This window comes from Chelonia mydas, chromosome 7 (genome assembly GCF_015237465.2).
Source record: "Chelonia mydas isolate rCheMyd1 chromosome 7, rCheMyd1.pri.v2, whole genome shotgun sequence".
NCBI lineage: Eukaryota > Metazoa > Chordata > Testudines > Cheloniidae > Chelonia > Chelonia mydas.
Window position 1 is genome coordinate 109082065 of NC_057853.1, and position 144179 is coordinate 109226243.

Genomic DNA, 144179 nt, shown 5'->3' on the forward strand with positions numbered 1-144179 from the left:
CAGAATCAAGCCTCTGAGAATGGCCAATACTTGATGCTTCAAGGGCAAACAAACCTCTTCTCTCCTGCCCTCCCCATCCCTGCTCCCCCATAAAGCACACAATAATTGTTACAATACTGTACTGGAAAGGGTAAGAATTTCTTCCTAACCCATGCAGTGATTAAATCCCATCAGGACATAAAGTGATTATCTTATTTGACCAGTTTCAGAGTAGCAGCCATGTTAGTCTGTATCCGCAAAAAGAAAAGGAGGACTTGTGGCACCTTAGACACTAATAAATTTATTTGAGCATAAGCTTTATGCTCACGAAAGCTTATGCTCAAATAAATTTGTTAGTCTCTAAGGTGCCACAAGTCCTCCTTTTCTTTTTATCTTATTTGAGTCTTCATAACTACAGAGGATATTGCTGATCATATAGTTATCCAGTCTTTTTAGAAATTAGTTCACAATATTTAGCTTTGTGTTTGTATTTAGACTAATTTCCAGTTGTGCTTATCAGAATCTTAGCCATTAAAACCATAAATTCCAAACAGCATGTCAAAATGACCATAAAAATGACAGACCTCCTAAAAAAAAGAAAAGAAAAGAAAAAAAACCTTCCCAGCCCCAAATCAGCTCAATGACCTTCTGTGGAAGTCAATTCCACCATGAGAAATGTTTGTTTATATTTGTCCACGAGGGCGAGAGATGGCAAAGGGAAAAGACCCTTCCTTCACCCCTTTATTTTCCTATAACCTAGTTTTCTCTATAGATAAAGCCTCAAGAAAAAATTAAGGTGCCACAGTCTTGTGTACGCTTTTTGCTCTGGACTGGGGACATATATTTGAGCTGAAGTAGATTTCTAACGTGGTTCAACTCATTAGATTTTTAACAGTGATGCTAAGTGTACAAGAAAAAGATTTGATTTTTGTAACCAATTGCTACACACTTTTGGATATGCTCTTTCTGCATTATTCACAACACCTACAACCGAGTCTGTAACTTAGGCAACCTGGTGGGATATTCAGTAATGTAGTCACTGCCTTGACATTCAAAAAGATGTTTGTATCTAGCAAATGCTATTTTTATGTGGGCATTTTGGTTGCTTCAAAGATAAAGAGGAAAACTTGCTTGTAAGTCATATTTTCCCTGCAATGCTAGATTTTTGTTTATTTAAATACATGATTGTAAAGCCACAGATCAGTTGCAGTTAAAGTGTATTTAATTGTATGTGAAATTTTTAGCTTGTCAGGAAACCATGACATTAAATGAAAGTTGTTTTGTTTCCTATTTCCTATGCTGATTAATAACGGTTCAAATTTTGAGCCAGACTCTAAATATATAATTAAAGCAGACTAAAGGCCAGATGTTCTCCTCTGCTGCATGAGTGGAGCAGAGGAAAGCGGGAGGGAAGCAGCAGCAGCTCTATGGCATAGTGTCCTCACCTCCCTGGGAGATCCCTATGTGAACCTTGGAGCAGTTGGGGCTTCTGCAAGAGTAGGGGCAGCTCTACCAATTTTGCCGCCCCATTCTAAATGCTGCCCCAAACACCTGCTTGGAAAGCTGGTGCCTGGAACCGGCCCTGTGCGAGAGTGTCAGCTAATGGTTATTATAAATGTTGGGGTGAGTGAGACACCCTTTAGCTCCAATTCTTTGCTTAGGAGAGAATACTGCGTGCTTCCTTCCCTCTCTGCTTTCTGCCAGTGCAGGATGTCCCTTCTTATGGTTGACTCACAGAGGAGGAGGCAGGGTCGGGAGCAGTAACTGCACTGTATTCTCCCCTAGCCACACAGTGGATTTTTGGCTGAAGTCTGTCTTTCTAGCTGCTTATAAAGGGCTCATCACTATAATATCTGTCAGAAGCACGTTTATTGTAAATCTGTTTATCATAAATCTGTAAATCTTCTTCCACAGCTCCTCCTTCACAGAGGGGACAGTGCATAGCCACAGGGCTCAGAGCTAATGGCATCAAGGCTTCTGTGACAATCTTGCTACAGGGGAGATATGGAAGACCTGGCAGGAGGAGAAGGCATGCTGCATAGATGACCTGCCATATGTGCGGTTTGCCTAAGGATGCTCTGTCTTCTGGGGCTTCACAAGGACCCTGCCTTCTCTAAGGGGCAGCTTTAATGGGAGGATTCAACAGAAACTCTGGGGTGGAATTTTTGAAAGCACTCAGTCACTGACCTAAAGGTAATGGCCAATGACTAAGTGTTTCTTCAAATCTCACTCTCTAGACCCAAGGTCCTAGGGCCTGTTTCTGCATTGCCTTGCATCTTGTGTGGTCATTTACACTGGTACCAAGTGGATATAATTGCTGCACAATCAGAATTGGTAACATTAACACCCACTTTGGATTTACTTACTATGGGTGTGAATAACCACACAGGACACAAGGTACTGGAGGGTTAGGCCAATGGAATTTCAGGAGAACTTTTTCTTCTACTAAAATGTGTTTTTTCCCCATGGTAGGAAATTAGCCCTAATTTTATTTTCTTGCTTCTAAGGGACTTTTATCCAATGTTGGCAACTCATGATTTTAGCATGAGGCATGAAATATTTGATTTTCTTGAATCCCCAGCTCATGGAGTCAGGTGATGATTTGAGTTTCTTGGCTTTCATTAGGAAAAAATGAAAGTAACTTTCTAGCCCTTAGGGCTGTGAAGAAGAGTTTGAAGATGTCTCAAGTGCTCCCTAAAGGCCTGAAAGCAAATAAATATATTTTAAATCTCATGATTTTTGAATGTGCAGGGCTGGCAATGCAGTTAGTCACAGAAAATACAAAGCCAAATACTCAGTGCATCTTTTGCAAATGACATTTGCCCTAACTCTAATTCCCTGTTGCAGTGCTGGTGTTTTTTCTGTGCACAAAGGCCAGCCCGTGCTATAAGCAGCGTGCTCCAGTTTCCAACCACTCAGCCATGGGCAGGGTGCTTAGTCTGGAACTAGCCTCATGACGCTGTCAGCTTCATTTGCGCACCGAAAGCGATAGCAATGACAACGAAATACACATTCAAAAGCTAGGCTGGATCCGTCCCTTCCCTGAGCGTCTCCATCATTTAGCAGCTCCACAAGCGATTCTGTCAGTTGCAGCCTGGGGTGCCCTGGTTGAGGGGGGAAGCGGAGAGCGAGCGCACGCTTGCAGGGGAGGGGCTCTGCAGCAATCGGAGCAGTCACAGCCCTGCAGCCCGCAGGAAAGGCTTCTGAGCACTGGGGGTCAAACGCTGAGCCGTCCCTCTGGCTCCCTGCACCGTCTGTGGGAAGGCGCTAGGAGGGTGGGGGAGGGAAGAAGGAGCGAAGCCTCGCCTGGGCTCAGGAGGAAGCCGCAGCAGCCGGCGATGGCTCAGGCTGCGGAGTGAGCGGCGCTCCGCGTGCGGCTGCTGGGCTCTGGCTGCAGGACGGAGAGGGGCGAGAGGCGGCTCCAGCCATGGCCGAGACGGAGGGCGGCCCCGCAGGTAAGAGGAACCGCGTTCCCTTGTGCCTGCCGCGGGGGAGCCCCTGCCGGCCGGGCACGCACCAGCCCCTCCGCAATGCAGGAAACCTCCCCGTGAATGCGCATGGGGCTGTGGCTCACCTCAGCCTCTGCAGCAAGGGGCCGGGCACGGGTGCGGCTCCGCGGTGCAGCCGTGTCCCGTCAGTGAGGGCGCCGGCGGACACCGGCTGCGGGAGGCTTCACGCGCGCTACGCGGCGCAGAAATGGCTCTGCGGGGAGCTGGCGCTAGCCCCGAGCGACTCTGTGTCGTGTCCCGCCCCGCCCCGCCGCCGCTCGGGCTCCGGCTGGGTGCAGCTGGCTCGAGCCCTCCGCGTGGCTCCGCGCGGGCGGCCGCGGGACGGTGCGGGGCAGGGCTGGGCGGGGGCTCAAGCCGAGGCCGCGCTGCTGAGCCTGGGGAGCGCTCCGCTCCCGGCGCGGGGAGGGGATACTGGCCTGGGGCGGGATTGATGCTCAGAGGCTCCGAGGCAGGCGCGTAGGGCAGCCGAGCGGTTTCCCCAGGGCAGCCGCCGGGCTCTCCCGGGCGGGGTGGCCACGCATCTCCCGAGCCAGCCGCAGTCCGGGACCGAAGAGCTTTAGCCGGACATGACCGCTGGCGGGGGCCGAGGGGCAGCCGCTGCTGCTCGTCCCGCGCTGTCTCCAGGAGGGAGTCCGTGCCGCAGGCCGGCAGGGGGCTGACGGGGGGAGCCAAGCGGCAACACAATGCGGAGGAACGTGATGCCCCCGCTTGCCCGTCGCCTGCCTGTCTCCGGGCTGCCCCCCTGCAAGTACGGCTGGGCCCGCGGCGATCGGGCCCCGACAAGGCTGCCAATGCAGCAGCTGTTCCCCAAAGGCATGTACACCACCCAGCTAGCCCAGGCCTCTCTCCCCGTGTCTCCCACTGGCCAGTCTCCTCTCCCAGGATGGGGGGTCAGACTCTGGGCAAGGGCACGCTTTGTAGTTCCAGTCGGGTGCTTCTCCGATTGAAATAAAGGGAAGGGGCATCTTAGGCTAATAGAGAGGCAGGCCTGTCAGTGCATCAGTCTGACCTGGGGTTTGTGATACAGAATCATCTCTCTTCCCCCCCCCCCCCCCCCCCCCCCCGCCCCGATTTGGATCACATCATATCTTCAGCATCCTGGAGCAGCCAGAGAGCTCCAAATCTAAGGAGTCTCAGAGACGGGATAAAACCAGAGGCAGTTTTGCAAAACCTTGTATATGGGGGGTTGACTTTGTAAAATCAAAAACAGGAGCTGTTCTGGGTCTCCTTTTATCCAGATCAGGAGGATTCTAATAATTAAAAAAAATATTGGTCCATTTGAAATTACAGTGCATAAGAGTAAAACAATGATGTTTTGGGGGGCAAGGAACTACACTCTGTATGCAGGTTTCAGAGTAACAGCCGTGTTAGTCTGTATTCGCAAAAAAGAAAAGGAGTACTTGTGGCACCTTCGAGACTAACCAATTTATTTGAGCATGAGCTTTCGTGTAGCTCACGAGCTACCTGTAGCTCACGAAAGCTTATGCTCAAATAAATTGGTTAGTCTCGAAGGTGCCACAAGTACTCCTTTTCTTTTTACTCTGTATGCGTCTGTCTGTAAAGGGTGCCAGCACAGTATGGGTATTACCAGACTGCAAAAAATAATTATAGGGGAATAAAATATAGCCAGCGTGATGTACTTGTTTCCTCTCCATGTGGGTGCTGCAGAGGTTTGAAAACATTGTAACTTTGAATCCCAGTCTCTGCACAAATAGAATTCTCGATGATGGTGTAGGGAGAAATAAAGGGCTGGGTTTATATGGTATTAGCATGTGGCTTAGAGGAGAATATTCCCGAATGAAATAGTTCAACTGCAATGCATCGTAAACGGGAATGTCCGAGAACATCCATTTTGAAAACTCTAGAACAGAACATTGTTTGAAAAACTAGTTGAATCTTAAAGTTATCTGCTTTGCTCTTTTGTTGCTTTGCTTGCCAAGGGTTGCTGGGAACTCCAATACTCTCCTTCCCCTCATGTAAATTAATTTTTTTTTAAATAAAGGCTCTAATGATTTGTGTCCTCTGGCTTGATGAAGTTAACTATAATCTTGTTATAGCAGACAGCTGACAAAGGGAAGAGTGGAAAGCAGATTCACCCATCTGTTAGATGACAGTATATTACATATTTTTACACAGAGTTAATTGCAAATCTGGTGTATTGCAATGTTGAAATTAAATGGTCCGAGGAAGAACCTAAGCAGGAAGGATTCCACTATAAGAAGGAATACGATATAGCAAAGTAACGATTTGTCATACTAGAAATGCTTACATCTTTTGTAGTCGATAGAACACTGAAACAGTTGGAGAAAAAGGAATCTGAAAAAAAATACTGCTAAATGAGAGTACGTATATTGGTAGTGTTAGGGCTGCAAAAATTTACAGCAGTGTAGTGTGCTGCAAAAATGACACACGCCTATGTAAAATAGCAAAATGCTGTATGCGCCAGCTGTTCATCATTTTTATGGCTACAAGTAGCACAGCATTGCAGTATTTGCAGTTTGGCTAGCATGAGCATGACTAATTTTATTCACAGAAACTGTTGTGTTAAAGCTTTAATAATGCTATCTTAAAGAAATATAAACCATTGGCTCATATTCAAATTACATCAATTTAGCAGATAAAAAAAAATTACAAAAAACCAACTTAACAGTACACAGTGTGATAAGCTTTTAACCTGAATGTATAGCACATTTTAGCCCATGAACCAGACCCTGCCCTGTGCTAGGATGACATTTTGCTTCTCCACTGATGCAAAGTTTCCCTAAAGCCTATCAGGCCCCAGAGGATGTGTCCTACACTGGGTTTATGGAAAATAGGTCCTGTCAAACTAACTTAATTTTTTTCGATGGGATTACAAGTTTGATTGATAAAGGTAATAGTGTTGATGTTATATATTTAGACTTCTTAAAGTATTTGACTTAGTACAACATTTTGATTAAAAAATTAGAACGATACAAAATTAACAGGCACTCATTAAATGGATTAAAAACTGGCTAGTTGATAGGTCTCAATATGGAATTGTAAATGTGGAATAGTCATCAAGCAAGTATGTTTCTAATGGGATCGGTTCTTGGCCCTACCCTTTTAAACATTTTTTATCAATGACCTGAGAATATAAAATCACCACTAATAAAGTTTGCAGATGGCACAAAGATTAGAGATTGGTGAGTAATGAAGAGGACAATCAGAATTGCTTGGTAAGTCGGGCACGAGCAAACTACATGCATTTGGATATACTAAATATAAATGTATACATCTAGGAACGAAGAAAGTAAGTCATACTTACAGGATGGGGGACTTCTGGGAATCAATGACTCCGAAAATCATTTGGGGGTTGTGGCAGATAGTAAGCTGAACATGAGCTCCCAGTGTGACACTGGCCAGAAGGGCTAATGGTATCCTTGGATGCATAAACAGGGGAATCCTAAATAGGAGTAGAGGTTATTTTACCTAAATATTTGGCACTGGTGTGACCGCTGCTGGTATACTGTGTCCAGTTTTGGTGTCCACAGTTCAGGAAGAGTGTTGATAAATTGGAGAAGAGCAACAAGAATGATGAAAGGATTTGAAAACATGCCAAGACTCAAGGAGCTCAACGTATTTATCTTAAAGAGAAGGTTAAGGAGTCACTTGATCACAGACTATAAGTACCTTCACGGGGAACAAATATTTGATAATAGGCTTTTCACGGGCAATTTTAAAGTCAAGGTTGGATTTTTTTTCCCCAGATATGCTGTAGTTCAAAAGAATTTTGGTGGGGAAGTTCTATGGCCTGTTATGCGGGAAGTCAGACTAGACGATCACAATGGTCCCTTCTGGCTTTGGAATCTATGAACATAGGGGCGTACTCAGGTGGTATAGATCTGATGTAACAGCCCCTATTCCCCCACACTCTGAGCCAATGTAGCGACAGTGGCTAAGGTATCCCTACACCACAGCTATCCCCAGGAGCTGGTGTGACCTCTTTGGGACATGGACTGTCACTGCAAGTTAGAGCAGCCTTTCTGCAGGAGGACAGGACTGTCGCCTCAGGTGCATCAAATCTGGCCCCATAACTGTAAAAGGTGGAATTTGAATCCATTCAGTTCTCTCACAATGTCATTTTTATTCAAATTAGGATAAAACATTTAAAAAGATTTTAATGACATTCATCACCCCCATCATTTTTTGTTGAGTGATTTTTTTGCGTGATCACAGATTTCCTCAGTTGAGGTTCTCATGTGACTTGCCAACGTCAGCTTCTCCTCCTTGTTTTGGGCATGTTGCTGTCAACTTTGATTCCCATTATGGGCTTCACCTCTCCTGCTGCATTAGGTTCAGGCTTCTGGGCCTTTCCTTCAAGGCTGTGCACAACTCCTCTCCTGGCCACATGCCTGATTTTGTTTTCCCCAGTTCCCCATGCCAGGGGTTCGCAACCTTTTTCTTTCTCAAACCGTCCTCCCCCCTCCCCTCCCCCCGCACTATAAAAACTCCACGGCCCGCCTGTGTCACAACAACTCTTTTTCTGCATATCCAGTAGATTCAAAGCCAGGGCTGGTATTCGGAGGCAGCAAGCAGGGCAATTGCCACAAAGCGACGTTCCTTGGGCTTCAGGTCCAGTCCAGGGTGATGGGGCTTTGGCTTCAGCCCCGGGCCCAGTGAGTCTAATGCTGGCCCTGCTGTCTGGCTTATTTTGGCGGACCCCCTGAAACCAGCTCGCAGACCCCCAGTGGAACCGGGACTCCTGGTGGAGAACCACTTCCCTGTGCCATACCAAGCCTCTCTCACAACCACTCCCTTTGTATCCTCCCCACTCTTTTTCTCATCTTGCATGGTGTTCCCTACTCTCTTCCTGTGCACCAAACAACCACTCCCCCGCCCCCGCCCGCTCATTCAAATCCACCCTTAAAACACAGTTTTTCTGCAAAGGTGTGCAGCGTGACTGGTGAACGGTTCCAGCACTTCCTTACTATCCCACTGATGTCCCGTCCACCTTCAGTACGTGTGTTTGGACTCTTCTCATGCAGTATGAGCTAAACTCATCACTGACATTACTCTGACTTCAGTGGAGGAACTCCAGGCAGGAAATCAGCCCTGTAGGTGGGATTTCCAAAAATGGTGTTAGCCTAACTCTAACAGTGGGAGTTTTACTCTTAACTTCAGTGAGAGGTAGAGTTAGTCTCCTATTAAGTGTTTTTGAAAATCCCTCTCTGTCTATACTAGATTGTATGCTCTGTAGAACAGGAGCCATGAATATTTGTATGTTTACACTGTGCTAAGGTCACTCTTGGTCTCAATAAATAATTCTGGAAAGCACGAATAGAAGAAAGCAGTTTCATGTAAGTGCACAGTTTTGAGATTAGGAGAGGAAAGATCTTAATCCATTGACATGCTGTTCTGTAAACTGTTAGCAAATTTTGTGAGGAAACTGTTGGGCTGTATTTCCTTTTTTTTTTTTTAATGTAAATTTAATTTGACAATTGCGACAAGTTTGCAGGTAAGTACCTTACACCTCTTTGTTAAATGCTACGTTTTGACCTATTTGTCTCTTCATAATTATTTACTTATTTATTAGGCTTTGTATAGCATTCATCAGCTTTCCATCTAACAACCTCATTAGATTAAAGACGTTAAATCGAGGTTGCTGACTGACACTCAGGTCTGTTCAGCTTGAATTCACCAACAGGAAAGACGGTAGAGTGTCAGGCAGAACTAATATGAGAGAATTCTAAAGCTCTTAAATATACGGGCCCCGATCCTGGAGTGCACAATGCAGCCACTTTGCACGAGCACTCTGGTGCACCCTAAATAATGGGGATATGGCCCTTGGGGGAGAGGTGTCACCATCACATAGGGAAAATCTGAAGTACAGTAACTCCTCACTTAACATTGTAGTTTGGTTCCTGAAAAATGTTACTTTAAGCGAAACGATGTTAAGCGAATCCAATTTCAGCATAAGAATGAATGTAAATCGGATGGGGGCTAGGTTCCAGGGAAATTTTTTTTGCCAGACAAAAGACATTATATACATATAGAGTATAAGTTTTAAATAATTTTAAACAATTTAATATTGGACTTCCTAGTGATGATTGTGAAGCTTGGTTGAGGCAGGGGTGTAGTGGGGTTGGGGTGTAGGGCCTTGCCCCATTCCGCCTGCCTGGAGCTCCTGCCAGGGAGCGGGGTCAGGACGTGGGGGGCTTGCCCTGCTCCGCCCGCCTGGCGTTCCAGCCGGAAAGTGGGGTCGGGGCGTGGGAGGTCCCCCTGTTCCACGCACCCAGCGCTCCTGCCAGGGAGCGGGGTCGGGGATTGCCCGCTCCCTGGCTGGAATGCCGGGCGGGGAGAGTGGGGTAAGCCCCCACGCCCCGACCCCGTTCCTTGGCAGGAGCGCCAGGCAGGCGGAATGAGGCAAGCCAAACAACCTTAGAACATTGCGCGACTTTAAATGAGTATATTCTCTAATAGATCAGCAACCTAATAACGAAACAATGTTAACTGGGATGACTTTAAGCGAGGAGTTACTGTATTGGGCTTCTGTAACATTCCTGTGGCTGCTGTTTCTGTGTCCTGGTGACTATCAGCTGCCATAAGTGCTCCTGGGAGCCTTCGTTCTGCTCTACACTGTGTCAGGGCAGCCTCAGGATGGGGGAGGGGAATACAATGGGTACCTTTGAGTCTGTCCCTCAGATGTGCCGAGCACTCCTCTGCCGTAGCTGAGGATCAGACCAACAGAGTCTGTTCCGACCAGCTGTGCTCATAGGAATACATTTTACTCAGTCCTACTGAAGTGAGCGGGACTATTCACTTGATTAAGATTTACGCTCAAGAGCAAAATCAATGAATAGATCAGACTCATACTTTGGTTAAAAAAGAATGATATTATGATATGACTGCTGATAAATATTCACATTTGCTGTGGTGATGAGTGGCATAGTAATGCATATATGTAAGACAGATATAGTGAAAAGCTTCCATTTATTTTACCACAAGGTATTTTTAAAACAGATAATGCAGTGTTTTAAAAGTAGGATTGCCACAGTGAACTGGTAATGGTTGATAAATAGATATTGTAACAGGAAATTCCTCCCAAGTTAGGTTCAGAGCCTTTTTAAAAAATGTTATCACATAACAGAAAAGTAAAATGCAGTCAGTCTAAAAACAGAATGCACTGAAATACTCTTTACAGATGAATCTAAAGGACAGGAGAGAGAGCTCTCAGCACAGAGGGCCTTTGTTCTTGTCTCCCGAGTAGCACTATTTAGGACTGCATAAGGGTGGGTCAAGGACGTATGAGAATTGCTTTTGGAAATTGCTGGGTCCGATTCTCTACTGCCTTGCGTCCTGTGTACCATTTGGGTCAGGCAGTGGGTTACAGTAGCCACTTCCCACTCACTGGCTCAGATCCTTGGCTTCGTTATGGCTGATTTGCACTGCTGTGGTGTCACAGCAGCTTTAAAGCCAGTTAACTGAGATTATAACTTTGAGCAACCTTGAGGCCGTGATAAATTACATCAGTGTCTAGATTGACTCTCTGCAGCTTCAGAATCCCGCAGCCACAAAAGTGGCTTAGAACCATCTGTCCCTCCCCTAGCTCTCACCCCTATGCCTTCAGCATTGAGCACAACTTGGTCACTGCAGAGGACCTGACACTTTGCACAGATGAAAATGACTATAGCATGCAAGACAGTGAAGAATTAGGGCCAAGGCCAGGAAGACAGTTTTATTGGCCCTTTAGAGCCACTCTGACAGCTCAAAGGCTCTGGATTTGGGGCCAGAATCTGATTTCAAGACTATACAAAGCAAAGCTTACCCAACGCCACTGGAAATTCCCTACTCTCAGCTATATTTAAGAGAGAATCCTTAACAGTAACACTCCACATGTTAAGAGTCAACCCTGTACCTTTTCTCTCTTCCATTGTTGCCACACACACTATTTTTTCCAGCAGCAATTCTCCAAAGACCAAGGAGCTAAGGCCTACAGACTCTAAAGCAGTGGTGGGTAACCTGTGGCCCGCAGGCTGCATACAGCCCATCAGGGTAATCTGATTGCGGGCCGCGAGACAGCTTGCTGACGTTGACCATCCGCAGGCACGGCCCCCACAGCTCTCAGTGATCACGGTTTGCCGTTTCCAGCCAATGGGAGCTGCGGCAGGCTGCAGGTTGCCCACCACTGCTCTAAAGGGTTGTTCTGTATATCTTTGTTGAACTTCTAAGTTATTTTAAAATTGCTAGAAGGACCTTTAAAAGGTTTGGGGTTCAGATAATCATCCAGAACTGTACATGCTTATCTGACTGTGTGGGTACCATCATCCCATCCATGAAGACCCATATTCCTCCACCCCCAAAACTCCCTCAATAAACTGTCCTACCTGCAGTTGCCTTTTTGGAAGAGAAGACCTAGAGACCCACTATTTATGACCTTTCAGTGGAGGAACAATGTGGGGAAATCTGTACCATGCCCCATGCCCCACAGCATCTTCTGGCAGCATCACCTGCATTCTCTCACCTTCTGGGGGTTTAGATCATCTATCCCACAATCTTACTCTCTCTGCTGGGGTTTGGATACCACTCACCCACACCATGTCTCCACTGGAAGATGGGGATGTGTAGTGCATGTCATTCACCTACTCTCTCTCCATTGGGAGGATCTCCAGTTTCTTGTACCATCCAGTGTTCCCCATGCTGCCCTCTCTTTCGTGGCCTTATGTCACGCGACACCAGGTATTGGCATCCTTTGTCTTGGGAGTGAGTAGAGAAATGGGCCTATGCCTGTTCACTGTAGGGACTGGGCTGGTTGTCTGTAACACCAAGTATGAGAGCTTAAATATCACAATTTCTTTAAAATGTTCTTGATGTCCTATACTACTGAGTTGGGTGGGAAATGCATTCCTGATCTGTCTGCTAACAGTTTGATCTGTTGGATTTCATCTTAGCTGTCTCCACTCTTAAAGATTTAAATAGCTGTGGTTGTACCAGACTGGCAAATAGATCTAACAAATCTAACTCCTCTTTCTTAAGTTTCCATGGATACCTTGAAGAGTGCACACACAGTAATCAAAACAGCAGGGAGTACAGTTTACAAAAGCTTCCAGTATTGTCCTCATGGAACTGTTACGTTCAAGAAATAGCTGTTTGTAATAGCTCTCCCACTTAGTCAGCTCTGTTCCTCTTATGTTTTTAGTCTTATCAAGTCCTTTGCATCTCCCACCTGTAGAGATGTAACTTTCATCTGAGTACTCAATGTTTAGTTGATAACTTTTGCCTGATTCAAAACTTGATGCCTAATATAGCTAAGGCACTTGGATACTACCATGATGGGGCAATACAAGAACCTACTTAGGCATGTCTTGGGCCTTGTCTACACTACTACTTAAGTTGATTGTAAGTTACGTTGCTCAGGAGTATGAAAAAGCCACCCCTTTGAGTGACATAACTTACATCGACTTAATGAGATGTCTTCGCTGCGCTATGTTGGCAGGAGATGCTCTCCCACTGACATAGCTTCCACCTCTCATTGAGGTGGATTGATTACGTCAACTGGAGAACGTGCTCCCATCGACATAGTGCATCTTCATCCAGCATGCTAAACTGACGCCTCTGCATCGATTGCAGCAGCGCCAATTTAGCGTGATAGTGAAGACAAGTCCTTGGTTTGTAATATACAACTGTTTGGAGTTACAACAGTTTCATGGAGAATTCTTCCATGATTCTAAAGGGTCTGCTGTCTTCTGCCATTGCATCATGCTTTCAAATGTAGTCCTTTTTCTTCTGGGATCTAGAGCTATTAATACCACTTGTTACCAAAAAATCCGATTGCTGAAACATTTTCAGTATCAAGAAACAGGCAATAAAGATAAGTAGGTTAGTTCTTGTTATAGCTATGAGATGTCACTTAGATACTAACCCACTAATCCTAGTCTACAGACTCACTGTTGGCTCTGCCAGTGAATGTTGAAATTTGACACCATCCTTGTCGTTCTCCAACTGCTGACATTCTTCTATTTCCTCATCTGTGAGCAAATGTAGGACTTTTAGCCTTGTAGAATGTCAAGGGCTTTACTGATAACACTCAGTACCATGTGACCATCTGTTGTTGTTTTATTTATTGCTTTTCACAGTCGGACTTTTCCATATTACCCTGTTCTCCCTTTCTCCTATAATCTTTTTGATTTTGTCTGGATTCAAGAGCATCTTTGGTATTCCTAAAAACTGTGAAAGGGAAAATGTTTCTCAATATAATGCACATTTAAAGAAACAAAAGTCACTGGAGTCTTCCTGTTTAGTGAATGACAAGAGTTTTTGTGTGAATCTAACAATCATGGTGAAAGCTGGGTAAGTGACTATTCAACCAAAGATAGTAAAACAATACATCCAGAGTAGTTTCCTGTTTGTTCACATTAGATGTATTTTCTATACCTAATCTCTTGCTTAATATGTAATGCCTCAGGTCAGGAAGAGCTCTGTGTAGCTCAAAAGCTTGTATCTTTCATCAACAGAAAAAGTTAGTCCAATAAAATATATTACCTCACTCACTTTGTGTCTTTAATATCTTTGGACCAACATGGCTACAATAACACTGCATGTATTTATCTAGCAACTGTGACAAAGTTCCTCCTCTACCTTTGGTGGGTCTTACGCTTATTGGCGGATTTGCTCGCCTTGGAGCTTCACGGCAGCCCTCAGTTTGACCGTTTTCATGAACCCAGGTCAGCTCCTCCTGTGTCTGACCAGGAGTTGGGAGGTTTGGGGGGAACCCGGGCCTGCCCTCAACTCCAGATTCCAGCCCAGGGTCCTGTGGAATGCAGCTGTCTAGAGTGCCTCCTGGAACAGCTGTGCGACACGTACAACTCCTTGGGCTACTTCCCCATGGCCTCCTCCCAACACCTTCTTTATCCTCACCATAGGACCTTCCTCCTGGTGTCTGATAATGCTTGTACACCTCAGTCCTCCAACAGTAGGCATTCTCACTCTCAGCTCCTAGCGCCTCTTGCTCCCAGCTCCTTACACGCGCAGCACAAACTGAAGTGAGCTCCTTTTTAAACCCAGGTGCCCTGATTAGCCTGTCTTAATTGATTCTAGCAGCTTCTTGATTGGTTGCAGGTGTTCTAATCAGCCTGTCTGTCTTAATTGTCTCTAGAAAGTTCCTGATTGTTCTGGAACCTTCCCTGTTACCTTACCCAGGAAGAAGGGACCTACTTAACCTGGGGCTAATATTATCTGCCTTCTATTACTCTCCTGTAGCCATCCGGCCCAACCCTGTCACACAACCCAGGTTTGCATGGCACTTTATAGACATGGAAAAAAACAAGGTCTTTGTCCTGAAAAGCTTGCAATTTAAGCCATTTGGATGATACGATGGGAGATGGAATGAGGAGAATGAACATCAGGAAACTGCACTTAGGAGAGGATAGTTTTACACAGAATCTGGATTCTGTTTCTTTGTGTTTTCTATTTTTGGGGGGGAAGGAGGACGTTTTTTATGAAGATGTGGGCAAAGGTTTGTTTGTGGGCAAAGGTAGGTTTGTTTTTTATGAAGATGCGGGCAAAGGTAATGCCTGATTGGAGATTATTAGTGCAGGGACGCCAGAAGGAAGCGAGTTTGAGGAAGGAGTTTTCAGGAGGAAAAGGAGGTTGCTTGGTGTGCAGAAAAGGTGCCAGGCATAGGGTACTGTATGACAACAGGTGTGAGTGGGAGATGGCAAAGGAGGAGCGTGATTGTTCTTTTTCATCCAGCCTCCAAGGTGTCACTGGGCTGAATTCTGTGTTCCTTCAAGAAGACAAGATCTCAGAGAGGGTGAAATTCACCTCTGAGCAGCGTGCCAATGCAAACCCAGTGGCCCGCTTAAACTCTGATTAAGTTAGCTAGCTACACAAGGTTATCACCTATAGCAAAGAATTGAGGTTGTACAAATCCAGAGTTCTTTCTGGTAATGACAATGTAAAACTGAAAAGATCTTGAGAATACTAGATGAAAAAGCACAGATGTGGCTCCCTGGTTGAGTCATAAAAATGATCCGAAGCAGAGTAGTTATAATAAATTGGAAAAGGCATTGGTTCTAGTGAGACAAATTTTATCTGTAGATATTTACTTCAACTGTGCAGATATCTTTGCCTTTAACAAACTATTACTGTGCTCTAAATGCTATCAGTGAGATTGCATAGCAGCATTCTGGCTGATTGATTATTATGAAAAGTTAACAGAAAACCTCGATTTGGAATGGTCATTAGCTGGGGCAATCTCCATGGAAGTGAAAGGTATTGCACTCTTCAAGATATAAGGTGGGAAACCTGCTGATGTTTAAAATAAAGTACCTTACCCTGTTTTCATTGAAGTTAATAGCAACACGCTCATTGACTGCACTGAGAGCAGAAAGTATTTATTTTTTATGCTGAATATGGGGTTCATTTCATTTATATATCGAAATGTTTTTAAATGTGTTTTTAATTTTTGTATTTCTGTTTCTTTTTGATTTTCCTTTTTTCCTTTCAAAGCCTTTTTGTATCTGCACTAAAATCCTCCAGGCTGTAGATTGTGCCAGGTTGTTGTGACACTTTTTTGTAAGCTTTGACATTTTGTTTTCAGTCTTGTATTTAAGGTGAGGTAGTATCTCAGCAATACTTTACTTCGTTTTTGCCAGCTGTGTTGCTTCCCAAACAGCCATGTAGTAAATCCTGCATTTCCTGTTGTGCAAACATCACTGACAATGTGAAATATGCAGACCACCAAGCTTTTCTTTCAGGAAAATTCTCTAGATAGTTAAAATGAGTCTAAAGTGTTTTGAATTGCACTTTGTACTTACTTTACTGTGAGACCCTATGGTCTAGAGGGTTGAGCACTGGACTTGGGAGTTAGGGGCGACTGAGATTCTGTTCCTGGCACCTTCACTAACCTGCTGTGTGATCATTTGAACTCTATGGGCTTTTGCTCCCACTTTTTAATCTGTCTTGTCTTTTTATGTCTGTCTGTTGTTTTTTGGAACAATTTAATTCCATCACCTGAAGTCTTTGAATAAGATAGGATGTCTTTCTAAAAATATGTTCTATCTAGCTCAGCCAGATATGGGTTTCATGCAGAAGCTACTGGGTCAAATTCTATTGCCTGGGTTATGAAGGAAGTTGCACGAGATGATCATAATGATCCCTTCAGGCTTTAAAATCCACAAAATCTATTTAGATTGTAAATTTTTCAGGGCAAGGCTGGTCTCTCATTATATGTTTGTACAGAACCTCTCACAATGGGGCCTCTCGGCTCTAAGGCAATGCTAAAAATAATAATTGTTTAAAAATCTTTCTGTGTTTGTATTCCTGCTATGGTTTTATCTGGAATAAACAAAGGACATTGTTAAAATTTATATGGAATAAGAAAAGATCAAGAGTGAGTGCAGATACCTTATACAAATCTATTAAACAGGCTGGACTAGCTGTTCCAAATATTCTGTGGTACTGTCAAGCCAGCCGGTTCAAAGCAGTAGTGGACTAGAGCTTTTTAACCCAGCCAAACACTGGGCCCTTATTGAACAAGAAAATTGGGGCAGTGTAAACATTGCTACTCTAACATAGATTAATAAAAAATCATGCCATCCAGAAATTGATATACCTCCTTTAGCAAAGGCTACTCCATGTGTTTGTGATTGAACTAGAGTTAAGTTCTCTTTCCTCACCAATGACACTCTTGCACTACTGCTTAAGTCATAGAATCATAGAATATCAGGGTTGGAAGGGACCTCAGGAGGTCATCTCGTCCAAACCCCTGCTCAAAGCAGGACCGATCCCCGACTAAATCATCCCAGCCAGGGCTTTGTCAAGCCTGACCTTAAAAACTTCTAGGGAAGGAGATTCCACCACCTCCCTAGGTAACACATTCCAGTGTTTCACCACCCTCGTCGTGAAAAAGTTTTTCCTAATATCCAACCTAAATCTCCCCCACTGCAACTTGAGACCATTACTCCTTGTTCTGTCATCTAAGAACAGTCTAGATCCATCCTCTTTGGAACCCCCTTTCAGGTAGTTGAAAGCAGCTATCGAATCCCCCCTCATTCTTCTCTTCTGAAGACTAAACATCCCCAGTTCCCTCAGCCTCTCCTCATAAGTCATGTGTTCCAGTCCCCTAATCATTTTTGTTGCCCTCCGCTGGACTCTTTCCAATTTATCCACATCCCTCTTGTAGTGTGGGGCCCAAAACTGGACACAGTACTCCAGATGAGGCCTTACCAATGTCGAATAGAGGGGAACGATCACATCCCTCGATCTGCTGGCAATGCCCCTACTTATACATCCCAAAATGCCATTGGCCTTCTTGGCAACAAGGGCACAGTGTTGACTCATATCCAACTTCTCGTCCACTGTAACCCCTAGGTCCTTTTCTGCAGAACTGCTGCCGAGCCATTCGGTCCCTAGTCTGTAGCGGTGCGTTGGATTCTTCCGTCCTAAGTGCAGGACTCTGCACTTGTCCTTATTGAACCTCATCAGATTTCTTTTGGCCCAATCCTCCAATTTGTCAAGGTCCCTCTGTATCCTATCCCTACCCTCCAGCATATCTACCACTCCTCCCAGTTTAGTGTCATCTGCAAACTTCCTGAGGGTGCAATCCACACCATCCTCCAGATCATTTATGAAGATATTGAACAAAACCGGCCCCAGGACCGACCCCTGGGGCACTCCACTTGATACTGGCTGCCAACTAGACATGGAGACATTGATCACTACCCGTTGAGCCCGACAATCTAGCCAGCTTTCTATCCACCTTATAGTCCATTCATCCAGCCCATACTTCTTTAACTTGCTGGCAAGAATACTGTGGGAGACCGTGTCAAAAGCTTTGCTAAAGTCAAGGAACAACAAGTCCACTGCTTTCCCTTCATCCACAGAGCCAGTTATCTCGTCATAGAAGGCAATTAGATTAGTCAGGCATGACTTGCCCTTGGTGAATCCATGCTGACTGTTCCTGATCACTTTCCTCTCCTCTAAGTGCTTCAGAATTGAGTCCTTGAGGACCTGCTCCATGATTTTTCCAGGGACTGAGGTGAGGCTGACTGGCCTGTAGTTCCCAGGATCCTCCTTCTTCCCTTTTTTAAAGATGGGCACTACATTAGCCTTTTTCCAGTCATCTGGGACCTCCCCCGATCGCCATGAGTTTTGAAAGATAATGGCCAATGGCTCTGCAATCACATCCGCCAACTCCTTTAGCACTCTCAGATGCAACGCATCCGGCCCCATGGACTTGTGCTCGTCCAGCTTTTCTAAATAGTCCCAAACCACTTCTTTCTCCACAGAGGGCTGGTCATCTCCTCCCCATGCTGTGCTGCCCAGTGCAGTAGTCTGGGAGCGGACCTTGTTCGTGAAGACAGAGGCAAAAAAAGCATTGAGTACATTAGCTTTTTCCACATCCTCTGTCACGAGGTTGCCTCCCTCATTCAGTAAGGGGCCCACACTTTCCTTGATTTTCTTCTTGTTGTTAACATATCTGAAGAAACCCTTCTTGTTACTCTTAACATCTCTTGCTAGCTGCAACTCCAGGTGTGATTTGGCCTTCCTGATTTCACTCCTGCAAGCCCGAGCAATATTTTTATACTCATCCCTGGTCATTTGTCCAATCTTCCATTTCTTGTAAGCTTCTTTTTTGTATTTAAGAGCAGCAAGGATTTCACTGTTAAGCCAAGCTGGTCGCCTGCCATATTTACTATTCTTTCTACACATCAGGATGGTTTGTCGATTGTATGTTGCTCAGGAGTATGAAAAAACCACCCCCCTGCGCGACATAACTTACATCGACACCCTTGCAAATAATCCAGGTCTTAAACCAAATCGTGAACCAGAGAGCTTCAGTACACATGGTTAGCTAGCTGTTCAGTAGAGGAACTTTTCTGACTTATTTAGAGATGAAAACTAACTTTAACTGGCCCTCTCTCCCCTGGTACCAGTATTTCAAGTCAGGCATTATGTATCTCAACTTTCTAGACAGTTTTTTGTATAAAACAAGTTAACTTTAATAGGAGTTATGGCATCTGGTCAATTAAGAAACAAAAAAATAGTAACTAATTTATATGAATCTTTGCAAACAACTCTCCTAACAAAAAATGTCCAAATATGACAATCTAGGTAAAGGACTAGGACAAATTGCCCCAGAGGAATGGGATTTGAGCTGGAAAACAGTACCAGCAACCTCAGTCTATAGCATAGTAAAAGAAAATGTCTTTAAGATCCTGTTTTGATGTACTTCACACCACTCAGGTTAAAAGATGTATAGAGATTGAATGGGGATAAATGTGGGAGAAATTATGGTGAAAGAGAAGCTTTTATGCATATATGGTACACATGTCCAGGCATTAGAGAATACTGAGTGGCACTCCATAACCAAATACCACAAATTGTTGGATATTTACCAAATGATCCTTTGGTAATCCTCTTAGGGCTCCCTAGCTGAAATGGTCACAAAACAGAAAAAGAATTAATCCTTGCTGGTAGCTGCTTGGCCATTGGTAGCCTCTCATTGGAAAAGAGAAAAATAGCCCAACCATAGAGGAATGGCTCAAAAAATATGGGAGGTTGTGATAATGGAAAAATTAACATGCCAGTTACATATGCAGCAAAATAGAGGACAGATAGATACTAAGATATTTGGTTACCTTTTATTTAACACTCAGACAAAGCACATTCACCTACAAAAAAACCAGCACACCTGTCCATTTTTTTAAAATATTAATATTTGATAGACAAGCCTGGTCTAGTATATAGGTGAGTATATAGGGATTTTAGTCAATTTAATAAAATCTCTAGAAATGACATATTATAGACATTGTAATGAGTCTGTAATATGGTAACAGCCTGTTAAACAGAAAAATCTGATGGGTATATTCCTGGATAGTGTCTCTTTAAACAAAAGCTAACTGTTTTAACAATTGTTTTAATATGGTACTATAGCAGATTGTAATTCTTTGTATTGTATCCAGTGGTTTACTACATGAATACAATCCTGTATACACTTCTTAATAACGTAACTAAAATTTTAGAAATGCAAAAAAGAAAGAGAGAGCAGAATTGATCTTTTTATTAATTCAGAAGTGGGTGTGAGTTTGAGTAGCAGGCATTTGACATGTATGGCTGCCCCTGCAGAATCATGGTGGGTCCAGCTGACTTTGAGGTTCAAACACTGGGACCCACCACCATAGTAAGGGTTTAGATATTAAGCAAGGTTCCATTAGAGGGACTATGTCACAACCACCCATCCCCAGTTATTTGTGCTACGACAGTCCTAAGAGTTCCAAATCAGTGTAAGTTCCTAGTTGTTTACCCTCCAGGATGTCAGTACTAGGCTTTATAGGCAGGGGTCCTCCTCACAGATCAGGTTCTGGAAGAGCGTGCTGCTCCCATGCTCCGAAGCTTTCTTTATGAAGTATATTTCTAAAAGGACCACAGTAAGAGCATGAATGACTCCATGCTAGTGATCTGATGGAAATCTTGGGATTCTGTCAGTACCTAATACAAATGCCACGTTTGTTTATGTTTTTAAGTTGCTTCTTTACATCTTTGTAAGCTGGTGACGTGAGGCACGTTCGATGATGCTCCTAAACCTGTTCTGATTGCAGTATATTGTGCTGGTTAGCAGCACGCCCCACTAGCTGAGCTACTGCTTCCATTTGCCTGGTGAAATTCTTATTTAGAAGCCTTTATGCACTTGAAAAAACTTCAGCTTATCTGTTGTCTAAATTTGAGGTTGTGGGGCACCTCCTGCTGGGATTGAATGCCTTGTTATGGCATGCTACTTTGCTGTTGAAATGAGCGATTTCCCTGATATGTGAGGCAGAAAATCTGCCACTGGTGCCTTATGTATTAAAAAAAATGAGATAAAAGGAGAAAACAAGAAGAAATTGAATCTAATAAAGGCGGAAACAATCTGCGCATTTGGTTAACATAATTTATACCTAGCATTAGCATCATTTCTATTACTTATGAGTGTAAAGTTATCAATCATTTTTTTCTTATGGCATTTACAAGCTTACTGCCTTGAATTAATCATCTAGGGGAAAATTCCTAAAGACTTCAGAGATTAAGATAAGTGGAATCCCATCATAGTGAAATGAGAGTCATCTATATAGAGTTTCATTTATGGAACACTAGAAGATTGACAGATGGCAAAGAAAGAGAATGACAGTTATGGGTCCTCTAAAATCTATCTTTATGGAGTGTCCTATAGAATGTAATGGACAATTATAGCTTTTTCTCTAGCATTTTATTTATATATTTATTTTTGGTTTGAATCATTCTATATAGTTTAATAGAAAACTATTCTCTACAAAACTACCATTGTCACATTCTATAGGGATGGTTAAAAAAGCCAGTAGAAAGGATATTGTTTTCTATTACATTCTGTAGACTATTAGAATAGTTCCTATAGAATCCTTTTATATTTCCATAGGGCTTTTCTTAAAGGCAAGCACAATATAATCAGGGAGTTAAGGAAGGAACTGGAGAACTCAGGTACAAGAGGATGGTTAATTCTGAACTTCTTAGCCTTTGTCATTTCCTCTTAGAGCCATATTCTTTTTCTGATGTAGCTTCCGTTGGGTACAGTTTGAAAGACAATGAGCAGCGATTCTGAGACTGCGCATATCCTATGGCTATACCTGTGGTGACAAGCTGTTCTGGAATCAAATACTACAGATAATGAAGCTTTAGTGGGAAGAGTAATACTAGTAACCTCTGCTGCTTTCAACACCACAAGGTGCTACTGACCCGTCCACATGATACAGCTGTAGTAGATGGCCCAGCACTGAAATGGCTCCGGTCAATCCTCTCCAACAGGTCCCAGAGAATGAGAGATCCTTCCCGTTCCAAAAAGTCCTCACCTTCAGAATTCTACAGGGATCCATCCTGTCTCCATTGTCAGCCTCTACATGAGACCATTTGAAGAGGTGGACAAAGGCCACAGGTTCAACTGACAGTTATATACTAATTGTACCAAGTTGTGTATTTACTTTCCACAGACACAGTTAGTGCCATCACAAGGAGATCAGAATGCCTACAAGAGATCAGAATGCCTGGAAGAACAGCTGGCTCAAACTGAGGTGATGCTGGTAAAAAGGGGACTATCTAGCTATAACCATGTCTTCCCTCTCCATCTTGCCATTTGTCAAAGAAGTCAAAGCCTCAGGGCCATGTTCAACTCACCATTGAGCCTAGATGATGAGGTATTAGTAGTAGAAAAAGCCTTCTTCTGCGTTCAGCTTGCTAGGAAAATCTTCCTCTAACTCCCAGATAAAGATCTGGCAGTAGTGATCCATGTGACGGTCGCTTTCTGATCAAATTGTTGGAACTTGCTGTGTTTGGGACTGAACAGGGAAACAGTGCAGGGGCTCCAGGTTGTGCAGAATGTGGCTGCTCATCTCAGTGGGGTTAGCTGCCATTGACGCATCTTTCTAATGTACTGCTCTCTCCGTTGCCTTGGCAGAGGGCTTGGTGCTGCCTGAACTCCAAAGCCATCAGTGGGTCAGGATCCAGCTACATCAGTGACCACGTCTCTCTTATTTCATCTTTATCTGGCCAGGAGATTGTGAGGGTTTCTTTCAGATGTGGACTTTGCAATTGTCCTCTGTACGTTTGTCACCTCAAGATTAAACAATTGCATTGGACTGCACCTTAAGTCAAGTCTAAAACTGATGTTTGTGCAGACTGGTGCATCACTTATCTAGTGGTTTATCTCTCAAGGGACGGACAACACTAGTGCTCTGTGATATGCACTGGCTGCGTATTGCTTTCCAGGTGGAGATTAAGGTGTTGGTTTTATTTGATAAGTGACCTGCATGTCATTCTGCCACTGTTGCAGTCAGCTGAGGTTCTCAAGCTAGATACACTTCAGGATAAAATACAAAGTAAAGACAAGTTGCTTTTTATATGCATTACGCCTCTAAAGATATAAATATGAATATTAAAAATTTGGCTTCAGTGCATGGGCGAAATAGTCTCCTCTTGTCATGTTCACAGCATACATGCAAAAATATTAGAGGAAAACATACAGTTGCCTTGCTGGAAGCTTGCAACTTAACACTACTTTATTTCTTAGAATTCAGAACACACAAGAAACAAAAAGAGAGAGAAACAAAAACAAGCTGCTCCCTAAAACAGAGAAACACAACTCATCCCACCTTACTGTAAGTCGGTTCTTCTTCAGACTGGGTCTGCTAGGCCCAGACCTCACACTTCCCTGTAGAGCCCCCTAGCCTGGAGGCAGGACCAGAATTTAAAGTGAGAGCTTATAATTTTTAGTTTTCAATACACAACACTCCTGAGGAGCTGATACCCTGAATTATGATCTGATCAAGTTTAAGGAGTTATGGGATGAATTTTTGTAAATAAAAATGAGCAAGAATATAAGGTATTCTTTGCACTGGATGAGGAGGGTAGCAGATACCACACATTTATGGCTTTTCTTCTTTTTTCCTCCTTTCTATTCTGATTCTCTTTCCACAGCTCTTCCATTTTCCGAGGAGTTCCTTTGAGTCTGTGTATTTTCCCATATTATACATCTGCTGTTTTGTTTTCCTTGCACATGTGTGTGTATGCATGTTTAGATGTGTGTATGTATAGGCATGTGTATATTCTCAAACCATAATAAATGATCAGTAGATATGCAGCACACAGATACCGACAGATAATGTGCTGATTATAATGTGCACATGTGCAGTGTACTTTGCGCGCTAAAATGTGGTTGCCAGAGTTTTTGTATCTGAACAAAAATGCAGCCACCATACAAAACATTTTGTGGACTAAAGCAATTTCATTTTGATGACTGTGGGTTAAACACTGCAACTCTAACTCATACGAGTTATGTTGAAGTCCATGGGACTACTCCCATTAAGGAAAATCTGGCCTTTCGTAGAACATCTAAAAAACTGAACATGTGTTTTTGCTGATCAGCATTTGCAGAGGCACTATGGTATTAATTTGAATACCAGTGTCATCTTCTCAACTCCTGCATCTGGAAGCTCAAAGGTGGAAGTCCATGCTGCCTGTTAGGTACGTGAAACCTCATTCTCCACCTTGTGTCATCACTTATGTCTCTGCAGTATGAGTCTAAAACAATATAATCCTTCATTGGGTAATATTTTGTACTTGCTTTGCACTGGTGTAAATGACAAACCACGGTGGGAGGCAATGATGGATTGAAGAGTGTATAAATTCTCACTTGGTGTGAACAGGGCATCCATATTTCCCCTGTATTGTACTGGGAACAGACAAATGATCACTTGTTGCAACTAATAATCAAGGCTGCCCTTGTGTTTATGTTACCTGGGTAGGATTGTGAAGAAATGCAGCTTAAAGTTTGATATGCGCTAGTTTTGAAGGTAATAGTGAAACATTCTGTTCAGACAGTCCCTGTGGGTGCTTTGTGAGCCTTTGATACACAATATATTCCTGGGATTGGTAAAGTAAATTTCACGCAGTCCTCTAAGACATGAGAACTGTAACTGCATCAGCAGCAGAGCTCTTAATGTTAGAGTGGAAGTTCCAAAGGATTTGCAATGGGATGTGGAGTCACCCTGCCCTCTATGGAGGGGAGAAATTGCGGTGCAATCAGTTAACTGTTACATGTAAAGAGCTGTTAATTTCTCACAAAGGGTCGAGCTCTTGGTCCTCAGCACCCCGAGACGCACAGATGGGCAAATTTCATTTTAAAAGTTAAACTGTTGAGGGTTTATAAGAGCAAGCAAATAAGCTCCAACTTTGTGGGTTCTGTAACTCAGCCATGCTCAGATGCATTGCTCTCAAATTTCACAAAACAAAAATTATTCCGAAGCACAGAGTTTTTGTGTGTCAGGCTTTGCTCTGGAGGACGTTTTTATCCTAGAGTAATAATCCTTGGGAAACAGAAGTTTAAAACTGGTAAAATGGATTGGCTCCTTCCCATATGAAGTACACTCAAGTACTTCGGGAATTTTGGTGAAAGGGTGTGATGATTTAAATGCACTAAGATATAGTCTATAATAAAAGCTCTCATTTTTATGGGCTACAGTCATTCGTTTATTCATTTATTTATTTTTATTGTTGCTTGAGCCTTCTCCTCCCATGGATGCTTTAAACTTCCATTTTCATATTATAGTACTGAGAGAATCTATAGTGCTGCTTTCCTTCTGTTGTATCTTTTGCTCTTTAAACAAAACAATGAAGAAACCACCCGGGCACTGTGAGTCCAACAGCCAGGTTTACTTAATATACACAGACATGCAAGGCCTAGCTATGCACATACTGCTGTTCTGACTGGTTTCTGGTGGGCTCACAGACTATTTAAAGAAATACTATCCTATTACTATAGATTACACCTTCCATTTTCTCTCTCCCACATGCAGAGTAGGATATTATTGTTAATATAATGGCAGCCATCTGGCTTTTCCAATGAAGGAATAATGGCTTGATTCATCAGAGAAACATATAAATTGCCATACTGGATCAGACCCATGGTCCATGTAGTATCCAGTCTTTGCCAACCCCAGCACTGGATGCTTCAGAACAAGATGCAAACAGCCAGGCATTACGCAACTGTGGGACAGTCTGTCCTCAACATTAGGTCTCCTCCTAATCCCTAAATTGGAGAGATTGATTTAAACCTTGAAGCATGAGATTTAATATCCAAAATATGTTATCAGTAGCTGCTATAACTCTCGATAGTCTCATTCATCATGAGCTGTCATTTCTATGTAGATTCTCCTTTATAAAAAAAGTTCACATTCTATGAGCATTTGGCTTTCCGAGTTTTACCAAGATTTTGAAGCAGTGGAACAAAATGTGGAAATTATAATAAGAAATAGATGTGCAACAGTAGTGGAGTTAATGAAGTTGGTAGATGTTAAAGCATCATGTGAGGCACTCTGGCTTCCAAATCCTTTAACAAAATCACTTGTTGATGTTTCTGGAAACTCAGAAATTTCACTGATATAATCAAATCAGTTTCTAAATAGTTTGAGTTAAATCTATGCAAATCACTTGTGTCAATGTTCTTAACTAATTTTGAGAGGTTAAGACTGGTAAAACTAAATTGATTTCAGTCACTCTGTAACTGAGTTTAAAATGTCCACGCAAGAAGGTTGCACCAATTTTACTAAATTTATTTTTATTTTAAATGTTAATAGTTTGTTTCGGGGACTTGTAGTATTCCAGATTTCAGTCTGGACCTATGACCAGACTCTTGCAACTGCCTTAGGTAAACAATTTACAAGCTATCAGTGATTAAATATTTGTTTATCATTTGTTACAGCCACTAGATGTCTGTGTGCTATGTAGTGTGATAAAGGATATGGTCCCTGATAAACAAGAGAGATGAAGCTGGAACTTGAACTGTGTGAATGTCTGTTTGCTTGGGTCTATAATTTAACATTTTCTTTTATAAATATCCCATTTAAAAGGACTGTTATTCTATATATCATGACACTATCTAGAATAAAGGTTTTTTTAATGGAGAAAACACCCATCCCTCACCCCCCAACTTCTGGCTTCATCTTTTCTTGCAGCCTAAACCATATGGCCTGTAACTCTTCTTAACCACCTCCTCTTCCTGCTCCCTGTTTCTTTGCAAGAACTCTCAATCTAGGTTCTGTGACTACAAAACACATTCCCAAATACTAGAACCTTCCTAAGCTTTCACTGTCTTTTCTGCTATTGGGTCTAGACTTGTAAAATTGTGCCACAATCTTTTCCCCAAAAGGACAGTATGAGGTTAACATTGTAAAAATAAAACATGCACACCCCAATATATTTTAAAACATTTCAGGAGGGGCCTTTTGATAGATGAAATCTTGTGCTACAAAGTTCCTACATATAATTAATCATTCACTGGTTAGCAAATCATTTCTGTTCTAGTAATGAAAACACTTACCATTAATCCAAAGATGAATGGAGTGTAAGAGGCTAGATTCCCGCAGCCTCTTTCTATAAACACGTTTTCTGCCTCTCAGGTATCATCAACTGCATTCATTCATTCGCATGGGAACTCTCTGGTAATATCAGTGCCACTTTGTTATGTCATAACTCAGATTATTAAAGTTTTCCTCGTCATTGCAAACAGCTTGTCAGTAGCATTAGGAAATGTCATCAAATTATTTACACTGTGTGTAAATGTCATAATGAAACTGCTGCCTGCAACAAAATTAGAATGGCTCTTTATGCTGCACTTACACAATAAATAGTAAGTTTCGACTAAAAGTTCAGTTTGCTATATTAGAGCTGAGTCCTGCAAGGTGGTTCCGGGCTCTGGAATTCTCTCCCTCTCTTGGTCCAGTAAAGCCCAAGGCTCAGTATAATGTTTCTCTGTTTACTCAGGTATTTGCCAACACGTGGTGCTGGTAGGATGAATCAATGTGGTCATCATAGGGGACTTGATCTGTTTTTGTTTGTGTGTGTTTTTAAACATGTTCAGATGCAGTGGTGGGTTTATTTTCGCAGGTTTAAAGTGACCAAGGGCCTAATTTTTCAGCAGTCCTGAGCACTTGCCGTTCCCATTTACTTTAACTGGAGTGGCGGGTGCTTGGCAGGTCTGTAGATCAGCTCCTTAGAAAAACATTCTAAAGAACATTCTGTGGCTGAGACTCGTGGACAATTGATTTTAAACATTTTGGTAAATGAAAGCATATAAATCAATTTCTCTCTATTGTACACATTTTTCTACCGTAAACTATTGCAGCACCCTATTCTCAGCTCAGCATTTTTTATTAGATAATACATTTATATCTGTGTATATGTTCCCCCATTTATATACTTCTTGGACCAAATTATTTCTGCTGAAACTACATTGACTTGAATGGAGTTACATCAAGCATGAATTTGCCCCATGGTGAGTGCATCAAAAGGTTACTTATCGATTGCTCTCTGGGAAACAAAGGAAGCTGTATACTCTCACAGGATTTGCTTTGTTTCACACAAGGCACACACAGTAAGAGTCTGTGATTGAGCATATGCACGGAATGTAGATCACTAAAACTGAGGAATTTGGACAGGTAAGGATAAGAGGTAGCAACACAGAGAAATGTTAGACACACATAGCCAACAGCTGAAAAGAATATTTTGTTTCCTACAAAGTCAGCATCCTAAAGACCATTCACATCAGGGAAAGACTCGCACTGACTGACTTCAAAGGGTATTGGATCAGTCTTGAAGTATCAGAAGACCTTAAGAGGAACATGGGCGTTCTGCTAATTCCTTCCCACTTTTGCCAGAACATGCCCCTTTCAGGTCTAACACAAACACATACAAGTACGTATTGCAAGATGCACATGTTTTGGAACAAAGTGGAATTTATACAGATGAATAAAGTGGCTGATACAACCATCAAATATACATATATTTTAACCAGCCTGAGAGGTGCTGTCCTAATCTGAGAGCAGAAATTTGGCCTTTACCCTCTTTTGTTCTCTACCACAAGTGAACTGACACTGTACACTTTTAGCTCTGAGAGTGAGGGTAAGAATATTTAATGATTTTTTTTAAATAGAGTGTATTTCGGTATTTATGCAAAGTACTTGATATTCTGCTTGTCAAGTAAGATTTTAAAGGTATGCAAAACCAAAGAATTATTTTATCATTCATTAATGGTGCTTTCCTGCCTCCCAGTTGGGAGTGCTACTGCAGCACTACCAACAGCTGTACGATGTGTTTCACTGTGGATGTATTAAAGAGAAGAAACTGAGCATTGGGAAAGTTTAATAATAAATGCTCATGACAGAGTAATTGCAATTTGCTTCTACGGAATTGTCAAATTGATTTAAACTGCTCTTTTACTATTGAAATTAGTTTTTTTTCATCTCACATCTTGTGTTCGTCTTCTGCGTTTGCAGGAATTCTCAAGTTTTAACCGTAAGCTATTGGTGGAAGTGTACATAGTATCAGCTCTTTGTGTCTGCTGGGACTTCTGAATAATGTTAGGAAGCCTTCAGAAATGATGCATAATATGGGAGGGCGCTCAACCAGGAAGCTCAAATAAACGTTCAAAACCAAAATCACAACTTTGTAAACTGTGGTATCAGTGGAGATACTAGAAGCGACTATTCAGTTTAAGGCTTGCTATACCAGATTACTTAACGGGATTTGGATGAACGGTGTGCATTCGTCAGAAGATTCAAATAATAAATAAGCTGTCAGTACAGCCTCCACCTGACTTGGAATACATGTCAACTAGCAAATCTTCAAAAGAACCAGCAATATTTTTAATAGTTTATAAAACCAAAATAATATATCATAATTATTAAGAGAGCCTGGTTTTATAGAATTTACCTTCTTTATGGTTGGTTTAATGGTAGGATTGTCACAATAGACAAACTGTGTACTGGTAGAGAGAGCAAACTACTCTATACTAACCTACTTATTCTGCTGCATAGACATTTTTGTATGTTCCAGTTGCTGAAGAGTTTTCTTTTCTTTCCATTTTCTTTCAGATGCAGTTTCCACACCTGCTTACTCATCCCCAGCTAAAAGTTTAGGAGACCCAGGAATAACACCATTGTCTCCATCGCATATTGCGGTAAGAAATATAGGGTATATGTTGTACAGTGCATTGACATTATTTTCTCCTGCCTGTCCCACCTATAAGAACTCAGGACTCCTGACTCCTCAGTCTGCTGGTCATCAGTTACAGAACTCGCGGCTTATATGCAGAAAGTTAAAGGAGCAATTCCACTAGCTCAGGAAGTACAGATAAAGAATGAACTCCTGGCCCCATTGAAGTCAATGGGAGTTTTGTCATTTACTCCAATGGGGCCAGAATTCCATACAAAATATATAAGGACAGATATAGAGGAAAGTGACACTCATCTGCATAAGCCGGTCCAATACCGCTCTACAAAACAATCCCTTCTATCCCCACCTTTGTCATTCTCTTGCTGTCTGATCTTGGGCAATCACTGAAATATTCCCTGTTCTCTGAAACGTGACTATATAATAATAGGATCTCAACACTTATGCATCACTCTCTCTGTCCTCTTTCTCTCTCTCTCTCTCTCTCTCTCTTCTTTTCTCATCACAAAGAAAAACAAAACATTTACAGTTGCCTAAGGGGAGCACCCAAAGAGGTCACGAAAAGTCCCATTAAAGGATGCTTCTTTAACCTATCTTAACTCCCCCTCCCCTCCAGTTCCACATGCACATATCACATTAATTTCTTTGACATACTCCACCCCTTATCACTAAGCCTCAGGGATGGCCAACACAAGCACAGTAGAACCTCAGAGTTACGAACACCTCATGAATGGAGGTTGTTCATAACTCTGAAATGTTCGTAACTCTGAACAAATCCTTATGGTGGTTCTTTCAAAAGTTTACAACTGGACATTGACTTAATACAGCTTTGAAACTTTACTATGTAGAAGAAAAATGCTGCTTTTAACCATTTTAATTTAAATGAAACAAGCACAGATACAGTTTCTACCTTGTCAAATCTTTTTTTAAACGTTCCCTTAATTTTTTTAGTAGTTTACATTTAACACAGCACTGTATTGGGTTTTGTTTTTGTCTCTGCTGCTGCTTGATTGCATATTTCCGGTTCCTAATGAGTCCGTAACTCCGGTGTTCATAACTGTGAGGTTCTACCGTAACGCAATGCGCGTTCTATTGTAATGCACTACACATACTACTCACAAAACAGTGGTGCTCAGAACGTGTCATTGCCATTGTAGAATCCCTTCCCCAGCTTCACCTGGCTTTGCACATCAAGTTCAAAGCTTTTTATCCTTACCTTAAGGTTTTTCACCACTCAGCCCCTGCTTAGATTTCTGCATTCATTTCCTCGTCCCCTCACTCAGTCCAACTCTCCCACCCTTTGCCTCTTTCTCCAACTCATGACCTCATGCCGTGTTCTGCACTGCTCCTTAAACTTGGAACTGCCTCCCTCTTCTTGATTATCAAGCAACCACCTATCTCTTTAGTAATATCTCTCCTGTGAATGCACTACTTCTGCAAAGCCTTTTAATGGTGCACCAGTGAAGTGTATAATTAGAGAAATCAAGGATAAGAATCCTCAAAGTTTGAGATTAGTCCTTCATCAGGTCATCCCTGGTGTGGCGCTTTTCTGTTTTCTCTGTTGTAAATAGGAAGCCCCTGGAGGCAGGGTCTGTAGTCCTTTAGTTATTTACAGCATAGAGTATACTGACACTGCTCTTAAAATGTAAAGGGGTTGTCCAGGTAGAGTCATGTGGGGGAATGTCCTTTTCTAGACTAAGAAGGCATAATTTTATAGAAGGGAAGATCAGGTAGCCCCCAGTGTGTGAACTGAGTAATACATTTTCCAGAATGCCCAACCCTCATCAGCCCTATGCAGCCAGCAGTGATTCCGAACAGCTCTCTGAAAATATCCAGATGCCTGATACTCAGTTTATCCACCAAATCTTCATGTTTCTGAACTCCAGGACCTTACTCCTCATCACCAATCTCCAACAAGTCCTGGCACGTAGGTGGCCCTTAAGGGAGTCAGTTAGTAGGAGCCAGGGGCTTCAATGAAAGAAGGAATGGTGGGTCTGAATATCTACTGAATATGGAGACCCCTGAATCTCCAAATAACAGCCTGTTTGCCCATCCCTGTTTCAGGGTGGGTAAAAGCCAATTTAAATCAAATCAATCACATTTTAATAAAAATAAATCTAATTTAAATAAAAATATTTTGTATTTAAATTAAATTCAGGGTTGTTTATTTTTTACAGTAAACTATTGAAAATTAATTTTGAAATTGACAATCTAGGTTAGGGCCTGAATTTATTATAATCTGTTAAAATCATTTAAATTAAATACAAATAATAATATTAAGCAGTACGTGTATGTTGCCAAGTTTTAAAGAAAGTCAAAATACTGAACTGTTGGAAGTTGCTGGCTAAGCATCTGAACTCATGGTTTGTTTGAAGTGCTAACCCAGCTTTTTGACAGCAGTAACCTCTTCTGCAGGCTGAGAGAGAATGTTTCCTTCATCGCTGTTTGTTCAGCTAGTTCAGTGACTAGTTCATTCAAAGCTAAGAAACCAAGTGGGAATTGAAAAAGCTTGTTTTTCTCTTCTAGTATATGAATAAAAACTAAGTGAGTAGGAGAGCTATTATTTTGAAGGACATTGTGACCAGAAATAATCAGTTCAATTCACTAACTACAGATAATACTTCCTTTGTTTACTAAATCAGTTCGTTTTAAATGCAAAATGTGTTTTGATAAACTTTTTTTCTTATGTATTCAGTAGTTTTATATAATCCAAAAAATAAAATTCTGTTTTTGTGCATTTTTAATTAAATTTTAATTTCCACCCAAATAGAACGCAACTCAGATCACAAGTATAAAATCATCATCAAGTAAATAAATAATGCATCGTTCACCATTTTCTAACATAATAAAAATGTAAAAATTAAGAATTTGAATAAATGTAGGTTATGCTATCTATCTGCATTTAAAAATGTGTATGGACCTAGTGTGTCCTCCTGGTTAGCACTGCATTTCACGTAAAGGCTACTTTTATTTGCAGATCAACATGTTTTAATGGTTACCAGCCAATGGGAATCAACCTTACTTACTTGTGCTTATATAACTTTTATAATTTACTATGTATTCCATGTATGGTATCACTATCATGTATTCCATATATGATACACAGGGGTATAACATGTTTTTCAGCTAATACATTTCTAAAAGTTTGGTAGCTAGCCGTGTAGGTCTCAGCTGTTACTGGAAGTAAAAACGAAAGGATTTCTGATTCATTTGGATTTGTGTGAAAGGTACCAGAATTAACTGTTAGTTTGGTTGTACATTGCATTTCCATGCCCATTAAGGGATGTAGACTACTGACATGGTTCTGGGGGACCGCACTTTTCTGCAGGAGACAGATGAATGCTTTGCTGCAGTTCAGAGCCGCTGAAAGGTAGGACAGATTACAATTCCTTCTCTAAACAGTGACTTAAAATCTGTTCTGTTTCTGTTATTTTAACAGAAGGACTCTGATACAAATGACGCTGTAGAGCAGTCATTCCTTGTTGTTGTGGCTATTGATTTTGGCACGACATCCAGTGGCTACGCCTACAGCTTCACCAAGGAGCCAGAATGTATTCATGTAATGAGGTAAGGGCTGCATTGCAGCATTGAGCTCCTGATGGTGACAGTGTATATTATCTGCAGTTGCTACATCTGAGGTCAGCATGGGTTTGGAATGACTGGATTTGTATACAGCCACCAATGCGAAAACCCCCTTTCATGGTGTAAATTTCTCCTATGTCCCTATCTTATTTTAGTTGCTTTAATAATAAACATAAACATGTTCTCTGTAAGTCTTATTGCTCAGATTTATAAAATGGTGTGAATTAAAGGAGGAATCTGCTGGCAAAGTTTACAGAAGCATTCAGGGAGCAGTTATGACAGTGGCGGTGGTGACTTTGTTATCCCTGTGCAGTAATTTCTCTATTAGGCACTTTGGGATAATGGCAGTTCCAAAAGTGCCTAATAGAGAAATCACTGCACATGGGGTGGGTGCAAGGCCCTTGTCCTTTTGCCTCATATCATACAGAATTTGGCAGGTACAAGCTGGCATATCTGCACATCTTATTATTTAGAAACTTTGGATAAAAATTTCCAAGGTCCCTAATTCCCATTTTCAAAATAGACCTAGATACCTAGGAGCTTATCACTTTTGAAAATGTGACTTAGGCTCCTAAGTCACTTAGGACCAGATTTTCCAAGGTGTTCAGCACCCACAGTTGGAGACAGATTTTCAGAAATGCTCAGCTCCCAATTAGGCATCTAAATTAAGAGGCCAGATTTGCAAAAATGCTCAGCTGGATGCATTTGAAGATCTGGTCACTAGGCTCTTTTGAAAATTTTGCCCCTCATCTTTCCACATTGCAGAATGATATGGGGGAGAGGGGGTTAAGAGAGCTAAGAACAACGATGGTTATTGCTATGGGTGTCCTTAAATATTTTCAAACTGAAGAGAAGCATTTAGGCTGAAATACCATTGCTTTATGATGCTCTAATTAAATTTTAAGAAATGGTGCAGTTTGCAGTTCTGAGCAGTAGGTGGACCCTAACTGAAATAAGTAGGAGAAAGTTGTGCATATTCATTTAAAGGGGAAAGTTTACCTCTCCTAGCATCTCAGTAGGAGGAAGTGAACAGAGAGAGAGAAGGTTCCACCAGGGAAGTAGAGTGACTGTGACCCTCTGTGATCAACAGCAAGGAATCAACCCAGTTACAGTGACCACTGAACACCACAACTGACTTAAAAGTGGGGAAAGTCTAGAAAAATAAGACACACCTTAAGATGCCCCTTCTGCCGGAGGTGCAAAGAGGCAAATGGCGTAAAGCTAGCTATGCCAGGGATTCCCCAGTATCCCTGGACTCCCTCTTCCCCTGTTATGGCAGCTTTCCATCTGGAGCAGGGCAAAGGGGATCTGGTCTTCTCAGTCTAATGGTGCATCCGTAAGTCAAGTAATGTAGCTGTCTAAGGTACGGTCACTTACCTAAATTATGCCTGCATATAGTTGTGTACACAACATTTTTTTGACTGCAGTTATTTGCACCCACAAATTGTTGGTTCAAAAACAGAGGCCAGTGTTTGAAGATATGGACCATTTAAATTTGTTACTTTGGGAGGGGTGCATAAACTCCTGGTAATGTTATGTTAAGGTTGTTAAGCACTCAAAAGTCAGAAAATGTAAAAGTGAAGCTTAACTCTACCACTTATATGCATGTATGCATACAAAATACCTGTTAGTTATGTGATTACATATTGTTTCTCAAATAATATAATGCAATACAGCTTTTTCCCCTGCGAATTTGATACGTATGCATCTAGTAATGTGATCACAAATATAAAGACTACTGTGATGGATACACAAAAGGAAAAGAGCACTGGAAAATGAGTTCCTTAGGAAAAGTTTTGTGTTTTCTTTTTTCATTTCCCATAATTCAAAATTGACTTCAGTCTTACTAAAAATATCTTTCTTTAAAGAAAAGAAAAGATAAATTGTACCCTTGTGTAGAGAACAAATTATGGGAAATTTCAGCCCAAAAGGTGAATGGTTTGGAAAGTTGAGTGTATGAAAATATTAACTGTAGCAATCACTTTTGTCATGAGGCAACTTACTATTCATCCTTCTGGAAGTCTGAAAATTGGAGTAAAAAGGACTACAGTGCTACTAACCAAATGAGACATGCTGTAATTCTTCTAAGCAGAGAAGCTATCTGTGGACAGTCCTGATTGTGCAGTCAACGTCTGTGGTCAGTTTATAAAAAGCCTTTCTGCCCCATTCATCAAGGGTCCTTCAAGAAACCCACAATGCAATTCATGAAAAGGTACTTGGTGCTACCAGTTGGAGACAGATAGATACCAAGCACCACAGAGATGTATGGGAGGCAGAATTGGACCCATATTTAGTAGTAAGTTTGCATATCCATTTTTGATAGTAAATTAGTTTTTAAATGAAAAATTAAATTCTTGATTTTAATTGTTGAAATAGGGGATCTGGATGAAATACTGGAAGAAACGGCATTTCTGAGATTGTACTTTAGTGATCCCAAACTGTGCTACTGACAAGGCCATTCTTACAAAGCCGTAGCACAGTGGTGCCTCTGGCCCACCACTGCTTAACATCTTAAACTAAGTCTGTAACGTACTGTGGAAATTTTAGGTAGTGACACCATCCAAACTTTTAGGCCCAACATTTGACCTGTAGTATCTTAAGTCCTCAGCCTGCATTTGGATCCACACCCTGTACTTGTGCAGAACCCCCTGCACTTGTGCAGAGCCCAGTTAAAAGCATAGGGCTTCATACAGCTGCAGAGGTCTGACAGTGCAGATGTTATTGCAGGGTTAGACAATCAAAAAGTAGTTGCAGTACAATTGATGGAAAATACTCTCCAAATCCTAAATATCACTTTACCACTCACTTGCTGAGAAATTATTTGGTATAGAACCTAGACAAAACCAATGCCAACAAAGGGAACAACATGCTGTTATGGTGACTTGGATATGTGTAGACATTATGTTAGATGCTAGTGCAGAACAAGGAGTAAAGGAAGAAGCCATGTTTCTTTCAAGCTAGAAAGAATTTTTTTTTAAGTTTACCAAATTGGAAGGACAAAATTTGAAGGAAAATAAATGTGGTACCCACATTTCCAGTGTGGCATAACTAGCGTCTTAATAACAAGAACACTTACAAAAATTACTGACTCTGTGCTTTCACCCATGAAGTTGTGTTCAGAAAGTGCATGAAATATGGTCTTGGCAGTAACACACATCTATAGATTTCTATTTTCATTGTCTCTTAATTACTATAGAGAATTTTGGGGAAAGTGTTTCATGATCCTGTTCCAGCTACAACGTGTTTATGAAGTTCAATGAAAAAACATAATTTTAAAAGATTAAGAAGTTTGACAACCAGTAGTTCAGAGGGCATTAAGAAGCTCAAAATATTTACATAATTAGGGTTACATGTAGTATAATTTATAAATATTTGAGCACAGGAAATGTCATTTCCAGCTGAACTTCCAGCATTCTTGAGAATGTTTACATTAAAATGTAGCACACCAGTGATACATTGTCGTCTTTCCTTGCTAAGAAATCTTGGTTCTCTGCCTAACATTGATCCTTTCCAGACACTTGGATTTCTGGCTACCTTCTAACAAAGCTGCTTTTCTGTAAAATGTCTCAAAGTAGTATCGTTTTGACTTTCAACTACAAATTCTTCCTTTGGTACAAGAGCAGACCACAAGGTTTCAGTGATATAGATTACTAGGCTACTGGATCTCAGCAGCATTGTGGCATGCTATATGCATGGGAAATATAATCTGCAGGCAAACCAAGATGATCATTTTGACTCCAGTTGTTATTTGTTGTAAGCGCCAGTACTTGCAAACAAAGAAAAACTTCTAGGAACTGATCCAGCAAAGCACTTAAAGCATGTGCTTAATTTTAAGTATGTAAGTAGTCCCATTGACTTCAGTGCTTCGAATTCAGCATGCGCTTAAGTTCTTTGCTAGATCAGTGTCTAATTTACCTTGATTGCATAGTTTTAGTTTTGGTTTTACCAGTTACAGTACTTCATGCCTGTAAAGTCCCATTAACTCCTCAGTGTTTCTGTCAAGATATTTGTAAGGTCCTTACCGTAATCCATGTCATGGGTTAGGAAGAAATATCTTGCATACTCTGAAGAATACCTATCGGCTGATAGTGATTTACCCAAAGCTCTAAATATTTAGGCTGATGCTTAAATAACAAATACTTGAATTTGTCTAAGTATTTTATGGGGGGAGACATAAATTCATAGGAAAATGGATGCAATTTTAAAACAAATGTTAGGTGCATGATCTCCCCTGGGTCCACACATGGAACTACTTCCATTGATGCCCATGTGAATTCCACACATGGAGGAGAAGAGAATGTCCTCTTGCCTCAGTGTTGCCAGTGTACTACTTCTGCTGTCAAGAATCTTGTTTCTTTGATTAAGATTCTGCTCTAGATCCACTCCCCCCCTCACTGCCAGGATCACTCCCTTAACTGCATCTTTGTCAGCCCGATGCATGTGTAGAGAAAAAGCAATCATGTGATCTTAACAGTAACCATTGTTCTCCCTCTTCCTACCAACCCTCCCTTTGTCTCTCGTTGCCCCTTGTAAAGTAGGGCCAGATCCTCTGCTTCTGAAAACTGGCTCTGCTATAGTCAGTGGAGCTACGCCAGTTTAGCCTGCTGAGGATCTGGCCTGTTATGTCTAAACTAAAGCAAAGATCCTGCAGTGAGGTCTGCATGGACTGATCCCTAGCCCCTCTCCAGCTCCCCTGATGTCAAGGGACATTCCATACATGCAGGTAGAATACTATTACTTTGCATTTATATTGTGCTTTTCATACATGCATCTCAAGGTGTGTTATATAAAGGAAGGTGAGCATTATTACCCTCACTTTGCAGACGGGCTAATTTAGATGCAAAGAGGATAAGTGATGTGCCTAAAGGGGTTGAAATCCTCACACCACTGAAGTTAATGGCAAGCCCCCATTATAGGCTTCCACAGAGCCAGAAATTTCCTCTGTGAGTCAGTGGCAGAATCATGAGTAGAACACAGGTAACCTAACTCAGTCCCCAGGACCACAGCTTCCCTTCCCTAGAAGAGAATAGATGCCATACGAGTCTTTTTAAAGGCCTGTATTATTATTAAAACTAAAGTCAAACTTCCCATTATATTTATTTATGGCCGCTTGTATGTCTGAGCAGAGATGTACATTGAGATTTTTAAAGCTGCCTGAGGGATTTGGAGGCCAGATTTCCATTAGAAGTAATTGGGAATTGGGCATTTAAATCACCTAGGTGACTTTGGAAATCTCAGCCGTAATATGGAGTGACGTGTTGGGCTGCCAGGTTTAGCTGCAGCTTAAGTGCATTCAGTCTAGAAAAAGGCATAATCCACCTGTCCATAAAGAAAATAAACAGGGCCATCATTATCTAGCTCCTGAGTACATTTTCTATTAATGGAACTTTCCGGAAATTACTCAGAATGAATCATTGAGGATTCCTTTTCCAAATGATACCGTTCTGCTTCCCTGGATTTATATCTGATGTGTGGGACTTCAACATTTAGGTTGAAAAGTCTTTTCTGTTCATTTGCAACTCGTATAAAATATATACAATAGGTAAAACAAAGCATGCTAAATTTAATATACTATCTTATATGCAGAGGAAGTAGCTCGGACTGTAGTTAACATTGCCCAAAACTCCTATTATAAGACCCTGTTCCCAGTGGCTTATAACTTTGCCAAATGCTAACGGTTCAGGCTGAAATTTTCCATATCGTGTCTGCCTCAAGCTGGATTTTAGCCCAATCCAGCAAAAATAGTTCAGCTGCCTCAGAGGATGAGAGTGAGGGAAAATATGTTGTTTTGCCATGTTAAAAAAATTTACAACTTTTTGGTTGAAATCTCTAGTGTCCCCATGCTTTGGAAATGGGACTTGAAAATTCGCAGCAGGGAAAGCCTTGGTGTCAGGGATGTGCCTTTTTCTGTCCCCCTGAAAATTTGCCCAAATTTGGCTAATTATAAGATTCGAAAAGTCTTGGTTTACACTTGCTCAGTAGAGATGGCTTAGAATTCAGTAGCTAAATTCTCCAAAGATTCTATATACAGTCCCTTCATAGCCCCTGTGTGTGACTGGATTGCACCTGTATTGCTATCCCCATAAAGCAGAGGCATATGCTTCATCCCGGGCCTGCAGGGGCTGAACAGGACTTCCCTTTAAATTTTCCTCTAAGTTGCTGGGGGCTGATGTAGTGCCAGGCACAGGAACTGAGAGCAAGGAAACTGTCTCTCTTGTGCTCTCAATGTTCCCTAAAGCTGACCAGTCTGGTCAGACAGTCTAGTCTGGTGCTTGATGGATGAGGAGAAGAAGAAAGGCAGAGAGACAATTGTAGAAGAGAGGCTTAGTCAGAAGTGTTTGCAGTCCCTGTATGCATAGCATTGACACACAGTACTGCTGATTCTTCTCAGAGGGAGAGGCCTTCTTTACATAACCATAAAATTACACAGAAAAAACCAACATTATGGTCACAAAGTCATGCACTCAAAAATTAGGAAATGCCAGAAATAAGGTTGCTTGTGCAACCTCAAATTGGACTCCTTGTGTGTATGCATTATGATTATGACTGCTTGAAAATTTTCCACTTAAACTGTTTTTTGACTGAAAATTGAGAGTTTAGCTAAACTAAATCTAAAATATTTCTTCTCAAAACCAGAAATACTCAGTTTGGAATTGTCATTGCAATGCCTCAGGGGAGTTGTTTGGGTGTCTTATGCCTCCAGTTTCCCCTATCGGCTGTGTTCCCTAGCTAGACTACATCTCTGACAATGCACCATGTTCAGAGACTCCCATGATGCATCATGGCAGATCTGCAAGAGGGGACGCTGCGGTGCATCCTGAGGGAACATAGCTTGGCCAGGGAGCCAAGGCACCTGAAAATACAACTCTTGTGAGGCTCCACAGCTGCTTGCTTCCCTCCTACCCCCCAAAAAGGTCAAAATTGTCCACAGGGGAAAATATCTTATTTTTCAACCAGCTCTAATTATGATGCAGTCTTTTATTACATGATCACATACTGTTTACCCACAGGTTCCCTGCCTCATTCAGTGCACAGGATATACACTACTCATATATATAGGTAGTTATTCAATATATCTATTTATCTTTTTTGGTCAGTTTGTGGCCTCATACTTTATTTTTCACACACCATCCAAATCTGTACCGAATATAAAACTATTAATTTCCTTATGGGCAAGGGTACGATTCTGTCACGGAGGTCACAGATTCCGTGACTTTCTGGGACCTCTATGACTTCCTTGGGGCAGGCCTGGAGCAGCTCTCAGTCCTGGAGCCACTGGAACAGCAGCTGGGCTTGGGTCAGTACCCCTGAAGCTGCCGCAGCTGCTGGCTGGCAATCAGCCCCAGAGGCGCTGGAGCAGTGGCCCCAGGGCAGAAGCACTGGCTGGGGTTGGGTCAGCCCCTGCAGCAGGAGCAGCAGTGGGGCTGGGGCAGCTGACAGGTCAGCCCGTGGCAGTGCTTTCACAACCGCCCCAGAGTATTTTTAGTAAAAGTCAGAGACAGGTCGTGGGCTTCCATGAATTTTTGTTTATTGCCCGCAACCTATCCCTGACTTTTACTAAAAATACCCATGATAGAATCTTAACCTTACTCATGGGCTTTTCTGTGGTGTTCTCACCATGATATGTGGATGCTTCACAAAAATTAATGAATTTATCTTCACAACCCCCTGGGAGGTAGGGATTTATTATTATGCTCATTTTGCAGATGGGGAACTGAGGCACAGAGAGGAAGGCTAACATTGTTTACACTCATTTTGGATGCCCAAATTGAGATGCCTAGGGTGTTATTTTTGAGAATAGTTAGCATTTTTATAGCACATTGTGTTAAAACATGGCTCCCATTAACTTCAATCGCAGCTGTGAGTGCTCAGCACTTCTGTAAATATGCCCCCTAAGGTTTCAAACAAGGTACCCAGAAAATGAGGAACACACAATCGGTGGCCAGCTGTGAAAAGTTTGTTTTAATTGACTTGTCCAGCATCACAAAAGAACTCTAGAGGCAGGGATAGAATCCAATTCTCCATGGTGACATTTGACTGGATGGGATTTCCTTGATGGGGTCTTGTGGAAATGGTTGTAAATGATCATGTATTTAAAGGCTATGTTACAATGCATATTGACAAGGGGGCTGATTTAAGGTTGTATGGGCAACAACTTTTGCATTTCCTAACTTTTGAGTGCTTGGCTTTGCAATCTTAATGTTCTTTTAAAGTGGGGTTTTTTGTATATAATATATATTTCATTTGTTAATTATTTTATTGATTTTCAATTATCTTGATATTGTTGTCCCCTTGTTATTCCTGTGTAGCTCACACTATGGGAGTTATATATCCATCAAGGGAAGGATATAACCATACTGTTGAAAATTTCATGACCATGTGTGAAGACTGTTAAAAGTCTGGAACAAAGTTTTCTTGGCTGAGAATAAACATTCACTTTTGGCCTAAAGAGCATTCAAATCCAAGTCTGCTCATGTGAAATTCTTCTGTGTAACCCATTGCCAGATCCAGCTTGCTTACACAATGCATTAATAAGCATATCATTATGAATGTTAATTATCACTATTTTGAAGCTGGTTCATCTTTTTCCTAGGCGATGGGAAGGTGGAGATCCTGGTATATCCAATCAGAAGACTCCAACTACTATCCTCTTAACACCAGAAAGAAAGTTTCATAGCTTCGGTTATGCAGCAAGAGATTTCTACCATGACCTGGATCCCAATGAATCCAAGCATTGGTTATATTTTGAAAAGTTTAAGATGAAGCTACACACCACTGGTGTAAGTAATAACTGAGCTCTTCTTCGATGGTTTGTATTTGTAACTAAACATATTTTTATATTGGCCATGCCAGATTTCTTTACAAATTATGAGCCAGGCATGGAGCACCAGCATTAGTACTTGTACAAAAAAATGGATTTGATTATTAAGTGAAACTTATAACGTAATGCCTACTGCTTTATTTTACTTCCCTCTCCCAGCAACAAACATTCTTCAACATTTTAATTAATGCCATTCTAAACCTTGGCAGTTTCCTCTCCTGGACTATCCTGTCCTGTCTGCTCTTTTTGAGTGAAATTCGCTCCTGAGCAGAGAGCCTATCTAAGGCCTATGTACCACTTAAACCCTATTCTGAAGGCGTAAGAGGAACTTAAGAGCTACATAGCTGTAAGGGTGACCCTCTGCATGGGAGTGAATTCACCCTTAATACTTGGTGGTATATTCCAAAAGGAAGTCATGTTATTATTCGACTGTACTCCCAATTATTATACTCTGACTTTAAATCTTAAAATAACCATTCTAGAGTTCTGGGGGTTGGTCAATACTTTCTTTTCTAGTTTCACATCTTGGTAGGAATTCAAAATATATGATTTTTTAACCTTTACCTTGGGCTTCATTTTTTGCATGCAGTTTCATGGCTTCAATTAATTGCAGGTGCAATTTATGCAAATGAGATACTTAAATATCCACATTACAAGCTCTGCCTACAACTATTTGTAGCCACAACTGATGGGTACAAAAAACCTGGCCTGTAACAAACAACAAAATATCACAATCCAGGAAATCCCCATGGTTGGTTAGATCCTCTCCAAAAGAAAACTAGAAAAAAAACCCCAAACAAAGTACATCAGTTTTTCCTAAGCTGGTGGGTCCCAGCAAGGAAGAATTCCCTTCCCTCAAGCAATGGGAAATGAATTTAACATTTACCTCTTATTTTCTTCCTTCAGAATCTCACCATGGAAACAGATCTGACAGCTGCAAACGGGAAAAAAGTCAAAGCACTTGAAATATTTGCTTACGCCCTGCAGTTCTTTAAGGAACAGGCATTAAAGGTAGGGAAAATACTTCCTTTATTCAGCTCTCTATATTTATAACTAGCACAGATGCTGCCCCAACAATTTTAACAGTGCCAAGCTTCAGCCTCCAGCAGTGTTTGATGTAAACAAAGTGGGGCAGCTGTAGGAAGTCCAGGAAAGTCGGGGACTGTGAAGGGTCCTGGATAGCCTTAAGTGATTTCCTTCCTTACAGAGGGAGCAAGAGGATGTATCGGTATCACTGTGATGCAGAGACTGAATGTTCTATCAATGGAATGATGCTTTTATACCTATTATTTTCTCGTCAAGGAAAATCTTCTTGTATTTGGCATTTGCTTGAACAAAATGTGATTAAAAATCTGAATACCGGAAACTCAGTGCTTGGCATTATCTGTATGTGTAACTCTCTAGAAGTAATACATCTGAGAGCCTCTTTTGGCTCCATTCATTGTGATTCTCCTCCTGCTGGGCATTCCATATTCTGTACTCATTTAAAGGTTCTCTCCTGTCTAGCAGATTGTACTCTAACTTCTTAGGGCCCTATACAGATGCTCAAGTCCCCTATTTTGGGGGCATATGTGATGCCTTGACTTTGTTCAAGTTCTCTACATCGGGCAGACTTCACCCAGTTGTGAACAGAGAGCAGATGTTGTTTTTTGTCCCTTATAAAGAATGTTTGTGTATAAAAAAAATCTCACCAGCATTAGGGAGATACAGTATATGCAACATCTGTTATAGCTTATTCTCATGTCTTGCCTCCCCTGCATCACTTCTACTTCAAATGTAAGTGCCCACCCTTTATGTTTTTGTTTTTTCTAATAACATGGCTGATGTTTATACATAAGAGAGATGAAAGTGGTCTGGTTTCTTTGCAATAAAGAAAACAAAATTCCTAACATGAGCCTCACAAATTAGAGAGAATGGAATTGTACTCTCCCCTAACACATACTGAAAAACTGCAACACTTTACACTTCCTGTAACGTGCTTCCTAGCTGATGGTGAGTAGCTATATAGCATGTATTGTCGTACAAAAGGCATTTCTTAGGTAAACAATTCATGCTACTGAAAAGGAGTACTTGTGGCACCTTAGAGACTAACCAATTTATTTGAGCATAAGCTTTCGTGAGCTACAGCTCACTTCAGCGGATGCATTCAGTGGAAAATACAGTGGGGAGATTTATATTCACTGTATTTTCCACTGAATGCATCCGCTGAAGTGAGCTGTAGCTCACGAAAGCTTATGCTCAGATAAATTTGTTAGTCTCTAAGGTGCCACAAGTACTCCTTTTCTTTTGTGAATACAGACTAACACGGCTGCTACTCTGAATTCATGCTACTGTGACCCTTTCTCGGGTTGCCCAAGACTGTGAGTTACTTTGTCGCCCTCCTGTCTCTGCGAGAGAGAGTTGCTTGTGCTTCACTAGGTGTCAGCTCCCTAACACCACCAGTGTGTCAGCCAGCCAATCTCTCGCAGGCTCTACCAGCCCTTACTTTGCCTTACAGGTAATAATAGGTGCACCCTAGACCCTCTGAAAGCATGTTCTGTAGTATCCAGCCTGTCACAGAAGTTACCAGGTTTGCTGTCCCTAGGGGAACCGTATACACACAGCTTGACTGGTACAACTCAGGATCATGAATTAAGAGCTGAATTCTGGACTCACATACACCAGTGCAATCTGTCTAGGGATTGCTAGGGAAGAATTTGTCCTAAAGCTCCATTCAGGCAAGTATCACTTAAACAACTTCATTGTTAGATAGTTAACCTACTTCTTTCTTTGAATGGGATTCATTTATTCTCTTTGATTGTTATCTCTCTTCTTTATGGCTGCTGTGAGAGAAGACACCAGCCTACCGCTACATTTTCAAAGCCATATTTTGGACTCCAGCTACTTTGCTTTGCTTTGCTTTGCTTTGCCGCCACACTCAAATGTTAATGAGTCACAGAGCTGACACCATACACAGCTTGGGGAAATTCCAAGGCAAATGTGCATATTCTGGGGCACTGCTGCACAGTGACACGTACAGTTTTGCTCCGTTGCATCCTCTGGACCTGAACTGATGTAAATAAGCAGAGTTCTGTGATATGATGTTCTGTGTATATGTGTAAAATAAAATAAGCAGTATCAATGGACCATTACTTTGTGTGTATAATAATTGATCAAACAGAGTGTTCTGGTGATATAAGATCTCTGCTTTTCCGCCACAAGTTTTGAATTGTATTGTAGCTAAGCAAACACAACGCCTTGGGGAATTGCATATAGAAAAATGTTTTACATTCTAAAGCAGGTTGTTGTTTACCCTTTTTGGATGGAGATTTAAATAGGCCCTATAATAATGACATTTTACTTGGAACCTTTCCCGAAACATGTCCCAAATGTTACCTAATCGGCAGTGGACTACAAGCTCTTTTTAAAAAAAAAAGAAAAAAAAATGCTACCATTAAACGTTTGCTCAAAAGTAAAAAATTTTCAAACCATCAACAGTCAAATGTTTTCAGATTCTTAGTAAGAGGAAATTACATTTTGACTCTGTCTTTAAAAAATGGATTGATCTAAATATGGTCAGTGTATAAAGCAGCCATTGACAAATTCAGATTGTAAAATACAAGGTTTGTCAGTGCTACAGCAAATAATTTGCGGGACATTAATTAGGGTGAAAGTGTGAATTCTTTAAAGTGTCTGCAGAGACCAGATTTTTACCGTGGACATACATAAATATGCTATTATGTTCAGCAAAACCTGAACTCCTCATTGGAAAAACTAACTCTTCCTGCTCCATGTTAAGAAACCTTTCCATGGGCCTCCAGGAGAAGGCATGCTGTAACTGTTGGTTATATACCCCACTGTTGGTATTGTGAGCATTCTTGAAATGCCGGCTAGTGATTTAAACATTCTGATTGTAATGTAGACATAACATTAAAAAAAAATTATGAAAAGGGGAAGTTACCTTCGCCAAAGCCAGCTGAAAACTATATATACTTGTAAAACAGCTGGTGTCAATCTTATATCTGTCTCTGTGTTTTCATTTGGTTTAGGAGCTCAGTGATCAAGCTGGCTCAGAGTTTGAAAACTCTGAGGTAAGATGGGTCATTACAGTGCCTGCTATTTGGAAACAGCCTGCAAAGCAGTTTATGAGACAAGCCGCATACAAGGTAAGACTGTGAAATGAGAGAGAAGGAATAACCCCCTTAAATCCCTGTAATTAGACTCACTCTAAAACATTTGTTGAGTATCACTAGCAAGAATATATTCTGCATAAAAGCAGGCCAGAGAGTAATAAAATGGACTGGGTTAGAAACACTGGAGGGCTGAGCTGCTCAAAAGCAGTATGCATCAAGTCATATGCCTAGTAGATGCCTGAGCTGTCTATCTAGATTCCTATATTGGCACCCATCATTGCAGCCTCTGATCCTTCGGTCATGCTGTGCCCAGAACTCCCACTGAACTCAGTGAGAGTTCTCTGCGTATGGAACAGATGCAGAATTGAGGCCCAAGAACCAGACAATTTAAATACTAGTCACAGCTTTTTCTTAACTGTCAACACTGGCATCGTAACTAACAAAATAAAGTAAGAAGAGGGAGAGCAGAAATCCTCCTCTGTGGAATTATTTCCCCTTTGCCCATATTCCCACACTAGGAATGACCTGGACAGCCTGGAGAGAAAAATTAAATGCAAATATGAATTTCACTTCAGAAACAGATTATGTGCAATTTAAAAAACCCTGAAATCCTTTTAGAAAATTCATACAGTGTCTATCTGTCCTTTTATTTCAGACTCAGTTTGTGTCTTTGCTATGTTAGATGTACATATCCTTCTTTTCGTTAGGATACAGGGGTGTTGGAACAATATATATAGTGGGGGTGCTGAGAGTCATTGAACCAAACTGTAAACCCTGTATATGATGGAAACCACTTCAAGTCAGGGGGAGCTGCTGCACCCGTAGTTCCAGCACCTATGTTTGGATCTTAATTTTGTATTTAATTTTTCTGGCCATTCAGAACTACATGTCCCAGTGGCAGTATTGCCAGTTTGTAAGATCTCTAGGGGTTCACATGTAACCCCCCGAAGCATTACAGGGAGGCACCCAAGTTTTTTGAACTCTGTTCTTCCTATCTCTAATGTTGAGCAACATTTTTCTTAACAGTCTTTATTGTGGGATTGCTAATCATAGTGCCAGAAGCAAAACACACTTAAAGTTCTGATGGAAGGACACAGTTATAGGTAAATCTGAAACACTAGAGACCCATCTGTTATCTATGTATATTGTTGTCTGCCTGCTGTCTATGTGCATGTGTGATCATGAAATGGCAGCTATGTAAGAAGAAGGATAGAGTAGCTCTATTGACATTTCTCATTTGTGGCACAGTGGAATGTTGTTGAATAGTGTCTGTGTCTGTGACTGTGTTTTTTTTATCAGCAAGCTTGATAAATAGTGAGGACTGATAGAGCTTTAAATGAGGATGTGTGAACAGCTGAAGAAAAATGAAAGGAAATGGAGAAATAATTGAATGTATACTTGAAACACAAAATGACTCTTAAAAAATGGAAATAGAACAACAAAAGAAGAAAACTGATTCTTCTGGTTTGTAACTGTCTTGCAGTCTTATGTATTCCGATTGTCAGATCCACCCTGTTGCTCGAACCAGTACTTGCAGTGTTTTTATTTTTAAAAAACAAGCCTTTGCTACTTAATATTGAAACATGCAAACATCTTAAAAGAGAAACACGGTGTAGAAATAAGTAGAGGAAAGTATGAAGAGGTAAGAAATGATCACTTTGTAACTGGAAATACTCTGCACTTTAGCTAGTCTAATATGGTGTGAAGGTGGCTCACATCAATGAGCACTAGGGGAGAATCTGTCTGAGGGAGCTGGGGCAGGTGGTATAAGAGAAGTATGAATATCTTGGGCAAAGAATAACCATATTCAGTCATTACCTCATAGTATGCAGTTTTGTAAGGCAAAGTATTGAAAAGGATTTTGCAGTCTGTGGTAAAGGGCTTTTCTGCCCATCTCAGATGGGTTTCCAAGCAGAAGCTAAATATCCCCTGGAACAGTGAAACAAGAGTAGAGGATATAACTCTGCTATGCCATGTTCAATATTGCTGTTTCCTGTGTCATGAGGAGTCAATAGAGATCCTCCTATTTCCCTGCCTCTGTTTATTCTCTCTTACCCAAAGATTGTGCAGTATAGTGATGTGGTTATGCATTAAGGGGATTTATGGGCCTAACATTGCTGCAACTGAAATCAGCAAGAGTTTGCAGTTAACTCAAGGGGAGCAGGGCTAGGCCTGGAGCATGGGAGTAACATGAAATAGGCTTTCTATGGGACTTTGTAAATCTTATGCTGTATATGCCAGAAAGAGGTCTTCCTGTTGCAGTACAGTAAAGGCCTCTCTGATGAAAAGATGAAAGCTGTCCAAACTATTTAATAGCATCTATGGTAAATTTCTAGAAGTGTTGTGTGTAATTAAATGAGAAATAGCGGCCAAATCTTCTAGCAGTTTGTTGCTGTAATATGTTGCTTTGAGTGGCACTTGTAACCTCTGATTGTGCCCCTTCATACAAATGAAATTCAGGTGCAGTAGCCTGCTTATCAGGAGACTTTAATATTTCTAGTCGGGTGTCTCTTTTTAATAGTTTTCAGAGTAGCAGCCATGGCATTCTTCCAGCTCATGTTTCACTACAGCTTCTTCTGGCGCACGAAAGAAGGAGTGGGAACTGCAGCCTGGAATTTCTTTAACATGCCAGTAGAAATAAGGGTTAGGGAACGGGTTGGGGTGTGACAGGAATATGTGAATGGTGAAGCTGTAAAGTAAGGACATAAAGCACAGTGTGTGAAATATGATCAGTGCAGAGCAAACTAGCCTGCAGATTTATAAACATCAGTTAACTGAGCAGTTATTTAGTGATGTTGTAAACATTGTTTCATTGTAGGTTCTATGAATCTCGATACTGTGTATTTGAGTCTCTCAAAATAGCTTTGTAGTTTGATGACAGATAACAGGGATTACAATAAAATACATGCTTAGTTCATATAAATATAGAGAGGAAGTCTGATCTAAAGGACTAAGCACAGAGCCAGGCATTCCAGTGGGTTAAGTCTGGCTCTGTTTTGAATATCATATCTGCCTCAGTTTTGCCCTCGTATAGAAGGGGATAATAATATTTACCTAACAGATTGGTTTTGAGGCTTAACTAATATTTGTACAGGCTAGGTTGGTCAGGACCAAAGGGGACAGTCAACGAAATTAAAAGGTGAGAAATGCAAAACTGATCAAATTCAATCCTGTTTCACACAACATGTGATGAGAGTGTGAAACTCTTGTGCAATGGGAAATCATTGAGGCTAAGAACTTAACAAGATTCCAAAAGGGATTGGACATTGGATATCAAGAATATCCAGAGTTGTTGTAATTAATTATAACAAATTTTGTGGAAGGGATATTAATCCTTATACTTCCAGGCTTAAGTCACTGTCTAGCTATTAGGAATCAGGATGAGACTTAATGTGGGGGGTAGTTTACTCCACATATGTCTATTGCAGGGTTCTTATACTTTCCTCTGAAGCATTTGGTCAGGCCACTGTCAGAGAGAGATTACTAGACTGGACCTTGGGTCTGATCCAACTGACAATTCCTATGCATATCCCTTTAAAGATGTAAAGTGCTGGATAGTTTATTATCAATATTGATATACGTACAAAATGTATTGGAAAAACTTGATGTTCAGGTTTCCAGCATCAAGAAATGGATTTAAAAGGGCAAAGAAGAAATGGCTTTCTGATTAGATGAGACACTGACACATAACCATTTGTAGCTATTTTACCAAGCTGAATATTTTGCAACTCTCTGGAGAGAGATTTCAAAATATGTTCTTTGTAATAAAATAGTTCAACATGCCATTACTTTTTTTTGTGCTGTTGCCTCAGTTGTGCACATCTGTTCTATTGTCAAACATTTTCCACCAGAAAAGAAGTCTGCTTTTTGGAAGGCACTGTTTAAAAAAAAAAATCAGAGCAATTAAATACTTAATCTTTTCCCAGAATGTATTGTAGTTTGGGCTTTTCTCTAGGATAGAGAGTGAATATTTTGAGAGACAGGAAACGAAAAACAATAGCTATGTCAGACTTCCTACAGAATTTGGTTATAATTAGTGAAGACTACATCAGCAGAAAGCAAAATCATAACTGGAGAAACAGTCATTTCATTAAGGGTCAGTAAAAATGCAGTCACCATCAGCACACTATAGCCCACAATAGAATGAAGCTTTCCAATTCACCAAACTTACCTTCTTGTGTACGACATACACCATGTGACCTCATGACACAGTCCTGCTGAATTTTGGAACAGGAGGCTGCTCTACCTCAGGTCGAACAGCCATTCATTTCAGTGGAAGCGATGCCTATCTAAAGATTGGAGGCTCAAACTCCATACATGTGGGAGGAGTGTTGTTAAGGTTCCTTCACCACTCTGAACTCTAGGGTACAGACGTTGGGACCTGCATGAAAGACCCCCTAAGCTTATTCTTACCAGCTTAGGTTAAAACTTCCCCAAGGTACAAACTTTTTTACCTTTTGTCCTTGAACCTTTATGCTACCACCACCAAGCGTCTAACAAAAATAACAAGGGAAGTGCCCACTTGGAAACATCCTCCCCCACAAAAACATCCCCCCAAGCACTACACTCCCTTCCCTGGGGAAGGCTTGATAAAAATCCTCACCAATTTGCATAGGTGAACACTCAAACCCTTGGATCTTAAGAACAATGAAAAAGCAATCACGTTCTTAAAAGAGAATTTTAATTAAAGAAAAAGTACAAGAATCACCTCTGTAAAATCAGGATGGTAAATACCTTACAGGGTAATAAGATTCAAAACATAGAGAATCCCTCTAGGCAAAACCTTAAGTTACAAAAAAACACAAAAACAGGAATATACATTCCATTCAGCACAACTTATTTTATCAGCCATTTAAACAAAACAGAATCTAATGCATATCTAACTGGATTGCTTACTATTTACAGGAGTTCTGACCTGCATTCCTGCTCTGGTCCCGGCAAAAGCATCACACAGACAGAGAGTGCCCTTTGTTTCCGGGCCCCCCCCCCCCGCTTCCCAACAGCTTTGAAAGTATCTTGTCTCGTCATTGGTCATTTTGGTCAGGTGCCAGCGAGGTTGTCTTAGCTTCTTTACCCTTTACAGGTGATAGGGTTTTTCCTCTGGCCAGGAGGGATTTAAAGGTGGTTAGCCTTCCCTTTATATTTATGACAAGTGTAATTTATTTTCTTCAGTACTGTTAAAAACCTACAGACAGGAGAACATTTTCAAAATCCCCAAAGTGAGTTAGGAGCCTAAGTCCCACTTTCAAAAGGGCCTTTAGGCTAGATTTTCAATTGTATAAGCACCTAAACAGATTCTATGGTTGGAGCTAGGTGCCATCCCTGTTTAGGTGCTTTGGAAAATCCTACTAGGCACCTATCTGCATTTTTAAGTGCCTAAATACCTTTGAAAATCTGGCCCTTAGGAGCCTAAGTCTCTTTAAAGGTCTGCTGCTGCTGTTTGTATTATTTTTTATTGTATTACTATTTCATTACTTAATTCTCCCTTCATTTTTTAAGAAGCTAGAGAGACTTAGACTGAGATACAATGCACAGTGTGGTTCGTTTTCTATTGGGCGCTGTCATAATAACCTTTTTTCCCTTAAAATGTAGATTTGGTGTTTAATGCCTAAAGACAAAGATGATGTTTTGAACTTGTGAAGTCCTCGCTGCAGCCAACTGTATTGTAGCAAGCCTTTGATGTAAACTGCATAGGAAAGGAAATGTATTTAGACATATTAGTGGCTTTAGAGAGACAGAAGACTGACTGACTGTTCTTTAATGGCACTTGCTAGCGGAGACAGAATTGTGTTAATGAATTGATTGTCCTGATTATCAGAGGCTCGTGGGGTTATCTTGCTCTGACAATACTTTCACTTTAATGTTCGTGAATTCTTTTTAACCTAAGCATTAAAGTGTTTATAAAGCAATATTGCTGAATTTTGCAGTCATGAATAATTAGGGAATTAAATTGGTCATGGAGTGAAGACCTGCATAGTGGGAAATGTGCGCTAACAAACCTCATTTTACACCTCTTAATAACTGCAAATAGGTTTACATGAAATCACCAGAAGGGACTAGGTGAGTCATTTTATCCAGCTTTGCAAAATTCTACTCGTCCACTTGCCTGGGGCAAGGTTTGTTTGGTTTGACTTGTTATAGGCAAGTAAAATGTAAGGCTTTTCATTATGTTCCTGGTAAGAGAGCAGGTGGGTATTATTCTGTGCTTAGGTAGTAAATTTGCGCAACTTCACAAGTGTGAATCTGTGTGTAGCTTCCTTGAAACACATTTGGAATCTTTTCCGTAGTAATTGTCTCACTTCATTGACGTCTACTGTACTTTTATGTAGAAAGGCGAGCATCTGTACTTAGAAGTGGAAATGTTAACAGAGAGCTCCGATGCGGCATAGAAAGGCTTATGAGACAAATGAAAATAGTAGAGCTGATTGAAAAATAAGAATGTCTGTCCCGCCTGAGGAAAGACCGCAGAGCATCATGGGATACCAGTCCATAGAGGCTAAAGGGGCCATCAGGCAACCAAACTGTAACTTCCATGAGGCACTGCAGCAGCTCAGGCAGACACAGATTAATTGCAGCCTGGCCTGGAACAAAACATTTCACTTTGGTTCTCCAAGGCAAAATGTTTCAGTTTGAACTGACTCCACCCCCAAAATGAAATATTTCATTTAAACTTTCCCAACAGAAAATCAATATTTCTTTTATTTTTGGGGGGGCAAAATCAAAATTTCCCACACAAAACTCTTTTTAACCAAGTTTGCGTAGGTCTCTTTATAGAACTAGTTTGATCCACAAGAACCTATGGTAGAGAAGTAAGGGGGGAACCCTGCTGGACACTAATGTTCAGAAGGTACATGAGTAAAGAGAAGCACTCTGGTATACCTTCAATCTCGGCAGTTGGTGTGCATGTACAGTGTACAGAGAATATTCCTGCAGAAATATAACCTAGGGCATTGGAGAGCTCATGAGTCTAATAGGCTATAAAACCGAGAGTGCTACGCATAAAAATTCCAACTGCCGTGTGGCTGATGGCTTCCTGCACCCTGTAAAATGTAATATAATGCAGTCCATGATTACTGTAATGCCCCTGTTTGCTATGACTTCATCTACTGCATAAATACATCCTTCAGCAACAGTCATTTTGGAACTAGCTGCAGCAAAATTACCATAGGGGAAGAACAGAATTTCTGCTAGTGCAGCCCTGTTTCTGCCTGACGGCCTGCCAGCACAGCCCTTCACCTTGGCAAGCACTGCTTCTGCAATGTACACATTAACCTCATCCAGGCTGATGTTAAATTTACTAGAGTGCTTGGGTCCAGTCGTAATTTTGGAGAAAGGAAGGAGAGCAAAGCAGCAATTGCCAGATCACTATTGTTTCATGAACATGAAAGAAGAGATATAATGAATATTGCCAGGGGTAGTCTTTCAATATCATTCGTGGTGATAAACACCTAGGATTAATCCCATCTAGCTGTCATTTTGCTGCTACTTCTGCCCTAGATTTCTGTAGAGATTATTAGCAAGAATCTTATTCTGGTTTCAAACACGGGGCCAAAATATGATGTACCAAACTGTGGCATTTAGCCACAGAGCTGACTAAGGAACAGTGCATCACCACTATCAGATGATTTGCTACGGGAGGGTCCAGCTTGTTCCCTTGTACAATCAGGCTGCTCTCTGGACCAGTGCAGAGGCGAGGGCGGGGCCATGGCACTGCTTCATCCCCACTCTTGTCCCTTGGGAGCACCATGCGTCCTGGTGACACAGAGAGGAAGCAGTGCCTGTTCTTCCCTAAACGCACAACTGCAATTTGTGTGGCAGCCTGTTATGTTGGCTGCACAAGGGGATGGGGCAGTGGGAGCTTCTTATACCCCATCATATGCACCCCTGCGTATGGGCCTGCTACAGACTGGCAAGTTGTAACTTATTTATTGAAACTAATATTTTAGAACAAACTGTGTCCTGTGTATTGCAAACAAAATATGTTTGCTTATGTCACTATTGCCACCGCCAAGCATTCAAAAATCCTGAGTCATCATGACACTGATTTAAAACTCCCAATATTTAAAAACAGCAGTTCTCAAACTGTGGGTTGGGACCCCAGAGCATGGGTCACGACCCCATTTTAATGGGGTCACCAGGGTTGGCTTACACTTGCTGGGGTCCAGGGCTGGAGCCTGAGCCCCACCACCCGGGCCAAAGCATGAGCCCCCCGGCCCAGGGGCCGAAGCCAAAGCCAGAGGTCTTCAGCCCTGGGTGGCGGGGCTTAGGTTACAGGCCCCCTCCCTGGGGCTGAAGCCCTTGGGCTTTGGCTTTGGACACCTCCCTTCCTCCCCCTCCCCCCGCCGCCCGGGGTGGTGGGGCTCATGCAGGCTCAGGCTTCAGTCCCCCCAGTTGGGGTCATGTAGTAATTTTTGTTGTCAGAATGATTTTGAGGTTCTCTTTATTTGCATCCTGATTTGGGGGCCTTTTAGGTTCACTTTTTTAAGCTTTTCTCTCTAACCATGAGGGCTACAAACTTTTATTTGTAAATGAAGCTTAGAGTTCACATAATCACATGATTCCAGAAGCTGGGGCTTTAAGAAAAATGCCCAGTATTGTGAGATTTCTGATAAAATCATGAGAGTTGGCAACACTGTTATGCTTTTCCTATACTCTTCCTAGCATTGTACATAATTGAAGTTCTAGAAATGTATAGGAAGAAGCCATTTTATCCTACTCAGTCTCACTAAGTTTGTGGAAATTCCTTTGATAAAACTAACAAATGGATATCTTGATTCCACCAAGATCCAGGGTGTGTCCATTTGTTATGATGACCCAGAGAGACTGTGACTGACCTGCAGGTGAGAAGTAGAAGTCCCTTGTCAACTCTCCACAGAGGCTTTTAAAGACTAACTGCAGAGAAAATGCAAAGCTCATCCACATATCACACAATGCAGAATATTTCAACACTGCTCTAGCCACTGGTAGCCAGTATTCCTAACTAAAGTACCTTCTCCTGGCATCTTCACCTCACCTTTCCCCGCCACCACAGGGTAGAATATTATTTCCAGGTGCATCCCACTCAGAGATCTGTTTTTGGCTTCAGTAGCTACATCAGCCGTGCCACCAAGATAAACTGCCAATACCAATTCCCTGCAAGTCGCATAACTCCCCTTCCCTAGAGAAATGAAGTCCTACTGAAACAAGGGTCTTCTGCAGGCATTTCTGGATCCTAAGAGGATTTTAGGAAATGATCTCCCCACCCTGAGCCACGCTGGTGGGGAAGAAATAGAGGTACTGCCACATCCAGGCCTCTGGATCTGAGGCAGTTCCCACCAGCAATCTAATTCCTATGAGGATCCCTTAAAGGCAGCATGAAACAGATGCTGCTGTACTTCTCCAGTGACAATCTTCACTGGCTCCCTGCCAGCAGGGATGGTAAATCATAATCTCAACACCTGCATAAAGGAGGCAACAGAATCCCCATCTCCCCTGCATGGGGGAGGCTGGTAGCAGCAGGATCTTCACACTCTGCTGTGCCATGTGAGTTGGCAGCAGACTCTTCACAAACACACCACCAGCAGGGAGCAGGCAGCAAGGTGGTCACCGTTTCACACACACAACAGTCAGTAGGCCGCCCCTCCCATGATGATTGCGCTACAGTGTCGGCTTGCGGGAGCAAAAAGGGAAGTTTGTGAGGCTCAAGAAAGGGCTGTAGAATCCAGGGGTTCGTGACTTCAGTGAGCACCGCTACAAAATTACTTCATCATGTTCATACAAGGGAAGGGTGCTTTGGATTTAGAATGTGCTGTCATATATAAAGGGAATAAGAGGGAGGTGGCAGCCATCAGAAGCAAATCCCAACACAGGCAGCTGGATATTCCGAGTTCCCCTGGCTCCATCAGTTCCTGCAGCCCGACAGAGTCCACAGGCTTCCCCTGGAGCTAGTGGACCTTTGGGCCTCTTGCTTTCCTAAATCATCTCCTATACATCCATAATCCATACATCATTTGCAGCTCCTGTTTTGGCTTCCTGTGAAATCTGCATTTGCCCATTGTTCCTGCTGATCTGCAGCTGGTCTTGTGAGCTTTGGAACAACTGCAGAGACTAAGAGGCTTGATGGGGAGCAGGAATCAAAGGTATGAATAAAAGCTGGGGAGATGGGGTGAAACTGAAGCACAGAGGTTAGGTAGCAAGTCAGGAATCAAGCAGAGCAACTAAACTCCACAGCTTTTCCTGCACCCTGTCTTCTCAGCTGTCCTGTGGAGCTCTAACTTGCCTTGGTCCTAGTACGCGGTGGAGCTCCAAGACTCTGCAGGGTATCCGGCTTTCTGCCTTCTTGGGCTCTCAGTGCATGTCCTAAGCATTTTACTTTTTTGTAAATGAAGTTAGCAAAATTGAGAAGATGGAGTTGAGAAGGGAGTGTGTGTTGATAATGGACGTGTTTCCAAGAAGCAGTGTTCAGAAACTGAGGAAATTCAGGTTAAAATTAAAGAAACCCTAACATTTGGAAGTACAGTAATGCACAGTTAAGGCACCCAAACAACCCAGACTCTTACCTCTGTCACAATAACTGGAGGAAAAACAAATGTCAAGAAGCTAACAATCAAAACAAATAAATTTGTCTCAATGAGACAACTTAGCCATCTAGAACAAACTGTTCATCTAATCAGCTACCAAAGATACTTGGATTTCTTGACCCTGAAGTGGTTATGCCACCCGCAGGCGCCTTTACAACCTCATGCAGTCAATTGTTCAAAGGTCATGCTGAAAGCAAACTGCATTCTTTGTTGCGATTCTAAATGCCACCAATTATACACCTGGGATGAAGGTATATTTGTCATCTTGTTTATCTGAATGCAGTGCCCCAATTTCTGAACAGCCACTGGTAATAAGCCCCATTACAGGCTGTACTTTCTGCACCCATGATGGGACTTGCTTATTAATAGACTAGCATCCAGAAGTGAAATATCAAATAGATTACCACTTTATCGGAAATAAATGACTAAAGAATATATAAGCAGGCACATGGCTAATGAGAGCCCAGCTTGAGATGCCTTCTACCTGATCTTCAAAGGTGTCAAGCACCCACAATTTCAACTGACTTCGGTCGGTGCTCCAATGCACATCACTTCTATAAACCAGTCCCTGTGTGTCTCAAGTTGGGTACTCAAAAGCTGAGGCATCCAAATTACTGGAGCCTCTTGCAAATTTAGGCCTGAGTAGGTGTCCTGATTTTATAGAGACAGTCCCGATTTGGGGGGCTTTTTCTTATATAAGCACCTACTACCCCCCACCCCTATCCTGATATTTTTCACTTGCTATCTGGTCACCCTAGGCCTGAGTGATGTGCAAAGAGATCACAGAGGAAGTTTGTAGCACCGCCAAGAATAGAGGAATCAAATCCAGATCTCCTGACTTGCAGTCTTAGACTTTAAACAAAAAACCATCTTTATTCTTTAAACAGAAAGAAAATTATTCTACTAGGAAGAAGAAATTTTTCCCAATGCCTCTTTGCAGTTAGATGAAAGTTTTTCATGCAAGTTGTGACGAGATGCCAGTCAATGTTTGGATTAACGGTGTAGTCAGTGAAAATACTTGGTATTTGCATCCATGTTAAATTAAATCGATCTTTTCTATATTAATTCACTTGTTAAAATGTCTGATTACTGCTAATGGTGCAAGAGCATTCTAGACTTCTCAAAACTGCTACACTTTTACCCACTCAGATTAAATAATCAGCTAGTGTGAGGAATATTTCCCTTCAAAATCAGAAGGATCAAGTAGAAATTCTAACTGAAAAGATTATTGAACTCTTTAAATGGTCCTGTGAGCACTTGAATAACTTCAGCCTTTTCACAGTGAGTGTGATGTTGCTGTCATGGTGTCAGATATGATTTGCTCCTTCTCACTGATACACTAAGGCAGGCTCTTGACACAACAGTCACAAAGGGGAGAGATTAAGGACTTCATGTGGATTTGGCCAATGGGAAAAACACTGGAGAGTGACAGATTCCTTATTAACTTTTTATAGTGTTTTGTTCCTTGTCCTTCAGCAATAATATAGTCTGCACTGACTTAGGGTCCATTCCCCAACCCTTACTTTCAGTAAATTATACTAGTCAATACTTGCAAGCATAAGTACTACCTAATATGAGTAAGGATCATCAGAGTGTACCCAAAGTAATTCCAAAGACTCCTTTGTAAATAAATAACAGTGGCAATAGTTTATACTTTGATAGCTCAGGTTCTCAAAGGTGTTAAAAATTAGTTAAGTGTCAAGACAACCCTGTGAGGCATCTGTGTTGCTCTGTACATGTTACAAATGGAGATGCTGAGGCATAGAGCGGCTACCTTCCTCCTCAGTGTGGCACAGTAGGGAATGAAAAGAAGTCTTATTTCCCAGTTCCACACTAAACAGCAGTCAGCACTGCGTTCCAGAAGCTGTCTTGTACATCTGTCATCCTTGTATTATTAAGTCATAGAGAGAGCTTTCTGGGGCAAGGAACATGTCTTGCTATCTTTGTAAAGTCTTGCAACACTACGTGTCAAGACAAGACTCAGAACAATAGTTCAGGAAAAGGAGGGTAGAGAGACCTTACTGGAGAGGAGGAGAAGTTAGGAAATGATCCCATTAGAAATGGGTTTGAAAGAGAAGAGAGAGGATATTTGGAGAAGTGGGAAGTGTTTGGCATTTAGGGGACAGCATGTTAGAAAAGGCACACAGCCAGGAATGGCTAGTTTAATCTGCAGCAGATGGTAGCAGTCCCCAAGGGGCTGTCTGCCAGCTGAGAATACTTCCTCTCACACTCCTCTGGCATGGTCACCAGGGTCAGGAGTGGAGGTGGCACTTCTATGCCAACTAAGGACCCCTCACACTGGGGGAATCCTCAGCTGGCAAGATCCAGCCAGTTTCCGTCCTCTTTGCTCCACCAGAGCAGCACAAGGAGGATGATAGATGGTCAGAGGATCTTGCCCCAAAGCAGCAATAGACTGAAAGGATTGGGAGAAGCCTAGGAGGCAAGAGAGAGAAAGTAGGAAGAAGTGAAAGCAGACATGTAGGATTGTGATTGATTTGTTCTAGGGGTTTGGAGTGGAAGGGGAGGAGGGAGCTATGACACTAGCTAGAGGCAAGTGATACCAAGGGAAAGTTTGTTCAAGAAGGGACACATGCCATATGCTTTCAGATGGTCTGTCATGCACTATGAAAATATGGGCTACAGTATTGGCTTTTTGGTTAGATAAAGGCACTAGATGTAGAATAATAATTGTTGAAATGCCATTAGTGAACGAGAGAACCCTTAGATAGACGCTTGACGTGGATTGTTAATGTTCCAAACCATACCGTCTGGATCAAATGGGATTTATCATCCATAGAAATTCATATGATTATACTGAGCATGTGGTCAACATGGTATAAAGTCAGTACTACAGGAAAAATAAGTCCCCAATCCTTTGAGCAGATGCCAAAGAGTGGGAGTTTGTGCATTCAGTTCCTGACAGTTTCAAGCAAGTTCCAGCTTCTGAAATTGTGTTGGTACTTCATCTGCTTCTGCTAAAGCTCAGGTCCTAGTGAACACAATATTGTCCTTTCCCCATCTTTCTTTTACTAACATCATGTCTGCACTACCACTCGTGTCAGCAAAATTTATGTCGCTCAGGGGTGTGGCACTGTAAGGCTTCTAGTGTAGACCTAGCCTGGGTGAATTCAGCACTGCTGGAACATTAGGGATGTGTAGCATTTAACTGCACATAGCTATTCGCCTGCATAGTCTCGCTCCAGTCTGTGGGAGGACCAGAGCTGTGGAATGGGCAAGGGACGCAGTCTCAAATTCAGAGGAACAAATCCAAAAGGATCCTGGCTCCTGTCCCCACAGATTTCAGGGCACTCTTTAGACAAACTCTCCCTCCTTCTCATTGCTGGGTATTTGCCCCTTTCTGTAGCATGGGAGCATGGCAGGGCCAATAGCCATGCTGCCAATGACTCCCTGTCTGAGCTGCAGTCCATGATTCCAAAGCATGTGCAGTTGGCGATTAGGCTGTCAAACACAGCATTAACTCTCTATTGATTTCCCCTTCAGATCAGTGATAGTTTTGATGAGGAGCATGTGTAGTGCAGTTGCTTCCCCACCTGACCCTAGGCTTGGCCACTTTTCCCCCACATGGACCTGGGGTCATGCAAATATTTTGTGGAGGGAAAAGATGACTTCCTGAAAGATGCAGGCAACATTCTGCTTTACCATTGCCCTGTCTACTGCCCCACTTACAGTTTTCTCTTCTGATTTGCTTCCTCCACAATGTGTCTATGTAAGTAGGTTACCATATCTTTGCCTACTGCAAAATTCCTCTGGTGGTAAGTATTTTAGATGAGATTAATGAGTAATATGCTGATCATGGCCTCAGAACTCCATAATCATTTGTTATGTGAATATTTAAAATGCCTAATTTAATTCAACTGGAAAACATTTCTGAGAGATTATGCAAAGTGGGTATGAAATGATTAGAATAAGATGCCCTGAAAAACCAAGGAAAACTATTGTAGGAATCTTGCATATTATGGGAGGTGGTAGAATCTCCTTCCTTGGAAGTTTTTAAGGTCAGGCTTGACAAAGCCTTGGCTGGGATGATTTGATTGGGGATTGGTCCTGCTTTGAGCAGGGGGTTGGACTAGATGACCTCCTGAGGTCCCTTCCAACCCTGATATTCTATGATTCTATGTATCCTATTTCTGTCCCATTACAGGGCTTCCACTCAGCGATGATGTTGAACCCAGAGGGCATTTTTCTTGTGCTTTCAGTATTTAAATGATGCAGGAGGATGTAATTAATAGTTGATGTTAAATGGTTAAACTTGGATATTGACCCATTGTTGCATTATTTTTTTGTGCTGTTTGTGTCACTGTTTACTAGAATTTTTGGCTTCTGTCTTTGGGACACTTGTATGTTCCGTACAGATGTCTATTGAGCCACCAAGTTTGTATCTGGGGTTGAACTTTCCCAGAGTTCAGAGGTGTTCCAGGCATCCCTAGGGTCCAGATGTTGTGGGGCAACCATGTGTAAGATTGCTAGTGACTGTGAAGCTGCTAGGAATGGTTTAAGAAGCAATTGGTTCAGTGGATGCCAATTCAAACTGTAGAGGTGTTTAGAGCTGAAAAATGAAATGATGGGAAAATATGTGAAGTCAAAAATATAAGAAGGCAGAGGCCACTGGGGTCTGGGAGAACCTGTAAGTGGGCGTCAGGGTTCCCACCCCACTCTGAACTCTAGGGTACAGATGTGGGGACTCACATGAAAGACCCCCTAAGCTTATTTCTATCAGCATAGGTTAAAACTTCCCCAAGGCACAAATCTCTGTTTGTCCTTGGACTGAGGTATGCTGCCACCACCAAGTGATTTAGAGAAAGAATCAGGGAAAGGACCACTTTCCCAAGCCCTTAAAATATCCCCCCCATCCCCTTTCCTGGGGAGGCTTGAAAAATAAACAAGGTGAGCACAAACCAGACCCTTGGGTTTGTAGGACACTAAAAACCTAATCAGATTCTTAAAACAACAGAACTTTATTATAAAGAAAAAAAAAGTGAAGCACCTCTGTAAAATCAGGATGGAAGGTAACTTTACAGGACAATCAGATTCAAAACACAGAGGATTTCCCTCTAGGCAAAACTTAAAAGTTACAAAAACAAAAACCTTCCTCTAGCACAGGGAAAATTCACAAGCTAAAACAAAAGCTAAACTAATGCATTTCCTTGCTTTACTTACAGTTTTTGTAATCTAGATGCTTAGTTCAAGTAGGGCTTTGGGAGATGTATTTTCCCTGTCCTGATTCCTTGCTGACCCGGAGAGAACCAACAAAGAGAACAAAGCAAAAACCTTCCCCCACAGATTTGAAAGTATCTTCTCCCGTTATTGGTCCTTTTGGTTAGGTGCCAACCAGGTTACCTGAGCTTCTTAACCCTTTACAGGTAAGGAGGGATTTTATGATACCCTTAGCTGTATGTTTTTGACAGGGCACTTAATGAGATAATTGAGGCGCATAGCAAAAGTTGTCTGTGCTCACCAGGAAGAGTGAGGGGACCATGCCAGACACAGAAACGTTTCCTAGAAGAGGTGGGTGTCAGAAAATAAAGGGGAAGAAACTAAGTAAACTAGGGATGGCGTCAAAATGAATGACCGGGAGGAGGAATATATTAACAAAGGGTGGAGAAGGCTAGAGGACTGGACAGCCAGCACACAAGCATTTTTAAAACAATGATAAATGTTGTATAAATATATAGTAGCAGTTTATACTCCATTGCTAGAAAAAGGGGAGATAAGAGGGGTCTCAAGGGAAGCTAACAGGACAGTTATAAGACTGAGGGCTATTAATCTTGCCAATATTACACAGGGGCTAATTCTCCCATGCCTTTCACATTGCATAGCCAATTACTCCTGTGCAGTGTGTGTAAAACACTACCAAATCAAGACTGGGAATACAACAGGGGTCTCTTAATTCCCAGTCTGGTGTTCAGTCCGCTAGACTACATTGCCTCATAGGCAAGTCAGCTAAACTTTCTTATTTCTTATTTCTTATTTCTTATTTCCCATTTCTGCAAAATGGGGCTACTGCCTTTTGCCATAAGTGAAATCCAAAAATTATACCTGATTATAACTAAATATGCGATAGGTGACTGAGTATTCTTGTCTTTTCACTTAATTTCACAGATGGATAAGCTGATGCTGAGATAAATGGGAGTAGTGATAATTATCCACTACATTTACATTTGTAAATGCAAAGTGTTACATGCAATCAGTAGCACAGATGGGAAAAGAGTTTAGGACATCCTGTCTCCCACTCCCATTCTTAATCCACTAAAGTAAATGTTCTTTAGAGGTAACCTTGATTATTTCCTCCAGAGCTTTCTAAATTCATAAATGTGAATTTTCTAATGAAAATGGCTTTCTGACTCTTCACCAATATCCAGAGTGTTGGCTTGATTATTGTCTCTTGGGAAGCATTCAGATACTGAGGTGATGGGCGCCACTGTAAGAAGACAGAAAAAAATATTCTGGGGAAGGCAAATAACTTGTTGTTTTGGGCTTAAATAAAGGCAGCAATAGAAGCTACAGCCATGAATGTATTTTAAAAAAATAACACATTATAGGATAAGTCTTTAATCCTGCAAGGTGCTAAGTGTCTTCAGTTTCTCTTGACTTCAGTGGGAGTTGAGGAGCTCAGCCCCTGGCAGGATTGAAGCCTGAAAACACTCAGAGCTTGTCTACACTACCACTTAAGTCGATGTAATTTACGTCGCCCAGGGGTGTGAAAAAGATTCCCCCCTGAGCCACACAAGTTACATTGACTTAAGTGCTGTCCATACCGGTGCTATGTGGGTGGGAGACACTCTCCTGCCAACATAGCTTCTGCCTCTTGCGGAGGTGGCATAATTATGTCAACGGGAAAGCGCTCTCCTGTCGACACAGGGCGTCTTCTCCAGACGATGCGCCGATGTAGTGCTGCAGTGTAGACTTGCCCGCCGCGTCAGATTTTCAAAAGTGTTCAGCACTTCTCAGTTCCCACTGAGGCAGCTACACAAAGTGTCTGGATTCTCAAAAGAATTGAGCACCCAGCAGCTCCCAGTTTTCTCTCACTTTGGTCTGGTGCCTAAATGCAAGCTGAACTCTTTTGAAAATCCAGCTCCAGGTGTGGGTGCCGAGCACTTTTGGGAATCTGGCCCTAAGAAGATAAGTGGACTGAGTTAACCAGGTGATCTGACCGCATTCTGTTATATTCACGTATTCCTTTCTGTAATGTATGTCTCCGATTATTCTGAAAACTAAAATCATGGCATGTATGCATGTGAGGGTTTTCATGGTTTTCAAACATTTGGGGAAAAGGCTTTTTAAGTAGCAGACCTAAAGATTTAACATCATGGCGTTAAGCGTGCTGTTCAGGTAGCTTTCTGAAATATGTTACCCCTTTGTGAGTCTCTTGGTGCTAATACAGTGAGTCTTTTCCCTTGTTGCTCGTCTTCTTTGCTGGCATGCTCAGCTGGGTAATTAGGTCTCAGTTGTTTATTTGTGACATCCCAGTATGATGCCATGGGACTAGAGAAAGTGCTAGCCAGTGAGAAAAAGAATAAAGATTAAAGAAGAGTTCACTTACTGAGGCACTAAGCGGGCGATGTTATCACAAATCTGTTAACACAATGAACTGATTAGTTTAAACAGTGTAAATTTCACAAGGCACTTAATTTCCAGCTGCAGTGGCGCCGTCTTAGTTCAGTTACAGAATACATTCCCTACAAACCCTATGCTGGGCACAGCTGGCGATCACAGCTTTCCTGTTGTGAGTAATTATAGCAAATATTCCAGTAAACCCAAAATTTGCCATTTATTCACAACTGCTGTTTATTTGTAATAACAGTTGGGTGAATGGTACCAGCCTGTAGAACTCAGTTCCGTAATAACCCACATCAACTTTGTGCAGATATTATAAAGGGCCAACTTTATAGCTGCCCCTGCAGATTTTGCACACACCAACTAGCACGTATATGCTCAAATTAAATAGCTGCCTAATCAGCTGAGAGAGGAACCTTGGGCTTGTAGCTAAGGCTAAGGCACTGAACTGGAACTCAGGAGTTGTGGAATTAGAATTCCCAGCTCTGCCACAGACTTTCTGTGTGACCTTGGGCAAGCCATTTAATCTTTCTGTCGCAGTTTCCCATCTGTCAAATGGGGATCATAGTACTTCTTTTCTTCCATCCTTTGTCTGTCTAATTACGCTAAGTTTTTTGGGGCAGGAACTCTTTCTTATTACATATGTGTACAGCGCCCATAGTGGTGCTCTACTAGGGTATTACCCTAGCTGTGCCTGCATGTGCCCGTTTGGAGCTGTGCCTGCAGAGGCCTGTCCAAGACATCATTGGGGGAAAATATAACTACTACATATATAATTAATATATGTTCCGTACTCTCTGTACTTTCCAGCTTGCAAAGTGGCTGTTGGTCCATGCATTAAATACATCTCCACACATACATTATTTATCTTTATGGCCCCAGTGCAGCAAAACACTGAAGCACCTGCATTCCTATTAAGCACACAAGTAGTCCCCTTAAAACCAGGGCAATTATGTACATGCTTCAAGCTGTGCATCTGCCTTAAGTGTATTGCTGAATCAGGGGCTTTATGGTTAAGAGAATGACTTTCATTTAAACAAAAACAGGCTTATGCTTTCTGAAATTAAACCAAATTCTGAGGGGTATCTCTCAAACTCACGTCTCTTGCTTAGTTCTCTGAGTGGGCTACTGGCATCTCAGGTCACAGTACAAGGGGGAGATCAGCCCTGTGGAACTGCTATGCTCCCTGCAGCACATATGGGTATGGATTGGGTGATGCCTTGACTCCATCCCCCTCACCTCTCCCTGTGCTGGCCCACACCTTGGAATCAATAGGGAGTGGGAAGTAAGCTGTGCCAAGTAAAAGACTCATGGAGCTTACTTCCCTTCTGGATCAAGGGAGAACTAGGGACAAAGATTGGCTTCTCTTCTGCTTCTGGGGCAGCTCAGCTTCACAGCTCATGGAGTTAACAGGAGCCTTAACACTGATTTATGACTTAATTCTGCAAACTGTTCTGCACATTGACCCCCACACATCATAAGTGTCTGTCTGCATGGATCTGATTGTAGGAGTTGAGCCCTAGAAGGATCTGCTGATCTATTAATTCTGATGCCGCCTCCTGCAGTTCCAAGTCATCCAAGTCCTTAGCTAATTTTCTTTTATTTAATGAGCCGTTAGCTTCATCACAGCTTGTGAAAATATATTTTCCCTGTATTGTTGCCAGAAGGGTGATACTGTTTCTACAGCGTGGTATTTAAATTCATGTTTTAAAATACCAAGGCATTTTTGCCTACAATAAAATAGCACTCAAGTATCAGGAGACTTCTACAACCTATTCTCTGAGATAGGGGGAAGAAATTGCTCTTTTCTTCTCTTTCCCTGTTTTTTCCCTTGTGGAACTATCATTGAGGTAGGAACATGCTTTGAGGCCAGTGAATTTAGATTCTCAGCTGTAAATCACTGTGCCTCCGTTTAAGTTACCCAATGGGTATCTTCATTTTACCCAACAAGTTTATAAACTTTAAAACGAAATACCAATCCAGGAAAAATCCCCCCAATCCTACTCCCTTGTACTCTGGTATCTCCCAGAGGGAGGCTGCTTGGAGATATGATCCTGGATTGGTTCTAATGCAGGAATTCCCTTTATTTTCCCCAGCCTCTGTCGCATGGAGATGGATGCCAGTCTCCTGGAATGGCTCAGTATCGGCTGCTCACACCATCTCAAAATCAATACTCATAGGAGAGGAGGGATGGTGCAGAGGTTAGGGTGTTAGCCTGGGATTCAGGCGATGTGGGTTCAATTCCCTGCTCCACCCCAGATTTCCTGTGTGACCTTGGGCACATTACTTAGGCCATGTCTACACTAGAAAGTGTACAGCTGCTGTAAGATCTCTCATGTAGCTGCTCAATGCTGATGGGAGAGGTCTCTCCCATTGACATAATTAAACCACCCCCAATGAGCAGCAGTAGCTATGTCAGTGGGAGAAGCTCTCCCACAGCAGTGCTTACGTTAGAGTAACTTATGTAGTTCAGGGGGGTGCGTCAGCGACATAAGTTCTGCTGACATAAGTGGCATTGTAGACATAGCCTTAGCCTCTCTGTAACTCAGTTCCCATCTGTAAAAAGTGGATAATAGCACTTCCCTACTTCACAGGGGTATTGTGAGAATAATTACATTAAAAATTGTGAGGGGCTCAGAGACGAAGGTAATGGGGACCATGGAAGTGCCTTTTCTATTTAGATGATCAACACATGAATCTCACTCTTGGGCTGCAGGGTCAAAAAATGTCTTTACGCTGAGACAGAGTTGAAGATCTAACAAATCTGTATACTACCTATATCAGGGGCGGGCAAACTTTTTGGCCTGAGGGCCGCATCGGATTTCCAAAATTGTACGGAGGGCTGGTTAGGGGAGGCTAAGCCTCCCCAAACAGCCAGGCGTGGCCCAGCCTCCTACCCCTATCCAACCCCCCCCTGCTTCTTGCCCCCTGACAGCCCCCCCAGGACTCCTGCCCCATCCACCCCCACCCCCACTCCCTGTCCCCTGACAGTCCCTGGAACTCCCACCCCTGACTGCCCCCCACCACCCCATCCAACCCCTCCTCTCATTCCTGACGGCCCCCCCAGGACTACTGCCCCATCCAACCACCCCTTCCTCCCTGTCTCCTGACCGCCCCCGGAACCCCTGCCCCTCACTGCCCCATCCAACACCCCCTCTCCTCCTTCCTGACTGCCCCTTGGGGACCCCTGCTCCATCCAACCACTCCTTCTCCCTGTCCCCTGACCGCCCCCCGAACCCCTACCCCGACTGCCCCCCGCTGCACCATCCAACCCCCCTCCCTTCCTGACTGCCCTCCCGACCCCTGCCCCCATTTAACCCCCCCCGTTCCCCGCCCTCTGACTGCCCCGACCCCTATCCACACCCCCGGCCCCTGACCACCCTCCCCGAACTCTCCTGCCCTCTGTCCACCCCTGCCCCCCCCGCTCCCTGCCCTCACCGTGCTGCCTGGAGCACCGGTGGCTGGCGGCGCTACAGCCGCACCGCCCAGAGCACCAGGGCAGGCAGCCGCAGCTCTGAAGCCCCACCGCCCAGAGCACTGCATCGGCGGCAGCGCAGTGAGCTGAGGCTGCGGGGGAGGGGCTGGGGGCGAGCCTCCCGGGCCAGGAGCTCAGGGGCCAGGCAGGAGGGTCCCGCAGGCCAGATGTGGCCCGTTGGCCGTTGTTTGCCCACCTCTGACCTATATTGCTGTACTAATCACAAACCTGGACCTCTCTTAGAGGCAGACTTGGAGTGGCTAGAGGCATTCCATGTGTGCTATCAGGACCAAATCCTCAGCATAATGTGGTTGACTTTGTGTGAAATGTCACGGTCTTGTAGAGATCTGGCCTTCCTTCAGTGGCTCATTATATTCAAAAGCAGTGTTGCTTGCTCTTTGGCCATGTCACCAGGATGGACCCAAACACCCCAGCACACCCTGTTCTCAAACTGTCCATCGACATGGAGGGGAGTGCATGGACACCCTACCCGTGCCTGGTGCTGCCCTCATAGCCCCCCACAAATATCCACGGATTTGCAGAATTGAGCCAGATCTGGGAACTCCACTACGTGGTGCTTGGTGTGATGCTATAAATGGTGGTCACTGGCTGGCATGGCGGTCTTCTCTACACTCTGCCTGTGTTTGATGATGATGGTCACAAAGGTCTAGAGCAGGGGTTCTCAACCTTTTTCTTTCTGAGCACCCCTCCGTCCCCAACATGCTATAAAAATTCCATGGCCCAGGTGTGCCACAGCAACGGTTTTTCTGCATATAAAAGCCAGGATCGGCGTAAGGGGGTAGTAAGCAGGGCAGTTGCTCAGGGCCCCACGCCACAGGGGGCATCACAAAGTTGCTCAGGCTTCAACTTTAGCCCTGGGTGGTGGGCTTGGGGCCCCGGGTTGCAGTCCTGTGCAGAAAGGCTCTGGCTTTCTGCCCGGGGTCCTAGCGAGTCTAATACTGGCCATGCATGGCTGACCCCCTGAAACCTGCTCATGGCTCCCCAGGAGGCACCAGACTCCTGGTTGAAAACCACTGGTCTGGAGGGTAAGAAAGCAACTATATTAATCTGAAGAAAGTGTGGTGACTTTTCACTAGTTGTCGTTATTGTGGTAGCACTGAGAAGCCTCAGCCAGGTTTTGAGTAGCTAGGAATAATTCCTGCACCCAAATTTGCTATTTTCACATCTGTCTAGATTAGGGTTGCCAACTTTATACTTGCACAAAACCAAACACCCATGCTCCACCCCGGTCCCACCCCCGCTCACTCCATCCCTTTCCCTCTGTCACTCGCTCTCCCCACCCTCACTCACTCGCTCATTTTCACCATGCTGACTCAGGGGATTGGGGTGTGGGAGGGGGTCAGGGCTCTGGCTAGGGGTGCAGGCTCTAGGGTGGGGCTGAGGGTCTTGGGGTGTAGGTGGGGGCTCTGGGCTGGGACTGAGAGGTTCAGAGGGTGGGAGGGGGATCAGGGCTAGGGCAGAGGGTTGGGGTACTGGGGGGTTTGAGAGCTCTGGCTGGGGGTGCAGGCTTTGGGGTGGGGCTGGGGATGGGGGGTTTGGGATGCAGGAAGGGGTTCCGGGCTGGGATCGAGTGGTGTGGAGGGTGGGAGGGGGATCAGGGCTGGGGCAGGGGGTCGGGGTGTGGAAGGGGGTCAGTGCGTGGAAGGGGATCAGGGGTGCAGGCTCCAGGTGGCACTTACCTCAAGCAGCTCCCGGAAACAGCGGCATGTCCCCCCTCCTGCTTCTATGCGGAGGCATGGTCAGGTGGCTTTGCGCACTGCCCCCTCCGCAGGCACCACCCCCACAGCTTCCATTGGCAGTGGTTCCCAGCCAATGGGAGCTGAAAGCTGGCTCTTGGAGCCCGGGCAGCGCCCGAAGCCCCCTGGCTGCCCCTACATGTAGGAGCCAGAGCGGGGACATGCCGCTGCTTCCAGGAGCTGCGTGGAGCCTCGGCAGGCAGGGAGCCTGCCTGAGGCCCACTGCGCCGCCAACCACATTTTAGATGGCCAGGTCAACGGTGCCTCCAGGGTCCCTTTTCGACCAGGAGTTCTGGTCAAAAACCAGACACCTGGCAACCCTAATCTAGATTGGTACTTATATGGCTCTCATCACTGTAATATCTGGATGCCTGAGAATTGTTAATAGATTTTATTCTTTCAATACTCCTACAAGGCAGGAAAGTGTTATCGCAGGTTTACAGAGAGAGAACTGAGGCACAGGGTAGGTAAGTGCCCAAGGAAGTCTGTGACAGAGCCAGGAATTGGACACTATTTTTTGAGGTCCAGTCCAGTGCCTTCCCCATTAGACTGCCATTCCTACATGCTGAAGGCACAAAATAACCATCTCGCAATATGTGAATTTGGATTTATACAAGTGTTTCCCTTGTAGATGGGGAAGAGTTCTTGGAAGATCTGCACAAGGTGATGAGGTGATGTTTTACACCCCCTAAGGGTGTCTGATTCTAGGTTCTACCATTTGTATGTGGAGGGGGGATAGGTGGAGAGGGGGTTCCAGGAAGGTTTGGTCACCTATATGTCTGTGGAGGCAGACAGGGGAGGACGCATGTAAAGGGGACTGACTCCAATTAACATCTAATTCTAATAATAGATCAGGACAGTAAATGCAACTGATTAAGCACCATTTTTTGTTGTTGCGCTAATTGAGCCCTCGGTGTCAGTTCTTCTAGGCAGTTTTGCCATCCAAAGATACTCGTGTGCTTCATGGATAAGCCATATTATTTAGTATTGTGGATTTTATTGCTGTTGCCTTTAGTTATCCTGCTTGCAAAATGATGCCTAATGTGTCCTTCGAAAAAGGAAGCATCACTGTGGCCTTTAGTAGCTCAAACAGATAGTATTAGGAACTGTTTTTAAACCTTATGAATGATTGTGTATTTCCTAATGCAGCATTCCTTTTGAGTAGGCCACTATGAAATAAATAAAGCCACATAGAGTGGAGTGAATGACAGCATGGTGCATGGCTTTGTGAAATACAGAACTGTTGATGGTGCTAATTACAGAAGCTTTCAGAGATGGGAGCCACTCACACAGGCTAGTTCGCAGCTTTGTACATGTTCCTTTCTTAAAAGCTCAAATTATGCTGAATATTTTCTATAGTACTGTCTGTATTTTATTTCATTTAAAAAAAATCTCAAATCAAAATGATATTTCATTGTGCCCGTAACATGGCAGACTAGTCTGGGGAGAAGAAGGGTCGTTCTTGAGAACACTGTGACGATGATAATTCTGCATTTCAAATGACTAAGGACTATTTAGGTCTCTGGAACTACTCAGAGCATCGCTATATTGAGGTAGAATCCAGACCTAAATGTTTGTTAATTTGGAGCCAGTCGAACGCTTTCCAAGCCGGCCAAGAGCTAGCCCAATCTGGAAATGTTTGTCAGTCACTAGAAATTATTTCTAACTAACTATCACTAGCAATGTTGTAGGAGGGATGCGCTCCAGTGGTCCCAGCTTCTACAGGCAACAGAGTCAGCTTGCCAAGCTCAGGCCTCATCTGTATCAGCGAACCAACTCCTTGCCCCCAATCAGTTGTCCATGCTTCAATGCACAATGGATCTTGGGCTGCTTCTGCAATCCTAAAACTAGGTGTTGGAGCATCCAGAGATCCTTTGGAGCTAGAGCGTGCACAGCTGAATGGGAGAGAGGCAGTGGCATGCAGGGGCTCCTCCTTACTGGAATGACATTCACAAAATAAGAAATACCAGTTCTAGTACAAGCACCAGCAGTGCAGCACTGCTGATGGCTCAGTACTAAATGAATTATCCATTTTTATGGCTAGAACCCCCTGTTCACTTGGTGTTACCTGGTGTTTAAGCATGTCACCATTTTCCAGACATACAATGTGTTATTTTTCAAGAAAAGTAGCTGCCCTGCCCCATAGCTAGCAAGGTCTCCTGAGCCCAAAAGGACGTTATACCTGCATGCACTGAGAATTGTGCCTTCAGGTAGGCTACTCATCAAAGACTGCCTGGCTAATTATTGTTAAATATTTGCGTGACACATCATGGTTTCTGTGCGCTCTACACAGAGAATAAAAGCAGAATCCATGGCCACATCCTGAAAGGTTACAATCTAGCGTGGTCCACACTCATTAATTTTCAGAAATGAGATGCTCAGTATAGAAAACAATCTATGTTAAGTCTTTGAGATAAATCCAGTGGTCATTAAGACACAAACTACCGTTGTCCTTGTGTTGGGATAGATTGGCTTGGCTTTTATGTATTTATATTGTAGAGGGAACACCGGTCTGCTTCCTTGATGTTACATAAGTAGCTGAGCTTTATGCAAACTGAGTGGGCTGGGGTAAGGAAGTCCACCCCTCCAATCTTGAGTTAGGATGTGAGGCTGCAGTGCTGTACCCCATAGCCTAGGCTGGATTAAGAGCCATAGCATCTCCACATTGATCTACGTAGAGTCAAATACCAGGTCCCTTTTCCTGGCCCATCCCTATTACAGCCCACTAAAACCTAAATCTCCCCCTTTTAATAGTTGTATGTGTGCACATATGTTTGAGAGCATGAAAAAAGGCGGAAAGAAAGACACAAAGACAGAAATTACACACAGCCCCAGAGACCCATGGCTTACCATCTTCAGCAGCCATATTCTTTTATTCATGTTGACCTTGTCCTGCTCTTCCCTTTACCGCCTGTGCCCAATGCTTGACCACATTCCTTGTGCATGTGCCCTCAACTTACATCATAAACTTCATGGGATAATGACATTGTCTTTTATGTGTCTGTACCATTCATATTTAGGGTGCTGTAGTAAGGGAAGTTTCAGCACCACATTCCGCCTCACAAGTCCATGCTTTCTGTCTCTATGTACATGTGTTTGTGTGTGTCACACTGTATATTATATAGAGACAAACATGTATAATATATTGTTGGGAGAGTTGGTATCAACCCCTAGATTTAGGTTGCATACCACTTTTCATGATTAAAAATTCTTGCCATTTCTTTCTTTCTTTCTTGTTTTGAGAAACACTAACACCTCCATGGTTTGCAAATAGCCTTTGAAATTCAGCAGGGAGAAAGTCCTGGAGTTAGAAAAATGCCTTTTCTTTGCCTCACAAAATTCCATTTAGGTTTAGTTGAGTTATCAACTGTTAAAATTTCCCATGTACCTTCTCCTGCATGTGTTCCCCAGGATAATGTTCTGAGTATGTCAAAATGGCTGAACACAAAGCATTCTAAAGAGCGGGTCTCATGCAGCAGCTGCAACACACATTGTACTGGGAACGCTTAGGAGTTCCTGGAGCAGGAGGAGTGGTGGAAAGAGCTAGACCCATCTGGAATTGTCACCAGCCACATCCCTGGGACATAGTATGTGACCTCGGAATCCTGTCTCCCCTCAAAGGGCAGGAGCCGCTCTTCCAGCTGACGGGGGCCGGAGAGAGAGAAAGCCCCAGGTCAGGCTTCTCCCTGACTACCCACTGGATCCAACACATGGCATCAACAGCCCACCCATCCCCATCCCCCAGGAGATAACAGACTACTGCTGCTTGCTAATGTAGTTAGTCCTATAGCTCAAATAGTAGAAGTCTATGCTGCAATGCTGAAAGTTCAGGTTCAAATCTTGCTGGTGATGCATGGCGTGGGGAGGAGGTTATTATAGTTCCGTATAACAGAATTTGTTTTTACCTTTTTCTTTTAGAAAAAAATAAGCCTAAGAATTTGCCTACAAAAAGCTACATAAAAAGAAATTTATTTTGGTTGCAAAGTCACATTCAAATGTTAGGAAATGCCTAACTGACAGTTGAACATGCCACCTTAATTCTGACTATTTGTGCATCTGCATTATGATATAGATTTTAATTATATTATCACTTACTATTTTTTCACATACCTTTTTTCCACAGGAACTTTGCCTACTCCAGTGCATAGGTTGGACACAAAAGGGTGTAACAGAGAGATTGTGTAGGCAACTGCACCCTTATCATTTCCTTTCTTTTAATGTAGTTTTTTTAATATGTAATGTGAGATAGGTGTCCAGATTTGACACCCATACTCATGTTGGACAGTATTTTACTCTATAAATAGCCCCACTGAGTTCAGTGAGACTACTCGTGGCGTAATATGCTGCCCAGCATGAGTAAAGGTATCCAAACCTGGCCCGTAGTGAACTGAGCACAGTCCACAAAGCTTTTATGGTTCATGTGCTTTCAAACCAATGAACAACCTTTGTAAATATACTCCCACGCCATGGAGTGGGAATTTATTTACCATACAATTTCTCCATTTCACCCTTCCCAGTAGTGGTGGGGAGAGTGATGCTTTTGTTGGAAGTACAGGCCTCTTATGGTTGTTACAAGTGAGAGGAAAAGAACAAGGTGATGAGAAGACAAATGGTGAAACAATCACTTTTGTTGTGCTGAGCAGTCTGGCCTGAGCATTGGCTTATGAACAAGCTTTACTTTCACTTATACCTTCTCATACAAACAAGTTATTTCCCAGCATGGACAACCAGCAGTTGTCTTATTACTATAGTGCAAAGTGTAACTATGTGAACTATTTGGGGTTCCAATGCAGGTCAGCTGTTTTTCCATCTGAGCCACTTTTGTTTGTTTGTTTTGTATTTTAAAGGCTTGTTCACATCTTAGGTAATTGTTGTGCCTTTTTCTTTTTTTCTTTTTTTTTTTGGAAAGCTCTCATGCAGTGACAGTGTCTGTGCATGAATCAAAGCACCCAAAAGTTGCCTGGGAGACTGACAATGAAAACAAATAAATCAAAAAACCATTCTCCTCTTTACCAACGTGCTTTAGCATTAAGGAACACAGTTTATCAATAAACAACATTAGCAGGAAAACCTCAACTTGAGTTGGAACTGTAGGAGCTTGGAAATGTCAATGTTGCCTGTCATAAGAGAAAGTCAGAAGCTCAGGGAAAACACCGGAGCTTGTAGGAGAAAAGAAAAATAAGACAAAAGCACACTTGCCACCTTTTGTGATATTTGGAATTTTTCTTAAAGCCCCAACTCTTGGAGTCACGTGATTAAATGAGAATCTTAGGTTTCATGGGGAGGGGCAGAAGTAAGTTTGTAGCCCTTATAGTTGTAGAGAAAACCTTGAAAACATGACCCCTAAAGGCTCACAAACCAGAAAGCAAATAAAAAGAACTGTAAATATGTTGTTTTTAAAATTTTCTTATTTTTAAGCCAGTCTCATGATGTTTTGCAGGCCTGACATATGATTTTGAATGCATGGGTTGGCAATACTTAGTCTGCATCTTAAAACTATTGCAGAATATAGGTGTGTGTAAAGGTGATGGTAATAGAAAAACTCAACTGTAAGTGAAAAGATGGATATCTGGCAAAGGGCATTATACAGATCAGTGACTTCAGGGGACTCCTCTTGCTGGCTTTCTGCAAGAGCTACTGTGGAAATTTCTTCAGCCCCCACCACACATGTGAACAAAATTTGCTGGGTTGATACAATAGCCATTATGTTATCCACTTGCTCTGTGTAGTGATAGGATATAAAATAAGAGTGATGCGTTAATCTTATTGTTACAGTGAAAGGAGGGCAAAGGTATTTCTCCGTTTCTTGACAGAAGGTTGGGACTCTTGAGAAGTTTAGATTTAGCTGGGTTAAAAGGAGTGGAGATTGTAGACAGTTTACCCTGGATTTCAACTGTCTTCTCTAGCTCTCTTTCTCTGCCTATTGTACGCGCTCACCTCATTAACTAGATACTAAGCATGGTAAGTGCATGCATCTTCCCCAATTACAACCTGCAAACTTGTGAAAACTGAAGACATAATTTTTTGCAGGCCAAGATCCTTAGCCAATGGCTCAGCAGCTTTTTAGTGGCATTTAACTTAGAAAAAAATGCAGAGCTGGTTTAAATGTTCATTGTTCACCTACCAAACCAGTCTGAGATGAAGACTATCTGGTTACATTTTTTCCCACCCCACTTCTCTGCATGATTCTGTTTCACAGGCAGGAATGGCAACTCCTGAAAACCCCGAGCAGCTGATAATTGCCCTGGAACCTGAGGCTGCTTCCATCTACTGCAGAAAGCTCCGCCTTCACCAGATGATAGACCTGAGCAGCAAAGCACCTGTCAATGGTTATAATGCTAGTGACACCGTAGGAGCTGGATTTACACAGGGTACCTCTTCTACTAACTGACTTGAGATCTAGTGCCTTTCGGCTACTTTAGATTTGGTCATTAGGGCAGTTTTCTTATCATTGCCTCTTTGTGTTAGTGGAACATTACAGGCTAGTATAGAAAAACTTCTCTATTTACTTTAATTTGACTATTTTGGGCACTGATCCTGCAAACGCTTGTGCTCAATGCTTAACTTGAAGCATGCAGGTAGCACGATTGACTTTATTGGGACATGAGGGACTACTCACAGGTTTGAAGTTAAGCAAAGGCATAGTGTTTGCAGGATTGGGACCTTACTGTTTTAATGTAATAGCTAATTGTTTCCTAGTGCAGATTTAACTTTATTTTTGTGAGCCAACCATGATGTGTTAAACTAGCTATATTAATTTAACAAGGGATTACACTTGAATTTGCCATCAGACCTTTAATGTTTCTGGAATTTTTGTCAAAAGTTGGGCACTTGGTGATTTTTGGTTCACAATTACATTGGTCACCATGAAATAGTCAGCATTCACCAGTAGTTAGCAAAACTGTGCTACGTGATACGGCATAGCATGTTCTCTGAACTTCAAACAGAAACTAAGTATTGTGCTTCAGATATCATGGTGTGTTATCTATTGTTACTGTGAATGTTGAGTTTTTACTAGCTCCCATGGTAGGTTGGATGCAGACTCGTTTACACTGAGAGGCAGACTATGGAGTGTAATTTAACTGGTTTGCAGATGGATCATCTTTCACTGCAGAAGTTTTTGAAAACTGTCATTCTGATTGAGTCTGAAGTTAGGCAGTAAAGATGGGACAAGTTTTGATGGTAATGTAAAGATCCAAATTATCTGCTAGTGTAAATTGGTGCAGTCCATTGACAGTTGTGGAGTTGTGCCAGTTTACCCCCGCAGAGAATTTGGCAAAAGATCTTATACTTTGTCATTTTTTCCAGCTCAAAACAGCAAAAGCAAATGGAAGATTCTGCTAATAAACCCATTCAAGACATTTTATTTCTCCCTGTCCTTAATGGAAGCCATTTTTTTTTTTAGTTGACAGGATGTGATGACCCAGTTTGCCCCCAGAAATTTCATAATTAATTAAACTGATTGAGTCCTTTTAATAAAATAGCATGTCTTATTTATCTAGATGAAATAATATTTAGCCACCACAATTTTAGCCCTGACCATGCCACAAAGACCCCGACACAGGTTTATTCAATAGTACCCCAGGTAAAATTTTCACCCCGGCACAAAGCTATAAAGAGGCTTTGCTCAGGGGTGTCTCTTAATGGGCAGGAGGACAGAAGCATCCCTCCTGTGCCTAGACCACAGAACTTCTTCACAGTTGGAGCTGGAGCCTGAGAAACTGTGCACCCCTAAACAAGCAATTTTTGGCTGGTGCAACCATGTATTTGTCAATGCATTGGTCTTGCCTCTGCACCTGTCCTCTGGCTGCCATCCTTATTCAGAATGGTGTAGCCCCTGCAGAGCACAGTTCTTACAGAACATAGGGTGCAAACCTGTGTGTGGATTCACACATTCTACCCCATCCTCTGTGTAGCTGAGCCACATGCTCAGGACCTTCCGTGGCCCCTTACTTGGGCTGCCAGGGCATCTATCCCTATGCAAATGAAAACATTTTCTTGTTTGGTTAAAGGGAGCTACAGGGCTGGGCTGTTGAGCAAAATCTGTTCACAAAGTCATGGGATTCTGTCAAAAGTCTTTTTACAGTTATCTTTCTTTACTTAATAAGGTAAAAGCTGGTGTAGACGAAAAGGATTTAATTCAGTTAGAATTAATAGAAACAAGGCGATGAGCGAATTAATTTGGGATTTTATCTAAAATTCAATAAAAGCATGGCAGGGACCCAAGCAAAGCTGAGGAGAGGTCAAGAAGGAAAATCCTTTAAACATAAACAGAAAGAAGCATTTCAAGGACTATTTTAGTGCTGTGTAGTCAAAACAAAAGTTGTACTCTTCAGAATACTGAGGATAAATTTGCATTAAGAGAGGAAGCATAATCTAATGGTTAAAGGAATGTATCTCAGGTCTGATCCAATGCCTTTTAAAATCAATGGAAAGGCTCCCATTGACTTCAGTGGGTATTGGATCAGGCCCTTCTTTGGATTCGATCCCTTGTTCTGTTATTGACTCCGGTGTCACTTAACCTTTCTGTGTCTGCTTCTCAACTTGTAAAACGAGGATAATATTATTTGCTTGCATCACAGGAGAACTGAGGTTTTATTCTTTGGCTTTTGATATCCTCTTGATATCCTCAAATGGAAAACACTATAGAAATGTGAAGTGTATTATCATTAGCTAGCAAAATATAAATGTCTTCTTATATACAATAAATGTACCTTTTTTTCTAATTTTAGTTAGAATTTTTTTAAATGAAACAATATTTTTCTATACCATGGAATGTGTCTGCATTTTTCTGTAGTATCAAATAGATGAGTGAAAGTTACATTGGAAATGATTTAGTAGTCATTTAGTTGCACAAGCTGGGTTTAGAAATACTTTCGTGAGACACTTAGCAAATCACATTACATATTTTAAATGTCTATGTGGAGATTAATTTTCATAAAATGCATTATTGCTATAACTATGTGTTACTAGACTAGACTTCATTTTTAAATCATATGTATTTAAATTGACGTATGCTGGTATATGCAGATATGTAATGGGCCAAATCCTACAGGTCCTCCATCAAGCAAAAGTCTAACTGGAATCCAGTGGGAGGTATGGCTGAGTAAAATGAGCAGGATTCGCTCCCACAACCCAGGTCTATAGCACAAACCTGACAAAGGCCAAGATTTTCAGAAATAACTAATGATTATGGGTGCTCAAATGGAGATATTTTGAAGGGTCCTAATTTTTAGAAGGTACTGAGCAGCTACCCTCCAAAAACTGGGCTCCCTTGAGGCACCTCATCTTAAGCAACCAAAAACGGGGGCACCCAAAATCAGTAATGACTTTTGAAAATCTTGGCCAAAGTGTCCCTTCAATTCCTAGACAGTTTTAAAGTCAATTCTTGATTATTTTATTATGCGTCAAGTATGCCACCTACTGGCAAAAATGCATCTTGGCATTTCTAGAACCAAAAAATGTGTCTGTATGTAAATTTTTCATTTTGTTAATTAAAAATATAATAAATATGTATTACAAAGAAAGCTTTTAAAGAAATCTTAGAGGAATATTTGAAATCCAATTATTCTAAGTAAAGAATAGAATATCTGATATTTTTCTTTCCAGAACTCAGTTTGTAAATTCCTAATTCTAGTACACCAATTTTTGTTCATCTGTTTTGTTAGAACCTTATTGAATGATACATAGAAAGCTCTCATTCTGCTTGTGCTTGCTTCCTGCACTGTATGTTATCAGCTTGTTCCTGCTTTCTTATGCTTAGTAATTTTCTCTCTGTCAATGATTAGCTAAAGAACACATACGTCGTAATCGGCAGAGCCGCACCTTTTTGGTGGAAAATGTCATAGGAGAGATCTGGTCCGAGTTGGAGGAAGGTAGCGTCCTTTTGTGAATTGTCTTTGCTCTTGCTGGTTTTATATTGCTGGCAAAAAACCCACAAATCTTTCCCAAAAATTTATTATGTGCTTTTGGTATTCTCAAAATGACTGTATTTTCCTTTAAATTACAGTGCATACACTGGTCTTAGTCTACAAGACTGAGCTAAAATTTTGCATGCTCTAGAAAAGCACATATTATTAAGCTGATGGGTTGTAAAAAGGATGAACCCAGATTTTAAAATACAAGCCAGAGCATAATGTCCTCAGAATACACCTTGTAAGTAAGCTGGCACTGTAACATTTCTGCAGAACTGTTAACGCAATGGAATGTACACAGATGGCATGCACAATTCCACTTATCATAAAGATACATTCTCCCCACATGGGTGCTTAAATCTGTAGCGTACAAGTTTCACTTCCATTATAAATCACTGCAAATTATTCCATTAGGAACTGCTAATTTTCAAGCCAGATGTTCCCAGTACACATGTTCATGGCTTTCTGCTCGGGATGCCCGCAGTATTAGTGTTCAATATTGCTTAAGTATTAGTAGACTGTTGTGTTGATGCCGATGAAAATGATGCATGCTTGTTGCTGTTGCTTCATAGGTGATCGGTACATAGTTGTCGACAGTGGAGGAGGCACAGTGGATCTCACTGTCCATCAGATCAGGCTCCCTGAAGGACACCTGAAGGAACTGTACAAGGCAACTGGTAAAATTACATTATCCACTACTCATTTCACTTGTATAGTACTTGGAGTTTGATCTTACACCCTTACTGCCAATAAGGATGCTGTGATTCAAAAGGTCTTGCTAATTTCATGTGATTTCTGAACTGCTAGTCAATAGATAGTGTTAAATAACATTGTGTATATGTTTACTATGAGAAAAGTAAAACATCGCCAGCATTGGTCTGACTTCCATCACTCACACGCTAGCCATCTCTCCTCTCATTTAATCTCTCATAGGTCATCTCTAAACTGTGGTGACCTGCCTGGGCATTTAGGGGGTCACTATATGGCTGGCTGATAGTCAGAACAAAAGATTGTTGTAAAGTCCCACCAGGCTATTAACCGAGTGATTTGTTAGAAGAACGGTATTCTCCCGCAGATTCATGTAGAATCACACATGCACCATTAACTTCCAGAGGTAGAGCACCGAGATGGGTCCATCACCCTGATGAGAAAGGTGTGCCCCTATCTCAAATCAAATGACATGGTGATTGGTCCATGGCCAGGAAGTAAAATTCAACTCCCCAGGTTACATTCCCACCCCCAACTCCAGATCCAGTTGAGCTTTGCCATTAGCTACCTGAGACAATCCCTTAGTTGTCATAGCACCCATGAAATCCTGGGTTGGTGCTCTTCTGTATGAGTCCTGAACTATCAGCCTTGGTGACTCCAGTGTCACCAAAGAGGAACCCAGCATATGTCTTTCTCTGTGCAGCAGAGCAACTTATTCATGAACACAAGCTCCATCTTGATCTCCTCATATACAAGAGAGTGTTTCCCTGACAGTGAAAATAGACTTACCATGCTCTGGATCGTTGCATTTTATCATCTGCTTAGCTATGTCAGTATGATCTGGATTTGTATATGATGGGCTCAAATTCTAATGAGCAATACAATATATTAACAATATGTTTTGTTTCTAACACAGGTGGGCCATATGGTTCTGTAGGCGTGGACTACGAGTTTGAAAAACTCCTGTGTAAAATATTTGGAGAAGATTTTATTGAACAATTTAAAATCAAGCGTCCTGCTGCTTGGGTGGATCTGATGATAGCGTTTGAGTCCCGTAAAAGGGCAGCAGCCCCAGACAGAACCAATCCACTGAATATCACTCTGCCTTTCTCCTTCATTGACTATTATAAGAAGTTTCGAGGTCACAGCGTGGAACATGCCTTAAGGAAAAGCAAGTAAGTAGGCAGTTGAACCTGGATAGATTCATAATTAACTACTCACTGCTGGAAAGAATAATAATTAAAATATCCTAATTACAAGTAGTGTAATAGATTGTAGTGAGAAAATGTAATCTAATGATGGGAAAATCATACTGCCTCAGATACAGTTACCAGAAAATAAAGTTATATTCTAGCTTTTCTTAAGAGTTTTTTTCCGAAACACTTGCATCCTGCTGTAGACTTCTTTCTGCGAGTTCCACTAGACCATCTTCATTTATATGGCACCATTTCCTAAGGTTCCACACTGAGACAGTCTCCTGTATTTCTGGCCATATTCAGTGCTGCTAAGAGTCACCTTCCCATTTATCTGATTCTGGGCTGACCAGAAACCACAAGAGCATCTGGTGTAATTTAAAGCAGCCCACACCAACTGTAGCAATTCCATAGAGAGTTTCACCCTTTACACACCCTGGGCCCAGCATGCCCTTCATACAGTGGGTTGCAGAAGCCAGTGGGACACAGCTGTGGGACATAGCTGGCCATTTTTCATACTGCAAGTGACGTACTTAATGTAGAGGCTGTAAATCTGTGAATTTCTTGTCAGTCATGTACTACTGCTCAAGTACTGTCTTACTCTTAACATTAGAACTCATTTTAACAGCCTCCTTTGCTCTTTTGTTGCAGCGTGGATTTTGTCAAGTGGTCCTCCCAAGGAATGCTAAGGATGAGTCCAGATGCAATGAATGCCCTTTTCAAACCTACAATTGACCAGATTATTCAACATCTTAGTATGTATCAAGGTGTCATGAGTCTGTGACTGGACGTAAATTGAAGTTTGATTTATCCAAATACTCATCTATCACAGCCCCCAAACTGGGAATTACGTTCAGTGGGGTAATTTGACCCCACAAATTGGGGGTGAGGAATTTAATTCTCCCAAATTACCCCAAAAATGACTGTCAGGGTTGCTCCAAGTCAGCTAGTATCTTAATAGATATTTCTAGCTATTCTGTAGCTGTTGACCAGGCAATCAGTACTAAAGCTGCATACATTTTATTTCCTCTTGAGCTTTCAGGAATATAAATCATTAGAAGATTGAAACCTAATTAATAGTCAATATCCTTTCTTTCTTTCTTTCTTTCTTTCTTTCTTTCTTTCTTTCTTTCTTTCTTTCTATTATATATTAGAATATTTGGAATATAGTGTCCAATTTTGGGCATCCTATATGAAAAAAATCATAATTATATTAGAGCACAGCATAATAAGGCAACTAATATAAATGCAGCAAAATAGCTTATATATGAATAGAAAATGAGAGAACTAGAATTATTTTGTTTTGACAGATAATTGAGACAGCATGATTGAAGCGTTTAAACTAGGTACAGGTAAATGTAACATTAAACTTAATAGATATGAGTTTTTTGGATAGACTAGAACTAGAGAACATGGGTTTAAGTAAAGAGGGAACATATGTAAAAAGGATTTAAGGAGGTATTACTTTGCAGGTGGAATACATTTCAGTTGAGAAGGTGAAATCAGAATTATTAATATTTTAAAATTGGGTGATTGTATGTAATGTAATCAAGGGAGCATTAGTCAGTTTTGCCTGGGAATACCTGGCTGCTGTCTTGGATGTCAGGACCTCATGGGGGATATTTCATCTAGCAGGCTTCCCTCTCCGCCCCCAGACTGGCTGTTGGATTGGTTTGCACAGAAATGTGCCCGCTTTCATCTAGCAGAAAAAATAAAAATAAAAATATGGCTTAAGAGAAAAATAAGTTTTAAAACGTGTATCTGGACTCTACTACTTCAAAATTTTCTTCTGTTTTGAGGGCCCCCTCAGACACATCCTCCATGTTAAATACAGGACATTTCTCTCCCCAAACGTTAGAATCTTTCAGAACAAAAGACACTTTGGAGGTGTCACAGAGTTTATGGAGCCATTCCAGACACATGCCTTCTTTATGGTCCTATGTGTGGATATTTGTGATAGGGCTCCCATCGTGTCTCTTGCGAGATTATTTCATGGTCTAATCGGTTTTGCCATTAGGAAATTTTCCTAGCTGAGCAGGCTTTGTCTCTCTGTTTAGGTGACTTGTTTGAAAAGCCAGAAGTAACCAATGTCAAGTTTCTGTTCCTGGTGGGTGGATTTGCCGAAGCCCCTTTACTCCAACAAGCTGTCCAGAATGCTTTCGGTTCAAAATGTCGAATCATCATTCCTCAGGATGTGGGCCTCACTATCCTCAAAGGCGCTGTCCTTTTTGGCTTAGACCCCGCTGTCATCAAAGTGCGACGTTCCCCTCTGACCTATGGGGTGGGGGTCCTGAATCGGTTCGTGGAAGGAAAGCACCCGCCGGAGAAGCTGCTGGTTAAAGATGGCACACGCTGGTGCACTGACGTCTTCGACAAATTTATCTCAGCCGACCAATCTGTAGCTCTTGGAGAAACAGTGTCGCGCAGTTACACGCCTGCCAAGCCTTCCCAGTTAGTAATAGTGATCAATATCTACAGCTCAGAGGAAGATAATGTCAGTTTCATCACTGAGCCCGGAGTGAAAAAGTGTGGCACTCTTCGTCTAGATCTCACAGGAACTGATACTTTGGTGCCAACTCGGAGGGAGATCAAAACCCTAATGCAGTTTGGGGACACTGAGATTAAAGCCATGGCCATTGATGTTGCCACTTCTAAGAGTGTCAAAGCTGGTATTGATTTCTTAAATTACTAAAAGTCCCCTCCTACCGTGGTCCATCTGCGAGACTTATTATTTCAGTGTTCCATTTTCTGACTTTCATATATGACACAATCCACTTGAATTTCAGCAGGCTAGATAAGAACAGCCAATAGGTAGAGAGATATCAAGGTTTATTTTCCTCTTAAATGGTCTAGTGAGATTTTCAAAAGTCCTAAGAGGTTTAGGAGCACAAGTCCCATTGAAAGTCAATGTTCCTAAATCACTTAGATGCATTTGAAAATCTCACCTCTGTTAAATAGTATAAACTTGTCAGGTGCTAAAGATTAAGCTGAAGGTTCCAAAATGGTTGCAAAAATTTACCTACAGGATTGTTGTGGGGATTGGTTATTTGATCAGCACTGTCTTCTGACTATGAGAACACATCACTTTTTGGCAGTGTTCATTTGTTTTAGGTATTTTGGCCTAATTTTTCCAAATCTGGATGCCTAAAGTTAGGCTCCTAAATCTGTATTTAGGCACATAAGGAATGGAGACCTGATTTTCAAAGATGCTGACACCCACATCTCCCACTAACTTCGCTAGGAATGGACAATACTCACCAATTTGAAATAATCAGGACTCTTCTGTGTTAGGTGCCTGTGTATGGATTTAGGAGCCTAACAGTAAGTACTGAGGTTTGAAAATGTCTGCCTTTATTTCTAAAGCTCTTATTTCTATAAAACTGAACAGCTGTTACCCTGGTTTAGATTTGCAAATTCTCTGATAACAAAGAAACTTTCCATTTTAGGGGGTTTTTTTTATTAGTATTAATCTGAAATCTATTATTGCATTCTTTGACAAGTTAATCCACTGGTTTATCATTTTGGAAGAGTGCTCAGTTGAGGACTTCCCCAGAAGCGTATACAAGTGAAAAATGGAAAGTTTTCTGGATCAATAATGTTATAAATTTTAAAGTAAACATTTTAGTTGAACAAAATATATTTTGGAAGTGTGCTGCAGAGGCAGTAAGTAATGTGGGAGACAGAGAACAAAAGCCCCAGTTCCTCAATGAGTGCCCGCCAGACACCAGAGTTCAGTGCATGCTCAGGGGTCTGTCTGTAATGCAGGCAGAATACACTACTGCGTGTGGTGTCACCATGCTTTCCAAATGGTACGGCTTTACTAAGATGTCTTCCAACACTCACACAACTGGAGCACCGCAGCTCCAGATAGGGCAGTTTTCATTTTATAAAAAACTGTGGATGAGCCAGTTCTGGAACCCTGCATCCCCCATGAACTGGGAAGCTCAGATTCAAATCCAGACCCCCATCTAATCTTGAGGGCTTGGACAAACCTGTAGCATCAGCTGAAAAACACTGATATTTTTAATACTTTTATCATTTTTATTTTAAACAAGGCTGCCCCTTCACCTGCTGCAATGTATTACACTTTCAAGACATTGAAAGGTTAATTATTTACCGGAACCCTTTTCCTTTAGTTAAGCATAGGTTAAAACCATAGAAGCCATTACTGACGGTTTTTGAAAAAGGAAGCTTTATCAATCACTTTAGTAATTTATGCCCCAATTCTGCACTTCTTACTTGAGGATACTGCTTAACTGGGATTTTGCCTAAGAAAAGAGTGCAGGATTGGGCCCTTATATTCTGCCCTTGAATTCTTTGTCTCTCTCTTGCAGAATTCCCTAGTTGAATGTGAAAAAAATGTACTGAATTAAATAAAAAAGGGACTGGAAAATGCTAGTAACATTATCTGGCTAGGTATTTCTTATAGAGTTACAAACTGCTTGCTAGCATTGTTTCCTGCTGCTTGCTCTGCTTAAAGTGTTAAATATAAGATTTCTTTTGGTTGCCTTTCCTGGTTTACAAATAAGAGAACCTTTAAGATGAGTTATGAACAATATAATTTTATGTATATACAATATTTAAATACTGTACAGACTCTTTCTTTCTACAGTGCTATTTTCTTGTATAAAAATGCTCTTCGCCTCTGTTGATTGCATTCCTCTGTTAATTTTAAATAATACAGATTCTCACTCAGCTTTTGTAATTATAGGCTTTTAAAGATGGTAGGATGTGGAATGTGTAAGGCTGATCTTATAATAATGGGAGAGCAGTGTTGGTGTGTCAGAGAACACAACCGTCTTCCTGCAATGCAAGTCAGACCAGTTGAGCATACTATACAGACATGCTAGTCAGTTGCTGGGGTTTTTGTTTCTTTTTTCAAATGGTCCCCATTTCATTTTCAAGAATGCATCATGATAATGAATGACTTCTCCTGTAAAATATGTGAAAATTTAGAACTTATGCCTTGAGACTTCAGATATATGACACGTACTTACCCACCTACCTAGGGAAGGCTATGTATCATGACAGATCCAGGCTATGCCAGCCTGCATGAGTTGTGGATCTGGCCCAATACTTTGTCTAATAGTGCCGAAATATGACTTGCATAAAGAAAAGCAGGTTTAAGATCCTTACATCCAATGTTAAATTATGTGGGTCCAATTCTGCATAGACTTGTAGCCTGCAGAACTCCATTGATATTAAAGTATTTACATGGCCTTAAGTCAGTGCAGAAGTAAGGCTAATAATGCCTTGTTACATGGATGCAATACCCACTGAATGGAGATCCAGCTGGGATTAATTTGTCCCTGTATTTGTGAGTGTTGCTTTCAGCATGTCGGCAGTGAATGAAGGGAGCTCTGCAGCCCCTCAGAAATGTAGCTCCTGAACAGCAGTGATTCTCTGCACATTTGATATTCACCTTTTAAAAGATTCAAACTTGATCCAAGCTTTTTGTTGTTTAAAAGATTTTGTTGTTGTGAAATGAGAAGAGTTTCCACACGTTTGCACCCCACCTTCCTCTGCAATCTAATGGGAGCACTGTAAAACTTATTTTCCCAGAACTGAGGATTGCTGAGCAAACGACCACTCAGTCCCCAATCCATTCCCTTGACCTCCCCCCCTCCCCGCAAAATAGAAAGTCTAGCCTTTTAGAATTAGAACTAGAATCTTACACTGCAACTACATGCTGTAGTTTGTAGCCCTTTTAAACAACTTCAAAATATAAGTGGCATATGGAAGCCCATTTTAACAACATAAATTGAACCATCTGTTAGGCTGGTAAAACTGGTATGAACTTCAATAGGACAAAAGTTTCTAATTGAGTTGTTCATGGAATAGACGTTCAAGTGTATTCTGTAGCAAATTCCCTGCAGAACACTTATCAATAGGCATTTCAGACTACATTGTGCTATTTTAAGCGAACAAACCCTCCAGTCCTTAGGCAAAACTCCCAGTGACTTCAATGGAAGTTCTGCTTGGGTGACAACTTGAGAGTTTGACCTAAAGTTGCTTAGCTCTAGTTTGGAAATTAGCAGCTTGCTGTGGTTGAGTCTGATGAATGTACAATGATGGTAAAGACAGCATGTATCAGTATTCTTACACTGATTTTTATATACAGGAGATTGAATGCGTTATTATGAGAAGGCCTAATTACATATTGCAGAGATTTAATAGCTGAGATAAGCTGCATATTTATACTACAAAGTGGCTTAAATGGATGAATGGCATAAAAGTTGTTGGGCATAACATTACAGTACTCACCTGCTTGGAGTATTCTTAAACTATATTATAAAATACCAGTCATTGTGGTCTTGTTCACCTCTCTGTGCAAGATAAATTTCAAATTTCACCGACCTTTGGAGCAGTTCACAACTTGTTAGGATTGTACCTGAGTACTCTTGTGTCTTCAAAAGTGTCCAATAAAATACAATAAAGCTCTGGATTTTGTGTGATAGAGTGTTTTATTACTGTTCATCTTTGGTTTTAATGGAAAAATTGTTATAAAAAGTATTGCAAATGTTTTTAGAAAGTAGCAGGTTTTAGCATAGATTTAAATATACTTCTCCTGCATTTGCTTATTTTTTAATGTGCGCAACAGAGCAAAGATGGCATAGTTTACATATGTTGTAGATTATTAGGAGACTCCTACTGGTTGATCCAACTCTCTCTATATTGTTAGATATAGCTAAGGCATAAATGGCTTTGTAATGCCAAAAAGCATATTATGCACTCTTGTATACTGCAAAGATATTATGAACAATGAGAGAGAGCTGGGAAATGGTTGGCAGCACAATTAGAGAAGCACATTGCCACAGCTTCTATATTTTAAGGTACATTAATTACACAACCTCAAGATATTAATTTGAGTTGGCCTCAAGCCTCAGAATTCAGATCAGGATTATAAAAATCCCCCATGTTCAGTGGCTCTTTGTATCTATTTGTATTTGTACCCAAATTCGGTGGCTACAGTTTTGATTTGGACTATTCTAAAGATAGGGTCCAGTTGCAAAATTGTGATTCAGTTCTTGATTTGGAGTCTGAGTATTCTAACGCTCAGGTCTGCTGGTTTGATTCAGGCTGATTAACTCAGAACATATTTTGAATATTAAGTTTCTTTGTCCAATCTGAATTTTTTTGCCGTATTTTCAAAACAAGTTTGAAATCTTGCTATTTATACAAGGCGACAAAAATGAGTTAGCGCTCCCATAACAGAAGATACAGCCTTTGATTCTCTATTAGGGCTGAGTTGTGCTCGGACATAGTGGAGAATGGCAGCTGCAGGTACCTGTTTGTAGCTCCCTTACCTTTGGCCATCCAACCCCATTGGAAGTTAAAGCAGCAGGGAGCTATTCTAACTACTGCCGTTAGGATAAACTCCCTTTTGGAGCTCACACCAACAGAGGAACCACCACAGCGGTGGGGGCTCCACCATATCTCCTCCTGCCTCTGACCCCATCAGCTTGACCCAGGCCTACTTACTCCTCGTTATGCTGAGGGATGGGGATGGGGATGAAGATGCAGCTGACCTAAGAGCTCTTGGGAGATGTAGTCCAGCCCGGAAGCTCAGTCCATAGAGGTCAGTGCGCATGGACATGAGGCGCAGCAGGTGAGGCAAACACAGATTAATGTCAAACTGGCCCAAAATTAAATGTTTGGTTCCACAAAATTAAATATTTTGATTCGGATCAAAATGAGGGGGAAAATATATTTTGAGGCACATCAGAATTTTCTCACAGGAAATTTAAATGTTGTGAAAACTGCATTTTCCATTGAAAAAACATTCTGATAGAAAATTCCCAACCAGCACTAGTAAGCAGTATACATAATTCATCTTCAGCTTTTCACTGCCTCAAAGGAACATGACAGTGTTGTCCTTTCCCACAATTATTTTAGTATTAGCTCTAGAGCCCCTCACTGACACAGCTAGAAAACACAAATGTTGTAAAAGGGGTAAATCCCAGAGCATTGTGTCTACTAACGTTAAATGATTCTATAGAATCACTGTCACCTGCTTTGGTGCTGGAGTCCATGTAAGAATTTACTGGGATTAGATAGATCATGGAAATTTTAGATGTTTGCACTTGGTCTAGTTAAAAAATTAACTGGGTTAAAGCGGAAAGGCTGACATTCAAGCTTTTGTGAACGGAGGACTTCAAAGCATTTGTTCTAAACCTTGCTTATGGAGCTCTTTAAACTCAAACAGATCATTTTATAGGATATATTGAATAAATGTATTGGACTCTCAACACTTTAGGCTGCACTTCACATAGATGAACTATGTCTGTGCAATATTTATGCTATAATTCATTTCTGTGTTTATACTGGGGGACTGTACCTTTGAAACAGTGGATAACACAGAAAGTGACCATCACTCATTTCATTCTCTCTGGTCACTCGATTACAGACCTAAAGGTCGCAATATTGCAACAAAAAGACTTCAAAAACAGACTCCAACAAGAGACTGCTGAATTGGAATTAATTTGCAAACTGGATACAATTAACTTAGGCTTGAATAGAGACTGGGAGTGGATGGGTCATTACACAAAGTAAAACTATTTCCCCATGTTTATGCCCCCCCCCAACCCCCACTGCTCCTCAGACGTTCCTGTTAACTGCTGGCAATGGCCCACCTTGATTATCACTACAAAAGGTTTTCTTTCCCCCACCACCGCTCTCCTGCTGGTAATAGCCCATCTCAAGTGATCACTCTCCTTATAGTGTATATGATAACACCCATTGTTTCATGTTCTGTGTGTATATAAATCTCCTCACTGTATTTTCCACTGAATGCATCCGATGAAGTGAGCTGTAGCTCACGAAAACTTATGCTCAAATAAATCGGTTAGTCTCTAAGGTGCCACAAGTACTCCTTTTCTTTTTTCATTTCATTCCGTTTTGTCTTCAAGTAGATGATAATGGCCAGCTGTATTAAAATACAATAAAGATATTTGAAAAAGAATCCATTAGTTAACAAAATTCACCCATAATGACCATGTCTGTCGTACTTGGAAACAGCATTTGGAAAATAATATTTCACAAGCTAGCAATCTGGTCAACCGTCAAGAGGCGTACTGCAGACAGGAGATGTATCAAAATGACAATGTAATGACCTCCCCACAGTTGAAGGATATATTTTGCTTCCTGGTTACCGCCAAGGAAAGTGTAATTATTTGTGTGTGTAAGCACAGATTCTGGGTGTGTTAGTGAGTGTAGTAACGGATGCAGGTGTGTGTAGCACAGGTTGTGTGCTTGTTCGAGGGTGTAGCACAGGCTGTGAGTGGGGTGTACAGCACAGACTGTTGTTGGGTGCAAGTGGATGAAGCACAAATTAGGTGCTTGTTAAGCCCTGTGCACAGATTGTGAGGGGGAGGGGTGCAGTACAGACTGGATGCGGGTGTGTGCGCAGACTGGATTGCGTGTTTATTAGGGGGTCTAGCGCAGGCTGTGTGTGAATTGCGGGTGAAGTAGAGGCTGTTGGATGCAATGGTGTGTGTAGCCCGGGTTGGGTGTTCATTAGGGGTGTAGCACCGGCTGTGTGTAAGTGGAGTGTGCTGTGCAGACTGTTGTTAGGTGGAGGACCGTGCAGCCCAGTCTGGTTGTTGGCTAGGGGTGTAGAACAAGTTGTGGATCAGTTGAGCGATGGAGGAGGGGGTGACGGTGTGTCACAGGCAGAGAGCGGATGCCCTTTGGGGTTACAGTGGCAGTTGTCAGTCCCAGGCACAAATGCTACCTAGTTCTGCTGCTGCCCCGCTCTCTGGGGCTCGGGGCTAGGCCCTGCTGGGTTATCTCCCCAGCACAGCTGCACTCCCAGCCCCCGCTATCCCACCCGGGCTGGCTGAGGTCACAATGCCCTGGCTGGGTGCAGGGACTACAGGTGGCAGCTGTCTCGGCAGAGCTCATCCAACTGTGGAGCCTAGCCAGCGGCAGGAGGCACCTGGTGCATTTGGACCTGCGGAGAGCTCTGGGTAAGGGGCCCTGGGCTCTAGTACTGATGCCCAGCCCAGTGCCTGTCCCTGCCAGCCGCCCCCTGTAGTGCGGGGCCCAAGCCTGCTCCCACTGGGAGCTTTGCAGGGACTGCAGCAGCAGCAGGAAGCCTTGATACCCCCAGTGCAGGGCTGGGTGAATGCCGGCTGCCAGGGGAATCAATAACAAAGCCCCACTCTGCCTTCAGTGGAGGGTAGCTTCCCCCATGGCCGTTGCGCCAAGCAGGAAATGTTCAGTTCCAGCTGGTGCTTTTTATTGGGCTCCTTAGCTGTGACTCGTTATGTGTGGCCCACCTGAATTTCTCTGAGCTTTTTTATGCCCACAGCATAATCAGCACTATACTAGCTAATGTTGACTTCCACAGACTACTAGCTACAGCATACTAAATGGTAGTTAAAAATAAATAACTAAAAGCCTGGTGGTGTTATACTTAAACACCTCCTCAGAGTAGATTTGTCCCCCTGAGTATAATGCCATTTTTACCTGCACCTTAGAGGCTTGTGCATGAAAGTCCCAGACAAGGTATTTTAATTACACAGAAAAATCCTAAATTAAAAGTTGTAGGCGGGGCTAAGACCCTGGATCCTGCAAACAATTCCTCACATACATCTCAGATTGATAACTCCTTGACGCAAGGACTCTCATTTACTGTAACAATGCTTAGCACGATGGGGCCCATGTCTAGCCAAGACTCCTAGGCATTACCACAGTGTTACTACTGATAATGACAGGTTTCAGATTAGTAGCCGTGTTAGTCTGTATCAGTAAAAAGAACAGGAGGATTTGTGACACCTTAGAGACTAACAAATTTATTAGAGCATAACCTTTCGTGAGCTACAGCTCACTTCATCGGATGCATCCGCTGTAGCTCACGAAAGCTTATGCGCTAATAAATTTGTTAGTCTCTAAGGTGCCACAAGTACTCCTTTTCTTTTTACTGATAATGATGATGTGTGTCTGCAGGATCAGGCCCTAAAGCTGCAGGCTTTCTAGATGACATATACAGGCTCTCTTAAGTGTTATTATAAACTTTTATTTCCCTAAATTACCCCTGTAGTTTAGCTCAGATGAGTTTTTGTACTTTGACATTTTTCATCTAAGGTGCACAAAATGATTTTCATACAATATGACTCATTACAACAAGCTGTCCTCCTTTGTCCTATCACCCCAGAGGTGTTAACTGCCCACTTCACCTTGAATGGTTTCTTGCAACATGTTAAATCCTTATGCTAAATAATCTGTTCCATTTTGCATTTAGTAGTGACATGCTGACCAACTTTCCCAGACCTGAGAAAGAGCTCTGTGTAGGTCAAAAGCTTGTCTCTCTCACCAAGAGAAATTGGTCCAATAAAAGATATTACCTCACCCATCTTGTCTCTCTAATATCCTGGGACCAACACGGCTATAACACCTCTGGAAATTTAATACAACATCTAATTCAGTTTCATGTTAGGTATAGGGGTCACTACAGTGGAACACACAGCCACCAACCCCCCGTGGGTGCTCCGGGGCTGGAACAGCCACACACAGAAACAATGGTGGGTGCTGAGCACCCATCGGCAGCGCCCGTATCAGCTCCTCCCCACCAGCACTTTGGCAAGTCGGCGCTTATGGTGGAACCCAGCCGCTGTTTACAGCCAGTGTTGGACGTTTCACAGCAGCAGCATACCACGCTTAAGGCCAGGAAGAGATGAAGAATATATTGTCCAATAGAAAGAACAAGGGCAATATTTTGATATATTAGAATTTAACCCTCAACCCTTACAGAAACTGCCTTGGGATCCTTTCACCTTTCCTTCCTCAAGGGTTGGGTTGGGTGGCTGTGCCGCACCAGAGCCGCACTTCAGAGTGGGACAGGTCGGCCGTGGCTCCAGGATGCATAATCTATAAAGTACCCCCGGGATTTCAAGAACTACAAGCAAATAAGATCTTACTTAAAATGCGATTGTCATTGTATTTCCACTGACTTTAATAAAGTTACTTCTGATATACACCAGTCACAAGTAGACCTGTCTATCTTTATAAAGTGTATGCACTGATGTCTATGCAATACATTATGTGCTCATTCAGCTCCATGCTCAGGATAGCACTGTTCCCTCACAGGTACTTGTCACTGGTATTTAAGGGAACTACAGTGCTGGTGGTGGGGTTATATCCTGACTTTTCACTTCAACATCCATACTTAGTTGTGGCATAAGGTACTATTGCGCATATACATGGATGGCAGAAACTGGCTTTTATTGAATAACTGCAGGGCTGGTATTTTCTAGTCTATACCTGACCCCACAGCTCGTACTGCTAAGCAGTTATTCCTAATGTGTAGCTGACACTTTAATTTCCTTACCTTGAGGTTCTTGCTCTTTTTCTACTAGCTTCTCAGGGGGCAGGTCCTTTCCTTCATTTATGTTATTGCAATGTTAATTTTACAGAGACACTGTTAGAACTTAAGAACAGCCATACTGGGTCAGACCACTGGTCCATCTAGCCCAGTATGCTGTCTTCTGACAGTGGCCAGTGCTTCAGAAGGAATGAACAGAACAGGGCAATTATCGAGTGATCCATCCCTTGTCATCCGGTCAGTCAATTCTGTCAGTCAGCGATTTAGGGACATCCAGAGCATGGGATTGTGATGCTGAACATCTTGGCTAATAGCCATCGATGGATCTGTCCTCCATGAACTTCACTAATTCTTTTTTTAATCCAGTTTTACTTTTGGCCTGGCAACGAGTTCCACCGGTTGACTGTGAATTGTGTGACGAAGTATTTCTTTGTGTTTGTTTTAAACCTGCTGCCTATTCATTTAATTGGATGATCTCTGTTTCTTGTGTTATTTGAAGGGGTAAATAACACTTTCTTATTCACTTTCTCGACACCATTCATGATTTTATAGATCTTTATCCTATTCCCCCCTCAATTGTCTTTTTTCTAAGCTAAACAATCCCAATCTTTTTAATCCCCCCTCATATAGAAGCTGTTCCATACTTCTGATCATTTTTGTTGCCCTTCTCTATACCTTTTCCAATTCTAATATAGCCTTTTGGACATGGGGAGATTAGAAGTGTGCTCAGTAGTCAGGGTACGGGCGTACCATGGATTTATATGGTGGCATGATATTGTCTGTGTTATTATCTATCTTTTTCCTAGTGGTTCTGTTATCTTTTTTGACTGCCGCTACGTGTTGAACGGGTGCTTTGAGAGAACAATCCATGGTGACTGCGAGATCTCTTCCTTGAGTGGTAACAGCTAACTTAGAACCCATCATTTTATATGTAGAGTAGAGATTATGTTTTCCAATGTGCATTACTTTGAATTTACAACACTGAATTTAATCTGTCATTATGTTGCCCAGTCGCTCCATTTTGTGGGATCTCTTTGTAACACTTCACAGTTAACTATTTTGAGTAATTTAGTATCAGCTGCAAACTTTGCCACCTCACTGTTTACCCCCTTTTCCAGTTCATTTATAAATATGTTAAATAGGACCGGTCCCAGTACAGATCCTATATTGCAGGTATCATTCCACCTGTCCCAAGAGGTATGACTTTTCCCTGGTGTACTGTTTCTTCTGGCATGTCATTGCCGTTTTTTGGTCCAATTTCTTCAGGTTATTGTATAGTCAGGAATTTGATCATGGTGGAGTTGTCACTGTCATCTAGATTTCCATTAAGAAAATGAGTGGAGGTACAGTGGTCACCTTTAAAACCTTGTTGATTTTGCCTTATGTAAATAGAGATAGTTACTTCAGTGCAATATTTGCAGCTATACTTGTAGGAAATACTTGAAATACTGCAAATACAGAAGTAATATTAACTTAGGCATGATCTAAAGCCTAAATATAATTTAGCTAAGGCATTACCTCAAACAGCAGGCTAGGGCATAAGAGGGCCTATGTACGTATTTCAGTAGTGTAAAAATAATGTATGCATGTCTGGCCAGTATTTTCCCTGGTACCTTAATGTTCCTTTCCAGGTATCTTAATTTAATTGCACAAAAAACCTTGTGATTTAGCTGTATATTTTTCAAAATTCTATTGCATGGCATTGCTTAGTAGAAAAAGTGAATATTAAAAAAGAAGTATAGTATATTCTGTTCTTGATTACACTGGAGTAATATTATTGAGTTCAGATGGCTGCAGTGAAGTTACTCTGAGGTTACACCAATGTAATAGATAACCTGAATTTGGCCTGTTAGCTGAGTTTTAAGATTGCCTAATATTTATTCTTAGTAATATAACAGATATGTCATGAACTGGCTTAATTGATATTAGGATATAAGTTCACGTATAAATGTCCATTTTCTTTCAAACAGGTACAGAGAGAGCATGAAACCAAATCAAAATCCCGTGGATGTGTGCAATCCTCTGATACCTGGATACACAGGTAAATAATGTGTTTGGGCCACATCCTGACCTCCTTTCTCAGCTTTAAACCCAACTTAACTGGCCAGTGGAGGATTCCCCTACATCATGGAAAATCCCCTGGTGACAAAAAGCTGCAATAGCAGCTACCGTATCATGATCCTCTGCTCTATTTTACCACAGGGATCAGGCCAAAACCTGGCAGCCCTGGAGTTGGGGGAATGTAAACATGCCTTAAAATCGCCCCCTCCCTAGACTTTCAACATGCACAGCTCATCTGATCTGGCGAATTTGGGCCAGAATAGTAGCTTTGCATTTGAGTTTACTTTCTTGGATTAGTTCACATAAGAGCTGGACCTGATCCACGACATTTGGATCTGGAATTAAACCACCCCAATGTTCAGAGATAGTTCAGAACCAGGATTTTGGCTCATCCAAACTTACAGAGTTTGTGGTCAGTTGCAAAGTTCAGACTGACAAAATCCAGGGACAGTTGGGAGTGGGGTTTTCGTTCAGCCCCATCCAATTTAAATCAGATTCTTATCTCTATTTCTTTAGCATTTAATATAGTCATAATAGATTCCGGTTCAATGTTAAAGGAATATGTAGTTGTGCTATACGCATCTATTCTTTATAATGAAAATAAGTTATTACATGATGAAAGTCTGCGTTGGGGGTTGGTCTCCCATATAAAAGACCTACATCTACTTCTTATAATTCAGGAGTTCATTTTAATACAATTTCCAACCAAAATGAATGATCTGAAACTGCATTGTCAAAGCATCATGTAAAAGAAGGACAATAAAAAAAAAAGAAGCATTTCAAACCACCCTTCAGACTGACATTTTGGTACAGTAAAGAGAATTGCTGTTAGCAGAATTGATATGTCATAAGGGGATTGTACTTTCATAGCCCTTGTCAAAATGTGGCTTGTTTCTAAGGTCATAGGAGATCACTGTGGTTGTAACCATCTATATAATTTCAGTGTACGTGTGTAATGTGAAGAACTAAGAATGGCAGATAATGTTCTATGGTTGTTTGATAATTTCACTCTTTCTGTAAATGCTTGCAATATGTTCCATTAGATTTTGTGAGCTTTTAACATTTATTCTGCTTACTCTTTTAGGCTATGTCCCCCAAAGATTCTATAGAATTGGCACTAGTTATGGAGATGATTCAATGGCATGTATGACCTCATTCCACAATGCTACTCAGAGAAGCAGAGACACAAAGGATGGGCTGAGATACATAGCAGCCACTACACCCAAACTTCCATCTATTTGCTCCAATGAAGATGTTTTACAAGCACTTTATGACTATAATTATAAACACCATCCTTATGTGCTAGGTACTGTATTGAAGTTGTAATGAACTTGATTTCAGCCAAACATTCAATTAATGTTACTAGTACAATGTGAATTATAATTACAGTCTTCAGGGACATAGTAAGAACCAAATTTTACCTTCAGTTGCTAGCACATTGCTCTGATTTCTGTGGGAGTTACACACACATGCATTCAGGGACAGAATGTGGCCCCTATATCTTTCATTTCTATTCTAAATCTTGAGGTTTTCTCAAATAGGTGTGTTTATATTTAAGGGTAGAGTCTCATCTTGATGTGAAACGTTAAACATGGATCTTGCATCAATTGTAATTGTTATCCAGAAATCCTTCCATAAATGGGGTTCCGAATAGACTCATGCAATAGCATGCTCTCAAATTGTACTATTATCTAAAAATCTGAAGCCAATGTTTTCAAACCTAAATGTAGAGTAAAACCAGCCTGCTGTTCTGAGGGGCTAAGCACTTACTGCCCTGACTGACCGCAGTAGAAACTACAAATGGCCACCATCCCTGAAAATCTGTCGTCTTATCTGGGTATCTAATTTTATTCACTCAGATTTGAAAATATTGGCCTGCCGTTCTGGGGCTTGATTTTGCCACCTTTGAGTGAGAGAGAGAATTCTTAAAGTAGTCTTGAGGAAAAGCAAAACTTTTTCATTTGATCTTGTGACTCATGTGGATCTCAGGATGTCTCATGTATCCTGGTTTTCCCTTCAGCAATAGCTTCTTTCCCAATCTTTCCTCGGGCTCCTCACTCTGGGTAAGTGAGCCTCTTTGTGGTTCTTCATGATTCATAAACTGTGAGAATCCATGAACTCCAAACACCAAAGCCCAAACACGACTCCAAGTGCTTTGACCCTAGCTGAGCTCAAACCCAATTGCCCGTCATGGATTCCTAACTACCAGCTGCTGCAAGCTAGCATTTCTCATCTGATCCAAAGTGTTCCAGGACTGTAAAAGATGTTCAGAACTTCCTCCTGCAGTTACCTTAGAAACGCCAATGTCATCAGATAGAATGTTCCTGAGTGACAGTTCTTAAGTCTGTAACTTGTGCCTTTCTTCCTACATCACTGACTAGCAGCCAGCTCTGTCTGAACGTGGCAATCCACAAAAAGACAACGTTGCAGTTTAGAATAGAAAGTTCAACTGTGTCCTGTTGAAACTGCAAGGCATCTTTCAGCAGGTAGAATGTAATTTCCTGTGTTGGAATTTTGACAGGCCATGGATACTAACACATATTTATATGAATGAGTTTATTCCTTACTTAGGCATTGTTGCAAACCCCATTACGTTCAATGGAAAGACTCTTACTGGCTTCAGTGGGCTTAAGATCAGGTCTTTAATGACCATTGGCCAAATTCTAAAGTCCTTTCAGAGCCTGAGGAAGGACTGATTCAAAAATGAGGAAGGACTTCAGGATCTGGCCCCATAAAAGAGAAAAAGTTATCTAGGCACCACTAAGGGGCATATCAAAAGTGGTGAGACCCACCCACTCTTGGTGATATAAAGTGGCTAATGAACATTTTATGAAGCACGTCAATTAACTGAGAATATTTGTTATAAGGCAGGAACCTTTTTATCCTCTACGGTAAATATAAGCAGATATTTTCTTGGTCAGTTAGGTGTAATTTTGAGGTGGCATTTATTTGATCATTTTTCAGGTACTGTAATAACTAAGAGAAGTTTACTAGAGCCACCAATTCCCGGTTGGACTGGGTTTGTGCCTAGAGCAAGGGTCACGGAACTGGGATACGGTGTTCGTTACCATGAAATGACAAAAAATTGCTATCAGGATTTTAAGAACTTAAGAGATCGGGTCTGCTATGATCCCACCAGCAATTTCCACAGGTAATTTTATACTAAAATACATCAATTGAAAAGTACTATATAAGATGGTGATGATGATGATGTTTAATTGTATGGTGGAGTAGAGCAATCAATAAATATAACCTCACCAACCACTAAAGCAATTAAAGGTAGTAGGACAGGTAACAGGCTTACATAGACTTTATGGGCTCTCCTGGGGCATGATTGTCAGGAATCTGTGTACCACACCATTTGTAATATAAAGCATCCTTTTTTTGGAAAGACTGCAGTATACTGTGTATTTGTCATAACTGTATTTTAAAACCTTCCTTATCTACAAGAGGTCCTGAACATAGACAGCACACAAGAACTACTGTACACAGAAGGATGTTGCCATATTTTGGTTATGCTGATATTCAGACCTTTTCTGTTCACCACTTGAGCCACAAACATTTTTTAAAAAACCTCATTGTATGAAGCCCTGATGGTAATCCTTTTTTCAAGTATTTCCAGTACATCCTGCTGCATGGTGGATCTAAGACCTTGCCTACAATAATCTCAGGCACTGGTATAGTTTAACTGGTGCAAACATCTAGTGGATTTTCACCAGAGCATCATTATTTGCCCCAGTGAGGCATATACCAATAGCTGAAAGGTCAGTGTACAAAAGGTCTACATTCTGCAGCCTGCGTAGGACTGAAAATTCAGTGTTGATAGGAGGAAAAGCTCTTGGGAACCTCGCTTTTAATCCAGAAAAGCACATCAAGTGTCTGCTTATTTCAGTATTTAATTTAATTTAATAGAAAATCTCTGATTCTTTTTCTGCTTACCTGACATTTGCATTGCCAATGAAATTTCAGTTTGCCTCAAAATTTAGTGTTGACAAAGCCTTAGCAGCTGTCAGCAAGAGGCAACGAGGGCTTGTGAGGGGGAAGACAAGTGAGCTGGGCTTTTGTCCCTGGGAGGGCAGGAGAGTTGGTCTGTACCACTATAAGCGGAGTGGGCCAGGCCTCTTACTAACTAGGAAAGGATTTGGAGCAGGGGGAAGAGTGTGGCTGTGAAGACTTGGGAGTTTGAAGTGCCACAGAGGGGTGGTCAAGGCATCGGAAACAGGGTTTTCCCTTCCCAAACTTGGCAAGAGGGAGTATTTCCCTTCTTCCCTCCTCCCACTGAGTGACAGATGCTGCACCTCTGCAGGCAACTTCCTTCTGCCTCCTGCTGATAAGGAAACACACTGGCCTCAGCACATCCATTTTCCTCCCAGTACAGTGCACAAGCCTAATTGTGAGTTGGTGTTTCCTACACACACACACACACACACACACAGAGCACCCCACAGATATGTCATCACTGAGCATATGCTAGCACTTGCTGAGGCTGTAATTGAGGTTTTGCACTATACTGTGAGGAAGTCTAATACGTTGTGTGCTGCGAGCTTACTCATCTGTTGGAAAGCGTAAGGGACTTATGTTCACAACTCCCCTTACACAGCCTCATCCATACACCCCATTTTCCTCACAGGTATACCTATGCACCCAGTGACGTTGATGGACTTGCATGAGTTTAGCTGTGAGCAGAACTTGGTCCAATGAATGAAATCCTGTCCCCAATGAAGTCTAAAGGAGTTTTACCATTGGCTTCAGTGGGGCCAGGATTTTAGCCAATTATTCTAAGAGAGGTTCTTGTATTTAAGTGTATGGTTTCAGTTGCGATGCTATAACAGTCTCTCTCTGTTGATGTCAGTTGGATCCCATATTCCATGCACATGCAAAACTCCCTGGAAAGGCAATGGGTGTTTGGGGTGTGCAAGGAACACATGAGTGTTGTGGGCATGTGGGGAATGCCTAATGAACAGAACACATACAATTGGAAGACAAGGCCACGAGAGTTAAAAATTAAGTCTGTTAGTTATGTGAAACATGGGGACATGTAAGCAAATTCTGAAACACTGGAAGTTAACTTTTGAACTGGATACCTTCTGAACTGCAATTTTGTTTTATTTTAGAGACAAAATGCATGAAGTTAAAGTTAGCAAAGTTCCCAACACATACCAAAGATTCTACAGGCCTGAAGGGATGCTGCCAAAATACAGCGGTCATATTCCACGTAAGAATTTAGAATTTCTGTCCTTTAAAAACATACGGTTTGCTATTGACACATTGCTCTCCAGCACTGATTTATTATTTATTTATTTGGAATGTTATTACTGTAGCCAATAAGAGTGCCTGTTCAATGCTCTGGGCGCCCTTGACAATCCTTTAAAAGCCCATCTAAATACACCTACCATGTCAAGATTAAATAACCCTGCAGCAACATGAATATAACAAAAATAAATTAACCACCTCACAAAGCCCCTTCTCAAGTCCCACACAGTCCCTAGCCTGCCTCACCCATTCATCCATCTCCTTACAAGCAAGGTAGAAAAGATAAGCCTGCCAGCAACTTCTGAAAGCTAGCAAACTTGATCGGTTGCGGACAAAGTGGAGAAGTGAGTTCCAAAGGTTCAGGGCTGTAATGGAGAACAGCCTGCCAGCCACCCCGTCTCCTTTTTCTTGCACCAATGAGGCATAGACAACCTCCACTGACTGCAACAACAGCAGTATTTCATGAGACTTTAGGGATTAACCAGTGGACATTCGTTTCTTGCAGATGAACATCTTGTCATTGGGAAAACCTTTGGAAACCTGTGCAGAAGTTCCTCGGTATGCACGCACACGGAGGAGTCCTATGGTGCACATCTCGCGAAGAAACATAATGCCATGCTGAAGCTTCCGAAGACCTTGAAATGTAACATGAAGAGCTGAAATGTGCGGTGATTTGGACTTTGGCAATTGATGATTAAAAACTACTGAAATACTATCTGAGATGTGCATGTCATTAGGCTTGATCTCGGCACTTAATGCTATGTTATCTGAGATGTGCAGTGTCTTGGATAAATTTCGCTTGTGAGGTAAATATGAAAGTATGGTTATAAACCACAGTGTGATTCAGTAGTTATGAACTCATCTAGATCAGTATTGCTAAAGCATTCCCCCTAATATTCTTTAGCATAATTGCTGGCAGTGCTTCAGCATCATTCAGTTCTTCGGTTTTACTGAAATAAGGGTATTGAGTTTTTGGGCTGAAGTGAAAAGCACTGGAAAGAAAAATGCCAAAGAGTGAAAGGAATCAGTAACTTCCAGAGTGAGCTGCTGGGAAGGGCAGGGTACACTTGGCTACACAAACAGGATTTAAAATGTAGTTTGAAACAGCATATCCCAAACTTTTAGAAGCTGAGTCCCGTTTCAGGAAAATGAAAGCAATCACGTCCTTTAACCAACCCCACATATCTTCATGTATATACCTTCCACACTCCTCCCCACCGTGGCACATGTTTCATGCTGCTTTATGGAAACCCCACCTTTTGGGAAACACAACCTTAGAAAAAGAAGGGGGTGGGAGGGTAAAATACACCAGCAGATTGGGTTAGAGCCAATCATTTAAACCTTATTGTATTCAGAGTTGATGGGTGTGTGCGGGAATCAGATGCTTTCTTGTCAAAAACTCTAAGCATCCCCATTTCTCCCCAACTCCAGGCCTCAAAGGGTCACTATTTTTCAGCTCTTATCAGCATATTCTTTAAAATGGTGTCAACAGCTGGCGGCCTACCTACACTAGTGTTTCCAGCATTGCCAACACACGGGTGGAGTGGAACCATTATTAGCAAAAGTGACACATTTTTAGTGAGTTTCCCTAGAGTAATCAGTGGGCTGGATCCTCATGCCTGTCCCACATGCTTTGCACTCCAGAAATCATTTTTGCCCCACAGGTCCTATCCCTGGTCCTGTATGCAAGAGCTCTCACATGGCCAGAGAAGATGATGGTAGTAATATCAGAATTTCAAAAGACCTCCAGAATCCTGACATGGATAAAGGGCCTGGGAAAGACCAAGAAGATCTAGACCATAACAGTGCACGTGCTGCAAATATCTGTTGGTATGTTTCCTGTTCAGAACCATGTTGGCCAAATGGAGCTGTTTAGAAACAAGATTAAAGAAGGGGCAAAAGCAAGGGGTAAAATTCCCTGGCTTTATTTGACTCCATTACCTTTTGCGAGGCTTTGGTGTCCCCATTTAGTAAGGGAGGCATATCTGTATTATAGATAATTAGCTTGCACATTATATATTGAACCTTGACAATTTGTTCCGTCAAACGTGTCAAAATCTGTGACCCAACGGGGTTATACGGGGAAGATTTGGATTTAGATTTGCTAATCAATTCTATGATATCTAATTCTTTACAATGGCATAATTTAATAGCTCCAATTTCTGCTTTCAGGTCTTTGATTTCCTTGTTAAGCATTTAAGTTTCAATTCTTTTTTTTAATCTTTTAACCTTTATCCCTTTGATTTTTTTCTCAGCCTATAATTTGTTATAGTCTCCTGTCAGAGGGGGAGGTAGACTAGGTGACTTTTACTGTGTTGCAAATTATAATTATTAGCGTTATTTGCATTAGTAATGGATTCATTCTTACCACTGAAAACAATTCCATTATCTGATCAGACAGTTATCTTCACACACAGTTCAGATTGTCCGTGATCATATATTTTTATTAGGTACCTCTTCCTCAGTGGGTCAAAAGGAGAATTATTCTTCAGTATAGTAAGTGGTCTTTCTGCTTCGAATGCTTCCCTGAGTAAAGATGCTAACCCTGCAGGGAAGTAGAACAAGACCCACGCTTTTGCCTCCATTGTTCCATCATATGTGGCAAATATAGTTAGATGTGCTTTCATGACACCTCGATCCAAAGCCCAGTGATGTCAATGAAAGGACCCCCATTGTTATCACTACATGTTGGATCAGACTCATTATTCCAGTTCAGTGGGAAGCACTGGGAGGATGATTCTTGCTTGACCTTTCAAGTCCTTTTATTTTTTAATTGAAAAGCAAAAGTGAGAGAGGCACTGTTGGGTCTGACCAAATGGGGCAGGATGAGTTGGCAGTGGGAATGGATACTTCTTCATCTCTCGTCCTTTAAAATGGAGTGTGCCCTCATAGGGATACAAAGTTTTCACATGAGATCGCGGTCCAAATTAACCAGGCGGAGTGGGGGAGACGGAAGGGAAGGATGATGCAGGGCTACAGAACAGCCAACCACCTCTAGACGTTAAGAATAACTTGGGTCAAGGTTGGAGTGAAGACAGCAGAGAACCTCTCTGCCTTTTCCACTGACCCCTTCCCAAGGCATCAAGTGATGGCGAGCGTGGGACCCTGTAAAGATATTAAGAGAAAGCTCATACGTCCAAGAACTTCTGACATAAGAACAGCCATACTGGGTCAGACCAAAGGTCCATCTAGCCCAGTATCCTGTCTTCCAACAGTGGACAATGCCAGGTGCCCCAGAGGGAATGAACAGAACAGGTAATCATCAAGTGATCCATCATCAAGTGTCAGCCATCTTAGGATTCTCTTCATACTACTACAAGCCATGTTTTAGTAAATACAGCTTGTAAATAAAGAGACAGACACTGGTCCTATTCCCAACTCTGCCACTCCCTTGTTGGGTCATTTTGGGCAAGTGCACTGGATTTTTGTGTGTTTTATCCCCCTCAGATGTAAAATGATTATATTAATACATACATAATACTTACATGTCTGGAACACTTTTAGACCTGTGATTGAAAGAGGCTACGTAAGTGGCAAATATTGGTAAATTTCAGCTATAATTAGGTTGTAAGAATGTTATCTATCTGAGCCAAGATTGTCAGAAGTTACTGGTGATTTTTGGGTGTCCAACCTGTGTCACCTTTAAAATACGGGTAATCAGCACTTTCTGAGAGTCAACCCCTCCCCAACTTTTAAAGCCTCTCAAATATTGCCCTCAAAATGAACCACCCCAAATCTGTAGTAAATGCTGAACATTCTGGGCTTTGTTCTTAATAAAGTCATGTATAATTTTAATTCAAGACTGTCTGTGTAAGATCATTAGATCACGAAACAATGTGGTTTATTTTCAGGATTGGGTCCATCCTTTTTCTTCACTTCCTTAACTGGTTTGATGTCATTAGTTATACCCTTCATCAACTGAACTAAAGGTAAAAGGATCTTGCAATACTATACATACATAGGAATAACTGCACAGCTCCTAACAGAGTAGAGACTTATATGACTGTTTGGGATACAGATTTTAAATAAGCTTGTCTCTGCAATATCCACTCATTTTTACTGTATAATTGCATAGATACAGATATAATAATTTCCAATATATTTTAGTTTTTTCTGGTTGGTTTTTATGTATAGGGACAAGAGAGGACTAACTTGTATTTAGGCCATAGATAGGATTTTTCACATACAGCTGGTCAGGAAATAACATTTCCTTCAGATTTTGGGGAGATTTTATCAAAAAACAAAACCCCACAAACTGAAAAAATTCAATTTTGGGGTTTTCAGTGAAAACCTAACATTTTTGATAAAAATGGACTTTTTTTAGAAAATACCCATTTTTTCACAAAAAGCTATTTTCAGTTAAAGAAAATGTTGATGGGAAATTTTTATTTTCAAGACCTGCTTTACCTAATGTTTAAATACAAATGTCTAAGGTATGGCTTTCTAATTTAAGTGCTAAGCAATAGCCAAATAGCAAATGACTTGTGCATTTTGGGGACTCTAAAACTAGATTAGTTTTAAATTCAATTTCATAATAAAATACATGTTGAGTAAATTTTATAAAAGCACTAGTAATTACATTTCAGGGGGTATCCAATAACACTTGGAAAGAAGTATAATATATTAAAATACTAGCAATAGCGGGGACAAATGTATGCCAATATTTAGGGTAGCTAAAGAAAGATCTAGTATAACAAAGTGATTAAAAAAACCTTTAAAAGGTTCAAGAAGTAAATTAATCACTGCCAAATAAGATACACGCAAGAAATCGTTCTAGTCAAGGTGGGACTTGAATAGCGCATTGATTTAGGAAGCAAATCAGAAAAGACATGTTCTATAGACAACACTGAGCATCACTATACATCAAGAATAATTAGAGACAAATAAGATCTTCAATGTCACTTCGCTGTTTTCTGGTGACTTAGAATACATGATGAAAGTACATTTGCACTCTCTGGAAGAAGCCTCTTTGCTTCTTGAAACAGTGGTTTGGCAAGTTAAGTGACTTATATGAGTAGCTGCCTATAGCACGTGAAGAGGCGGAAGGAGCTGAGTTCATTTTGTAAGATGTCAGAGGTTTCCCCGAACGACATATATGTCATCTTTCTGGTTTAAAAATGGCTTCTTAATGGTTACTGAAAACCAAAAAGATTGTTTGTAAGAACACCACGAGTGGAATTCGCTATTTGTAAAACCAGGGGGCCAACAGAGATTTGAGACAACTTATGCCAGCAGGGAAGTTGGCCCCAAATGCCAATTGTTTTACATGTGTTGGAAGAGCCTTGCTTTTTAATTCTGTACAACAGTGTCAATAGGACTACCTTGTGTTTCTGTCAGTGGAAAGGACCGGGCTCCACGTGGCTCAGGGAATGGTTCCCTCCTCATGCTCCCTACTGGGATCATTCCCTGATCCCCTGCGCCTGTAGAGGTCTTTGCACCATGGGGTTCAGGCTTTGTGGGGTGGCAGGACAGGAAACACATGTTTCTGCAGCGTCATCCCTGTTCCCTTATTAACCCCACAGCGCATTAGCAAAAATGTCAGCACTTAAAACCGCCTTTTCTCCTCCCGTCTCTGTTTCTGCCCATGCGTAGGAATGGAATAATGCAGGATGTGACCCACCATTTTCTAATTACAAAGCCCTACTTCAGCGAATCACTTAAACACGTGTTTAACTTTAAGCAGGTGCTTATGTTTAATTAACTTCAATGGAAATTAAGCACATGCATGGGTGCTTTGCTGAATCGCAGCCCCTACGTTCATATCCCCATGCGGATGGAGATGGTTTGAAAACCTGGATGGATTGATTTAGAGGTTATTCTTTCCGATGCTCCCTTCTGAAAGGGAGCCAATTACAACACAAAGGAAAGGACAGGTTTAATGAATGCCAGGAAACGGCATTGCCCTAAAATCTTGCCTTAACACTGCTACTGCTTTCCAAAGAACTAGTCCCCTCATTAGTATTACAGACAAGAAGATACATTGCTTAGTTTACAACATACGGTATATTCCACCAGGCTTACTCAAGTCCAATATACAAAAAAAACCCTGACAGCTGAAAATACAGTGCTATTGCATATGAGAGAGAGAGAGAGCGCGCAACCCAGAACAAGGACAATCTAAAATGTAATGAAAGTACATAAGCCATTTTGCCTTTAGCATTTGAAATTCTAATAGTAACACTGCACACCAACAAAATAATAGTAATTTCCAGCCGGGATTATAAAAACTAAACTACAGTGTAGGGTATTGGTCATCAAATAACTCATTCCACAACACAGTTCTCCCAGATTTGTTTTGTAATGTTGATAACAAAAGAGACATTTTGAGGTCTGACTTGTATTTCTCTTCCTTTGATGAAAAAGTCAGTTTTTAAAATGCAGCAAAATACATCTCTGAAATTATGCAGGTAAAACCAAAACATTTCTGCATTTAAAGATTCAATCAAAGATTTGCTGTGAATGGTGAGATACTAAAGTTAAAAAAAAAATCAATCCGGTATGTATTTTGAACATGATTTGTCGCAAACAACATTTCTAATAGATAAGAGTGATTATATGGTAAAGAGCGTAATTTATATATCCCAAGCACTATGCTTTTGTCACTGACATCGTTAAGGAATTTGACACGTTTGCAAGAGAACAATATACGCCAACTGAAATATATACCAATTAGCTATAAATGGGACATTGAAATGAATGATGCATGTACATGCTATACTTAAAAGTAATAACATGTGGTTTAAAGTCACTTGCGTTTTCAAACAAGAATTCTTTTCATGTTGTAATTTAAAAAATCTAATATTTCAAAAGGTCAGGAATAAATAGCACCATTAGCATTAAAAGCTAGCAAAAGGGAAAGTAATTTGTTGTTCATTTAACAATGCATTTTATGTAACAGCTTTGTAAAGTGTTCATTTTTATTCTGCTAAAACAAGTGGAAGCTATTCCAGTTCATTATTAAAGAAGGATTTTTTTTATTATACCATTGTCAATTTTAATGTCCTGATTCTGTTAGGTATTTGTTAAAATTATATGGTCTGCTGGAGTGGCTATGGCAGAGGATAATGCTGAGAATATCACTACTGTCAAAACAAGAGTATGGGCAAGTATCTGCTTATACCAAGCTATGAGGAATGAAAAACAAAGGCAGAAATCTCCCTCAACATTAGGAAGTTAATATGCCTGTAGAAGGTGCCCTAGGAGGAGTCACTGAAATTTGTGAGCCAGGTTCTGTAGGACAGCCCCTCTGTGACAAAAAGGACCAGGTGCTGCAATGTCAAGAGGCTGCAAGATGCAATGAGCCCTGACATCAGGTTGCAGGGTACAGTGTCCAGGCAACCAGGCTGTGTCTGGTTACCAGTGATTATAGAAGGGGTAGCAGCCACTCTGCCGCTGCATGTGCTTGAATGTACCCAGTGGCCATGTCCCTCACACATGCACATCTCTCTTCCTGTTTTCTTGTGGAGACTGGTTGTGGAGGTCACATGCTCAGTGGGTAAGTGGATGCAAATTCCCCTGGATGGGTCCTCTGTTTTTTTGACTCACCAGTTTGGCCACAATGGAACACTCTTGCTACTTAAGGGGCTATTGTGTCTGCCTGCACAAGCCAGCTTAGTATTGGATCCTGTGTGACTATGACTGCCCATATGGAGCAGGATTGTAAGAGTTATTAAAAATTATGCTTTCACAAACACCCTTTCTCCTTCGCTTCTTCATCCACAGCTAGTGGATGAAGCATGCTCACTTGCCTCCGTGTGACCTTTCTGGACACTCAGACTCAGTCTGTCTGTTTTTAGGCATTGGGCAATGTGAAACTTATGCCAGTTTGTGGAAACATTAGCTGGGCTAAACTCTGCACTCAGTTGTACCTGTACAGCTCCAGAGACTTCAGTGGGGTCACATGGGAGTAACTGAGATCAGGATTTGCTTCAGTACGTCCTCTGATTTGAGACAACCAATTCACCTCCTTAACAGATGACAACCTCCCTGATCACTATGCTTATGTATCATATCCTTGTTCCCTATGTTCCATATGTTTGCATCTTTGAACATTGTAAGTCCCTCCACATAGGGAGCGTGTCTTCTTGTACATTTGCATAATGGCCAGCACCTTTTGGGTTCTACCATAATACACATAATGATGATAAAAGGAGTGGGACAGTTATTCATTATCAACTTTTATTAATATTAACATACAGTGCTGACATTTTTGTATGTTGTTAGCAAGATGTAAGAGTTTGCAGAACGTTCTCTCGCACAGTTTCGCTGCCACAGAAATTAAACCTGAGGAGAAAAAAAGATGTAAAGTGCTTTTAGTGTGTCTAGATTTATTTCTTTTTTGTACTTGTATCAGTGGTTTTTTAATAGAATAAGCCAACCTAATTTGTTTTTTGACAAGGTTATGATGAAATACTGTTACATTGGCACAAAAGAACAAGCAAATGCTTTGGGTTGCTAAATGTGAAATATTATTTCCTGCTAAAACACCACGGGACTTTAATCATCCTGATTGGTTGGCCTCTCTTTTTTGGCTTCATTCCTTTGGTTGTGTACCTTTCCTGTTGAATTTTCATACCACCAGCATTAGAGAGATGATGGTTGCTCAGTGTTTGCCAAGACATGAATAAATAGAATAGCTCATGGGACGTTTATAAATAGAATAGCTCATGGGGACGTATCCCTCAGCATGTTGATCTGTTGAATGCAAAAACCAGAAGTAGACTTGTACACTCTGCTGTACCATAGTTTACTGAGCTGTGAACATTTTGGTTTTCTTGAGATTCCCCCACCACATCTCTATTTCAAGTGACTGGACTTTAGCTGTGTGATTTTTTTAATTATATCCATGATCCATTGAATGTACCTCCCCCTTCATTGTGTCTCCATTCAGAAGGGCAGAAAAGGTAACAAAACATCATTGGTGGGTAACTGATTGAAACATGCTGTTTTAAAAGAATTAACTTAACGAGCACCTTCCAATCAGTAACTGCCATGCAGTACACTGCTTCTACAGTCTTAAGGCCTTATCCAAAACCCATTGAAGTCAACGGGAGTCTTTCAGTGGAGTTCAGTGAGCTTTGGAACAGGCCTTTTAAGCACAATTTATAACTACTAGCTCTGTATGTGGGAACTGAAGACATATTACCATTACCTTTTACTCTTCCAGAGCCTGATCCAACACCCATTAAAATCAGTGGAAAGACCCCTATTGACTTCAATGGACAGTGGATCAGCCCCCTAGTGTAAGTTTTAAACCCTGATGGCCATTTCTAGTATAAAACTTGCAGTACCCAATAGTCTGATGTCTGGAAAGAGCTGTGCTGATTACCTAAGCCACAGTTAATTTAACCTTTCCTATCCAAAGCACAGAGGTTTATACAAAACCGTTGCTCTTGTTGAAGCCAAATCCAGATGTTTTTATAATTTTTCCTTGACGATATCTGACAAATATTTACCAGTAGGCTACACTGGTATCTTGTGGGGAAGGAAATTTAAACTTTTCCTTTTTTCTTTTTTTTCTTTTTTTTAATGCTCTAAATGGCTGCTCTTGTGCAAGCACTATTACCCTCATATGTCGTGCTGTACTTGTAGCTCCTAAAGAATTTGAAATTTTCACAATAAATATACATACACTTTTCCATCTTCTCCAGCTTGCACTGTGACCGCTGCTGCTCCCAGTGTGGGTAGGGCTGGGTTTAGGACATGGTTGTTCCAAAGAAATTTAACTTTTGTAATTTTCCCAACATTAAGTTCAACGTCAATGAAGTTGGCATATGTTTCGCCTGGTTTGAGGGTCCCCCTTCAAGAACAAAAGTGTATAATATCCAGTGAGTTTTAATATTAATTACCAATACAGTGTAGCTGTTTGAGTAGCTACAGTAGCATATTGATAATGAACATGGCCTTCAGCTTGTCAAACAGTAAGGATCATAGAGTCATAGAAGATTAGTGTTGGAAGAGACCTCAGGAGGTCATCTAGTCCAACCCCCTGCTGAAAGCAGGACCGACCCAAACGAAATCATCTAGCCAGGGCTTTCTCAAGCCGGGCCTTAAAAACCTCTCAGGATGGACATTCCACCACCTCCCTAGGAAACCCATTCTATTGTCTCGGTTACCTCAATATCATGTAAATGTTCATGTTACACAAAAATTTGTAAATTTTCCTGTCCTCATATGAAATCAATGTTCATCAGAATGCATTACCTGCTGACCAAAGGGATGTTTGTCTGGCATACCCATGCTCCACAGTACCTCCCCTATATTAAAATATAGTGTTCCAGGGGACCCAGTTACAACACAGTGCCCTGAGGCTTGGCTGCAGCATGGTTTCATTTGGTAGCGTAGGCAGGGTCTTGGCCATGTTTTGCACATATGTTAGACCTGTTTTATCTTCAGTTCAGTTGCAAAACACAGGCGTGGTGCCATATGTGCTACAAAATGTAGGTGTGTAGACTCAGTCAGGAGACACCCATGTTTTCACCGAGTCTCTGACACGGTTGGATTGGTCATGCAGGAAGAGCCTTAGGGAGAGGGGAGGCTCTAGCAAGAATCAAACAAAAAAAATCAACTTCTTGTAGGCTAAGAAACTCCATGCCTGGCTGGGAAATGTCAGGTGGAGAAGTCAATCCTGGGGTAGTCTTTTCTGTGCATCTCTTCTCTGACTGCTGTTAGCACACCAGGCCTTTTCTTCCGTAGAGACAAGGGGCCAAATTCTCCTCTCATCTACAGTGGCATAAATCCAGAGTAGCTCCAATTACTTGCACAAAGAACTCATTAAGGAAGTGGGCTTTGAGAAGCGATTTAAAGGAGAAGAGGGAGGTGGCAAGGCGAATGGGGTTAGGAAGGCAGTTCTAGGCACAGAGAACGCATGGGAGTGGGCGTGGGGAAAGGATACAAAGAGAGACACAAATTGGCAAAGTATATGTGTGGGTTGCCCATCAAGCAGAATTTACTTGGTAAGCGCTTTGTGTCAGAGCTGTGCCTTCTGTTAGCATCCCTTGAGAATTTAAATCAAATCTAGCTGAACATAATTTATAATGAAAATCACTTAAAATATCTTCCCATTAGATCTACTACCCTTCCAAATTTCCATGGCAGCATAATATATTACTGACCATGCCAGATAAACAGTAATCCAGCACTAACATATTTGTACTGCTAGCACAAAAAATGAACAGGATTGTTAACTCAGAAAATCAAAATAAACTCAACATTGCAGCAGAAAATTGCAATGCTTTGCAATGCATAGCTTTATTCAATGTGCATTACAGCTGGGATTTTTAAAAAAGCCTAAGGGCGCAAAGCACCTAGGTCCCACTGACTTTCAAGGGCATTTGGGCATCTACAATTTCAACTTCAAAGGGAGTTTAGGCTCTTTTAAAAAGTCCAGCTTTCTCATGCTAAACCCTTTGGCAGCATAAATTTCAGTTTATATATAATTACACCCCAAAAAAGTTCAAGAGCATTGTTAATGTTGCAAAGTCAAGCACTCATAAGTTAGAAAAAAACAGACTTAAGGCTGTCCATGCAACTTTAATTTGGCCTTTTGTGTGTGTATATATTATGATAGTCTTAAATTACACCATTGCATATTATCTCTTCTAAATTACTTGATCACATGCTATCCATTTTCCTCTGTCTTTGCCCCGCCACATCAAACCTCCACCCCCTGTCTCCTGCTCGCTCCCTCTTTGCTTCCCTGCCCCTAACCCCCATCCATCCCCTGTACTGTGGCTCCAGCAACCCCCATCTCCCCACTAATCCTGTTCTTTCCCAGTTTCTTGCACCTCCTCACATCTCTTCATTCCAGTTAGGCTGTTTTCTTCTCCTCCTTGCTGCATGGGGGAGCATTGAGGGTACAACAGACACTGTGTCCCTACTCTCAGTTCCTGTGCCTGGTACCACAGTGGCCCCTGGCTGCCTAGAGCAACATCTGCAGGGAAGGTCTTGCTCAGCTCCTGCAGCCATGGGATAGAGCATACCCAAGAGCTTTGTTGGGATGCTGCATGCACAATATGGTTGCAGATAGCAGCTGTGAGGGGCTGGAGCATACTCAGTGCAGATGGATTCTTTGGAGAATTTAATGTCAAACTCTAACAGGTCTTTACTAAGCATGTGCAAACTGAGATTTTTCAGAAATGTAGGACAAATGTGGATGAATTTTCATGGGGATGGCAAAAGAGATTCCTGACACCAGGATGACCCCACTGGTAAATTTAAAGTTTCTGCTCTAAAGCATGAAGGCCTTAGAACTTTAAGTTCAGACTTGACAAAGCCCTGGCTGGGATGATTTAGTTGGGGATTGGTCCTGCTTTGAGCAGGGGGTTGGACTAGACAACCTCCTGAGGTCCCTTCCAACCCTGATATCCTCTAATTTTATAACTTCTTGGTTCTAATGGTTGTAAGAATTTTTTTAACATGGGCAAAACACTGTATTTTTCCTTAATCTCTTTCTCAGAAACACCTGAACCATTCTAGCTGAAATTTAATATCTGCCTGGCTTTCTGTCCAAGGCAGACATCTGACATAGAAAATTTCAGCAGAAATGGTTAAAGTTTGGCAAAGTGATGAGCACACAAAAATAGGGTTTTGTAAAGGAAAGTGTCAGGCAATCCTGATGACAGGCCAAGCTGCCTATGATAGCACCATAAACTGATACAACATTTTACAAACATGCAAAAGATAAGGGATCAGAATTATACTAGTGTAAATCCATAGTATCATTTTAGAATTCAGTTAAGTTACATGGTGTAACTGAGATCAGGATCTAGCCCCAGGTTCTTGTATCCCTATAGTTATCAGAGAAGTAGGGCTAAATTCTAACGCTTCTTCTGATGTAAATGCAGAGTCAATACAGTTAGTATGGATTTACACCACTGTATGTGAGAGCAAAATTTGGCCTGTAGATTAAGAAGAAGCATTAATTAAAAATAGATGAATTAAATATTCTAATAGCAGAGAAGCTCATTTTTCGTTATAATATGGAACTTACTGAACAATTTCATATTGCCTTGTGTTTCCTCCAGCTCCGTACAGGGCAATATTTACATACCCAGTCACTTTGCTCTTTCCAGCAATTGACACAGATACTTTATATCTCCAACCTACACAGCAGAAATAAAATGAATTCGATTGTACCCACATAGAAACAAACGCAACAGGCCTAGTTTTGATTTTCTATCATTACTTTATGTTTCAGGACAAAACAAAGGGAAAACATCACTGTCACTTCACTTTGAGCTCAAGATTAAATTCTGGCCTGATTGGAATGACGAGAATACAATAGAATAGAATGTTTTTATAGGAGAATACTAGGAGCCTGCTTTTCCACTGCTTTGCACACTCTGCAGTCATTTACAGCCATGCAAAAAGAGTGTAAAACCCTAGCAAATCACAATTCTCCTCGCACACTGGTAGTAGCATTTTATTCCCAGTTAGCACAGTGTGAATGACTGCACAAAGATCAAAGGCAGAGGAAATTCATGGACTTTGTGTTTATTTGTGAAAAATAGTCCATACTGTGATAGAAGGAACATATCACATGTCATATTGAGCAGGAAAGTACCTATTCGCAACTTGGGGGTGTTGTAGGGAACAACACTGAAGAGTGAGGACTGGATTTTCTGGTCCGTAAGCAGGGCAAAGAGGACTTAAAGCATCCGACAGCCGGAGGAGTATTCTGTCGAGGGGAACTTTCCGTTGACTTACAGCTGGGAAAAGTGGCTATGCTACCTCCTACTCCAGCTGCGTTCCCACCCCCAGCATAAGGGGAAGGAGTTATGCATGGGCCTAGTTTGGAGGGTGAGGGGGCATTTCACCCCCAAACTGTAAGCCTTGGACAGGCATGGAATTTGCACCCCCCCCCACACACACGCATAGCTCCATTGGCCAGACTGGAGCTGTCTCCCCAAATATAGAAGTCAAACTACACCTATGGAGTTATGTTGGGGGCTTTCTGGGACTGGTGCTGTCAAGACAGGGAGGGGAGAGGGCTCCTCCACCATGGTATGGTCCTTCATCTGTTAAAACTAATTTAAAGTGAGAGGGAAATATTTTAAATATTTTAAATTATGTTGGTGCTCAAGTGTAAATAGAAGCAAGTAAAAAAGTAGGAACTTACGAGCAAAATCCTGGGCCTCTCCAGTGTTCAGATAAAGTTTCTGGATCTCAGAAGTAACTTTGTCCTTAAACTTATCTGCATAGTGACCCATTTCGGGGCATCCGCCTTTGGCACATGGGAAGCAGTTATCCTAATCGAAATATATGTGCCAATTCACAGAATCAGAGAATATCAGGGTTGGAAGGGATATCAGGAGGTCATCTAGTTCAACCCCCTGCTCACAGCAGGACCAATCCCCAACTAAATCATCTCAGCCAAGGCTTTGTCAAGCCGGGCCTTAAAAACCTCTAAGGAAGGAGATTCCACCACCTCCCTAGGTAACCCATTCCAGTGCTTCACCACCCTCCTAGTGAAAACATTTTTCCAAATATCCAACCTAAACCTCCCCCACTGCAACTTGAGACCATTACTCCTTGTTCTGTCATCTGCTCCCACTGAGAACAGTCTAGATCCATCCTCTTTGGAACCCCCTTTCAGGTAGTTGAAAGCAGCTATCAAATCCCCCCTCATTCTTCTCTTCTGCAGAATAAATAATCCCAGTTCCCTCAGCCTCTCCTCATAATTCATGTGCTCCAGCCCCCTAATCATTTTTGTTGCCCTCCGCTGGACTCTTTCCAATTTTTCCACATCCTTCTTGTAGTGTGGGGCCCCAAACTGGACACAGTGCTCCAGATGAGTCCTCACCAGTGCTGAATAGAGGGGAACAATCATGTCACTCCATCTGCTGGCTGATCCTAATGAGGCTCTATCCCAAGGAGACAGGGAAAAAATCATTTGGCCACAGAAACTCTAAAAATATAATTGTTTCTCTCTCTCTGTGGCAGCACGTTGCAAAACAGCCCCATTCTCTCCCCCCACAGGAAAAGCTCATGTGAATTAACCTATTCCCTCCAATCCTCCTCATCTTCTGATGTTCAGACCCATCAATACTATCCAGCTGATGACATGCAGTTCACTCCAGCCCTGCTAGTGATAGGCGTGTGTAGTCGTGAGTGGTGTAGAAAAAAGCTGCTAAGCCAGGTCTATGGGCTAACTCTAACTCCGCTTGAAATAAGCTGCCGTAGAGAGGGCAGGAGGAGGACAGGCCTTGCCTGGCACCTCATGGATTTGGAGAAATGAATGTCTCCTTTGTACTTCATCCCAGTTTGCTGTTCGCTAGAAGAAGGCATCTCCATTTCTCTAAGTTCCCTCTCTTGAACTCAGTGGTTTAGAATAGGGGTAGCAGATGGGGATCACGCTCTCCCTGGCTCATCTAATGGGTGGCTGTGAAGTGCTTTGATGATGCAACGGTTTATGTAAGTGCTCGGTATTATTGTTATTTACCCCTTGCACATGGAGCTCTGTTCCCCTCTACTGGTGGGTGGGCCACATAGCTGGGTTGATGAGCCTGCTACAGTGTTAGCTAACTGAGCTGGGTCATACATAGAGCTATGGGCCTGAGGAGAAGGCAGTGGCTTTAGGCCACATCCCATCTGTATTTGTTCCTTGAGGTCATCAGGGGAGTCACTGAGCATGCAGTGAACCTTAAGGTAAATGATTTTATTTCAGAATTATTTGCAAGACAAAATGCTAAAATATGGGGGCTGTGCTCAATTCTCCTTGGATGTGCACAATAAATAATTACTGGGGCAGATTCTTCCCCCCCTGCCTGAGCCCCTCTTTGACACAGCGGGGTGAGAGCTTGCAGGAGCAGCTCTAACTTATGCCACTGGCATGAGGTCTCTCAGGAACCTCAGGCCACTGTAGAGCCAGGCATAACTCTGCTCCACCATGCCCCTTCCGTGCCCCATCCCCATCCCCCAGTGCCCCAGCGCATCCCTTACTTCCCCTTATGCCTGCACTCACGCAGTGCAAAGTGGCCTGAGCTGAATAGACTCTGGTTGTACCGCATGCAGCTGCACAGACAAGAGCCACTCATTCCTTGGGATGTGAGAATGACTTACTGTCTGGAAGATGTCATATGAAGCACAGGTGTATCCGAGAAAGCCATCGGGAGTGAGGATGCTGTCAGAATAATACTTGTAGCTTCGCAAATGATTACAAGCAAAAAACTCACCAGTTCCTGTGGAAAGAAGCTCCGATTACATACCGTATTGCAAGGCTATTGGTTGTTAGGTTTTTCTTTTCTGTAAACTATTCAGACTGGAATCGTGGTATTGAACTGATCGTGGCATTTGAATGATTTATAAAGCTCCACATTACGTCGTCACAAGTCTGGGCAGCACCTGAGTTGCCGTTTGAGACCTATTTCTTCAGTGACTGTATTGACCCTCGGTGTAATGCACATCGTACAGAATGTGCAAAATGCAGATGTGTAACCAACATAGGGTCCGAGCGTGCACTCCTCGTTCATGTTGGTGAGTACTTACTCACATGCATAGCCCCCAGTGTGTGATTAATTGCAGTAATGCTCGCCAATATGAATAAAGGGCCTCTGTAGGGAACAGCTCACCTTATCATTATATAAAAGGAAACAAAATGTAGTGTGTGAAACACTATTCCTCCTTAACACTAAGCTTCCTGGAGCAATGCTGATTTATGCAGACTGCGAATCTGACCACCTGATTCTTTGAGGCGGGGGCGGGGGGGAAGGGGCATGTTATTATTTTAAATACGTTATTTTGTACTAAAATTCCTTAAATGTTCTGGGTTTAGGTGAAAAAAAGAAGTAATTAAGTGCAAGGGGTTTTTCTGCATCCTTATTAATAGAGAACTTGATCCTGCAGTGCTTACACAGGCAAGAATTTGTGAGTAAAGACTGCAGAAATAGGCCAGTAATTGCAAAGAAGAGATTCATAGGGAAAGGGCTAGGAAAGAAATCCCAGGAAAATTTTCAGGTTTTATGAGAGAGGGAAAATAAATGTCTGCTATAGCTGGGATGTTGTCCTTACTGTCTGTCTTGATTTATCAATGTGATTTCCCAAAAGATGTAAAAGTTCGTGCTTGCAGATCCTTTGGCAGCTTTGGAATCTTATACTGCAGGGGTTTGCAGGGCAGGGTATGTGCTTTATTTACGTTCTGTCGGGTACAATGTAAATGTATGGCAGGATGTACAGGATTCTTAACAATAATAATAACAACAGGATTTGGAATATACAAAATAAGGAACAAATCTGAATGCGCATGATCTATCATACGCCAAACTCTTTCCAACTGCCTAATAATAGAAACAAAAATTACATTGTTCCAGTGCAACCCAAATTGCTAACAGGTAACTACAGAATAGAAACACATTTGAATTTAGCTGCCAAAGCTCACAAAACAATTGAAGCCAGAGATCCCAAAGCCGAAATAGACATGAATGTTATTGTTCCACTCTCACCCAGTATGGCTGCCAGATGACAACATAATAGAAACAAAGTTGAATGTTGTTGTTCCAGAGCTAAACTTCTGGCATAGTTTGAGTAGGGTTTGTTTCTCTGATTAGATAACTGGCAGCAGTTTTGGATGAGATGGACCAATGAATTAATATTTGTTTCTATTGTGGAGTTACCTGGGAACAGTGCAAGGTGCACTGGAACAATCACACTGAAGTTTGTTCCTGTTATTTGGCAGCATGATGGACTATTTACAATAAACTCAAGTTAATCTTGCTCCATTAGAGCCAAAGCTGGATAGTTTGAATAGTGGGTCAGCCAAGGTCCTTGAAGGAACATGGCTGGTGGGATCGGGGTCTTTGCAGACCCATGGAGCCCAAACACATGTGGAAGGGGAGCAGGAACTATTGTTATTGCTCCTCGCCCCCAACCTTGTACGGATACCCACTACTTGACAATGCAGACGCTCTGGGTGGTTGGAGGTAAAGATGCCAAATCTCAACCCCATCAGCAAAGCAAAGCCTTCCCTTTTCCCAAAGCAAAGCCTTCGTGCTACTCATTCTTTGATCCCTCTACTAGAAAGTGTCCCCCAGAGTACATTTGGACCATACTATCAGTTTCACTGTTGTTTGTGGCTGTAACTATTAGCATTCATAAAGAAAATAATCAAAAATAGTTGAAATAAGCAGATTGCTGTTATGTTAGCTCAATACATTTTGATGTAGACCCTTAATAGAAGTCATCATCTGCTTAACATATTTACCTTCCCAGATTCCATCAATGTCAACAATCTGTGAAATAGGATTCTTCTTACATCCTGGCATCTGTATTCCTCCATTTGGATAAAAATCAAGATGTCCTATAGCCTGGCTCATGCCAAAACCTGCAATGTTTGTAACGGGGGTAAGCAAATTTTAATTTAAATACCGTCACGTATTTCCTGGCAGCAGCTCTACATAACGCTATAGGGCTTTAGTTTGTAAGCTCTTTGAGACAATGACTGGTGGGCTTTTTTGTTTGTTTATTTTTTGTTGTTTTTTTCCTGTATTTGTACAGCAGTGGGGTCATATTGTGTGACTGGGACTCCTAGGTGCTACCACAGGATAAAGCAATAATAATAATACAATGCAGCTGGAAACTTACCCAGATATGGAATCGTGGGAGCTGAATCAGTATGAATAATATCAACAAAGGCTGCATCAGTCTTATCTAGTCTGACTTCAATGGGAGTATTTTGAAAATAAGGCTGCGCAGGATCCAGTCCTTAAAGAAATATATGCACAATTACACGTGCGTGCACTTATGTGTGTCCATAAATATAGCTAGCTAGCTCTACTACTGTATATATTTGAAGATGGGTCTCTGGCGGCTACATAGTAGTATTCACTTCAGAATTAGAGTCGCTAACAAATATATAGAATGATTGATCTGTCAGTGGTAAATGCCAAGGCCGTAACCAAAGCAGGGTGAGCAGGGTAACAGCCCAGGAAGCAAAGCTCTGGGGGGGTGGAAAAATGGGGTGAAAAAATGGTAGGGGTGCAAATATGCTTGCTCGCCCGGGCACTAAAATGCCTAGTTGCAGCACTGGTAAACACTGTGGGACAGATCTCCAGCTGGTGTAGATTGGTAGCTCCAGTGAAGTCAATGGAATTATACCGATTCATGCCAGCTGAGGAGCTGGCCTTGTAAATGTTTATACTTGAATTCCAACTACTGCAACATAGATTGTTGTTTTAGGACAACTTTTTTTTTTTTTTTTTTTTTTTTTTAAAGAGTGCCTAAAGTGAGGCTCCTAAATCCATATCCTGAATGGCCTGATTCTCAGACGTGCTTGAAGTCCGTAGGAGCTGTTGGGTGCTCAACACACTTGAAAATCATGATGCTTGTTTACGCGCCTAGATACAGATTTTGGAGCCTAAGGCCATGTCTACACGACACAGCTTTTAGCGACACGGCCGTGTCGCTAGAAGTCAGGCAGTGTGAATGCTGTTTGTCGGCACTTTTGCCAACAAATACTTCCATCCCCAATGAGCAGGGTTCGCATTGTCGACAGGAATGTGCTCCTGCCGACAACGTGGGCGTTCACACAGGCACTTGCCGTGGAAAAACTTTTGTCTTTCGGGGGTGAGGGACTTAAGTACCTGTGAACGACAAAAGTTTTGTCGTCCAATTGCAAGTGTAGACATAGCCTAGCTTTAGACACCTAGTTTTGATATTAGCATAAACCTGAGACCCATTTTCTTTCTCATTCACTGCATCCGACTCAAGTGCTCGTAAAATCCTGTAAATTACAAAGCGCTTATTATCCTGTGCTGGTACCTGATGCTTTCCTGGGCAGCAGTTTTAGTTTTGTTTTTAAGTTGAATTTTGCACACTACTAGTCCAAGGGTTGGCAGGCCCAGACTCTTTGGAAGATGCTATAATGGAAAAAAGTTAAGTTCATAACATCTGAAATTGGCTTCTGTGCATGAGGGGCAGCTTTTCTGCCTAATGCACATCCCTCTTTGTCTGGCCTGTGTGCTGAATGAGGAATCCAAACAAACAGCTTGTCCGGGTGAGTGCTGAATATGTCTGTAAAACAGCCTGGCCCTGAAGTCTGAGGGATACATTAGCTGTATTTTCAGAAATAGGTAAATAAATGTGTATTATGTGATATATCAGTTTGCTATGCAGAAGCTCTCTTGGCATAATGAATAACACTACTACAAATAGTCAAGTTGCAGCTTGTCTGGACTGTATTAATAAAACGTGAACACCACAGCCCTGGAGTAAAGGAGCTTTGGGTGAGTCACCTGTGCAGCTGCTGAAAGGCGGGAATCCTCCGCCCATCCATCCAGCCCAGAGCCAGGGCACTGAACACTCTGTCTGCAGCTGTTACTCTGGCCCATGAGCTGTACTAGTGGCCGCAGGTTGTTGTGCTCTCCCTCTCTTTTAATTCAAAGAAGGCTTTGCAGGCAGTGAATCTGTGCAGTTGGCTGTCTCAGCGGCCATGCTGGTGTCACTCTCCCCAACCACTTGTGAACCCCTTGGACAATCCCCCCGAGATAGCCACTGTGGAGCATTGTGCTGGGGTTATGCAGGTGATTGTGGAATCCTTTTGCACCTTCTGTTATATTGCTTGTTCTCCTCTGCGCAATGGAACAGTGACATTTCTACTGCAGTTCAAGCCTGGTGCATCTAAAGAGCTTAAGGGAGAGGGGTTAGGATTTGTCCTATGACCTTAGCAGGTCATAGGGCCTGATCCTGCAAGATGCTGAGTGCTCTGTCCATGCTCCAGCAAAGCTCTTTAGCATGTGCTTAACCTTAAGCATTGGAGTAGTTCCGCTGAGACCAATAAGACCACTCACATCCTTTAAGTTAAACACATGCTTAAATAGTTGGCTGGATTGGGGCCAGAGTGCTCAGCATCTTTCAGGATCAAGCCCTAAAACAGTTGCTATGGTCAGTTTCACAGCACATTTTTGTTTTCCTGTTGTTTTCAAAAACCTAAGAAATTAAACTAAAAAAAAAATCTGCTGGAAAAATAACATAAATTAAAATTAATGTGTGTAAATGCATTGCCCAGATGTGAAGGCTTTGATGTAAACCTACGAAAGCAGGGAGATTAAAGGGTTACATTTGAAGGGTCAACCTTCTGTCTTTGCTACGTCAGTTTCAATCAGTCCTTTTCTGGGAATGGATATTGGACAGCAAAACCACGGCACCAGACAATTAACTCCTCTCACTGCTGTGCTGCGGACAGCACACTTCACCCAAACAGTGGGTGATCTTAAATACAGGACATGCTGCTGCACCTGCACAACAAGCTGGCTTAATGAGAGAAGTAAACGATAGGAGAAAATCTGCCAGGATAAGGAAAGTGGGAATCACCATGTTAAGCCTGCATTGTTATAACAGTGTTGGGCGAATGCTTTGGAAAAAATCAGACTTATTACAACTGGTGCAGGTAACTTAAAATCTGTCAAATGAACTAGATTGTTGTGCGTTTCCACTGAGCAGCTTTAGTGGCAGTCAGAATGCCACAGTGTTGCAATGTTAAGTCATTATGTACCAAGCCAGAATAGCCCATGCTCCCTGGGACCATCCTTAGAGCACAGCTGACAAAAGAGGACCTGCTGTACACAGCAGAAGCCAGCCATATCCTAGGGATGGGATGCTGGTACAGATCACTACCCCATGCAGCTAACCGTCTCCTGCCCACTGCACTTCATGGGGACAAATTTAGCCCTGATGTAAGAAGATCTCAGGGACATTCTGCAGGGGGCATATACCTCCTCCCACAAAGATTAAGTTTAGGGCAAGAACACCATGAAGGGATCCTTATGGAGATTCCCACCTGGGTAACATCTTCCTGAGAGTGGGATGGTGTTATTGCAGAAGGGCACAATTTTGGCTGTTAGCAATATGAGGTTATGATACAGTTGTGCAGTTCTGATTCCATCCTGTAGGGGGCAGTGGCAGACATCCACACATGCGCATGCACGCATACACACACACACCAGTTCATTACACTGGAGGGTTGCCCTTCAGTCAGATACTGTAGTTGTTTTAGTAAAAAAATGCCAGGTAATGTTAAGGTCTAACAATGCTCTCTTCAGATTCTTCATTGGTATAGACTGAGCTATAATTCATTAACCTACCGGTTATTCTTCCAAGGCCTGGCCTCCTTCTCCCTGTCTCCCCTGCAGTATGTGCTCCAAGGCTATGGCCAATGACATGGACTTTGGAAGGAGAGTATCCATATTGTTCCTGAGGAAAACATCAATTGTAACGAAAGAGAATCTATATTTTCACTAATATGAGCTCTGGCTTACACAACTAAAGCCAGAAATGGGCTGTGCAGAGCAGAGGTCCATGGAATTGGAGGGAGGACAGGGCCCAGGGTGTAGAGCAGTAACAGAGCCATTCAGTAGCTGCTACTACAGCCTCAAGGCATTATTAACCTCTGCAACTTCTGCACACATGTGAGATTTTTGGCAGTGGATAGTCATGGATCCACCAGCCAGACCCCTTATTCCCTGCCCCACTGTGAACGGAAGTGTATTTGGCGTCCTATTGACATTGTTTTTGCCGACTCATGAATGTCCAGGGAAAAAAATTCATGGCCACTCTTATGTAGGACACCCACACTCTGCTAAGGCCTGATTCTCCACTGCTTTGCACCTTGTGTGGGAGTGAGCACCAGTGCAACGTGAGTGCTAAACACTACCATTCCGATTTGTAATTTGCACAGATGTAATTGACAACACAGGCTGCAAGGCAATGGCGAGCCAGCCCCCTAGTATTTACGCTAGCCGGAGGCAAACTGGTTCAGAAAAGATTAGGAACCATCCCTCTCCTCACTCAGGCCTAGATTAGGAACCATCCCTTGCACTCAGGCCTAGTTGCAAGCATTTTTAAGTCATTAGATTTAGGGACAGAGGGAGAGATTTTCAAAGGCAAAAATGGCAGTTAGGTGCCTAATTCCCACCAACTTTCAACTGCAATTTGGCCCCTAATGGCTCTTTGTGACTTTGAAAATGCCCCCCAGAGCCACATTTGGTGTAAAATGGTGAGTTACGTTGACATCAGTAGATCTATGAGATTTGCACAAGCTGTACATCTGGCCCTTAGTTTGATTACAGACCCACACCCCATCTCCCTGCCCTGGGGCAGCTGGGAAGATCCCACCTGTCCCCAAACACTCAGATCTAGGTGACACTTCTTCATGGGTTGGGGAAAGGACTCTGCTCTCTCCTTCTGGGAGGTGGCTGTTGCTATCCAATGGCCAATTATTGTAGGCTTTTGTATGGGTATCCCTTAAGATGGGTCCTATAGCTTTCGTGGTTGAGAAAGGGTAAATTGCCCTGCTCATTACTTCTCTATCTTTAAAACTACCCAAACCTTCACATCCACAAGAGTACATAAAAGTAATTGCAGAATGAAAATATTCAAACTCTATGTATTATGGGGGAGTTGAAAGGACTTTAAAATGTAGCAGGAGGAGAACTGTCTTTTGCTGGCTATATGACAATTCATTGTGATTGTTTATTTAGATTAGAATACATTTCAGCAACTCTATGACTATAATCCTATTGTGGAACGAGAAGATCCCTTACCATAAGCACGTTTATAAAATAAGCCACTTCAGCGCCCACGACACGGATATTGTTTGATGCCTGGGTATATAGGCATCTTGATCCACCGCTCCAGTCTATGCAGATGCAGTTCACGTCTTCCACTTCAAACATCCTCTGGTGCAAATATATATTTAAAAAGAACAGAAGCAAACATTATCAGCACCAGTTCAGATTGCTAATTACTTAACACAGTCAGAAAGACATATAAATGTCATAGGAATTCCCTGTACATTTTTTCAAGTACAGCCCCTATATTACACCAGGGCTCTGTTCATGTCTTGATTCTTTATGTAAATGATGCAGAGTCACAGCCTGTAAATTATAAGTTCAGTTAGAAGCTTATATTTTTCCATAATAATTAAAGGTGGGATAATTAAAAACTTATATATGATCTGTATTTATTAAACACATGGATTTATACTTTCAAGAGGATACATAAGGTTTTGCTTCTCTTGCTCTGACTTGTAGAATGGTTTGCTAAAGACACCCTGTTTTAGCAGCTCTGATATATTTTGTGTATTATGTTATGCTCTGGGTTATGTGTCAGTAATGCCAGTGAAAGCAAGTAAAGTACTTCTTGTTGTGAATAAGGATGGCAGAATCTGGCTGTACGTCAGTGGTTCTCAAACTGTGATCAATGGACCATCAGCCTCTTTGGTGATCTGTTTCAGAGTAACAGCCGTGTTAGTCAGTATTCGCAAAAAGAAAAGGAGGACTTGTGGCACTTTAGAGACTAACCAATTTATTTGAGCATGAGCTTTCGTGAGCTACAGCTCACTTCATCGGATGCATACTGTGCTTCCACAGTATGCATCCGATGAAGTGAGCTGTAGCTCATGAAAGCTCATGCTCAAATAAATTGGTTAGTCTCTAAAGTGCCACAAGTCCTCCTTTTCTTTTTGGTGATCTGGAGATTGAGGTCATTTAGAACCAAGCAATGGGAAATTTGAAGGAGGGGATGACCGCTGGAGAGAGGAGGAGGATTCAGCCCAGTGAGAAGGTTAGAGAAGTCCTGTGTTTGTGTATTGTTGCTTTCGGAGCTGCAAAAGGGTGGTTTTGTGCTGAGCTGCCAACTACAGGGCTCTTTTGGTATCACAAAGATGAAGAAGCAGAATTTTACTGGTGGAACGGAGCCAAAAAAGGCTCCACATGTCCCCTGAACTGGGCTAAATCCTGGGAGTTGGGGAATGTTGGCCAATCAGCACCCTTCTACCCCAACTTGCCAATGGGTGCCAGAGACTCCCAGGGGCCAAGCTACCTATTGTCCCTTGGCGAGTGTCTCCCTTCCTTGCTGCTGGGACTGTGCCCCTTTCACCACCTGCTCCATCAATTTCCCCCATCCATTGATGCAGGTGGATCACAGTAGGTGTTATAAAGAAGAAGGAGCAGAATTTTACTAGACAGCAAGTCAGCTCTTCCAGGAGAACTGATTTTTTTTAGTTTTCTAAATTTGGGTGGATATTAATGCCTATTTAGGACCAGAGGGAGGAGCCTGTCTAGACCAATATAAAATGTATTTATAAAATCAGTCTTAAGTGCCAACTTTCAGAACAAAGACAAGGATGAGATTTTCAAATATAGGGCTCCAGGCTTCACTGGAATTAGCTACTGACTCGACACAAAGGAATAAACTGCACAGCTTTGCCCTTCCAGCTCAGCCATTCTGATTGCAAATGCTCACTTGCAGAAAAACGTTTTGTATAAATGTGAAAAGAGGAGATGGATCTGAAGATGAGTAAAAATGCATCAGAGGGGCAGATGGTTGGAACAGGAATGTTAGAAGCCATGTCATCTCCCCAGGTATCAGGCCCAGTTCAGTGTCATGGGCTATCCCACCTCTCCTTGGTGGACCTTCCACCCTCAGAGCCTTCCTGTACCCTGGCAGGTTAATCCAGCTCGTAATCAGCAGAATTGGGAAGCAACAAGCTTGATCTCTCCCAATTTAACAAACTTTGGAATCTCCTTAATTTCTAAGCAGCATTTCACTGCATTTTTTTTGTATGCCAGAGAAAAAACATTGATTGGACCAAATTCTGTCATCATTTATGTCTGTATAAACCCTTTGACTTCAACACAGAGTAGAATTTGGCCCATTTTGTTTACGATTTTTCCTGGAAGTGGAGCTAGAACTGAATAGATTTCAGGTGAACAACATTTTATGTCCTAATTTTGTAAAGATAGACGTGGACAGCTTTCCTCTTCTTGTCAGCCCAGATGGCACGATATGCATTGGTTAGACATAGAGAAAATGAATAATTACAGGAATACCTTCATAAATGTGAACTCAGTGATTTGAGAATGACACAATATCCAGATAGTACCATACCTTGCACATGTCCGACAGCCAGGTTTCTTCTCCTTTGTCTATAAATCCATGGATAATAAAACGTGTTATTTTCTTTGTATTGAAATTTGAGTAGCCAATCGTCTCTGGATTTATTGCAGTGATCTCCTGTTGTAGATATAAAAACAGTAAATGTTTTAGCTATTTCCTGTAAAAACCTTATCAAAACAGCAATGTGAATAGAAATCAACACTGTTATTATGCAAGCCCAGATCCTGCAAGCATTTACACATGCACTTAACTTTACACGTGTGACATTAAGTCGGTGTATGTTTGCAGGACAGGGGCTGAGGAGTTTCGCCATTGATTTCAGTGGAGCCAGGATTTCACCTTTAGTGTGTCCTTTCCATTTCTCACCAAACAAGTTCCAGTGCTACAGATTTTCCTAACATTTCTCAACAGACACAGGAAAAATGCAAAGTGTGGCTAGGGGTGACTTTTACCGTCCTTTCTGGGGAGGGAGCCTTTGGTCTCGTTTGCATAGGGTTGGGAAAGTCTTGATTGGGTCTATTCAAAGAATCACCTGTTGCATCCACCAGTGAGAATTCTGTCCCTTGAGACTTAGTGAGACTTGTGGTAGGGTGGACCGGAAATTTCTGAGGGCCTGGAAAATGCTGCCTCCAGACCACATTGGAGAGTTGGCCATTTCTCTCACTGGCCTTGGGAATGCCAAGAGCACTAAAAGGTGATGTTTCTGTATTCTGTGTGTACGTGTCACTTAGGGTGATCAGATGTCCCGATTTTATAGGGACAGTCCCGATTTTTGGGTCTTTTTCTTATATAGGCTCCGATTAACCACCACCCCGTCCCGATTTTTCATATTTGCTGCCTGGTCACCCTCAGTCACTTGCAATATTTAAACAGCAATAGGTCTTACTTGAAAGTTATCAGGATTCTTTTTTGTGTAAAGAAGGAAGCGGGTGTTTATCTTTTCTGGACTCCAGGGTAACTTTGCCACTGGTCTTTCTATAGTTCCAGCCCATGGTTTATCATCTGTGAAGCACCCGAGCCTGTCAAAGCAAACTTCCTTTCCTGTAGCACACAGATCAAATTATCAGATGTGAATGAGCAAAGATGTGGTAGGTTGTAATTGTCACATTCTGTCCCGACAGCACTTTTCCCCCAATGGTCTCTCGGTGCTTTCTGAGCGCAGCAACCTGCATTCAGGCCAGCCACAACTGCAGGCATTGCCCTTGGCAGAGCACAGCAACTGCTTCCCCGGGCCACAATCCACCCCAGTGATGCAAAGGCCTTCTGCACAGGCCCACAGAATAGGGCCAGCATGTAGTGGGGAGTATGTATTTCCCCCTGACAAGGTTTGATCTAAACCACACACCACACAACAAAAACACTAACCCAGGAACCTATCCTTGCTACAAAGCCCGTTGCCAACTGCGTCCACATATCTATTCAAGGGACACCATCATAGGGCCTAATCACATCAGCCACACTATCAGAGGCTCGTTCACCTGCACATCTACCAATGTGATATATGCCATCATGTGCCAGCAATGCCCCTCTGCCATGTACATTGGTCAAACTGGACAGTCTCTATGTAAAAGAATAAATGGACACAATTCAGACGTCAAGAATTATAACATTCAAAAACCAGTTGGAGAACACTTCAATCTCTTTGGTCACTCGATTACAGTCCTAAAAGTGGCAATTCTTCAACAAAAAAACTTCAAAAACAGACTCCAAGGAGAGACTGCTGAATTGGAATTAATTTGCAAACTGGATCCAATTAACTTAGGCTTGAATAAAGACTGAGCGTGGATGTGTCATTACACAAAGTAAAACTATTTCTCTTTGTTTATTTCCCCTCCTACTGTTCTTGTAAAGTGCTGGAAATGGTCCACCTTGATTATCACTACAGAAGGTGTCATCATGTTCCCCACCCCCGCCCTCTGCTGCTGGTAATAGCTCACACAATGTGAACCTAATTGATTACCAGCCAGATTGTGCCCATGCTAGTCTGGATGCACAAGGTAGGAAGTAGGTACAAAGATCCTTCCACTTTACCTTGTGGCCTTGTGGAGAAGACCAGGATAACAGCATTTTTGGGGGGAAGAAATCTCCCCATACTTCCTGTTTTGTAAACCTGCTTGTTAACCTGCAAGGCTCAGGAACTGGGGCTGGGACTTCCTGAGGGAATGGCAAACCATACCTCTCACCCTCCTTACAAATGAGCTGCAAACTCAGATAGTCATTACACATAGAACTTTCATCACATAGAGCAAAGTCCTGGGAAAAGAAAATGATTGTGATCAGAATAGAAATGCTGTACTGAAATTGACATGAATCCTATGCCTCACCTCTGGTTGTACCAAGCAGAAAAAGTGCAAGAATCCAAATTCCAAGCATCTAGAACAAGTCAAAAGGAAAAAGCTTAGACTGGCTAATCCACATGATAGGCAAAGCTTTGTTTTGATTGCTTTTTCTCATTATAAATCTGTAACTGTACCACACAATGACAGTGTCTCAGCAGCAGCTTTTACTAACTAAGATAAAAAGTGACTTACTGTTCAATGCTCTACCTGGCGTCCCCAGGGATTGCTAAACAAACTTTGTGTGTGCTTTTATAACCTGACTTATCCTTGAGGCTTTTCTTCAAAGGAAACTCCCAGAAAGATAGAAAATGGCATGTGTGTACTTCAGATGTAGATTATCATAAATACACAGAGCAGCGGTAGCGTATGTATCAGGTAACTAGTTTTTATCATGTAAAATTTCCGGAGCAGAGGATGTTTTGATGGAAAAAGAAGTTGTTAACTCCGCATTTTAGATGTGCATGTGCCAATGCATGATGCTTTCAGAGTACTTAAAGACAAATAGCTTTACTAAATAAAAATAAATCTTCTGAACTGGATTCCACTGCCTTTACGCAGGTTGCTCTGCAGTAGTTCCGTTGAAGAAAAGGGTATTATGCATAGCTGTATAGATTTTAAATCCCTATAGGACCATTGTCATCATCTAATCTGACCTCTTGCATAACACAGGCCAGAAATTTCATCCAGTGACTGTGCAGAGTAAGGTACTTAGTATGAGTAAAGGTCATAGACCCTTAATCATAAAAGATCCATATACTAAACCAGCGGTTCTTAACCTTTCCAGACTACTGTACCCCTTTCAGGAGTCTGATTTGTCTTGTGTACCCCAAGTTTCACCTGACTTAAAAACTACTTGCTTACAAAATCAGACATAAAAATACAAAAGAATCACAGCACATTATTACTGAAACATTGCTTACATTCTCATTTTTACCATATAAAATAAATACATTGGAATATAAATACTGTACTTACATTTCAGTGTGATACTTGAGCTTGTTTTTCACTTGTGAGCCTTGTATCAGGGGGTAGCTGTGTTAGTCTGTATCCACAAAAACAACAAGGAGTCCGGTGGCACCTTAAAGACTAACAGATTTATTTGAGCATAAGCTTTCGTGGGTAAAAACCTCACTTCTTCAGATGTTCTCCCACTGGTTTTTGTGTGTTACCATTCCTGATGTCCGATTTGTGTCCATTTATTCTTTTACGTAGGGACTGTCGGGTTTGGCCAATGTACATGGCAGAGGGGCATTGCTGGCACATGATGGCATATATAACATTAGTAGACTTGCAGGTGAATGAGCCTCTGATGGTGTGGCTGATGTGGTTGGGTCCTCTGATGGTGTCACTAGAGTAGATATGGGGACAGAGTAGGCAACGAGGTTTGCTACAGGGATTGGGTCCTGGGTTAGTGTTTCTGTGGTGTGGTGTGTAGTTGCTGGTGAGTATTTGCTTCAGGTTGGGGGCTGTCTGTAAGCGAGGACTGGCCTGTCTCCCAAGGTCTGTGAGACTGAGGGATCGTTTTCCAGGATAGGTTGTAGATCATTGATAATGTGTTGGAGAGGTTTTAGTTGGGGGCTGAAGGTGATGGCTAGTGGCGTTTGGTTATTATCTTTGTTGGACCTGTCCTGTAGTAGGTGACTTCTGGGTACTCTTCTGGCTCTGTCCGTCTGTTTCTTCATTTCATCAGGTAGGTATTGTAGTTGTAAGAATGCTTGATAAAGATCTTGTAGGTGTTTGTCTCTGTCTGAGGGATTGGAGCAAATTCGGTTGTATCTTAGAGCTTGGCTCTAGCCAGTGGATCGTGTGATGTGTCCTGGATGGAAGCTGGAGGCATGTAGGTAAGTATAGCAGTCAGTAGGTTTCTGGTATAGGGCGGTGTTTATGTGACCATCACTTATTTGCACTGTAGTATCCAGGAAGCGGATCTCTTGTGTGGACTGGTCCAGGCTGAGGTTGATGGTGGGGTGGAAATTGTTGAAATCCAGGTAGAATTCTTCAAAGGCCTCCTTCCCATGGGTCCATATGATGAAGATGTCATCAATGTAGTGCAAGTAGAGGAGAGGTGCTAGGGGACGAGAGCTGAGGAAGCGTTGCTCTAAGTCAGCCATAAAGATGTCGGCATACTCTGGGGCCATGCGGGTACCCATAGCAGTGCCACTGACTTGAAGGTATAAGTTGTCCCCAAATCTGAAATGGTTGTGGGTGAGGACAAAGTAACAAAGCTCAGCCACTAGGTGTGCCATGGCCTCATCAGGGATACTGTTCTTGACAGCTTGTAGTCCATCCTCATGTGGAATACTGGTGTAAAGAGCTTCTACATCCATGGTGGCCAGGATGGTGTTTTCAGGAAGATCACCAATGCATTGTAGTTTCCTCAGAAAGTCGGTGGTATTTCGAAGAGCTAGGAGTGCTGGTAGTGTAGGGTTTGAGGAGAGAGTCCAAATAGCCAGATAATCCTGCTGTAAGAGTGCCGATGCCTGAGATGATGAGATGTCCAGGGCTTCCAGGTTTATGGATCTTGGGTAGCAGATAGAATACCCCTGGTCGGGGCTCTGGGGGTGTGTCCATGTAGATTTGTTCCCGTGCTATAGCAGGGAGTTTCTTGAGCAGATGGTGTAGTTTCTTCTGGTACTCCTCAGTGGGGTCAGAGGATACTGGCCTGTAGAATGTGATGTTGGAGAGTTGTCTGGCAGCCTCCTGTTCATAATCCAACCTGTTCATTATGACTACAGCACCTCCTTTGTCAGCCCCTTTGATTATAATGTCAGAGTTGTTTCTGAGGCTGTGGATGGCGTTGCATTCTGTACAGCTGAGGTTATGGGGCAAGTGATGCTGTTTGTTCACAATTTCAGCCTGTGCGAGTGTGCAGAAGCACTCTATGTAGAAGTCCAGTCTGTCATTTCGACCGTCAGGAGGAGTCCACACAGAATTCTTCTTCCTGTAGTGTTGGTAGGAGGGTTCCTGTGGGTCAGTGCACTGTTCAGTGGTGTGTTGAAAATATTCCTTAAGTTGTAGACGACGAAAGTAGGCTTCCAGGTCACTGCAGAACTGTATCATGTTTGTGGGGGTGGTGGGACAGAAAGAGAGTCCCTGAGATAGGACAGACTCTTCCACCAGGCTAAGTGTGCGGTTGGATAGATTAACAATATTGTTAGGTGAGTTGAGGGTACCACTGTTATAGCCCGCTGTGGCATGTAGGAGTTTGGATAGTTTACTGTCCTTTTTCCTCTGTAGAGAAGTGAAGTGTCTGTTGTAAATGGCTTGTCTTGTTTTTGTAAAGTCCAGCCACGTGGAAGTTTGGGTGGAAGGTTGGTTTTGTATGAGAGTCTCCAGTTTTGAGAGCTCATTCTTGATCTTCTCCTGTCTGCTGTACAGGATGCTGATCAGGTGGTTCCTCAGTTTCTTTGAGAGTGTGTGGCACAGTCTCTCACGATAGTCAGTGTAGTATGTCGATTGCAATGGATTTTTTACCTTCAGTCCATTTGGTATGATGTCCATCTGTTTGCACTTGGAGAGGAAGATGATGTCTGTCTGTATCTGTGCAGTTTTTTGTTGAGGTTGTTGGATTTCCACTCCATTGGCCAAACCGGACAGTCCCTATGTAAAAGAATAAATGGACACAAATCGGACATCAGGATCGGTAACACTCAAAAGCCAGAGGGAGAACACTTCAATCTTCCTGGACATTCTGTAACAGATTTGAAAGTAGCTATACTTGAAAAAAAAAACTTCAGAAACAGACTTCAAAGAGAAACAGCAGAACTAAAATTCATTTGCAAATTTAACACCATTAATTTGGGCTTGAATAGGGACTCGGAGTGGCTGGCTCATTACAGAAGCAGTTTTGCCTCTCCTGGAATTGACACCTCCTCATCTATTGTTGGAAGTGGACTACATCTACCCTGATCGAATTGGCCCTGTCAACACTGGTTCTCCACTTGTGAGGTCAGTCCCTTCTCTTCATGTATCAGTATATTTATGTCTGCATCTGTAACTTTCACTCCATGCATCTGAAGAAGTGAGGTTTTTACCCACGAAAGCTTATGCTCAAATAAATCTGTTAGTCTTTAAGGTGCCACCGGACTTCTTGTTGTACTTGTGAGCCTTGTCATTCTGAGAGGCAGTGAAGTGACAGCAACATTGAGTCTCTTTCTGCTCTTTGTCTTGATAGCAGTCATAGCAAAAAATGAGACTTCACAAAGAAACGTTGACCCAAAAGGTAACAGATATCCAAAGCATGGTTCCCAAGGTCAGTGTATGCTTTCTGTACTGAACACCAGAACTACGTTAGTGTGGAGTCATTAAACTTCATTTGCAGACCACGGTCTGAGGACAGCTCAAGATTTTCATGCTAAGTGGCAGAGAGGTTGTTGCTGCTAACATCTGACAAAATGAATGGGTTTCATACCCAGTCAAGTTGAGATGAGTTGTGCTGAATGTTGGGGAAATATGACTTGAACTCAGATGTCAAGTGGGCCAAATGATCTACATATGAGGTGTCAAGTGCTTTTGTAGAAGTAGTTGAAGTTTTTTTCATTTTAAGCTGGGACGTCTGGAACTCAGAAAGCTTTCTTTGAAAAAACTTCTACTGGCTTACCCACATGCACAGAGTGTTTTTGTCTTCAAATGTTGTTGCAAATGCACCAGCTTCATAGTGTTATTTGATAGAGTTTCTCTGCAAAGGAAACATAACATTTGAGTTGGATCGTTATTTGTAGATGTTTGGTTTCAGCGTAGCAGCCGTGTTAGTCTGTATTCGCAAAAAGAAAAGGAGTACTAGTGGCACCTTAGAGACTAACCAATTTATCTGAGCATAAGCTTTCTTGAGCTACAGCTCACTTCATCGGATGCATAAAGTGGAAAATACATTGAGGAGATTTATATACACACAGACCATGCAAAAATGGATGTTTACCATACACATTGTAAGGAGAGTGATCACTTAAGATGAGCTATTACCAGCAGGAGGGGGGCGGGGGAGGAATTGGAGAAACCTTTTGTAGTGATAATCAAGGTGGGCCATTTCCAGCTTATGCTCAGATAAATTGGTTAGTCTCTAAGGTGCCACAAGTCCTCCTTTTCTTTATTTGTAGATGGGAATCCAAAAGCAATATATTCCTCTCAGAACTGACTATGGGGTTTTTTTTCAGTCATTTTCAATTTCTTACAATTTTCACTGTTGTTATTACCGCTGCTTCCAGTTCCTCATTTTAAAAATCTATCCATTTTTACATCACAACTACATATATACCGTGGCAACTTCAACGTCATTAATGTGCTTGTACACATCAGTAAATGACATCAAACTCATGTGTAGTACAGTGTGTATACACATTTTACATTATCATCTAATATATAGAGCAGTAAAACAAGTCATTGTCTGTATGAAATTTTAGTTTGTACTGAGTTTGCTAGTGCTTTGTATGTAGCCTGTTCTAAAACTAGGCAAATATCTAGATGAGTCGACATACCCCCTGGAAGACCTCTGCGTGCCCCCAGAGGTACTTATAAACCTGGTTGAGAACCACTGCTCTAAACTGTTATATATGTCATTTCTTTTGATGGTGAACTTTAAAATATTAAAAATACAGATTTGAATGTGTCAGAAGTAGTTTTCATGTTTGACATATTTTGTAATTCAAAGGATGTTAATAATTTTAGATATATTTACTTACCTATAAGTTTCCTGATCCTATTTGCCATTTACACCCAAAACACCTATTGAAGGGACTTTAGAATGGATTACCAGATCAGGCCTAGATTGTGGTTTGCTTCATTAATGGAGAAACCTTATGCAGCTGGTCAATGAATGCTGTAGCACCCTGAGGTTTTTAGGCAATGTCTGCATCACCCATTCATCCTCCTCAACATGCCCCATCTAACCCTTATCGCACCTCCAGCTGCTGCTGTAGAAGTAGTCGCTGAAGTTATGGAAATACAGAAGAATTGTGTGACCTGTCTCTAAAACAGACACGAGGACTCTGATCTGTGCAGGATCCATGTTTCTGACAGTGAAGTGGCAGAGAGAAAAAGTGGTATGAAGAACTTGTGAATTTTTAAAAATGGCACATTTATGGGATGACAAAAACACGTGGGATATTGGAAAGGAGATTGTGGGAATATGACCCCAAGCTCCCATAATTCCCCAGCTCATTCCTGGCATCCCACAATGCAATGGGGGAAAAGATCCACAAGGCACTGAGCCCCAGATGGTGTGCAGGAACTGTAAACTGACAAAAGTTCTGTTTTCCAAACTTTCTAGTGTAGATGTGCCCTTAGAATGCTGGTATTTTACATACTAGCTGAGCCATGGTAATAATATTAATAATAATACCACATAAGCCTATGCCTGCTTCATCCTTGAATGCAAATTAAAACTTTTAACTCCATCTGTCTTCGCTTGCTCATCTCTAGTGGTCTGGTTGCATACACCAGAATTGAGATTTAGCCCTGGTTAAATCAAATAATGCCCTGCTCCTTTCAGTTGGTATATAGCCATGATAAATAGCACACAGCATAGAATCATAGAATAGAATATCAGGGTTGGAAGGGACCCCAGAAGGTCATCTAGTCCAACCCCCTGCTCGAAGCAGGACCAATTCCCAGTTAAATCATCCCAGCCAGGGCTTTGTCAAGCCTGACCTTAAAAACCTCTAAGGAAGGAGATTCTACCACCTCCCTAGGTAACGCATTCCAGTGTTTCACCACCCTCTTAGTGAAAAAGTTTTTCCTAATATCCAATCTAAACCTCCCCCATTGCAACTTGAGACCATTACTCCTCGTTCTGTCATCTGCTACCATTGAGAACAGTCTAGAGCCATCCTCTTTGGAACCCCCTTTCAGGTAGTTGAAAGCAGCTATCAAATCCCCCCTCATTCTTCTCTTCTGCAGACTAAACAATCCCAGCTCCCTCAGCCTCTCCTCATAAGTCATGTGCTCTAGACCCCTAATCATTTTTGTTGCCCTTCGCTGGACTCTCTCCAATTTATCCACATCCTTCTTGTAGTGTGGGGCCCAAAACTGGACACAGTACTCCAGATGAGGCCTCACCAGTGTCGAATAGAGGGGAACGATCACGTCCCTCGATCTGCTCGCTATGCCCCTACTTATACATCCCAAAATGCCATTGGCCTTCTTGGCAACAAGGGCACACTGCTGACTCATATCCAGCTTCTCGTCCACTGTCACCCCTAGGTCCTTTTCCGCAGAACTGCTGCCTAGCCATTCGGTCCCTAGTCTGTAGCGGTGCATTGGATTCTTCCATCCTAAGTGTAGGACCCTGCACTTATCCTTATTGAACCTCATCAGATTTCTTTTGGCCCAATCCTCCAATTTGTCTAGGTCCTTCTGTATCCTATCCCTCCCCTCCAGCGTATCTACCACTCCTCCCAGTTTAGTATCATCCGCAAATTTGCTGAGAGTGCAATCCACACCATTCTCCAGATCATTTATGAAGATATTGAACAAAACCGGCCCCAGGACCGACCCCTGGCATGTTTAACTGCTAATTTTGGTGTCATTGTTATTAAAAATAAATCCCTCTCCTTGTATTGCCTTGCGGCTGTTGTAATCTGGAGGGTTTGTATCATTGCTGAGTAATTTATAGTTCTGTCTGTAAAGGACATAAGTTTCAGGAAGTGACATTCACACTTGGGCAAAGTGCCAGCATGAGGCTTCTGCACTACTTGAGTCTCACTCACATCTTATAGTACCGCTCAGATGTTCCTATCTTTAAATATCCTAGGCTGATAGCAGTTTGATTGCCTGTGGTTACCTGTTATCGTTTCTGGTCATGAAGTTCAATGTCTGGTTGGGAAACCCAACCCACAATACTCACACTCCATGCTCTACTGACTGAGCTAGCCAGGCATGCTAAGGCTCAGAGACCCCACAGCCTCATGCTAATTATGTAAGCTAATGTCTTACAGGGTGTAGACCTATAGGTTTCTTGCATTCCTGATAAAGAAAATATCGTTAAACTAGCTCTCTGCGTTACAACAGGAGGGTCTGAAGTGGGCTCAAGAAGTGCATAGATCTTGTGCTGGTCCTCTGGAGCAGGCTGAATTGGGCAAGAAGGGTTTACCGGCCTCTTTATGCCCATGAGGTGTATTCTTAGAGCTATCTGTCCTTCCAGGAGCTGATATCCCCCAATCTCTACCTGTGAGAAGGAATGAAAGGACACCAGCTGTGCACATATGTATCAAGCTGACAACAACCACAGAAGCGAGAGGTGGGTTTTTTAATGACATTTGGACTTCATTCAAGGCTTGATTCTGGCAGTCTTACTCTGACTAATACCACACCCTGTAAGTAGGCGCATATGGGTGGTAAGGGAGAGGTTTCAGATGAGGAGAGCTGTTGGGACTTGTGCAAGTCCCTATTAAATGGTCACATGAATGATAAGAGAGAGCGATAGCCCCTCCCATCCATTTTATGAATCAGTGAGAGAACATGCAGCTTGATTCTTATTTTAATTGATCTGATTCTCCCATTCTGAATAATCATAAACAATACTCATTAGCAAATGGAGTTACTGGCCTAATCTGGTTGGCCCACGTTCAGGCAGGTTCAAGCTGATCATCCACCCTCCATGCAGGAGGTGTTTTGAGGGCTGGAATACAATGGAATCTGGATGAGCTTTGGTTGGAGGAGTTGTCCCTATGAGACCACTTTAGCTGGCTCAAATTAAAGCAGCTCCGAGGTGGCTCTAAGTTACATTGGGAACTGTTTTTGTTCTTGAGACAGGGTAAAGGTAGCTTTAGACTCTTCTTACCTGCCTCCCTTCCCCCAAACTGGTTTGAATATAAGTGTGGCTTGGCTGAGGATTTGGGCTACTGTGTTTAGCTGTAGCAGTAGTCTCAGTTCATTCTCGTCAAGACACTATGGGTCACTACAAGTTTATTTTAATGTTCTGCTTGTAGAATAATCTTGGGGAGAACTTAGTGCTCATGAAAATAACAATGAGAAAAATAATTTTATTTACATAGCTTATAAACATCTGCCCAGGCACTTGGGGTGGTCTGCAACCTCAAAGAATAAGTTAAACTCTGGTACTACTCCTAACCAAGAGCTCGAGAAGCCCACTCTGGGCTCTGAGCCATGCTACATTTTTTCTTACCTCATCATCAGTAATATAGATTCTTCAGGCCAAATTCTGCCTTTCGTTTTTACCTGTATAACCACATTTTGTTTTTAAATTTTGCTCTTAACGCCTGAGCAATCTCATTGCCTTCAGATTCTGCCCTCTGTTACTCCTTTTCAATCCCCCTGTCTTGAAACTTATTCTGATCTGCAAAGACTTATATATGCTTACATTTAAGTGTGTGAGCAGTTCCCTTGACTTCACTAGGACTATTCCTGTGTGTAAAGTTAAGAGGTGTGATTGTCTAAGGCCAGGTCTACACTCCAGTGTTTTGCCAACATAACTATGTCTGTGAGAGGTGTGAAGATCCTAGTGTTGTGAATCTAGCGTAGACACAGTTATACCCTCAATACTGCACTTTTGTCATTATAGCTTATTTTTCTTGGTAGGAAAGTTTTATTGGTATAAATTGTGTCCATACTAGGAGTGCTTTTCCAGTACAGTACACCACTATAGCTATACTGGCAAAGCACTCTTAGTGTAGAAAGTCTTAGCTAACCAGTCTGCTACTGATGCATGAGCCAGAAAAAACTCCAACTCACACTCCCATCACCTTGTAGTTCTGCAGAGCTAACAGGAATAAAAAAGTTGTAAAAGTATATTTTTGTCATTATTGTCAGCGGATCTGATTTTTCATGTACTCAGGGAGTAGAAGGAACTGAGGTGACAGAGTGGATTTCCAGAGTAGAACGACACTTCAAGAAACATTAAAAAAAAAAAAAAAGACCATCCTCTAAAAAAAGTCAGAGAAATCAAATCAATGTCGAGGAGACCTAAAAATAGCAGTAGGGAACTATGGGAAATTTTTGAGGAAGAAGGGAACAAATGCAGGACCAGCCATAATCAGAATTTAAAAAGGAAGATATGTTCTAACGATGCTGTTCATGTTGTTCAAAAGTGGGAGAGATTGTGTGGGGGAGGGCCACAGTGGACTGAAATGGATGTGAGAGGGTTCCACGCTCTAGCACTTACCACAGGAACTACGTCTGCATTGTTATGCTTTCCTTTGCACTCCTGTTCAACTCTGATTTATAGCACTCCTGAATGCGGGCCTTGAGACTGAGGGCTGGTCTAACGGTGCGGTGATTTTGTACGGCCTTCGTTCATGGACTTTAGTTTAGGGGTACTGAGTTTATTTTTTTAAAAATCATTTTACTTACATTTTTACTCCCATCAACTCCAAAAGGTTTGAAATGCATCATTTTGATTGCTATCTAATAGACGTTAGCTGTAAATAACTAAATGCTTGCAGGTCATTTACCAGGGGTAAGAAAATGATGGGAGCAGGTAAAGGATTAATATGTTTGGGATTTATACTGTGTACTCTAGCAGGTTATTTACTTTGCTTAAAAAAGCTTCACTGCCTTGAACTCTAACCGTTACAAGCTGATCACTCTTGTGACGATCTTAAAGAAACTGTGTTAATTTAAAACGTGTACAAACACGTTTTTAAAAGCCTATGCCCAATAGCAATTTGTCCAAGTTTGTTTGTTTTTAAAATACTAGTTACGGCCATTATAAATATTTTTCCAAAGTTGGATGCCTTTCTGGAAGATTTAAGTTTTTGGGATCAGTACAGCAGTAACGGGGTGAAAGTATAAGGTCTGTGTTATACAGGAGTTCAAACTAGATGATCTAATGCACCCCAGGCACCTAGGAAATAAACATTCCCATGAAGTGTCTGAACCCCTGGTGTTGCAGTACTGAGACCATGGTCCTGCAAACCTTTATGCACACTACTTTACTCATGGGAGCTCAGATGTTATATAGTGATGTGGGCTATAGAAATAGCTGGATGGCTTGATAGTTTAGTCATTAGAGAGACAGGACTAGTCACATTGATTTCAATGGGAGAACTGATGTGTGTAAAGTTAAGCACATGAGTGAGTGTTTGAAGGACTGGGGCCTAAGAAACAGTCTTAAATAAGGGGGGGGCACCGCGAGGCCCTGAGCCATAGGATTGCCAGGTGTCCTGTTTTCAACCAGTCGAACACCCGGTCGAAAAGGGACTCCCCCTTCCCCCCCCCAGCCTGGTGAAAATGAGTGAAGGAGTGAGGATGGGGGAGAGCGAATGACGGGGGAGGGGGTATGGAGTAAGCAGGGTGGGGCCTTGGAGAAGGGGCAGGGCAAGGGTGTTCAGTTTTGTGCGATTAGGAAGTTAGAATGTTGTGTAGTTTTTCATGTAACATTGGGCTACCGAGCGGTATTGCCAACCTGAAGCGTTAACAAATCAGGCCCATCCGACTGGCTTAAATATCAAGAGGTAGAAAATCTGAAAATTAAATAATAAATATTTAAAATGAATCTTGGGTTTCTTATTTGCTTTCTAGTATTGGAATGTTTAGCCTTCATATTTTCAAACTTTTCTCTGCAATCATGGTGTCTAGAAATTTACTTTTAAAGAAAAAATGAGAGGTTTGATTCTCAAGTAATAACCGGATTTCAGCAGCTGAGCTCTAAGAAAGTCACCAAATATCATAAAATCACAAGTATTGGCAATACTGAGAGAGGGCCATCTGTATAGGTCAGTGTTTCTGCACTTCCTGGAAAATATGAGTGGTCACAACTTTGACCTCAGCTTAACCAGATGCTTTTCCTGGCAATTTCTTTACATTTTAAAATGAATTTTGCAGGAACACCTGTGACACTTATTGCTGATTCTGGGTTTCTAAAATGGTGTTTGTGTTCAGCTGGATATCTGTGCCTTACTGATATGGTCTGAACAAAATAAATAACAGTCTGCTAACCAAGCACAACACAGCAGTGGATTCAAACAGAGAAATTTGCAATCTTGTTGCCTATGGCTGTGTATATTCTAAGGCATGCATGGCATCAACACTCCAATACAGGCCTGAGGGGGTCTGCAGCCAGGAGGCACACATGCCTCCTCCATGCAGGAGGCTGCATGGGCCATAAGGTGAACATGGCAGGTATTAGGAATTACTTATATTATTACTATGCTGTGGCTATCCTAAGGATCACAGGTCATGGCAATTCTGACACAATGCAGACTCCCTGCACCAAAGACCTAGGAAACACTCCTGCTACAGACCAGATGGTTGCTGCTTGAAAAAAAGCTCAAATTGCTATTTTTGATATTTTAAAGGTATGTTTTTAATAAAGTACCAGTTAAAGCGGATTGACTAAACTGCACCATCCCCCATTTGCAAGCTCAGGTAATAATAACCCCTTGCAAGACACCCAGTTTTTGCTTAGCTGCTTCTGCTGCCTTCCTTAGGTCCTGGAGACCCACTTTGTGGGCTCCTGGTTCCACCTCTTTATGGCTACAGCCCATCAGTTTCCTCCACTTTCACATGTTTTAATAGCTGTAAGTGTGTGTGAGAGAGAGAGAGAGAGTGAGTGCTTCAGCCCCCACTGCCTAGCAGCAAGCCAGGGAATACTAACACCATCCACCCATGGAGATACATGGCAAGAAAACAAGGCAGAAATAGAGAAACTCAACCCCCATCAGCCTGTATTTGAAACTTCCTGCCCATGGCTGTGGGAGGCTGTAGTACTGCATTCCTGCCACCGTGTGGTGCTGTGTGAGGCTATAAATCTGCACCACTGGCCAAGCCTATGCTCCCATCATTCCAAAATGGTGTCCCCCAGCAGGAGGCAGATGCTGCTGGCTTGTGCTGTGCCCCCTGGATCCTTCGGCGATGCCGAGCAGCAGGGATACGTGGCCCAAGGTAAGAGGGTGCCTCGGTCTCTGGTTCTGTACTGTGGCAGGCAGGAGAGTGGTGGGGGAGCAGGTGTGCTGTATGCACCTGTCCTGCACTGATTGTACCTTGGGGTTCCATAGTAGCTTTGATGGAAAGGTTGTGATGTATTTAGGGCGCCCTTTGGGGTTCCCCTTTGAGGGTCCTTTGCCCTAGGCTTTCGTAGCCTCTTGGGTAGATTGTTCCAGCACAAATTCTTGGTGTACTAGGGCTTCATTCACATTCCTGTCTGTTTTTTTTTCAGAGTGTTATATTTTCAGGGTCCTGGTGTGGCCCCAAATGCTCATGAACAACCACAGGATAACCCAAGAGCCCCCCTCTAGTGCTTGGTTACCCAGGAATAGGGGATAAGGGTAATGTAGTAACTGTCACAGTTCAGGGCAACTGCACTTGTATTCCTCCTTTATGGGCCAGCAAGGGCTGACCACACTCTTAGGCTTCAGGCTCCCCCGCCATCACTTTTCTTGGGCAGAGTCACACAAATCTCTCCCCCTTCTGACTGAGTACTTCCCAGGCTGTACAGTTCCCTGCCTACACTGGGAATGGCAAATCAGATTGCCTCAGCAGGCCTGGTTTGCCTTTCTTCAGAGGCTGCAAACAGTGTCATTGCCCACAGTTAAGTAACCGCACAACTCTTTCTCAACAAGTGCATTTATCCTTACGGAGAAAACTTATTAAAAGTAATAACAGAACCTATGTGCTTGCTAATAAGCCAATCAGAGATCACCCCAACTCCAACTAGGGTTCTGGCCAGTGAACAAACCCCACCAAGGGATTTTTTCTGTGGTTACAGGGTTCTTAACCGTGTTGGCTCAGACCTGTGAGTCCTTCCTTTATACAGTTGGGCCTCTAATCTTATCTTGATGTAAGAGGTGATGAGCAGGTTCCCTCCTGAGGGGGAAGTTTCAAAGGTTGGGTCTGGAGGTGCGGAATTTGCATTCCCCCTGCCCAGGTATTTCCTAGTGAACCTCCTTAACTTTGTTTATCCCAAAAGTTCCTTCTCATCCGGCCTATTATTTTAAAATAGCCATTTGAAGCTCTTATAGGGTTTAAATTAGTCATGTGTCCCTCCTTTATTCAAATTGCTGTCTGTCTGTCTTCTGAGGGTTGTATTCTCACAGTACTGGTGTGGCCCCAAATGATCATGAACAACTACAGGAAAACCTGTTACATGCAATCCCACCATAATAGAGAAACCTTTGCATTTTTAATATAATGAACTCCTAAGACACTTAAACTTAATTTGGTAGGGTTTAATTTAATTCAGTGAGATTTGTCCAGGATTTGCAATAATTGCCACGTCTGTCACAGTTAGACAAGTTTGGCAGTATCTCATCAGCTTTTTTGGAGGCATGTGGCTAAAAGAATTATTCTTATTTAAATGCAAATCAGGGGCAGAATTCTGGGCCCTTGCTCTGGTGTGCAAGGGATGAAGAGCGCACACATAGAGTTCTCCTCTTGCACACCCAACCCACTCCATTGTGTAGAAACTTAGTGTGGTGGCAGGTTTTGCCATCAGGACTTCACAGGATTAGTGCCACTGTGGTATAAGCCTCTGCAAATGGAGTGGGGGAGGAGTCAGGGTCATGGCCCTGCTTCTCCACAATCGCTAGCTGGGCTAGCCAGGCCATTTAAGAGCAGCGCAGTGGCTGTGCCATCAGGAACTTGGCAGAGTCCAGAGTGTCTCCCGGAACTTCTACGAGGCTGGTGCATCTCTGTACTACCCTTAATGTAGAGCTGCGGCTTAATGCTACAGCTTAGTCCCGTCGTTTCTCCATAAGTGGGGAA

The 144179-nt window shown here is 42.1% G+C and overlaps 3 protein-coding genes across 3 annotated transcripts; 2 read left to right on the forward strand and 1 right to left on the reverse strand.

Annotated features, from left to right (window-relative positions):
• Positions 1–2892: 2892 nt before the first annotated feature.
• On the forward strand, positions 2893–88099 carry HSPA12A (heat shock protein family A (Hsp70) member 12A). Its single transcript, XM_037905439.2, has 12 exons — positions 2893–3434; positions 29882–29967; positions 33400–33527; positions 42136–42322; positions 43270–43374; positions 46392–46508; positions 76041–76212; positions 79630–79716; positions 80328–80432; positions 81380–81638; positions 82308–82411; positions 83714–88099. Exons 1-12 carry the CDS (start codon positions 3407–3409, stop codon positions 84346–84348), a joined length of 2013 nt encoding a protein of 670 aa, XP_037761367.1. The 5' UTR covers positions 2893–3406; the 3' UTR covers positions 84349–88099.
• Positions 88100–95964: 7865 nt separating this feature from the next.
• On the forward strand, positions 95965–101955 carry C7H10orf82 (chromosome 7 C10orf82 homolog). Its single transcript, XM_007056320.4, has 5 exons — positions 95965–96022; positions 97127–97348; positions 99007–99193; positions 101157–101257; positions 101801–101955. The coding sequence occupies exons 1-5, from the start codon at positions 95965–95967 to the stop codon at positions 101953–101955; spliced, it is 723 nt and encodes a 240-aa protein (XP_007056382.2).
• Positions 101956–109514: 7559 nt separating this feature from the next.
• LOC102947740 (pancreatic triacylglycerol lipase) lies at positions 109515–129558 on the reverse strand. The gene is made up of 12 exons (XM_027818723.3): positions 129510–129558; positions 128072–128226; positions 127177–127302; positions 124830–124964; positions 123372–123480; positions 119875–119994; positions 119495–119614; positions 117358–117476; positions 115415–115544; positions 114287–114398; positions 110927–111094; positions 109515–109578 (listed from the first exon to the last, which is right to left on the reverse strand). Exons 1-12 carry the CDS (start codon positions 129556–129558, stop codon positions 109515–109517), a joined length of 1407 nt encoding a protein of 468 aa, XP_027674524.2.
• Between the last annotated feature and the right edge of the window lie 14621 nt (positions 129559–144179).

Excerpts from the sequence above, each read along its gene's own strand:
- LOC102947740 (XM_027818723.3), bottom strand. The coding sequence starts at position 129,558 with ATGCTTGGAATTTGGATTCTTGCACTTTTTCTGCTTGGTACAACCAGA. Across the intron at positions 123,481-124,829 it reads ATTTTATAAACGTGCTTATG|GAACAATATGGATACTCTCC; the intron begins GTAAGGGATCTT and ends TGTTTTCCTCAG. Across the intron at positions 115,545-117,357 it reads CATATGACATCTTCCAGACA|GATAACTGCTTCCCATGTGC; the intron begins GTAAGTCATTCT and ends TATTTCGATTAG.
- HSPA12A (XM_037905439.2), top strand. The coding sequence starts at position 3,407 with ATGGCCGAGACGGAGGGCGGCCCCGCAG. Across the intron at positions 81,639-82,307 it reads CATGCCTTAAGGAAAAGCAA|CGTGGATTTTGTCAAGTGGT; the intron begins GTAAGTAGGCAG and ends CTTTTGTTGCAG. Across the intron at positions 82,412-83,713 it reads CCAGATTATTCAACATCTTA|GTGACTTGTTTGAAAAGCCA; the intron begins GTATGTATCAAG and ends CTCTCTGTTTAG.
- C7H10orf82 (XM_007056320.4), top strand. The coding sequence starts at position 95,965 with ATGAAACCAAATCAAAATCCCGTGGATGTGTGCAATCCTCTGATACCT. Across the intron at positions 96,023-97,126 it reads TCTGATACCTGGATACACAG|GCTATGTCCCCCAAAGATTC; the intron begins GTAAATAATGTG and ends TTACTCTTTTAG. Across the intron at positions 97,349-99,006 it reads ACACCATCCTTATGTGCTAG|GTACTGTAATAACTAAGAGA; the intron begins GTACTGTATTGA and ends ATCATTTTTCAG.